The sequence below is a fragment of the Uloborus diversus genome, chromosome 9 (assembly GCF_026930045.1).
Source record: "Uloborus diversus isolate 005 chromosome 9, Udiv.v.3.1, whole genome shotgun sequence".
In the NCBI taxonomy this organism is placed as follows: Eukaryota; Metazoa; Arthropoda; class Arachnida; order Araneae; family Uloboridae; genus Uloborus; species Uloborus diversus.
This window is the reverse complement of record NC_072739.1, coordinates 27200751-27327849: the sequence shown is the minus strand read 5'-3', so window position 1 is coordinate 27327849 and position 127099 is coordinate 27200751. Positions and strand designations below refer to the sequence as shown.

Here is a 127099-nt window from a genome sequence, read left to right as displayed (position 1 = left end):
TAATTTCCCTAAAGTTTTGTATGATGTGTATTTCTCTGAATTCATAGCAGTCTGAATGCAAGAGTACTTGCTTTAAATGATTTTTTTTTTAAAGAGAAAAAGCTTTTAAAAACTTAACAGAACAATTTAACATCACAAAGTGTTATCAATTGTCACATAGCTTTATTTCATTTTCTGAAACTTCATGTTGTAACAGTTTATTGAGGGACAATACCCCCTCCCCCCCCCCAAAAAAAAAGTCTTAAAAGCTGCTTTTTTCCTGAAAAGTGTTGTCATACAGTCTGTCTTGTGTGTGTTGCCCTTGTAGTGATGTAGCCAGAATTTTTTTTTTAAAGAGGATATAGTCATTTCAGTCCTTTTCCACGGTCAGAAGAGTTTTGCAGTAGTATATAACCCTAAAAGATCCCCCTTGGATACTTCAGTACTCTGTCATGAGTATGTAAACAGCAGTATCTGCAGAAATTAGTTTTCAAGATATTTGAAGGAATATATGTCGGATTCAATATTAACAATGGGGAAAACTTGGAATTAGACGTTTTTCCCGCGCCTTTTTTCAGCGCAAACCAAATAAGCAAGCTTGTGCAATAAAGTTAACGTACAATAGATGCCAAAAATGAAAAATTTGATGTTTCTGCCCACAACAGTACATCCCTGGCTTATAAAGCTCTTCGAGACTTGGCATTGAGCAAAAATTTAAAATCGCTAACAGTAAAAAATCTGATTTTTATTTTTCGAATATTCAAGTCTTTTTTTCTCTTCCCCCCAGTAGACTTCAGGTTTTATTTCAAATTGATTTTCAAAAATATTAAAAATTTTGACTGTTACTAAACCGAAAGCTTTCAATCCAAATTAAATTTAATGCAAGTGAATCTCATTCAAACCAAATTCAAAATATCTATGGTTGTAGAATTTATTGTGTTTAATGAGTACTACTGAAACATAATAATAATACATAACATAAACAAATTGGGTGGCGGTATAAAGTGGGGGGGGGGGGGGATTTAATTCGGATTTTTTGACTAAAATCCGTTTGAAACTAGTTGGATAATACCCAGTTGAAAATATAAAGTTTTATTGACATGTAAGTTTAAATTCTCATGTACTTGTTCTTGCATAGTGAAAATTTAGAACAGACATGGAGCACATTGTCTAAAAATCTGATCTGATGATTTAAACATAACGCTAATTCAGCAGCATTTCTGCCCCTAATAGATTTTGTATTTCGCTGTGTTCTTATAACCTATGCAGATGCAATAATACACTTTAGGGACCGTCCACAAATGATGTCACACTTGGGTTTGTAATGATGAGCTGAGAACGGTAATAAGTAGAGACGTACCGAGTAGCACTTTGGCCGAGTACCGAGTACTAAGCCTTTCATTACTCGGCCGAGTACCGAGTTACTGAGTACTCGGCCGAGTTACCAAGCACCAATTATGTTTTAAGAAGAACCACCGATACACATGTGATGAATTTTGAACTTATTGGAATAGTTGTATAGACCTCCATGTCCATATAATAGTTTTTAAAACTAAATTCCTGCTGAAATTTAAATATGCATTATTTAAAAAAAATTGTTTATATATATATATATATATTTGACAAAAATTTTACAAAAAAATCATTTTTTAAATTAAAAATAAATATAAAAGGTATGATTAATCAAGTTGGAATTAAAACAAATTGTACCAATCTATTATAGTTCTTGTCCGCCAAAAATAAATAATTTTTAAAAGCAAATAAAACAAATGTGCAGGAACGCTGCAGACATGTGTTTCTGCGTTACAAGGAACGTCTTTTTCAGTGCATAAAATGTTAGCTAAAGACTAAAGACATTCGACAAAAGAATCCGATTTTTGTCGGATGCCTTTAAACGAGCTCACATTTTGTGCATTGAAAAAGGAATTACTTGTAATGCCAAAACACGTGTCTGCACTGTGCTTTTAACGTTGTTTTATTTCCTTTTATTTTTTAAGCAAAGGTATTTTTATATTTCTTATAACTAATTTTTGTTTGTAGCAAAAATACATTTTTAATATAAAAATTCCATATTTTCTATACTTACTTTTTTGCACAATTTTTAATAAATAAGTTTTATTAACTTTGGGGACATTAAAATAAAGATTTATTCCCTTGAAGCATTACAAACTTCATTACTCTCAAAATTTAAATTGTAAATGATTGCAGAATATTATATGTGATTGCGTTTTTTTATAAATTTTAATATCTGTCTTGGACAATATTCAATTTTTTGCAACTACTCGGTATTGGTCGAGTATCTGATCCAAATTTGGCCGAGTACCGAGTAGTTACCGAGTACTCGGTACGTCTCTAGTAATAAGTGACGAGTAAAGGGATCAGAAGCAAAATGACTGAATTCACAAAGGGGAGATAAGGTCCTATTTGTTGAAAAAATGTCTGAATTTCTTTTGAACTGCCCTATAAAGACAAAGTGAAATGTTTTGCCGCATAAAAAAGGTAAAATTTAAGATTTCAATTGTTCCGAATCATTGATCCCTGCGGCGGTCAACTTACCTTGACTCGCCAAATTTCTTAGGAAATACCTGTACATGCTTGCAAATCTGCCTTAGCTCTGGCTGGGTACAGTAACCTGTAGTCATATGCCTCCTTTTTAATTTCAGGAAAAAAAACATTCAGTTGTTTGACAGGGATTACAACTTTTTACTGGAATATACCATCTAGTAAAGAAATTTTAATATTTATTGGAAAAAAATAATATAATGGTAAAAATGTTTTTTGAAGTAAAAGAGGCATTTAGTTTACTTTTTCTCTCTTGGTATCGGTTTCCCACTTTTATTTAGTCATTTTCTTTTAACCTCGTATCAGAATTGTCTCACAAAATCGCTCAAAAGCCCCCCCCCCCCCCAAAAAAAAACGAAAGTTGGTTTAGATACATCACTTTTGATGTGACATTTAAGTGATCACTTGTTTCTTCTTGATCATGTGCGTTATCCCAAAAAGGGTGGCAAAACAGTCTTGTACTAATAATTAATATATTTTATGTTAGTAACTTAATTCAGAAATAGTTTTGTACATTTTATTTTGAATAGTTAATAAATTAGTTTTTCAAAGTGATTTTAAGAGATTGACCTACTGTATGATTATCTATATTAATAGATAGTTTGTCAAACTTTTTTTTTTGAGCAATCACGATTGCTTATTGCTTTCATTTGACTGTTTTTGATGTCCTATCATTTTATTTTCCCACCGCCACCCTCTGCACCATCACCGTGGACAGGCGGGCTCCTCACGATGCTGCTCCTATAGCGAAAGCCGTCTCCAGGTTGCATCCATGTCCTACACACACGCGCATACATACACGCACCAACACACACACGCACGCACATACACACAAACACATACACCTACACACATACACACAACTACCCACACATTCATACCTGCACACAGACACAAACACATATGCCGACATACACACACATACACACAACTACCCACACATTCCTGCCTGCACACTGGCACAAACACATATGCCTACACACACATACACATACCCCCCCCACACACACCCATACACATACCTCCCCCCCCCACCTTATGCCAGCACACAGACATAAACACACATATCCCGTACACACAAACACCCCCCCCCCCCACACACACACACGAACACACATGCCTACATACACACACTCGTGATTGCGAAAAACATAATTTGAATTCAAGATGTCAAAATTGTTTGAACTTTCATTTCATACCAAAAGCCTAATTCAAAGCTATTGAGATAGCAGGGTGGTACCAGGAACTGTGGGGGGAAAAAAATCCCTGATTAAGTTCACCACATTTCCCTGATTTACATAACCAATGATAATGGTTTCCTTTCTTTTCCCTACCTGAAAATCATTGCATATTAAATAAAATGCATTGTTCAAAACGTTTTAAAGGGCCGTGGTAGCCCGATCGGTAGAGTGTCGGATTCGGGGCCGGAGGGTCCTGGGTTCGAACCTCGATGGTCGAAGACCCACCGTCGTCATTGAAGGGGACTGGGCGACGTTAAATATGCTCGTGGTCTCAATGTCCTCCAAGTGAAACGATCACTCTGGAGCAGGCCCGTGTCCAGGATTTCACAAAGGGAGGGGTTTCAAAGATCTTTTAAAAATCATTTCTCACAGTGGCATGAAAACACCTCTTGTACCAAATAATTCATTCCTGTTTTATGGTTATAATCAAGCAATGGAGTACTTTAGGGGCCAGAGCCATTGATTTTAAAGCGCATTACTATTCCTAGGAAGAGATAACAAGTATAGTATTATATACATGTAGGGATGTTTGTGACCCCTCCCCTATTTCCCCAAATTCCAGCTGCGCTAGTGGATAGAATGTTGTTTTACAGCTTCTTCAGAAACAAGCCTTTTTATCTGTTAACTACACTGCATATTGCAAAAGGTATTAAAAATTTCGCACAAATATTTTTTTTTACATGCTGTATACCAAAAAGTATTCCCATTGGATGTTTTGTATTGTCAGTCTATTCAGTGGTTCTTTTGCAACTGGTTTTCTAAAATATAATTTCAGTTGGTGAAGAGTGGGCGCTCGTAAATTGCTGAAAAAAAATCAAAGAAAATGACTTAAAAAAAGAGCACTGACATAAACATTAACACTATAACTAAGTTAAATATCATTTTCTTCATATTGCTTTTATCATTATTCTCCCCCAATGGGAGGGGTTTAACCCCTAAAACCCTCCCCTTGGACACGGCCCTGCTCTGGAGGTGCTAGCACCAGGTAGCTATTAGCTCCTGGACTAGTTCTCAATTCTCATTAACTGTTCGATCCGGTGATGGTGCTGCCATCTATCGGTATATAAAATAATGGAGACAAGGCACTTAGTATGCAGTCCTCGACATAAATAGTTGTCGTCAGTTGTGACTCTGAATAGGAATAGGAAAACGTTTTAAACTGTTAAGAATATATTCTGAAAAGATGCTCTAGTAAAATTTAAAAATAGTATTATATTAAATTGTCTATAGAGAAATATTATAGGAAATCGAAAAATACTTGACTCCCAGTAACCAGTTAACATAAGAACTCTAAGGAATTGTTTAAACCACTCTCAAAGACATATCTAATCATGATAAAACTAAAGTTTGAACTGAAATAATTTTGAACTGAATTTTTAAGCAGTATAATAATTGCTGCAAGAATAGAAAGTGATAGTATAGAAGTAATGTAGATTTACTTGCATAAATAATAAAAATTTATGTAAAACAAATTGAAATTTTTTTAAGAAGAAAGTCTTTTTGGGCTATTCTATAATCAAGAACTTCTATTAAAAAATAATAAAAATATTTACTTATATACACAACTCAATTTCAAAATCTGTTGAAAACAAATTACTAAGATTACTTTCATAACAATATTTATTTCAAAAAATATATATACCTACATAACTTTGTTTTAAAATAATTAAAAAGCTTTTATCACTATTATTTTAAAAAACAAAGATTTTTTCTTGTAATAGTGATTACAGTATTACTTCAAAGGAAGTTTTTTTTTGGTTTAAATACTATTTGAGAGAAAAACAATTAATTTTCGGAAGGTAATTAATGTTCCATGTAATTAACAGTTATTCAATAGTCACATTATACCTAATTTTTTGATTAATTAAAGAGATAAGAACAAAATCTTGTAACTAAATTAATTAAATATCTTTCTGCGGGGAAATATTGATTGAAATGTTTGACTTGATTAACATATTAGTATGCATGTATATATAGACCCTTTTGATACGAAATACTTCAAGAAGTGGTTGTGATGCGGGTTAAGATAAAATATAATGAAGATCCAAGAAAAAAACTTTATAAAACCAACATAATATGAATAATTATTGAATAAAGGTAAAAGTTATATTTTTAAGCATAATCTTTTCAAAAGAACAATTTTCATATTTTTTCTTTCTGATCTTACATAACGCCGATTTTTATATACACAATGTCGCAAATATTGAAGTAAAGCAAAATGTACAACAGTACATGATTGAACAGTCAAAAAATCGATTGATGTTGTACTGACAAAGTTTTTAAAAAAAGTGCTGCTCTATATTCGACTCCATTCTTATTTTGGAAAGACTTGGAAAAGATATCGACTATCGCTAAATCAAAGTACCAAATCAAAAATTGGTGTAACATGGCTTAAATTTCAGCTTATTTACTGGCATACATGTTGCATCCAGCATTTGAAGTTTAAAAAATATTAAATGCAAACTCTTTAGAACAAATAAATCTGTAGCAAATTCTATTTCAAGAAATTTTTTATCCCAAAAAACGTTATATTTTCTGCAACAGTGACTGAGTGGTGGAAAAGCCAGGAAAAAGAATTTGAAAAATGCAATGCAACCGTCTTTAAAAGTCTTCAACATTACTAAAACCCAGTGTTGCCAGATTGGGGGAAATTTCCCCATTTTGGGGAAATCTGGTGCTCTCTGGGGAAATGGGTTTTGAGGGGAATTCTTTGGGGAAAAAAATTTTTCTTGGGGAAAACCTCGGGGGAAAAAAGATTTTTTTTTCGTATTTAAATTCGCGTAAAGAAGTAGTGGGAACATTGTTTGTATCAAACAGTGTTGGGTTAGCTTTGCTCAACTTTATGGAATTCGCATTATGTGGAATATTATGCTATGGAATTCGCATTAATGTTCTGCGTGAGTAACTAGTTGATATGTGAAACAGGTAAAAATAAGTGTGATGAAGAGTGTTCTTGGACAAATATATACAAAAATCATAGTTTAAATACACATACAGAAGCAGAGTAGTAAATGCGAGTAGAAAAAAAATATTTGGTCATTTCTTATCTCTCGATCAGGCGCTTGTATTTACGACTAGTTGCACTCGCACGGTCTTTTGGTCCCCCTGTATATTTACAAATAATGCATGATGAATTTCTCGCCAATTCGCTTGCCCACGTTATGATAACTTGGTAATTTACTCGTCCATCTTATGATAATTTTGCTCGGGAAAATGTTCTTAAAATTGGAATATAAAAAGAACAAAATCAAATTTTCAAAAAATCGCTTAAAGGTGCACACCCCCATCCCTACTAGCAAAATTTCTTGCATCAACCTTGACAGATCTTGATATTATACTGACGGCGTCAATATTGACGTGTTTCATACTGCATAAAGCTTGCATAAAGATTAAAAAGCAATATTACAATAACAACACGTATGCAACATTGCATTCATCTTAAAATATCAACTGATATTACCTTAAAATAACAACACGTATGCAACATTGCATTCATCTTAAAATAGCAATATTGATATTACCTTAAAATAACAACACGTATGCAACATTGCATTCATCTTAAAATATCAATATTGATATTACCTTACAATAACAACATTGCATACATGTTGACGCCATCAAGATGATATTGATTTCATGCTGTCGCCGTCAAGGTAATTAGTACACAATAGAACAGGTGGAGCTTCGTTGATACTTGCGCATGCGCACAGTTCTTTCTACTCAGCGTCCCTCGCATTGCTTGGTGGCACATCTTTCTAATTTGATTCAGTCGGTTCAGACCCCAGTAGCACAACAATTTTGGCCAATATCGGTCGAGTATTGGCCAAACCTGGCGTGCGTCGCCGTATGTCGGACGATTTTACCCGATTTTGGCCAATACTGGGCAGTATTGGCATCCCGATACTGAAAAAGTGAAAAGGCTTTATAAAACGTTTTTTAAAAGGAAATTTTGTGTGTAATATAAAGGTAGCATTGTTATAAGACTTTTTCCAGTAGATTTGGTATTTGAAACTCCTGATTAACGAAACTGACAGACCTCGCTATTGGCCGATCTAGTCCAATACTGTATAGGCTTGGCCAACTGATACTGGTCAAATCAGAAAAACTTAATCAACGGTTACTTTTCAGAACATTTCGCAATTTCCTCCCGAAAGAATAACATGAATAACAGACATTTAGACAAAATTTAGCACTGCAAAAATATATTTGGAAATTTACGCTTCCTGTCTAATGTCCAATGCTGTCCGATACTCAGCAACATTGGTCATCTCAATTATTAAAGTGCATTCAAAACAGTTTTCTTGCAAAGCATTTTGAAATTCAATGCGTGGGTACAATTGGAAAAATTATACTGAAATAATTTAGGAATCTATTATCCACAAAAACGAAACGTATGGAGGTTTGGTTCTGCCGACATTGGCCGATCGCATCCGATGCTGCGCTGTATTGGTATTCTGAATTAGAAAATTACTTTTAAAACAGATTTTTTGCAAGACATTATAAATTTTTATACGTAGGTACAATGAAAAAAAGTCATTTTACAATAATTTATCGATTTATAATACACGATACCGAAATGTAAAGCGTTTATCTTCTGCTGACATTTGCCGATCGCATCCGATACTGTGTTGTATTGACAGTCTGAATTAGAAAATTACTTTTAAAACATATTTGTTGAAAGGCATTTTGAATTTTAAGGTGTAGGTTCAATCAAAAAAAGTCATTTTACAATAATTTATCGACTTATATAATCCACGATACAATGTACGGCGTTCCACTTCTGTCGACATTGGCCGATCGCATCCAATACTATGCTGTATTGACATTCTGAATTAGAAAATTACTTTTAAAACAGACTTTTTGCAAGACATTTTGAATTTTAATACGTAGGTAGGATTAAAAAAAAGTCATTTTACAATAATTTATCGATCTATAATACACGATACTGAAATGTACGGCGTTTTTATCTTCTGCCGACATTAGCCGATCGCATCCGATTCGGAACTCCAGCGCTCGAATACGCTACCTTGCGGTGATTTATAAAACTGCGTCTGCACCTAAAACATTGCCACGTTGCGCATCACGTGTGTCTGTTGACGTAAACGCGGTCAGTTTGTTCTGAGTAACGCATTCAACATGTCTAAGAACGCCTTCAACAACAGAAATTAATTCGTCCCTTAGTAGTATTCTCGAGCTTCTCAAAATAATGTTAGTTTTCCTTATTTCTTTCAAAAAAGTATTAAATGGTGGAAGCGTAAACAAAAAAACTCTGGATTAACAAAATTGGATAACGTTATACCAGGTAAAATTTTTTATTGTTTTGTATGAATTTGTAAGAATGTGGGGTTTTTTTTTAATCTTAAATTAATTAAACTTACCATATTTTACAGCAGCATTTAGTTGGAATGGACAGTATGCAAAATATTTTCTTGAATATATTATCGTAGAACAAAATGAATAACCGAGAAAGAATTTACTTTATTCCTTTTATTCTCAGCTGAAAGGTTTCGCCAAATTTGTTTAGGGTTATTAATTTTTAGTATTGTGCGAGCAAAGTAGCCTTGGCGAGATTTCGCGTTTTTAGTTAAACCATTTTTAATTTTTATCATGAGTGGAATAAAATGGTAGTAAGATTACAGAATTCGATAAGTGAAAGGAAATAATGGTCAATCAACTGAAAAGAAAACTACCACCATATATCCGTCGTGAGAATTTTGTTGATGATTTGCATAACATGACACAATTAAATCGTAACTCAGAAATTAGAAAAATCGAAACAGAAAATTTTTAAATGAACCGATTCGGGAATTCGAGAGAAATAACTCAACTACAAATGGAAAAAAAAATAAGCGCTAGTCAAGCAAGGCAAAAAAGTATCATCTTCTTTCGATAACAATTTGTAATGTCACATTGAATTTTCTAGCATTAATTGTTATTCTTGTCAGGCCACAATTATTATTTAGTTTTATCAAGAATTGATAAATATCGAATTCAACATCGTGGAAATAGCTGCTTAGAACTACGAACTACGTAGTTTGCATGAATCTTTGACGTTTAGTAATGCTTCTTGAATTCTCATTTCTTTCTACGTGGGCCAGAATATCCACAAGACTTTGAAAATTAATTTTAAAAGAATAAAGCGAAAAAATCATACGTACGAACAAAAATCACAACACTTTTAGCATTTTCTTCGTTACCATGTGCGTTTGTTGTAGTTTTCAATTCCGCCATTAGACAGTGACTTCAGTGCCCCCTATAGTTCGTTGGAGTTGCGAATACTGTGCTGTATTGGTATTCCGAATTAGAGAATTACCTTTAAAATAGTTTTCCTATTGGATGTTTGCTGCTTCTAATAAGTGGATAAAATTGAGAAAAATTATTCTGAAATAATTTAGGAATCTATTGTCCCCGATAAAGAAATGTATGGAGTTTCGCTTTTGCCGACATTGGCCGATTCCATTCGATATTGTGCTGTACCGTAAGGCTACGGCTGTACATCCAGCGCTCTCTGATGACGCATGCGCAGAGCCGGGAGTTCTGTTCTCTCGCTCCGCTCCGTCGAAGGACGCCATTGCTGTTGTTATTAGCTTCATTAACTCGTTCTGTGGGTAAGTTTGAAATCGTTTTGTATATTGAATAGAATTGCAAATTTCTTTAAACTAGAATTTGAAATATGTTATACTTTTTGCATTCACTTTTTGTTCAATACACATAGTGTTCTGAATACCCGAAAAACCTTCCAAATTTGCTTGTGCTGTGTTTGTGATTGTTTTATGATGTCAATAGCGTGGGGGGGGGGGGGAGGCATTTCAATTAAAACTTTTTAGCATGTGCTATCCTTTATTATAAATTGTTCCTTTTCACGTTCTGAGAATCGAGCTATATTAACGTTATCGCTAACACTTACAAAAAAAAAAAAAAAAAGACGCCGAACTGTTTAGTTCTATATATTACAGCTATTTTGCTTTGTTTTATATTTTCTTATCTTGCAGAGATTTCATATAGTACAGGGAAATTGCATTTTAGCTGTTTTCAAGCATCGAGCAAGATAAAAACATATAAAATATTCTTTTTTTTCCCTTGAAAATTCTTCCCGTGCTCTTGAAAAAATAAGTTAGAATATAGTTAGAATAATTGTCATTTACTGTCAAGTATAACGCTTATTTGTGAGGCAATATAAGTATTTAATTTATGTCAACAACCAGTTAATATATTTAACAATTCAGTTTTGAATCAGATATGTACCTACAATTTCTGAACATTTTGATGCTTCGAGGAAAAAAGATGGAAACTTTGATTCTTTACAACCTTTTTTTTTTTTTTAAACAGTGATGTTTTGATGAAAATAATTTCATGAATTCACAAATATTTTCAATATTTCAAGTGCATATAACATATTACTTTTCAGGGAAATCCAAACTCAGGAAATGGATAGGTACCGTAGCAAAAGAGGGTTGTAGTAAGTTTATGCTCTCTGACGCTGTTTTTTTTTTTTTTTCTGGTGCACTTAACAGTAGTTGGAACTTGACATCAGTTTAAGAAAGTAAAGGTTTTGAGTTATTAAAGTAAGCAGAAATAGTATCTTTATCTCTGTTGTGCTGTGTATTTTCTCTGTATTGCGATTCCAGCGGTTGTATACTAAATTGTTCAAAGTTGTATGTAATATTAAATATTTATTTGCAATTTATTTGTGATTTGTGCTTATCCAAGTTATTTGAGATAATTGCAATATAATGGCTGGAAGTGAAAAGATACTTAATTCTATAATAATTGCTTAAAATTGTATCTGTAAAAATTATCATAACCACAAAAGATTACATAATCTAAAAGGTTAGTTATTACATCATCCTACTTGCTGGAGTAGTAATTGCTTTTTAGTATTTTAAATAAAAAGCATATATGCCTTCAAGATTTTGATGCCTAGAAAAATGCTCAACTAACTACATAGATTTGAGGACTAACGAAATCCCTATAATAGCATATTATAGTGTATGTTGTTATTATATTTCCTTATTTTCAAAAACAAAATTTGAAATGTTTTAATATTTGCTATTTTATATCTAAATGTGAAAAAGATAATTTATAATTATGAAGAGTATTTTGATATTATGGCAAATATGAGTTTAATGTGAACTTCTCATTAATATCTTTCAGTAATTTGATTTGTTTGCATCTGTTAAAAAATTTGACTCTTTCGATTACATAATTTTTAATTTTGTCTCAAGAATTATAGTTCTAGGTTAGGAACTTAACTTTAATAAAAGTTTAAATAGTTGTACAAGACTTTCAGTTGTATGTTGCCATGGTTCGCTGATATAGGTATATCTATATATGATATTTTTCATATTTATTTTTGGAACTAGGATAGAATGCACTGTAATTTGGTAAAAAATAAAATGCATCCTTGAAACATAATAGTAATGTTTATTATTTAGGTTTGTTTAATTACTGCCTTTTTTAGCCTACTTTCCCAGTAAATGTCAGAAAAAGAAGAAAAAAGCATGAAAGAAGGCTTAATGCATCTTAAAAATATCGTGAAAAACAAAAAAAAGTCAAAAATAAATAAAATAATTAAATAAATATTGAAAAATTAAAAATTGGAAAGTAGGGTATTGAGATGGGGAAAAATGTCTGTCGGTCTGTCTGTCTGTCTGTCGGTCTGTCTGTCCCCCCCTAATAACTTTTGAATGAATAGTCCGATTCGAACAAACTTTTTTTTGTTCGAAAGATCTCGGCGAGGACACCTCATTCCCATATTTCACTTTTTGATTTGAACTATTTTTTGTTCAATTTTGAACAGTTCAAAAAAACTTAACATTAGCGCCTACGGGGAAATTCAAAGCAATTCCGAACTGTGAGGCGAATTTGCTTCAAACAAGCTTTGTCGGAAAAAGTTTTTGATGAAAAACTTGTATATAAAATATCTTTTTGATTTGAACAATTTTCCGTTTAATTTTGAACAGTTCAAATCCCTTAACAATAGTGCCTACGGGGAAACTGAAAGTCAATGAAGATTCCCTACTTGAAGGCGGATTTACTTCAAACAAATTTTGTTGGAAATAACTCTTGACGTCAAACTCCAGACTTCGACTCCGAGAATTTAGGGGCACTTGACTCCGACTCCGACTCCTGTGCTCGACAATTAATCGGACTCCGACTCCCCGACTTTGACTCTGACTTCGTAGTTTTGGCAAAAATTTATACACGGTGGACAAATGACTGACTCCGATTCTTAAATATTCGACTCCGACTCCTTTATCTCAAAATGAGATTGACTCCGACTCCGCAGCTATGGTTTTAACTGTGAAATAATTATTTTTGATATGACTTGTTTTTATTTTTACGCTAAAGTTTCAATTTAGGTACTCAGTTTTTGGCGAATAAACTCGAAGTCATTTATGTTTCTACATAAAGATATGCGCAGACGATTTTTTTTTTGACAAAGAAAATTATTTCTTTAAGTTGACATTTTATTTATTTATTATTATTTTTTGTTGTTTTGGTAAGTGCATTAATTCATTTAAAAAAATGTTTTTTGGCAACAGGGGAAAAGAAACGATTTTTTTTTTTTTTGATATGATGTATTTATTTTAATGAGCTGATTAATTTTAATTATTATTTTCTCGTTTTGAAAGCTGTTAAAGATTTTTTTTTAATGGAAAAAAGTGTATTAGCTGCTTTGTTTAAAAGTTGCTGCTTTTTTTTTTTTTTTTTTTTTTTTTTTTTTACGCATAAATTTTTTTTAGATGTGTGGGGTTATTTTATTCCTAGAAATCAGCTGAAAGTATTTTTAAAATATTTTTGAAAAAAATTGCGATTTTAGCTATTTTTGAGAATATTGATCAGGTACTAGAAAGTAGTATGGGTATACGGGAAAGTAGGCTCATCTAGTTCTAGACAGAACTTCTTGTTAATATCTATGTGATTTTTCCTGCCAGAGGTTCAAGTTGTGCCATCCTTATGACCTCTTGATCTTTTCAGCAGGGAATCCTCTCTCATCAGGCTCTAGAGATGAATGATACCTGTTTGTCCACACAACAGAGGATCTTCAACCCTCTGGCTTTGAACCCGCAACCCTTTTGTCCACTTCACTGATTTATGATTTGGTAAGTTTGCTCAATAATAAAGTCAATTATAAAAAGTTTTTGTACCGCGATTTTTTTAATTTTCTGTCGGAGCAGTGATAAAAACCTTCCAATTGGGAAAACATAAAATTAGAGCAATGGCTAAAATGTACACATATTGATAAAAAATAGACTCTTGTTCAATATTGAGAAAAATGTGTAGTCTTTACTTTTTTTTTTTTTGGTTTTTGGATACAATTTCACTTATAGCAGAATCTGTCCTAACATTTTTTGCAAATTTACTTCTTGGTTGGCAATAATAAATTAAAATAGCTTTCTAGTTTTTTAAAATAGAAAACATTTATCTGTTTTTGGAAATGTTAAAGCATTTCCATGTAACATAGTAAATTTATCTATGTTTAGAAAAATTATTAAGCTGAAACAAATCATCTAAATTGATAATTTCTTTCCTGATACATGATTTGATAGGTGATCAATCATAGATCAAGAATCTTGTATTTGGGTCATTCCAAAGTTAATGCAACATTTAATGTCGAAGACTTTTAAGTTGTAGGGTAGTTTCTCAAAAGGTGGTAACTAAAACTTTGCTTTTGAGCCATTTTTAAAATTTTGGAATTTGAAATCAATTTTGCTTTTATTGCATGGCATGTATACCTAGAACATCATACACAAACATAAAAAGACAGCAGGTATTTATGCAATTTAATAAATAGCAAATTTAATGATCGGTCTGTAGGTAACAGATTTTGGACATACAGTTGTCCGGTAGGTAACAGATTTTTATCTATTTTTAAATTCTGCAATGAAAAATAGAGGATTTATGAAGTACATGAGTGACCTTATATACTGGTCTTAAAATAATAAAATTGTAACTTTTGGACATACATGAAACTTCCAACTTCCTTCTTTTTTTAAAATTTTTTACACAATAAATAATCTGTCTTTAATTTTTCAATTTGTAGGAAATATTATCAAAAAAATATTCAGTTTGAGATTTATACCCTTAATTTTGTTTTGAAACGGTTGGAAATAATTTTTAAAAAAATTTTTTGATGGTACATTTGCTCAGTTAACGTTTTGAAAGTCCAAAATTGTGCCTTTTAGCAAAGAAAATATATTTTTAAGGGTATTTGAAGAGCATTTTTTCCATAATTTTTAATATATTTAACAATTATTTCCATTTATCATTAACATTCCATAATTTTATTTTTCCATAATTCTTGCCTCTATACAGTATTATTATTTAACTCAAAAATTTTCGAGTCAATTAAAATGAAAGTTGTTTTGTGTTGAAGCTTCAAAGTTGAGGTCTGTGTTTGCTCCCACCTTTTGAGAACTGCCCTATAACCTTTTCCCAAATTTTAAACCAAAGTTAAATGTAAACATTAAAAATGATAGGTCTGACATATTTTTCATTGATACATTACTAAAATTAAGTACATTTTTTACTTTTTGAATGGGGTTATTGAAATTGTGTCCTATAAAAAAAACCATGTCCCAACAGCACTTTATTTTTAAACCTTATTTTTTTTCATGTTATTAATTTTTTTTAAATATGTTTCTTTTTCTTTTCAACTCATTATTAACATATTATACCAACATGTTTTTAAAATAAAATTTCAAATTTATTTTTATTTTATGGTAGAAAATCTTTTGTCTTCTGATATTTGTCTCCTGTGATACTGCCTCCTTACTTCTTTAATTATTATAATAAGAATGTGTTACTTAAATATTGTCAACGATAGCTATGTACTTCTACAAGTTATTAATGTAAAGTAGCCATTTTTTTCACATGTGCTATTTTGAAGAGTTCCAGGTGAGGAAAAAAGAACTTTAGACATAGGTGTCTTTTTTATGTGTCCCCTGTGTTACTATTAAATTATAGAAAGGTTTAATTATTTTATTGTTTAACCCATGTTAAAACTTTCAGGTTGAGTTTGAAGGAAAAAAAATCATATACTTTTGCAGTATTTCCATTAATACAAGGGGAATTTTTAATACCATTTTGTCCCCTGTGTTACCTGGATGTTGGTAACGCAGGAGACAACAAAGTAACATAGGGGACTTAATTGTTTCTAAGCTTGCTATGTAGTTAAATTTTAAAAGAAAAAAACATATTTAGGTTGAAAGAATATGCAGTATTTTAAATTATATGAAAAATATGTCTGTTTAATATAATTAAGTTAAGAAATTGCAAATGTTTCTTTGGTTACAACCAAATTTTATCACAGATAGATAAACAAAACAAAGGAGGACTAAAAGGCACATTTTTCTTCTCTTAAATTCTATTTAGATTTCTGTTGTAAGAATTTTTATCTCTTTTGGAGTTATCATTATATAAGTTCAGTTTTGGTACTTGGAAAATATTTTTAATGAAAAAGAGCACTAGTTTTTTTTTTAAAATTTCAAGAAGGGTGTAGTGTTTAAAATAAGAAACAGGTTTTTACCTTAATGTTACTTTCTTAAAGACCTGCTTAACCTACAACAATGAGATTTTTAGTAAATTTGCCTTCTCTTTGTTGCAGAGTGCCAAGTATTTTCCTTTTTTCAAATCTGCATATTTTATATTTAATGTTAATTAGTAATGAATTGACTTTATATATGTATATATATATTCATTTCTAGTTTAATTTTTTTTCCCTGGTTATTGTCAATTTTAAACAAGTTTGTAATCGTAAGGCTGATGCATATGGTCACAAGAATTATGAATTAAAATCAACAAGTTTTAAATTTAACATCTGAATATTTTCCTTTACATAAAAATTACTTTGACAATCTGAATTAATTTTGTACTGTGTACAAATTATAACTTTCAATGTATTTAAAAAAGTATGTTTGTTTATCGATTATTGAACATTTAAATTTGTTTTCTATTTCGAAATTATTTTCTACATCTGATGACTTTTTCAAAACTTATTTTCCGCATCGATTTATTTCTGTATCTGGCAACTATTTTGAGGGCTTTTATATCATAGACTACTAGAAGCAATTATTTTAATAGCTGAAGTCAGTAGTAGCCCTGAGGAGATTTTGTTGTCATGAAAAATAGTGTTTATAGTAAAACTAGTACCAGATTGTCTTAGTAAATTCAACAATAGTGCACGATTAAGAACTTTTGATTGTGAAGTATCTTTATTTGAATGATAAAGATAATAGATGACTTGCTTTAATACTCATTGTATTTTGAACTTATTCAAGCCTATATATATAAATATATCTTTCTATTCTAAATATTATTTAGAATATAAAAAAATATTTCTATAAAATAATAATACAATTATTTTTAAAAATTAGAAGAATTAGCATCTAAAGCCTCTAGGATTTCTTTTCCTTTTTGCTTGCAAAATACAACAATTAGAATTGTGAGCAAAAATGAGAAGTTTTATGGAATCTGATCTTAATTTAAGAAATGTATTGATCCTCAAAAATCCATACTCTGAACAGTAGTTTGATAGATCATTTTTGAAAGTAATAAAATTAACAATTTATGCAGAATAAAGTACTTAATGATAAAATAGATTTTTTCTATTTAATTCAATCTAAATTTAATGGTGGTAAGCTAAATCTAAAATAAAAATTTCTTCAAAGTGATTTTCTTATACATTTAATCTGTATTGAATTTCTATCACCTGTAAATATTCTGCTGTAATTACTTACCTTAGGATTGTATTACATAAATTTGTTTGATATTGAACCTATAAGTCTTCTCTCTTTCTGTTTACAACAACAGAAGTACACAACCATTCAAAGAAAATCATGTATATCCGCAAATCAAGTTATGCGTAATTTTTTCATTTTGTAATTTAAAAATACTTGCTAAAATAATACGAGGGATAATGTGTTTGTATATGAGTTATTTTACAGTGTCTAATAATTGCAAGGGTAAATGGGGGCTACCACTAAAAGCCCACAGTGGTCCACGAGCAATCTTCATGTGATCTGCAAACATTTTAGTTGATGGTGAACAGCATCATTTTTGTAGCTGAAATTAAATTTATCAAAGAAAACTTTTGGAATCATATGATTTCATCACACATAATTGTTGTAAAAAAAATATCTCCATTGTATGTGGTGTCATTTATCGGTTTGGGGAAAGGGTATAAGTTGAGAACTTTTCCCTCCCCCCAAGCCGAAAGAAAAAAAATGTAGGAATCTGCGAGAATTTTTTTGAAAATATAAATTTGCCAAAGTAAAGAGTCTTATCAAAGAGTAAGACATGATTTGGAAAATGTTTAGTTACTGCTATAATCAGCAGTGAAATAATTAGATGTCTTTAATCATCTCCACTGGAGCAGCAAGAATTTTAACCTGAATGGGAGGGGAGGTCTATAGTCTTGATGTGTTTAATTTTATCTAATTGGTAGCAAATTGCTAACTCTACCGTTTCTACAGTAATAAAATTAGCAGTATATGTTGAAGCTAAGAACTCTGGGGAGAGTTTGACCTTCAAACCATTCTTGTTGCAGCACTACTTATGTCAGATTAACTACCAATTAATTTGCAATACCCTCATTTTACACGGATTTCATTACACACAGTTTAAGATCTGACACCGTTATTTCATTTTATATGGATGATTTTTGATTTATGCAGATGCAGCATTAAAATGCATCAAGTTTTTCAAAATTTTCATATTTCAAACTTCTAAGATTGTAGGTAACAAATGATTTGGCATGCTTATAAGGGAGCTTGAGCCATTGGAGACATTTTTAGAGCTCTTTTCAGAAGTAATGTTATTAAACTCACACAATTCATAGCTCACTTGAAAAAAAGCTTTTAGAAGTGACAAATAAGAACAAAACCAACAACAATACCAGCATTGATGATACTCGACCGAAAGCTTCCACATTTAAATTTTGAGCCATATTTTGACAGTGGATCTTTCTGATTTGTGTTTATAAAGGAAGATCCCATCATGGAAATGATGCAAGTGACCATGGATGTGCTCATGCCCCACAAAGGAAAAGCCCTGCATAGAAAAATGACTGCCAAAGGAATATCATAAACAGCTCTTATTCATATTCCCTAAGTTAATTCATATTTTCTTCATATCCATTGTGTATTTGTATTGGAATTAGTACATATTTTTTATCAATGGAACATAACCTAACCTATTTTAACATTACTGTTAAGTCTTCATTTACATAGCGTTTCTGTGGAATGTAACCCCTGCAAAAAACGAGAGTCCATTGTATGTAGTTTACAATTTACATGTTGATTATAAGTAGTAATCCTTACTATGTGTTTGCTTTGCACATTGCAGAGTTTTAAAAAAAGTAATTATATTTTAAGTGACTGCTTTTTTTCTCTCTCTCTTTAGCAAGTGTAAAAATTAAGTGGGATGCTGCGAATACAAATGCTATCAGCCGCAGAATCGGCATATACTTGCTGGAGCTGTAGACTGGGATCATCGGTCTCACAGTATCAAATAAAGGACACAGAATGGTCGAAACGAAGACAAAAAAGTTGATAATATGTAAACACAATATATATGTATGTTTTAATGAAACATATTTGTTATAAATAATATGTATGTTTTTTACATATTACCTAGCTGATAGTATGTAAAAAAAATGAATAAAAATTTTTTCCCCAATGAACTTGTAAATATATAAATTGATCCTTTAAGAAAAAAATAAGCATTTTGATTATATCATTTATATGAACGAATGAGCGAACAAAAACATTTATGATGGAAATACTGTCAGTGGGAAGAACTATCATGCTTAAATCTGATCCTTACTCTTAACAATAATGAATCTTAATTCCCCACAATCTTAACATTTGGCATAAAAAAAGTAATTTGCTGCTCATTAAAAATGATAAAAAGTGAAAGATATTACTGTCAGTAATCTAATTATAAAATAAATGATAAACCGTCAATTTTCCTCTAGTCTAGTTATTGTAGCCGTAAATTATGTCGTTTTAAGACAGAAAGGTCGAGGGACCTTTGACCAGTGCGCTAGGAATAAAACACAAACGCACAGTTTTGTGCCACTTCTCAGTAAAGACGAATTCCGTTATCTGAAAAAAAAAAAAAAAAATCGTCACACAGATTTCCATCCTTCAATTAAAAGAGGTAAAACAAAACCCTAAAACTGATGGATGGAAGGCTGTATGCCGATTTTTTTTAAAGACTGAATTCTGTTTTAGCAGTATTGCCCAACACTGGCTAATAGCTATATATAATCGGCCAGTGTCACCTGGCCTCATTGGCCAGTATTGGCTCGAGTATCGGCCAATGCTGCAAAAGAAATTGCTACCCGGTATTGGCCAATTTAGTTCTGCCGGTACTGGCCAATGCTGGCATCAAGTATTGCCCAATATTGTTAAAAAGTCGACCGTTCGACGCTGGCCAACCCAACTTTAACCGATATTGGCCAAAACTCGCTCCGAGTATCTGCCAATACTGGGGAAAAATTACCGGCCAACATTAGCCAATTTTGATTTGCCAGTATTGGCCAATACTGGCAACGAGTATTGCCCAATATTGTTAAAAAGTTAGCCGTTTTACGCTGGCCGACCCAGCTTTACCCGATATTGGCCAATCTACCAAACACCGTGGTTATGACATTGGCCGATACTGCTGTGCTGCTGGGGGAGGAGCTGCACGTGGCGTTGCATTTCTTTAGGCTTCGTTAAGTTGGTTGCTTAGTTATTAGTGTGGAATCGTATAGTTTTAGGAATAACTTATGAATGACTTATAACTGCATTTGTTTATTAATATAGTACTAAACAAATCATATCGCAGACGATGTGTGATCAACGTTAAAAATGGCCGAAAATAACTTTTTTCGTCCCTAGACTTTGAAACAAAGGACATGAAGCCCAGAATTTCGTATTATCACTTCAATCTCATGAGTAAGATTAATTTTATTCAATGGTTATTTATGTTATTCTTTAAGATAAATTCATGTGTTTTGTCCATGGTATGTTTTCAATGCTGACATCCATTTGGAAATGTACTTTATTGTATTTATTTACTTATTTATTATTTTGCTTTATATACTCCTAAATGTGTTAAAAAACTTCCGCAATTATTCCTAACTAGGCATTTTATGTCTTTATAATACAATTAGAAGCATGAATTTAAAAAATAAGTCAAGTATTACGCAAAACGAAGAAACTTTCATTTTTTAAATTAAATTGCGAGTACTATTAATACATTTTTATGAATTTCCGATCAGATGTCAGCTTTAAGAAAATATTCTTAGGCTAGAACACTAAATTGAAGAATAACAGAAATAATTAAAGAATGAAATTTAATTCTGGACTTCAAAGTGAAAATAATACAAAAAATAAAATAAAATAAATAAATAAAATAAATAGATAAAACACCTTGCAAACGTGCTGATTTCATACTGTCATGACAATGTATCCTGACATTTTCCTGTCATATCAATACGTATGCAATGTTACAAAAGCAAGATCATCTTGCCTAGACCTTGATTTCATGCTGTCATGACAACATCTTGATATTATCCTGTCATATCAATACGTATGCAAGATTACAAAAGCAAGATCATCTTGCCTAGACCTTGCTTTCATGCTGTCATGACAACATCTTGATATTATCCTGTCATATCAATACGTATGCAACATTACAAAAGCAGCATACCTTGATATTTTCCTGATATTATGCTGCATACACCTTGTCAGTCAATATTGCGGCAGCATGCTGACAGCATAAATGGAGTAACATAACAACATTGAGGCAGCATTAATGCAAGATGATTTTTCTTGCACGTCAACCTTTATGCAATACTGAGGCAAGATATTTTGCTTACTGGGATGCTACAAACTAATTACTTTTTTTCAAATTTAATGAAAATCAGCCGCTGTCTTGGCGCTATATGCTCGTTAGAGATCCTGGCAGACAGAAAGAGATCCGGACAGAGAGACTTTCAGCTTTATTATTAGTAAAGATAAAGATGACCAAAAAAAAAAAAGCAAAAATGGGAAGAAAAAAAAAAGTTGGGGAAAAAAAAATTTTAAGAGACAAATATATCAGAGGAAAGTAGATTCATTTTATGAAAATATTAGTGGAAAAATAATTTTTGCATTTGGAGAATTTTGGTAGAAAACATCGCTTTTTGGGGAAGAGTTCGAAGGACTAGCCCTTCATTTCCAAACTCACTCCCTATGGAAGTGGATCGTTCCATTACTATTGCAGGTGGGGAAAGGAAGAATATTTCTTCCTGAATTTAAAATAGTGGCGCCATCTACTGGTTTCAAATTGAAACAGCAATAATGCTTTTCAAGTTTTTTATATTTTAAAATAAAATTTTTCTACAAGCTGAGGTACTACTTCACTCTTGGAAAATTTTCCTTGTTCGGCAAATATTCTCTAACGACGATTTGGTGACATCTTTGCAAGATTGATTTCCAATGTCAAAATATCCGTTTTTATAAGATCGATATGTGTCTAACCATATTTTATCATTTGGCACAAGTTGGAATTCTGTTCCGCAAATTAAGAATTTCCGCCCTCCCAAATTTAAGTTTGGGGTGCCCTGCCTACGAGTTACATTTCTTTTGTTCTAATTGTACTTTTGAGTCATTATTATTATTAAATCACTTTCTTCTCTACTTAATTAATTTTTTAGAAAAAAAAAGAGCAAAAAATGAACAGTATATTATGCTTGCAGAAAATTATTAAATCTGTACTCGGTTCATTTTTTGAATTTTTTAGCAAGACTTATGAATACTTGATTATAGTACACATTGAGTTTAAGAATTTTATGAAAATTTTGATTTGTATTTGGATTAGCTGTATTTTAAAGGATTGATCAATTGTCTTTGATTAATCATGACATAGAATCTACTAGAATATATAATTAAAGATATCATTGATTGAATTTATCTAAATTTAAGATTCAATTTTTTATTCTTTTTTTTTATGAATAACTGCCGAAAACGTTTTCATCACTAAAGTTCATCCAAATTATTTTATACACAATCAAATATTTAACTAAAGATGCTATCTTAGTTCCTTTTAAAGTAAGCATTCTGCATCATTAATCATCAACTTAATGCAAATATCTGTTATATTGCATGAGGTTCTGCCTTAGCCTGGCTTAGGTGCAGTAATTTACTGTCATAACCTTAATGTTTCAGTTCACTTTCATCATCCAAAATCCGTTCCGAGTCGTCAGCATTATTGTCTGAAGTCAATATTTGATCCGTATCCATTAATTCATTATCCAAAATCCGTTCCGAGTCGTCATCTAAATTAATTGAAGTTGGCCCTGAAAACGGCCTTTTTGTTTTAAAATGATCAGACATGGCAAAATAGCACGCTGTAAACGAAATCGTAGCCAAAGAATATAAAAGAAACAATTCCCCCGCTCTTCAGCGCAAAGTTTCTGAGCATGCGCATTAGTTTGCTTCGAGAGCAGCGAAGATCTCTACCTTCCCCACCTGTAAGGGAAATGGAACGATCCACTCCCGTAAGGAGTGAGTTTGGAAAAGAAGGGCTAGTGTTCGAAGGGAATTGGGGAAATCTGGACTTGACCATCTGGCAACACTGCTAACCAGCTTCAGAAAAGTGCAGTGCATATATTTTCGTCATTTAGATATCATTCATAGCTCAAAAATTGATTAGGCTCTGAAAAAGCTTCAAAACTTGTTTTGTTCAAAGTACTAAATAACATAAAAATATTAATTTATAACGTAAAAGTTGCTATGTATTCATGCATATGTTATTGTGGTGTAAAGTTGATTTTATGTAATTGTAAAGATTTATACACATATTTCTGAAATGAGTAGAATACATTACATATACAGGGTGTCCGAAAAGTCTTCGACACATAACAATGGTATTTTAGGTTAAATGTGTCAAGGACTTTTCGGACACCCTGTATATTTATGTATAAATGTAATTTTACAGTTTTGGTTTGTAACAGATTAAAAATATTTTGCTTTAAACCAAAAGAACCGTTGTTTTCTCCAACAGTCTTTAGAAAAAATTCATTTAGTTGAAAGCCTTGAACAAAAAGACTAGCTTTGAAGCTTTTTCCAATCCTATAATAATTTGTTTCTCATTCAATATGTAAACCTGTAAAATGGATTTTTTTTTTTTTTTTTGGCTTTAAAAAAAAACTATTTTTTAAAAAAACTGCATGGTTTTTTAAAATAAACCAATTGGCTTAAACCAAACAACCCTGATTTTTGCTGCAGCTAAAAAGACGAGGAATGAAAATCAACAGATAAAAGGGCCAACTCTAAACCAGTGTTTGGAAAAACTACTTTTTTTTTGTAGCGAACTACAACTACAACTACTTTATTACAAATGTAGTTAACTACAACTACAACTATTTTTTTCAAAATGTAGCAACTACAAACTATTTTTGAAAAGTAGTCGCTACTTCGCTACTTTTTAAAAAATAAATAAATAAAAAGCATACTTATACACACCGTTTGAGGATTAAATGAAAAAATTAAACGGGTTTAGATTAATAAATTGACTCATTTGAAAATGAAATATTTACTAATAATTATTTATTTATTGTTTCATTCCTTTACCGAGCAAATTTGTCATTCCAAACGATTTTTACGAATATTCGATGCAAGAAAGGATTTAAAAAGTTGAAGGACTTCAAATTTCAAGTTTTTAATTCTTTCCTGACAGTGCATATTTCATTCAAGAAGTGCAACTAGGCTACTTGGAAGTTTAATAGATGTAGTCAAAATTTGATTAAAATTTTATATATACATACATATAGGTACATAAAATTGATTTAGATGGTTAAAAACATCTTTAAACAAAATAGAAAAACTTTAATTTTCATTATAGGAGTTAATTTTACAGGCACTTATATTTTTTGTAAAAACTAGTGAATTGATTTTGAGTTTCAAGCTAGGGATCCGGACCTGAACACCATCTCCTTTCTTACGTTACTAATAAAATGAAATAAGAGCATTTTTCAATTTTACCAAATAACCTTGAAAACTTACAATATTTAATAATTGACTTTTATTTTGTTGATATATCAACACTCAATCAGTAAAAAAAAAATCTAAAAATATCCCAAACGGTACCAGTATTTATAATGAAATATTAATAAATATCCAAAATATGAAACATAACTAAGAATGCCTATTTTACTTCAATGTGCAAGTGTCGACTATCGCAGAATGACTGAATAGATGCTTTTTCCGAGTAACGATTTTTAGACCTAACGCGAATTCCTCACCCCGTAACATGAAAATTTTCGGAAGGGAATTGCAAGGCTTAGGTATCACCTTCTTTATTGGGTACTAAATATTAGTTTCGTGAATGAGCTTTCCTTTTAGCATCACTGAAAGCAAAAGTGCCCCATTAGTCAAAATATCGCTTTGTTAATTTAGAAATCGTCACTCCGCATCTTTTTCACTCTTAATCTGAAGTTGACGGAACATTATTTGACATAAGCGGGCTGTTTTTCTCTCGTTTTAAAAGGAATAATAAAAAGTTTCTGACAGCTAAAGAAATTAAAAAAATATCGGTATTCTTGAACAACTGAAAAGTGCGTCGAATATAATTACTGTGTCTACTCTACAGTACTATTGTAGTGCTGCATTTTATTATTGTTACATACTATACGTACTGTACTCTTTCATTTTATGCCATTCTCTCCTACTGATTTTGTGCACCCTAGCCGTATTTACATTCAATAACACAGCTTTTGTTTTTTAATGTGCAAGTGTCGACTAGCGCGAAATGGCTGAATAGCGAGCTTTTTTCGAGTAACGAATTTTGGAGCTAACGCGAATTCCTCACCCCGTAACACGAAAATTTTCGGAAGGGAATCGTAAGGCTTAAGTATCATCTTTTTTATTGGGTACTAAATATTAGTTTCGTGAATGAGCTTTCCTTTTCGCGTTAGGAATTCGCGTTAGCTCCAAAATTCGTTACTCGAAAAAAGCTCGCTATTCAGCCATTTCACGCTAGTCGACACTTGCACATTAAAAAAAAAACTGTTATTGAATAAAAATACGGCTAGGGTTCACAAAATCAATCGGAGAGAATGGCATAAAATGAAACAGTAAAGTACGTATAGTATGTGGCAATAATAAAATGCAGCACTACAATAGTACTAGTATATTCGACGCACTTTTCACTTGTTCAAGAATATCGAAAATTTTTAAGTTTCTTTAGTTGTCAGAAACGTTCTATTATTCCTTTTAAAACGAGAGAAAAACAGCCCGCTTATGTGAAATAATGTTTCATCAACTTCATTTTAAGAATGAAAAAGATGCGGAGTGACAATTTGTAAATTAACAATTTCAGTTCTCTACGTTTAAGAAGTTACGAAATGAGTTAAAATAGTTTGAGGGGTGTTTAAAAATGTCTAAAGTAATTGGTATGTTCATTAAAACAAAATCGTATCGATACTCTTTTCCTCAACGCGAAATTTCAACCTAAGTGGGTAACACATCCCTAGCGTAAGTTGAGATTTGACTGTAAATGTGGAAGACATTCATACCTTTTGCTTAACGGGAAAATTTTGCACAAAACGGAAACATTTCCGTTATTATACATTTCTATGTAATATTTATTGTTAGCCCGCCAGAGAGAGGGCAGTTCAGTGTCATCCTCTTCTATAACATTTACTGTAACTTCCAAATTAGGAGGATATTTTGGAGCAATAATCTCATTGACATCTAAAATATTCATCCACGGGACATTCTCTGCTGTGCTGACAGAAAATACAAACGGAGTACTACTTGACAGTTATCGCTTATTCTTTTCTTTCTGAGCAATGCTCTGCTGAAAGAAAATATTAGGGAAATGTGAAAATTTCGATGCCAAACAAACTAATGGCGTCTAACAGATAGAACATATGGCGTCAAAATATGTCTGATGTCAGCTCGTATTTTTCAGAGTCTTACGAATCTGATTGATGCTTAAGTTTAAACTCGCGTAAGACTTGCACCAGTCAGATTGTTTGAAACCTCGTTCATTTTTTTTTTTTTTTTTTTTTTTGAAACTTTACTTAAAAGTAGTTTTTAGAAATCGCTACAAACTACTTTTTTTTTTTTGTAGCGAACTACTCGCTACTCTACTTTTTTTAAAAAGTAGTGCGCTACACTACAAACTACTAAAAAATGTAGCTACTACAGTAGTGTCGCTACTTGTAGCGCGCTACTTCCAACCACTGCTCTAAACTGATTTTACCATGTTACTGGTTACAACCAAGATATTTGAAATAAACTTGAGGGAATTTCAGAACTCCAGAACGAAACAACGACCTAGCTACACAACCCAAGATTCCTTATGAGTTTCGTAGCAACCTTTAGTGAACATAATTTTCTCCCCTAACTTTTATTTTTCATGAAACAGTCTAAAGTGGAAATATACGAGTGTCTCGAAAAAAAAAAATCTACATAGAGATTCTTTTTCGATATATAAACAATTTTTTTATGTAATGAACATAGAAATTTGTTGGGATTTCGATATATAGAAAAATTTGATATGTGGAAGTTCGATATATGGAGGTTTGACTGTATATTAATTTAAGGTGTTAAAGAGTATTTCTTCAAGTTTCAAAAAAATGAAATGCTCTAGTTCTTTTGGTCGATAAAACATGAAACGCCATAAATTGTAAAAGGCATGTTTTTAGAGTCCCCTACCTAACAATATATGCAAAACCAAGCCCAAACGTTGATTTTCTGTATAATATTTTGATATCATGTGCAAAATTAATTTCTACCAACCTTCTTAGAAGAAACTGACATTGTTAACCATTGAAAAGATTTCCTTTAAGTTAGCATTAGTAGACACCTTATACTATTTATTCTACCCCTCTGTTTAATATAAAAGAAAAAGAGAAAGAATAAAAAAATTAACAAACACAAACTAGATACTGAAACAAGGTAATCAAGTTTTTATTTTGAATATTATACAATTTATCGATAAGATTTCTGGTAGCGCGCACGAGCACCTGGACCACCGAACTTTTTGGGTTCACACCGTCTGGGATCAGCAACTAACAGCGACCTATCATACTGGATCAAAATGTCTTTGATTTCTTTCTTGGAAGCTTCATCAACATCTGTTGAAATAGATAAAAATTAAAATACAACTGATAGGTCAAAGAAACCTGAAAGCAGGTGCAGAAAATCTCTCTACTGCCAACATTTCCCCAATCCATATAAAAATAGCTTTGAAATTTGATAATGTTAGTAATACAGCATAATCACAAATGAAGAAAATACATATTAAATTTAATCTAAGTCTTAAACAAGGTTCATCCTCTTCCAGACAAAATGAATTTCAGGAGTTTTCAGGAGTCAAAAGCAAAATTTTCAGGAGTAATAACACGAGCGATTTTTACAAGAAAATTAGTTTCAGTAACATTTAGTCTACTTTGCTATCAAATTTTTAATCTATTGTAATTTTTTTCACACACACTATTCAATCAAAAAAAATTAAAAATTGGATACAAAATATTTGAAAATAACTGGAATACACAAAATATTAGATAGATCGTCATATTATCAGTACTACATATACTACAAAACAGCAATAGCACTACTAATTAGCAATATAGAAAATATGCTTAATAGCTGTTGCTGTTAACACAAAAAATGCTCTTGGTTCGTTCTCTAGCAGCAGTTACAATCAGTAACCGTAATGGGCATGTTTGAACAGAGTAACATGTCAGTCGGTTCACACACACCCCATGTCTTTGCAAAAAGCACTGGGTGATCTGTATTATACGAGAATTTTGATTGGTTGCCAGCGATTCAATATGGCTGTCTAAACGAAGATGACATGGAATTAAAATTAGCGATAGTTGTTGAAAATTTCTTTCAGGAGAAGAGAAAAATCAGGAGGTTAAAAAAAAAATTTAGGAGTTTTAAGGGCCCTTAGAAGAAAAAATTAAATTTCAGGAATTTTTCAGGAGGCGTACGAACCCTGCTAAAATCAAAATTTATTACCAAATATACAAAAATACTGGCCAACGTGTGTTGTCAAAAAAATGTTATCAGCGAATAAACTTTAGAATTTTATTATTGCAAGCTGCATTACTCGACATTGCACAATCTACCTCAAACATAAAAGTTGTGCCAAGCAGTGCATATTCAATTGGGCAAAAATAGCAAAATTTTCAGTTAATGTGTAGTCAATGCAATTTTTCTACTCAAAATTTTTAAGTTTAGGCATAGCCCTTACAATGACGATAGTTAGTTAGATGAATTTAAATGTATGAATGAATTATGTTTAAAATGTTTTTAAAATCTTCAGATTTCTTTTTCAGAAATCTTTTTCTAAAAATTTCTTCATGCTCTATTTTATTACTTTGCTTTACCAAAATATGGTCTGCTACGAATCAGCAATTCAAATTTTAAATCCGTGAGCAGAAACTGCAGATACTTTAAAACAAAGACGTTTTAGAATATGAATTTTTTTTTTTTTTGGATGAAAGGATTATAGGTACTATTCTGCACCCCTGACAATATGTACACAAAATATGATTGGTTGGGTAGTTAAGGTGTGAAAGCATTACAAATACACAAACTAACTCACTTTTGCATTGATAATATTAGTAAGGATTTAGGCTACACTATTAAAAAATAGAAGCAGCCTAACATAACATGACTGCCTAAACTTTTAACTTAGCTTAAAATTAATAACAATTTTTTGAAATTAAGTAAATTATTAAATTAGCATAAAAATAAAGATTTCAAACCAAATGTCCCTGTCCCCCCCCCCAGGTTTTTCTGTGGCGTGTGAACCGTAAGAATAAATGAACAATATTATCAGTGTTCGCCTTATATATCATGATATTTTCTATATTTATATTTTAAAGTACAGAAAATACAGTACTTTAAAATATAAATATAGAAAATATCATGATATATAAGGCGAACACTGATTCGATCAATATTATAATCATCCTGAACCAATTTTAAGTTATAAAATCTTAACAAATGCTAACAATTAATTAAGATTAACACTGACAAAAATTAACTTCTATGAGTAGCTTGAACTCAGATGCAACTGAATTGAAATTTCGAGTAGTTGGCTTGGCAAAATGATGTTTTAAGTCTGCTATTTAACATAAAATTTTATGAAAATAATAAACAGATAGAACGATAGAACTACAGTGCAAATGGAAACAAGGGCGTTTTAGATGCAGACACAATCAAATTTCAAAATGGGCAAATTTTAAGTGCAATCTTTATTATTGTCTGAAAAAAAATTCAATCCTGAAGACTATTTTTAAAATTTATTCCGCAAAATTTTTCCACAGATTTCTTAATTTCCCCCACCCCCCAGCCTTAATCACTAGATCAGCCTCATTCCGCACTTGTGCCTGCTAAAATGTGCAATGAAGGAAAAATAATAAAATAAAAGAAATAATTAAATGGATCATTAGCAAAAACGAGATGTCAATTTTTTTTTTTTTGTCCCAACTTGCTGAAAATAATCAAAGGTTAGAACTTTCCCATACATTAACAAAAATTAAAAATTGACTATACTGCCATGCTAAGCACAAAATTTGTATTGATGAAATGAGTTCAATGAGGAATTGCTGTGCAAAGTTGTGCAGCTCTATGTAATTGATTCAGATAGTTTTTTTTAAAAATATTTCATATTGGCATATAACCATAAAAACACTGTATTTAGGTGAAATATGGAACAAAGAACTTCTGTGCTCAGCATGGCAGTATGCACCTCCACCACTCCTTCTGGTTTATACCCCAAATGCATCGTAACCTTAAGTAGTATATAAGTGGAATATTAAAAATCTAATGAGTTACAGCATTCATGATTGATTGAATATAAATAACTGACAACTTACATTTCTGGTAATAAGCCACAAGAGCTTTCGAAATAGCTTGTCTGATAGCTGAAATAGTTAAAATTGCATTAGTTGGCTTGTTATTTATTACTGCATTTTTAAAATGAATATAAACAAGCATATTTATGCAGGTGTATGGGAGAGGGTGCTTAACATTTATCCTTTACTTAACTGTACATAAGCCTAACATTTTTTCATCAGTAGATTCAAAATGAAGGTAATTGTTCATACATCACTCCTAAAGTGAAAGCCTGCTAAATATAACTATGAGTGCAAGAAAAAATTTGGTAACAAAATACATAATTAAAAAAAGGGGGGATGTTAAAATCCATAACTTTAATTAAAAAATTAATTATTTTTCAATCTTCTATAAAATTCGTTTTTATGCAAAAAATTCACTCTTTAAAACTAGTCATACAAAACCAAACCCAGTGGCACAACAGTCCATGGGGGGTCAAGGCCTACTGTGCCTATCTCAGTCTTCCTGACCAAGGGCTCTGGGGTGCTAGGCAGATATTCCAATCAGGTAGTAAGCCTAACACGGAACTACAGTGAAGCACCGTTAATACAATTCTGAAGGGACGATAAGAAAAAAGTGTACAAATGAAAAAACTTATAGGACTAGTGATGTGGATCGGGTAAATACCCAGTGGGTACGTAAATATTTTTTGGGTATTTACCCAAGGCCTGGGTAAATACCCAAAAACTGGGTATTTTACAAAAAAAAAAAAAATGCAAAAAGTGAATGGATTTTTTTTTTAAATCTAAATATGAAATAATTGGTAAAACTGATACATGCATATGTATTACACAGTTTATAATATTTTTAATTGAAGACTTGATGAAATTATGAAAGCAATTCAATGATGAACTTCAGGATTTCAAAATCACAATCTAGGTTAGTCATATCCAAAATGAGAAAAAAAAAGGAAGCATAAGGGATGTTTGGAAGAATAAACTGAGAAGTTATTAAGACTATGATGTTATTTATTTTATTGCTGTTTAAGTGATAACATGACAAATATAGTTTTCACATTAATAAGCAAAAAAAAAATCAAAATACTGCTTTTTGTTGCCTTGCTTATTTGCATTTGCTCCTTGATACTTCATGATGAAAATTTATTCAAACTATTTTTAATACACGCAATTAGTGATGTAGGGTAGGAAGGTAAATATTTTTTTGGGTATTTATCCAAAGGCACGGTAAATCCCCTAATAACTGCGCATTTTGCCAAAGAAATTTAGGTGGTATCAAAAGGTGATGATTTTCTTTTAAAAAAAAACAAACCATAAAACATCTTCAAACACATTTTACTGAAAAAGGAATGATCAAGTATTTTTATGCTTACATTTATGTTGTACTGCATTTATTTTTAGTATTAAATTGTTTTGTTCTTTAAATTAAGACATTGTAAAACAGCTGTAACGTCTCTATTTTTTCTCATACTCAGTACATATGTTTGAAGTACAATAAAAAGAGAAAGTCAAAATATCAGAATGAAATAAGCCAACTAAGGACTACGTTATTTGCAGAATATGCCTGAACACTTGAAATAAGTTTGGAGGAAATTTCTGGAAAAGATACAGGTAAATAAATAGTAACAACTAATTGAGCGACATTTCTTCATATTTTGATGTCATGCAGAGACATTACTGGGTTATAAAAGACTAGGACTTTAAAAAATTGATGTTTGCTCTTTTTTTTTTTGTAACCAGCTAAGCTTTTTACTTTTGTAGAATGGCTTTTTATATCTGAAATTTGGCTATCAACATTGATTAGGCATATCCAGCACATTTAATGTGAATATCATATTAGATTGCTAAGTTGTTTCAAAAATTTGTTTTGTATATGGTTGGTTATATATATACATTGTGGAAAACATACAGAAAAGTATGTTAGTTGAATATAAATTTTTGAAATAAATACCCAGTTAAATACCCAATTTGGGTATTTACCCGGGTATATACCCTGGGTATTTACCGTGAAAAATAAATACCTGGGTATTTTACACCACTAAGTAGGACACATTAAAATGTATTAAACTCTGCAGGGACCAAATTAAAAAAAACGTATATTTGATAAAAACGTATAAAAGAGAAACGTATAAGCGGTGCTTCACTGTATAATCCTAACAAAATAAAAATCCTTAACTCATTTTTAAAAAATTGGTCTAAAGGTATCAAGTCCTCTTAAGCAAATAAAAATTTGGTGCAAAGGCATATGGAGTAGGAATAATTTTGAACAGCTGCAAAACATGATAAAGAATATTACATTATTCTTTAATTTTTTCATTCTATTGTACATATGTAACAAACGTACAAAGTAGTAATAAACTTTAAGGAAAACTTGACATTAGGTTGTCTTATAATGCTTGGGTTGCTCAGCTCTTTGTTTGCACCAAAAAACACCATGTAATGTAGGGTAAAATTAAGATGTGCATGTTGTTTCTTTTCTAACAATTTCAGAGATTCTAACAATTTTTAAAATTTTTTTAAAGAAAACATACATGAAAGGATTGCAATAACAAGTAGTTCAGCAACATAATCAAGAAACTCAAACAGACTTAAATCAACATTAGCAAAAACTGTATGATTCCTTTCATAACAATGTACACAAAATTCATTCATAACATGAAAGTCATCAATTCATATACCTGTACGGCTCTGTTCTCCAACCACTAGGTTAGAGCCCTTTTAAGTACAGGAAGAAAAAACAGAATAATTAAATTTTAAAAAATTACAAAAGCAAAATATTAAAATAAAATGTATACCGCAAAATCCCGAAAGTACCCCCTCCCCTATTTTCAAAACGAAACTTGTTGATTTCAGAAGGGGGAGGTTATAATCGATATTTTTCTGAAAAATTAGCCAAAGTAATTGTTTTTAGTAGTATTAATTTTAGAGTACAGAAAAGAAATAATAAATAAGAGTTAATATTAATGAAGAGAGAGAAATTAATAAAAACCTGTCAATTTTCTAGTAGTAATAAATTGCATGAGGGCACCATTTTTTTTTTTTTTTTTTGAAAGAAAGGATTTTGCACCTTAACTTGGCAAAACCCCTATAATTTATCGCTTGAAAATTCATTACGTACTGAATGTAATAAGGTTACAGTAAAAGAAGCAAAACCTTAATGTTCTTGTTTCAGAATAGAAGCAAAAATCAATCACGGCCGCAAATTCGTTATGAAGATCGTAAATTCGAAAACTGAGCTTTACAAAGTTCGCGAACGCAAACACCTCTTACTGGATTTAGTAAAATTTACATTTCTGATGATCCTAAACTCGCTCAATTACATTACTTCTTTTAAAAAGGTTATTTTTAAGTTTTGCACTACTTTTAAAGTAACACGTTTCCAAAATTTCATCACGTTTTCAAAATGGCGCCGCGTTGAAGATCGTTCAGTTTCACAAGTCAGAACAAAAATGCTCCTTCCAAAATGAATAAAAAGCAGTACAATTCTATAAATTTCTTTTGTAATACATATGAACAAAAATAAATCAGGTGCCCTTGCATCAAAAGGAGTCTAGACATTTTGGAAAGAATAAATTGTGTGGACCATTTTTTTCTTTTTTGTTTAAATCATTGTGTTTACATTCTTTTTTTTTAGAAAAGTAAAACTGCACACACAGGGAGAAACTTAACCTTTGTAAATGCTTTCCAAGTATCCAAGTGATTGGAAAATTTTCAGGTAAAGGGGGGGGGGGGGGTTATTCAGGATTTTAAGCTGATTTCACTTTCCACAAAAATGGGGGGGGCTATAATCAATAGGGGGGTTACTCTCGGGATTTTACGGTATTAAAATAACTATTTTCCTACAAGACAGAAATATTTACGGAATGCAGACGGAGACAAATCTGTGTGGAACACATGTAATTTCATAAAATTGAATAAAAATTTAACTACAAATTTTTACATAATTCCAGCAATTTTTCTATAAACACTTTCTGTATTACAAAAAAAAAGTTTCTTCTGGCTTTTTAACATAAATAGTAACAGTATCAGAATCTGGCTTTTAAATATAGCTAGCAGATACAAATTCTATTTACACAATGCTAATGAAAATTTTCTAAAAACAAGTCACTAAGATTAAAAATTTATGAAATTAAAATAAAAGTCGGAACTGTAGGATCTCTTTCAATAAGAATACACATGGAATTTATTCATAACATGAAAGTAATCCATTAATTTACCGGTACGGCTCTGTTCTCCAACCAGTTGGTCGGAGCCCTTTTAAGTACAGGAATGTAATATTAAAAAATGCATAGTTAAAAGCATGAGCAACACGATTTGGATAGCGCTTTCTAGCTGCTTCCAAAGTTCTGCAATCAGCGATGAAAAAATCTGAATAACTTTATTTTGAACTCTTTCAAACAGTTTTCGAATTCAATGTACGATTTGAAACTCGCACCGCGTTCCATGACGGTAGCCATTTTTACACAAACCAAGCACGCACGGACGACGGTCGGAAGTGGTCGGTACCGCCGCGTGAAGCGATGGAGGCGTGTCAATCCGTTGAAAGTGTCAGATTTTCGCATAGACTAATAATAAGAGTAGACTGAGCTATGGCAACCCTTTTGCTGCTCATAAACCAAACCATGTGACTGGTGGATATCCTAGCAACAGCGGGCGTTAATCGTAGCAGACGATCAACGCCAGCGCGAAATAAAATAAATAGAATTGATGGAACACGGAAGAATGATCTTTTATGGAGTCCGATTTGTAAATTTGTTATTCTAAGTTGTAAATATTTTGTTAATATAGTGAGTTTTTTGTTTAGATAGTATTGTGCATTTTCTTTAGTCAATTTCAATAACTCTCTAAGCAATAAAAGATGCAAGCGACCAAGAGGAATCGGCAAACGGTAAGATTTTTACCTACAGTTTCAATTTAAGATACCGATTAGTACATTTGTGCGTCAACGCAAAACGTTTACGCCATTTCGTTCACGCCAACGCTGACAGCTCCAAATGAAATAAAAGTTACCGAAAACTGATCAAAAACTATTACTAATGTCAAAATAATGCATAACTAAAAGAAAAACAGTTCAATCTCTGCACCTGGAAGTTTTTTTTTAATGAAACCACATTGTCTTAAAATACATGTCGAGTGCCAAACTATAGATAATGCTGCCAAAATGTTCGCCAAGCCCTTCCACTAGTCACATGATACATCTCTGAACCAATTTTCTTCATCAGCAAGAATGAGAAAGCTCGGTCTACTCTTATTATTAGTCTATGGTTGAAAGTGTCAGATTTGCGCATCCGCAAGTTTCTAGGTCGGATGCCGAATCCCGCTCCAATGGTCGGTGCAGCAACCACTGCCACAAATTTTACTTAATTGCCTGCAGAAATAGCTTTTCACTCGCTTATTTACGAATAATCAGCATGAAGTTCACAATATAGTCATAGGAACAATGGGTGAAAAAAAAAATGGTTTGGACCAGGGTGTTCTGGTGAAGAGGAGTAACTATCGCATAAGAAGCCGATGTGAAAAATTGGTAAGCAACATAGGCGGGGCAAAAGGCTATGAAAAGCTAGAATTTTTGCATTGCTGCAACTGATTACCTAGCTAGTGATAATCATTAGAGGTATTTGAAAATGTTAACAAAGGGGTTGTGTTGGAACCATTCAAAAGGTTTGCAACAACCAGGGGATTGTTACATCCTGGGTTGACTGTACTACAGTTTTCAGTCACATGCAGTTTTAATAGTGACAATATTTCAAGCTGCAATTTGGTTCATTAAACTTAAATGTATGCAGCATACGAAAAACATAAGCACTTGCATGGTATGTTTCATATAAATACAGTAAAACCTGTAAAGATGATCACCCTTGTAAGTTGACCACCTGTCTAAGTTAATCGCTATTTTCAAGCAAGGAATTAGATCTTATATAATTCAACCTCTATAGGTTGAATACTGAAGTAGTGCACCTCAAGTGATAGTTTCACTGTACTTTGTCCTTTGATTAAAAGTTTCTACAAACAATTAAAACATTCAAAATTAAGATTGGTTAAATAATATCTTTGGCCAGGACTTCAGATTTTGCTAATTGGTTGGCTAGCAATTGGAAATTCCTAGCGTGGGCCCTGCATTTTTACGTAACATAAACAGAGCAATATACATTTACAGCAATAATGGATAGACAAGAGTACATTCCATAAAAAGGATGACAAAGCTGCCAACATGAAAGAAAATTTAAGACTTGTGTAAAACTGAGATTGTTAAATGTAATGACTAAAGTTTAAGCAAAAAACTAAGTTTTGAAAATAAAAAAAGGCCTTCTTAAATTTGTTATTTTGATTACAAATATGCTTTTGAAATACATAATTTGAAAACATACACTTTGGTTGATCAGTATTTTCTGAAAGATCCGTTTTGGTTAATCAGTTTTGTGACTGGTCTGTTTTGGTTGTAGGGATTTATTCTGCAATTACAGTTACCGAAATCTCTCTATAAAGAAATTGTTTTGATGAGAATTTAGCAACTACTTATTTCATTTGGGAGTTTAAGAGAAGGTATCCACATTTGTGAATCTCCCAAACAAATCAGGAAAGTTGGCAGCTATGACGTGATATTTGATAAGGGAAATGAAAATTTACCATAGATCTGTGCTACATGACCGCCTCCTTTTACTCGAACTCTGATGTCGACTCCGGCAAACTTTTCCTTTCCGAGCAGGAGAATTGGTTCCAAAAGCTGTTAGGAAAAAAATTATTGATCATTTTTAACGATTCAAAAATACACATACGAAATTTTGAATTATCTTATACCATAGGAACTCAGAATATTAACTGCAAGAATAAACATTAAATGTTTACCAGTGGTTGAGTCATTGGAAAAAGTGGGGGTTGAATGAGATGCATTCATTACAGCACTAGCATCAGATATTTTATTTCTCAAAGGGTTTTTTTTTTTTCAGTGACAATGCCATAACTTCATGAAAAATTCATCAAATATCATAAGTAAATCATCATTGTAGAAGATATTTCTCGCTGCTCTTAGCAAATAAACAGAGTGTGGGTTTAATCTCAACATGGTTTTTGTATTTTTTTCCTTGGAACCATTTTGATCCCTATTCCGCAAAATGTAAAATTTAAAGCCACAGCAAGATGCTGAACCAGTTGTGCTGTTGCATTAAAATTAGACAAAAAAAAAACTAATTTTAGATAGTGGGGTAATTGCAGTATCATGAATATTTTATAAATGCGTTTTTTTTTTTTTTTAATTTGGAGAGGAGTTTTCTTCTTAATACTTCATAAAATTGTAAAAAAGTTTTTTTCTTCATTTTTATCACCACTGGCAAAAAATAAACATAACTCGTTGAGAAGTTTTCCGAAAAAAATTCCGGCTGAAAAAATCAAGACTAAATTTTTGTAATCAAATGTAAATGCTTTCGCGAACAAATTAAACTGTTTATCTCAGCAGATACAGTAAAACCCCTCCTAACGGACACCCCTCTTATGCGGACAATCTTTAATTCCCCAGTTCCAATGCAAATAACATTATTAAACCCGTTCTGCGGACACCTCTCTATTAGAGAGATTTTACTGTATATGATATGAACTTATGAAAATATAAATAAGTTTCATGAAAGAAATGAATTTGGGACCATTTTAGTTGCTTATGAAACTGAACAAGTGGTGACAAAAAGTATTCACATGTATGGGCTTATCCGAAAAATATTGCCTGTTATGTTAAGCTTTAGCCTTCAAATATTTTTTAAATCTTGTCAACTTTACCAGTTTACAAATTTTACTTAAAAAACATGTTCATATTGTGAATAATCAATATAAGAAAACTAGAAAATGATATATTCCATTAAAAAAAGCAGCAAACTGAAATTAAGTCAAGATAAATTAATTACCCATTCCTCAGCAGTTTAAGTTGACTGCTTTATTACAAACATCAATTAGTTGAAAGATGAAACTGAAAGATCAAACCTTTGCAGGCAATATTACATGAAATATTCAATATTACCTATCTGAATTAAATTAAGTTTAAACAAACTTTACAACCGAACTTCTACTTTGCATTAACTGCCGATGAAATGGGGGGGGGGGGATAGAAGCAACTAATAAAACGGACGATAAAATCATACCTTATATTTTAGTACTTGAGGTTCCAAAAGATCTAGAGGTCGGCCGTTTACTTTCATCAAACCATTTCCTCGCTTACAATATGCAACAGCAGTGGCAGTTTTCTATTTGAAATTAGAGAAAACAAAACATGAAAACACAATAGATAATGAGCTATATAGCAGACCAGAATATAAAGAAACTTCTTGGAAATAGATTTGTAAAAACATTTAGGCTTAGTTATAAAATAACATTGACATTAAAACTAGACAAACCAACAACTCACTTTTCTGCCGAACACTTGTACAGAATTAACTGTTTCTTTTTGTGCTCCCTCCATTTTTCTTAATAATTTTTAAATTATATTTCTGTGCAAATTTGGTCAGATGATATTATTCCTACAATATAGTACACTCACAAATTCACATTTCCATCGAAGACAGCGGCGTGGAAATAAGCGGAGAAAAGTTGAGTTGCCACATGGCCGCACGTTAAGGATAAATGTATGCATGGCCTCCTGCGATACCCGCGTCATGGACGGAGGCATTTTCATTAGTTTAAAAGAAAAATAAAGAGCCCTATATGTATGCATTCTTCAAGTTTAATTTTTAAAAAATATACAGCTAATAGTTTTGGTTGGTTTGGGTCAACCTCGAGACAATCCTTTTTTTAGTGCAAAAGTAAGGACATGTCCTCAATCTCAAAATTGTTGAAGTTTAACAGCTTTAATAACCTTGCCAAGCCGCGGGTACGGTTCCCTTCTTTGCCCTCGTTGTTATTTCATTCTCTTTGTGCAGGCAAAGGACTGGCAAAAGAGATTATAGGGACATTTTTCGATTTACCCTTCTTTTGATTCCTTCCAATCTAAAGCAATGTTTTAGAAATGTCCCCTTTTCTTCGTTTGGAAAACTGATTTGGAGATTCTTTGGCTCTCTATAAAGTCTTTTTTTTAAAGACACACTGTTGAAAAATTTCCGTAGAAAGCAGGTCTTCAATATTGAAAAATTTGTAGTTGAAGTCCCCCTACATCCCTCCCTCCCATCTTACATCTCAAACCATAACCTAAAAATACGTTTTTTGGTTTTAATTTTTTGATAAATTTCGAAACTGAGGCCCCATTTCTTAATATCACCTTACAAAAAATTTTCACGAGAAAGTTCTAAACCCTTCCTTTCTAAAGATAGCATAAAGTTGGCGTCTACTTTGAAAAAGATTTGAGGAGCAAATACCGAACGTCATGCCCTCTTTTTCGAATATCGTTAATAAACAAAGCTAAAGTCGCGTTTTAGGAGGTCAATTTCGAAAACTTTGGTGAAGAGCTGCATGACTTCACTTTTGTAGATTTTTATTCATACTCAAATTTCGCCAAATGTGACCTACAATTGCATTTTTAAGGCCTCAATGTTGAAAATTTTTCTGAGAGAGAAAAGGCCAAGAGCAGGGATAGTGAACTTTTTTCAATATCTGTCAAGAAATGTCTTTAAAATGTAGGTAATTAAAACTAGGTATCACTTTAAAACAATTGCCTATGAGAGACCTTCAGACGTTAAAAATTTTTTATGGTTCATACCAAGGCTGCGGAGTCGGAGGAAAAATAACCAACTACGACTACGAGAATTATTGAGCTTTTGACAGTGACTACATTTTCCAAAACAAAGTAGAATGGGATGTTTCAATAAATGATGAACTGCAAACTAATAAAAATGACTGAAAATGGGCAGAAAATCTTTTTTTTTTTTTTTTTTTTTTTGATTTTTTAAAATAGTTTTCTTGAGAAATGAAAAATTTTGTATTTAAAATTTCACCTTATCCTCATTGCCTTGGACGCAAAAGTGCTAAAAACTTTCCAACTTAAGTGTAGTCTCAAGAGGATTTTTAATTTTAATTTATTTTTTAGCAACAAATTCAGAAATTAAGATCTTAATTTTTGGCGTAGTCGTCATGTTTGGTCATTCCCACCCAGACAGCACAGATCTTCCAACATTCGTTGTTATATCGTTGAACTGGTGCAAAACTCATGACATATCACAAACGGATATCGACGCGATGTAGATTTCCTCACGTAGTTGGGCTTTTCCAAATATGGTTGACAAAAGTACGAAATTGGCACAGGTTTCAAAATAAATCCAAAATATGTTTGAAAGTTTACATTTATAGTATACAGCGTATCTCTAATTATTGTAATCATTTTGACGAGTTTTTACATGTCTGAAAACTGTTTAATCTGCTCATGCGCAACAATTTCAGTTTAGAAAAATGGCTATTTACTGACTGTTTCCACGTGGTCAGTTGTCGGGTTGTGTATTGTTGCGAGTGTGAGTGTGTAAATGAATTAGCGATTTCTTGTATTAACGTGAAGTAAGTAATTGCCTGCTTTTTAAGTTTTTTTAAATTATGTTTTCTAAATTCAAGAAACAATGTTCTGATCGTCAAGAACGACGTAGAGATAGCTTTGAATTAAAAATTCTCATATTATTATTGTTATTGTTATTATTATTACTATTATTTTGTTTTTTTGTTCAGATTATTGCTGGAATAAAATTTGTGAATTGTGCATACAAAAGAAATGGTTTATTGTCTACTTAAATATGAATACAAAATAGGTTATCAATGATTCATAGATTACTGACATGTTTCTTGGAAGTCTTAAATCTTTAAAATTACTTTTTAAAACGCTTAAAATAGTTAACATTAGCCATTTTTTCTTAAATTATTTAAATAAAAATATACATATTTATTTATATTTGAAATTAATTTAAAAATGATTTCATTTTTCTTGTCTTTCTTAATTATTTTATTGAGTTATATTCCAAATTTGAATTTTATTCAAATGATTTTTTAAAAAATCTTAAGTATATTACTGTTTTAAAAAGTTTGAGGGTAAAAAAGTTTTTAAAACTTTCAAAAAGGGTGCAAACAGTCGATAAATTATTGGTAATTAATTTACCAAGATGCAATTTATGTAGATATTTCGTGACACAAACACATGAGAAAATCGTTGATAAATCCTCTGAAACAGGTTGTTAGTTCATCTAATATTAGTAGATAAATCCATTTAACCTCTAAAATCCGTTGAAAACTCCTCCAGAGCACAATATAACCAACATAGAAATATCGTTGATATTTTGTAAGCATCCAAAAAACGTTGATAATTGCTCCCAAAAATGTTGAAAATCATATCATATCTACAGCGATTTCACGTAAAATCGCTGTGCTGGGCGGACATTTTGCTGTTTTATCAACCAGTTCTCTACGAATTTAAGAGGATTTCGGTACATGTGATCACGTTGATGTTACATTACTTCTACGATTTTGGGACGATTTGTGCTGTTTGGGCAAGATGTTGGTATGCAAGACTCTTTAAGTGCCTACGTTTTCATAAATGGAATTGGATGTTTATTGCAATTCATGCTGTTGAAAATTGTGCAAAATGTGCCCTTTTTTTGGGTAATTTTTAATTGTCTTAAAAAAATGCAAAACTTTATCTTTACAATATTATCCTATATTCATTGATTTAGAAGCTAATGTGCTAAAAACTGACTATTTCAAGGTCTTTGAATCTCTCTCTATTACTACTTTCCAAATTAAAAAAATCTATTTATAATCATGGAATTTTTCGCGTGGACGCCATGTTTGGTCATTCGCAAGATGGAAATAAATGACACTATTACTTGCCTAAGTTCCCAAAAAAAGAATTGGATCAAGTTTTGCTCAGTTTACTTCAATACAAACTATTGAAGGTAACAGAAAATGTACAATAGATCATGTTTTTTTTCCTTTTAATTATTTTCATGAAAAATGAATTATTATCTGCTCAATTGTATTTGATCGTCATTGCTTTGGAAGCTCTGCTATAAACCAAAACATCAATCTAATACGCAGTTTCCATTCACTTCTCATTCACTAATTTATTTATTTATTTATTTTTTGAAGAAAAAAAAATCAAAAACCTATTTTAACCCGGGAGAACTCGCGGTACTTTTCGTCACACGAACGCTCGCGGTGGGCTCCGTAGGCCCGGAGTGATTATTTCAGTAAATTAAGTTTGCAAAATAGAAAAAAAGTGTTTTCAACACTGAATTATAAATAGATAAACAGCCTCTAAAATGTGTTTTAAACAGTAAGGTTAAAGAAAGTTTTATGATACATGAATCTACATCTTCATCTGAGCATTACTGATGATCGCTTTACTGTTCTGTGTCAACATCTTCTTCATCATCTTCATTAATGGAGTTCTCATCAGTTGAAACCTCAACCAACAAGGTCTGCAACCTCTTCATTTCATCTTTGTAGCTTAAATAGCGATGCATTTCACAACCTCTTCCTTTACATTCACAATCTGAAATGAAAAGCGTGAGCGCTCGCTCCGGGCCTCTGAGGCCCGAACCGGAATTTTCTGGTGAAAAGAGGGAATGTACATTCCTGAAAAGCATGTGGTCAGTATGTAGGTCACCTCGAACGCAGCTACTGTGGACCTCATTCATTTCCGTTGAAGGGGTGATTTTTGGCATCGTAGTTTTTGTAATGACCGGGCATGAGAGGCCCGATGCGAGTTCTCGCGGGTTAAATTGAATTTTCCACATTTAAATAAATATGAATTGAATAATTGTTTTTCCTAATATGCAAAGCTCTATTTATTTTTATGAAAGTAGTAACCCCCCCCCCCACCCTTTTTATACTTTAAAACTTGGTGACGGTGAGAGCTACTAAGTTTTTCGTGGCCACTAGACCACTGGACAGTTGGAACATATTTGAATCTTGACCTTTCAAGGAACTTGTGTATTTTAGGAAAACTTAAAATAAAACCAATGATAATGCTGCAGATTATTTTCAAATGCCCAAAACAGTGTCGCAGACTGGCTAGAAAGTTTCTGCTACTGGGGTCAAAACAATTGATCACAAATGTAGATTGATTAAATTTATGACCATTTTCATCTATATTAGTGAAATAGGCAACAAGTTCCATTCAGTTAAATATTTTCAATTTTTGCAGACATATATTTCACAATAGTCCAATTCATGTATTTGTTTTTCTAAGTTTATATTTAGTTCTGAAAATTTCCAACACTATTTTTAAATTCAACCATTTTTTGTAAATAATAGATTATTAACCTTTCAGTCCGATGACTGAAAATTAGTTAAAAAATTTAGTTGAATTAATGTTAAAACTATGTGATCAGCTTCCTTGTTTTCTAAAATAATTTCACGGCTTCCAGGTATGCTGGAGACTTCCCTATTTCCTGCATGACATAATAGAAACATTTATCAATTATTTATTCTTTATAATCAAATTTTTTCTCTTATTAAATTATATCAGGCTAAAGAACTTTCACTTAAACCTAATGTACATTGAAGTAAGGCCGTCAAAATTAAACGCAACAGGTGTTTTTAATGTTTCAATCTTGAAAAATTCTGAAAGAGCCCACAAACCTGTTGCATTCCTTCTACTTTAGAAATATTAAAATTACTATTGATAAAAAAAAATCTATGATAATAAATATTATTGCATATTAAAATTATTTTCTTTTGATGATTTATATCGTAATGGTTATTTTTTTAGCTTCTGATTGTTTCTCTATATGAAAATATAATTTAACTTTAAACACTCAGGTACTGTAAGTTGAATGATTATTCCTAAAATCATACACTAAGAATTTCTTATAACAAAATTTTAAAAGATATAGTGGTATTTTGTTCTTTAAAACGTTCAAAACTATGGAAATAGTGATAGCATTCACAGCTGGGTTGGGTTTAAGACAGGACATGTGGTTTTTACCGGGATGTTTTAATAAAAATTAGTTTTTAAATCATAGATAAAAGAACAAGAAATTGATGATTAAACACTTATATTTTAAAACTTGTGATATTCTTTTTTTAGTCCATATTTTTAATATAATACATTCTCTAAATACAAAAAATTCTAAATTATTGCACTGTATTTTGAACACTTTATTTTTTACACATGCAAAAATTTTGTTTATGGGAAAAAAAAACACTCATGCATACAAATGATTATTTTTTTTCACAAAATAATAGTTTCTCAAAAAATAGTTTTGGATACTTTCGGACAGTTTCAGACCCAAGGGTTTTGAACAGGACGGTAAAAACCTTGCCAACCCTGCTTTCATTTGCACACATGCATATACATAGGAAACTTTGAGATCCCAATTATAAAATAAAAAAAACTCATTCATACAAATTGAAATTTTAATCAAGAATTCAACTTATGTAACTTGATTAAAATCAGCTGCGCAAATAAGCTGAATGTTCAATAAAAATATTACTTTGATACATTTTATTCTGTTTTTGATGTTTTTTTCACAAAATACAATTTCTCTAAAAATATAGTTTTGGACAGGATAGTAAAAACAGGGTTTTTACCGTAGGGTCGAAAACCTTGCCAACCCTGATTCACAGATACTAAAATATTAAAGAAAGTTGTTTATTTTGCATTTTTTAATTTTATTTTTCTTTGAAATTCAGAGAGAAATTCTACAAAAAGAACAAATTCTAATTAAGTTGAAAATATAAAAACAATTTCAAAACCTAACATTCCCCCCTAAAGATAAATTAAATTTTCTTATATAAATCTCCCGTTCCAAATGAAAATGAACACCTACATAATGGTTAAAGCTGTTTTTGCTGTATGTTTCAAATAGTCTGAAATAATTAAAGTGTAAGCAATTCACCTTTAAATAAGTAATGTGTTATTTACAAACTTCTGGACAACTTATGTGTCCTTAATATCTTTATTGTACAAAAATAATTAAAATAAATTAGTGTTATTAACATGTGTGGAAGTTTTATTTCTCAATGCAATCTTTTACATATTTTGGTATCTTAAATTAACCCTTACACAATGAATGACCCAAGAACTCATACATGTGAGAAAAATTCTAATACGACTATTTGTCAAAAAATGTTAACATGCATTTTATTTGGAAAAATTTCATTAACTTATTATTTTGAACACAATATGTTGCACAAATAATAATATTTGCTAAAATAAATTAAATAGCTGATGAAACAAAAAATAGTTTTGTTTTCTTTTTAATAAAGTATTTTGCTCATGATGTAAGTTCTAGAGGGTAAAAAGAAAAGTAGGGTAGGTGGGGGTAAAAACCAGCACCGAGTTTTTTGACTGACCTCAATCGAGTAAAAAGTTGACCATCGGGTGATAGTTTTGTCTTATTGAAACTAATTGTTCCATCGAAGTTTGACCCGGTCAGTCACTCTCGAGGTGAGAAAATGAGGAAAGTCAGTTTTCTACTACTTACATGTAACTTTTCTGTAACATTATTTAAGTGGTACAAACTGCTGGATTTGAGAGAAAGAATCAGCAAATTCCTTGATGGTACTGCTGAATTTAAGCTTTACTTTCGAGTTAAAATAATTTCTTCGGCAGGCTTTTTAAAAAATAACATGGCCCGTTTTTCCAGAAAGTGGCTAAATGGGGTAAATCACTGCAGGAGTTTTGGGGTAAATCCCCGCAGCTCCAAAAGTGTGGGGATTTGCCCTACTTGACCCGAAATTGACAGTTTTCACTATTTTATTATTATTTTTTTTTTAGAATGTGTTTGGGGAATTGTTTTTATTTTTAAAAAAAATATTCGTATTTGCTCACAAATTTTAATTTGATTATGATTAAAATCTGGGGATTGTTAAAAAAAAAAGCAGGTAGTCGAGAAACTTGGAAGATTTAGATCAACTTTTACTTTACCTTTTAGAGCAAGAAAAAAAGAATTGGTAATTTTTTTGTATTACTCTCCGTCGGAGATTTTTTGGTCTTACTCTAAAATCTCTAAGGTTTCTTCTTTATAAATATGGATAGGAAAGGAAAATAAATCATCAATTTTGTGTTCAATCCCAACTTGCTGGTAGGGATTTTGCAAGTGAGTTCATGAAGAGAAATAGGCTGTCTCTGCGAGTTCTAAGCAAAACCAGCGTAGCTAGAGCCATGGGTTTCAAATAGGGCTTAGCTCTCACAATACTTTGACAATTTGGAATCCCCGTCAAAAAAATAAAAGTTCAGCTCCAACCAAATATTTAACATGGATGAAATTGGTGTTTAGAGGGACACCAAACAAACTTCCCCTACACGTTGCTCCTAAAGGAAAAGAGAAATATTACCAAAACAGAAAAGAGCATGATATGGAGTCAAAACGACCTATAAGTTTAACTTTCACAAAAAAAAAAAAAAAAAGAGAGAGAGAGAAGAAAAAAAAGAAAACAGGCCAAAAAGCCAATAAATTCAAAAATAGAAAAAAAGAAAAGAATCATAATGAGACTTTTCACTTTATTCGACAACTTATAAATACAGATATGGAAATACAACTAAAAAAATCTAAATCTCAATAAAGAATGTTATAAAGAGTTATTATTAGGTGTTTTTTATGCAGTCATCCTTTTTTATCCATAATTACCTTGACTGGGGTAAGGATCCGCATTGCGGTTCTTTACCACACTTTGTGGGGTAAAACCCCGCAATTTTTTTTTTCGGTTCATTTGTAAATTTCTCCGTAATTAATGATCAGACTGAGCTAGAATTAGGAGAGGCAATAGCTAATAAACCATTCTACGGTTTTAATTTGAAATAGTGAGAAATTCTTCTCTTTATTAACCACAATGTTACATAAACTATAAACTGCGGGGCCTTACCCTCACCTACCCTATGTACCTTGTGATATGATCTCCAAAATTTTAAGAAAAGCTGTAAAAATTGAAAAAAATCCCGATTGTGGGTAAATTTACACTTTCGTCTTGCACAAATTTATTATCAACTCCCTGATTTCAATGTTCGAACTCCATCCTAGATGTCCTTCCTTTTTTATACCACCTTTATCTTCCAAAATCAAGATAAACACTGGATTGAAATATACTGGCTCTAACAAATAACAATTATATTTGATGAAACAAAATGAAACCTCCACCCCCCCCCTCTTGGTTTGAGTTTTCCTTCATGAAAAAAGTTCTGAAAAGTTAAATACATTTGGAAAAAAAGTCAAATTATAATTCACTATTAAATTTAAATTTGGTTCTAAAGCTGAATTTTTTTTTCCTTTTTTTTTTGAATTCTACTACAGCATTTTAAGAACTAAATTACTCTATTTTGCATTTAGAGTTTATATTAAACAACAATAACACAACTTATGTACCCTTAAACTCCAAATCAGCACTACTGTCAATTCTAACAAACTACATTCTAAAACAACTTTTGAGAAACAAATATAGTTATGTCCATTTAAACAAGTAAATCAAAAAAGTTGAACATTTTTATTTTATTTCTTTGAGTGAAACGAGCTTCTTATGTACAGAAATGAATATATGGAATAATCTAGTTTTTACAATATGCTATACAGCTTCTTCTGCAGTTTCTGAATCAATTTCCTCTCTTTTCTCTGTACCTCCAACGAATATGATATCACCTGAAATATAAATTTCTGATGTTTAATTACAAATATACAAAACAAAAAAGATTGGAAAAGGCAAAGATTCTTCACAAAATTTGGATAAATGAGATAAACATGAGTTTATCACTAATTTGATCAAGATATTGTATGAACAGAATAAATTATAAAACAGAATAAAGAAACACATAAGAATTTCACAGTCCTTTCATAAGGTGGTATTAAATGCATTTTATAAGATCAGATGCAGGTGGTGAATAGCAAAATAATTGTATTTTAGAAACAAAAACATTGCCTTCTCCAACACTGAACCTGAGAAAATGGCTACCAGTCAGACTGGAAAAGAATCCCTCTGTTCTGTAATTATTAAAATGAACTGCTCTGTCTACATAAAGTACGATCGACAATCATAGTGCAATCCATGGCCCCACTATATGGCTCTACGCTTATAGACTGCAAGTACAGACAGTGGTGGAAAGTTTTCTTTTTCTTTAGGCTTTACTGAGTTTTTAAGAATACTGATATTCCAGTCCAGGCTAAGTTTATCATGGACTACCTTTCGGATTCATTTATTTATTTATGTAAGAAGTGAGTGAGTTTCATTATTTCAAAAGATCTCTTCGTTTACAACACATATGCACAGTTGATTTTGTGCAATAAAGGTAAATTAGAAATTAATAATAATAACAAAATAAGGAAGATTGGTCACCTTTTTCAATGGGTTACGTTAAATAAAAAAAAATGGAATAGAACTTACAGTGGCTCCCAAAAGTGTTCGTACACCTTGAAATTTTGTAGTAAAACCAAAATAGCGCAAAACTGAATTGGAATATGAAGTCCAATTTTTTTTCACACCATTCCTATGCCATTCTGAATAAAACCCAGTAGTTTTTTTCAAAATATTGCCAGATTTTATTTTTGAAATTTGTCAAAAAACGAAGAGAAAGAGAAAAGATACGCCACAAAAGTCATCGTACACTGAAATATTTTCGAATAAATTCATGATTAAAGTTATCACATGTCGTTTTTTTATTATTTTTGCATTGTGTTGACTCTTAAATGTCATTTGGCTTTAATTTTTGTGTATTTATTCCTTAATATTTTGCTTATTACTTTAAAATGGCTGGTATTCGAAAAGAACCACAAACACCATTCGAAAGTTGAATTTTTTTCCCCACAGTAGCGGTAAATTGGTTTGAAATTTGTCTAAATTAGTTAATTTATTCCATTCTATAGTAAAGTGCTTGATAAAATGCTTTAAAGAAAGGAATCGGGTCGAAAACAAGGTAAGAAAAGGTCAACTGGCAAAGTTAACAATGCGTGATCGGAGGTTTACAGTTAAAACAATTATGAAAAATACACATTTGAGTGCTGAAAAAGTTTCTGCAGAATTGAATGAAACATTTTACGTTTAATTTTCACCTAAAATTGTTCGCCAAGTTCTCTGATTAGCTGGATTAAATGGGACCTCATCCCGCAGAAATTTTCTTGTTCGTGCGAAAAACAGTAAGCTTACGCTTTCCGTCGTAATATCAATGATAAATAAGCTCAAAACGTTTTGGAACAACGTCTTACTTATAGATGAAAATAAATTCAACACTTTGGGTTAAATTGTTGTATAATTGTAAATAGAAGAAAAAATGAGGAATTTAATCTTAGGAACTTAGTTTGATCAGTTAATCAGGATAGTGAAGGTGTTATAGTGTAAGGGTGCGTTACAGCATCAGGACTTGGAAATTTGGAATTTTTTGATGAAATAATGAATCATTCTGTTTATTTAAATATTTTAAAAAACAATTTTAAACTATTAGCCCAAAATTTGGTAATCGGAAACACTTCGTTTTTTTTTATCAAGATAACGACAAGAAGCACGCGTTTGCGTTTGGTGCCCCAAAAATTGTCCTTAAGCTTAGAAATATCTCCTCAATCGCCAGATTTAAACTTAATGGAACATATTTGGAGATATCTGGTAGCTGGATTACGAAAATACACCATTAAACGAAAAGCAAACTAGAAACAGTAAGACTCGAAGTGCGTCTGAACACTTACTCAGAAATCACAAAAAAAAAAAAAAGAAAAAAACAATGAAATCTATTCCCATACGTTTAAAAGCTGTTGTTGATACTGCATGATATTCTGCTAAATAATAACTTTGTAAAAAGTTAGATTATTTACTAATTTTTTGACATTTTTTCAAAGTGTACGAAGACTTTTGTGAGATAAAATTTCCGGCAATTTTTGGTTTCTGATTTTTTAAAAATTCTGTTTTAATGTTTTATTAAAAATTTTCATGTAGTTTTGTTAAGAATAGATCACAGATCTTATAATAAAATACCTATTCCGAAATATTAATTCTAACCAATGGATAATGGCCTATTTCATTGAAAGTCGTAGGTGTACGAACACTTTTGGGAGCCACTGTATATTTGCAAAAGGAAGAGGGTGCCATGAGATTGGTCCAGTTTTTCTGGGAAGAATCTTCGACTGGGGGGGGGAGAAGAGAGAAGAGCTGTTTTTTTTCCACGGGCCTTTTCTTGGGAATTTTGGAGAGGAAGGAGAAAGTACAGCAGATGAGATTTCTGAGGCTGAGATCCGGAAACGGCAAGGGGTGAGAAGTCCCGTAGACGGACGACCCCGTGGATGATCGATTTGATATGTAGCCATAATGTTCGATGTTGCTGACCAGTGCCGTACTAAACGAATGTTCCCATCATCGTTATCCTGGACTCCGAACAACACGAGATGACTCCTGATGACTCCCGATTTATATAAAGGGGCCCCTAGCTTTAAAATTTTTATATAATTTTAATGAGCTGCGTTTTATAAGTATGCTGTTTTATTCTATGTTCTTACTGGAAAATATTGATGGCATTCCATTCATATCAATCTTAGGAATAGATATTGATGAAATTAATAGTTGTTTTCGCTCTTAATAGCTGCGATGCGAAGAGATTGAGATTCTAAGAGCACGTGGCGTCGCAATCGTTTACCTGTGCGACTAGATTTGAAAGGTAAATAAACGCATTTTTGGATCTGGGCAGACGGTTTGCTTGGTAATACTATACGATCACAAATTGGTAATTAGGTTTCCGATAAGTTTATAAATTCCTTTAATTAAAAGAAAAAAATTCAATCTGTACACATATTTCAACTAGTATTTGTATTAGTGCTTTTCAAACAAACATTTTGCATTTAAGAAAATTCCATCAATTCATTAATAGAATTTAACGAACTTTGCTTTAAGATTTTAACTTGAAAAATAATTTTATCTTCAAAAGCATCACAGAACACCTGTTGGCCAAGACGGAAGGGGGCCCAATATTTTTTTAACTAGGCATGAAATATGTTAAATTAATGCCCATTACACTGTTTAAATAATATTTTCATCATTTTTATAACTTCACTGAAGGTTTATTTTAATATTACCGTAATTTCCTGCGTATTATCCGCGGATTATCTGTTTAAAAAGTGTAATATTAATGAGGCGTGGATTATCTGCCGCCGCGAATTATCTGCAGATTTTTTTTGGCACTTCAACAAAAGTTTGAATTTTGAATAGGATTCGCAAATAGATGGCGCTCACTTCGAACGGGCACGATGTTTGTCGTTTTCACAATCTAAGGAATGGGGAGAAAAAGCCATCAGTTCGGATCAGCGGTTACCTACACGGCTATTTAACATCCCGACTGGTTTCCGTCGTGCATGCGCAGTTGCCACTACCGAACTCTAGTGGTTTTATGCAGCCAGAATGTGCAATTATTACCTGTACAAATATTTTAAATTTTCAAAAACATTATACTTTGCTTTTTTATTTATCTGCATCCCATAAATCGTTTTTATTTATTTATATCGATCATTAAAGATAGAAGTACGTACTTTTGACTTTTGAAGATTCTTTTACTTGTTCTGGAAATAAGTTATATTTATTGCATTAAATTACGCCGATGCAATTTTGGCAAATTTTAAAATTAGTAACTATTATTAACGATTATTATGTCATTTTTATTTTATACTTCTACAAAGTAACTGTTAACTGTTCAGATCTGGCAACAGTAGCACCATCCTTTCTCCTTTCTCTGTAGCGGCATTACTGTTCATTGAAAAGTTTTGTTCACCTACGCAGTGTAAAAATGCCTAAACGAGTAAGCTACACCAATGAATTTAAAATTAAAGCAATTCAGAAAGCTGAAGAAGTTGGGAATCGAGAAGCTGCAAGATGTTTTGGTGTAGACGAATCCAACGTCCGTTTGTGGCGGAAAAGAAAAGAAAAGTTCAGCGGCAGTGAGAGAGGAAGAAGATCTTTTCGCCACGGGAAGCAATTGTGGCCGGAACTGGAGGATTCATTGTTCCGGTGGATTCAAGAGGAACGCGAAAAAGGAGCAGCAGTGTCCACCATTCGAATTCGGCTGAAAGCCAAAGTCATGGCCAATGAGAAGAACATTTAAAACTTCCAAGGCGGTCCCACGTGGTGCTACCGATTTATGAGACGGAAGAATTTGTCGGTGAGAAATCGCACCACTGTGGGGCAGAAGCTACCCGACGATTGGAGGGAAAAACAAGAAAATTTTTTGCGGTTCACTAAGAACTTGATCCGCAAGAACAATTTCGAGGATTGTGAAATTTTCAATATGAATGAAGTTCCATTATGCTTCGATTGCCCCCCGCTCCGAACCGTCGATAGCGTCAGAACTAAAACAATTCCTGTCGCCACGACTGGGAATGAAAAGACTTCCTTGACGGTGATTTTAGCTTGTGCAGCTAATGACCAAAAGCTGTCGCCGATGGATGTATTTAAGCGTAAAACAATCCCCAAGGAAGACTTCTGCAAGGGCGTGGAAGTTCGTGCAAACGCCAAGGGATGGATGAATGAGGAGGTTATGCTGGACTGGCTAGCCAGTGTTTGGAGGAAGAGGAAGTGTAGCCTCTTCAAGCCTCGTGCCCTCCTCGTCATGGATTCCATGAAAGCCCACATAAGTGGAAAGATTAAAAGTGCGTGCATTACATCTGGTGCAAAATTATCTATAATCCCAGGGGGCCTGACCAAAATTTTACAACCGCTAGATATTGGAGTGAATCGGTCTTTCAAAATTTAGGTCAGGGAATCCTGGGAGAAATGGATGTCCGAAGGCTTACATTCCTATACTAAAGGAAGAAGGATGCGTCGAGCAACTTATGCGGAAGTTACGGAATGGGTTCGAAATGCGTGGGAAGCAGTGACTGTAAAAACCATTCAGAACTCATTTTGGAAATCCGGACTACTGGAACATGCTAATGTTGAATCAGCTTCAGACAGTGAACGCGATGAATCGTCCGCATTGGATGCGGCCGTTATGGACATGTTTATATCGGACACTGATACGTCTGACTTTGACAGATTTGAAATGAAATTAAAAATGTTTGATTTTATATTATAGGTTTTGATATTTTCAAGTAAGTAAATAAATGTAAATAAAACCTATTATTTCAACTTTTCATGCAATGATATTTTCATATTTCTTTTTAGTGTTACTATCAGTACTTTTTGATTCATTACTTCCGCTCATTTCGTTTATTTGTTTCAAAGAATTATGCACAATAGAGCCGAACTAGAATTTGTTCCACTGTATTATCCGCCGCCGCGGACTATACGGAGATTTTTTTTTCTTCTCGCCGATTTTGGGACTTGCGGATTATACGCCGCCGCGGATAATACGCAGGAAATTACGGTATACAAAGTTGGTTATAGGGCAACAGTTCACTCTTCCGAAGTTATGTGAGTGTAGTTTGGCAACATCCCTGTGTTGTTGTCGTTTGTTCTCGCTAGTTAGTGCTTGCTAGCATGCAGCGTGTGCTTGTAATTTCATCAAGTGAATTGTGTAAATATATTCATTTCTTCAATCCAGAATGTATATGTGTATTTTTAAATAAACTATAGGGTTAAACAATATGGAGCGAGAGGGGCGAAAAAGTCATTTGTTTCGAGCCCCAAAATTTCTGTGCGTGCCCCTGCATGGATATAAACCTGGAAGCAGTTGGATATTATGAGATAAGCGAATCACTCTCGTCTTTTTAAAGGGACTGCATATGTTGTTATACGAGTCCCATTATTTGACCATAAACCCAGCGAATTTGAAAAAAAAAAAATCAGTATATTGGTATGTACCATTTGATTAAATGACTGGTAATCTTCAAACATTATGGCTGAAAAATTCAGCCAATTTTTTCAATTTGGCGTTTGATGAGACCACCACTAGTCAAACGAAGAAACAGCTTGATGCCTATATCAGGTTCTGGATTGCCGAATCAGATACCATTTGCAGTGCCTATTTGAATTCTGTGTTTCTAGGTTAGGCAAAGGCCGACAAAATCTGTTCCAGCCTGATAAATAATTTAAATGACATGAAACTACCATTGAACAAGCTGTTAATGATAAGCATGGACGGTCCTTATGGCAATAACGCTGTGGCAAAACAGGTAAATGAGAAGTTTGGGCTTCAAAATTTGCCAGAGATTGTGGACTTTTTCTTAGGTCCTTTGCAGAAGATAGATACATAATTCATATTCAAAGGTTCTGCTAATTCTTTCATTAGATGTGTGGACCAGTTTCCCAATGATATTTTTGGTTTCTTCAAAATGAGTGCAGCCAAACGTGATGACCTTAAAAGAAATTCAAAAACTTCTGGACACTAAACAAAAGTTTTTGCTGCGACATGTCAGTTCGAAGTGGGTAATTTCAGACCCTGTTTTATTAGCAGAATCATCCTGGTATATTCTTCATGGTGTGAATACTTGAGAAGTTTTTTGCCACAGCAAAAGAATTTTTCATCAACTATTCAGGCAAACAGCAGATACCAAAGAACTGACAAAATTTTGAAAAAACCTAAAACACTGGCTCAGCTTCAGTTTTTCGCTGATATTATTCTAACTTTGGAATCTACAAAATGAGAGACCTGTAGTGCATCTACTGCACAGCAAAATGAATGAGTTGCTGAGAAACATTATGCAATGTTTTGTTAAGGACACTGTGATCAACAATCATGAATTGGCGGTGTATTTCATGAATTGGTGTTCCATGAATCTTCTGGATATTGTCATCAGTGTATTGGATAATTTAAAGCCACTGAAAGTACTGGATGTGGGCATTGGTGCCAGGAAGACAATAGTGAAAATCAAAGAATCTGACCGAAAAAATTTCAGATGCAAGCTGCGTAGTATTCTAATTGCAGTGACTACAGCCTTGAAGGAAAATCTGCCCATCTCAAATAGCTTAAGGACAGTGCGATCAACAACCATGAAGTTTCTGGATATTGACATCAGTGTATTAGATAATTTAAAGCCAATGAAAGAACTGGATGTGAGCATTGGTGCCAGAAAGACAATAGTGAAAATCAAAGAATCTGACCAAAAAAATTTGAGACATGAACTGCGTAGTATTCTAGTTGCATTGACTACAGCCTTGAAGCAAAATCTGCCCATCTCAAACAGCTTCCTCAAAGATTTGGAGATCCTACACCCCTTGCTGAGGAAGGAGTCTCTGATGATGAGTCATTGGACTATGCTCAAAAATGTCATCACTGCAGCTGACAAATCGAGAGCATTGTCAGGGAATGGCCCATATACCGTGTTGATGAAGAAATAACTAAATCTTTTTTATGCAACACTGATGACGAAAATAGGACAGTAAAATATGAACGAATAGATTCATATTGGTCAAAGGTGCTAAAACTGACATCTAGGCTTACTGGTTCAAAAAAGTATGAAAATATGTCGTACCTTGTAAAAGCTTCTTTCATTATCGCATGGCAATGCTGATGTCGAGAGGGGCTTTTTGGCCAATAATGCAATTGTGCCTCCTGAACGAGCAAGACTTGTAGAGAAAGTCATTATTGGTTTGAGGAATGTAAAAGATACCATATGCAGAAGTGGAGGGATTTTAAATATCCCTCTTACATTAAAATTACTCAACTCGGTTACTAAGGCCCATTTGGCATATAAAGAAGAGAAAGAGAGAGAAGCTCTTCATGCAAAAAAAGAAGCAAAACGAAAAGCTAAGAAGTCTGAAAGTGAGCAGAAAATTTAAAAAATGAGAACAGAATAAAAAGTAGTGGAAATGAAGGATTAAATTAAGACCTTAAAAGAAGAGTTGAGTGCTGCTCAAGCTTTGCTAAAAAGCGGTAATGTACGCTTACAAAAAGCTCTCATAAGCAAACATTTCCTGGAAATGAGCATTGCATCTGGGATAATTGAAACAGGGACAAATCAAGTCAATATACTTAGCAAACAGCTTGCCTAACCTGAAGAAACCAAGATATTTTTTTTTTCTTCAACATCAGTAACATATTCATTTTTAAATCTTGGTTTCATTTGTATGCTATAAATTGTATTTACGTTTTTTTTGCTGAAGATGAATATTTTATTTGTAGTAAGTTTTCAAGAGAATCAGAAGGGAAATAAAGTATATCACATTAACATGTTAAAGCCATATCACAGGATGGTTGAACTTCCGAATCTGATGGAATTAGTCAAAGAGAAGTTATCTGAAACATCAGAAATTGAAGAGGACTTCCCTTATATGTTAACTGACCCCAAATGTTTTTGATTTTAATGACAGAATTGAGAAAAATTACCTCAGGCAAAGATTGGATGACGAGCAAATTTTGCGATTAAAAAATTTGTTGGTCAAGTTTCCTGTATTATTTTCTAATAATCTGGGAAAAACAAATTTAATCAAACAGGATATAGAGTTAGTGATAAACTCAGACAAAGTAAACCATATAGGATGACTAATCTGCAGAACGAGATCCTAAAGGCAGAGATCGAATAAAAAATTTAATAAAAAATTATAGAGCCAGAGGCATGAGAATATACTTCACCTATGATCCTTATTGAGACACATGGTGGGGATCCTAGACCATGCATATTCTACAGAAAATGGAATGAACTAACTCGCACCCAATTGTTCCTATACTTAATATAGAACAACGGATAGAAACTGTGGAGGCAGCAATATTTATCAATGTGATAGACTTCACTAAAGGTTATTGGCGAATACCGTCGAGTCAAAAAGCCCAGAAAATCGCTGCTTTTTCAACTAATTTCAGAGTTTATAGACCCTTGCGTATGCCGTTTTGGGCTCAAAAACATGCCTTTTTATTTTAGTAAAAATGACGAGTGAATCTTATCAGAGTGCGAAAAATATGCCATGCCGTATCTTGATGATGTTTCAATTTTTTTATGAAATATGGGAGGAGCATTTAGAACATTTGCTAGGCACATTGGACCGGACCAAAAGAGCCAAATTGACAATCAAACCGCCAAAATGTAAGTTTGCTCACAAATGTTGGCAAAAGCCACTTTTTGGTTCTTGGAGAGATTCGTAAAGAGCTTGAATGTATTTTAAATTGTTGAAAACTTACCTGTAAATTCAAACCTATCCGAGAAAAATAGATTCCCGGTTTTAAAAGACGTAATTTATCCGGCAGGCGTACGTATTAAATCCCCAAGCGACTAACCCAACAAGTCGATCACGTGTTTCGCCCATCGGCGGACGTGACATCAGGCCTCAAGGGTTGAGGATCTTTCTGCTGAAAGCAGTGAAGAAGATAATTTAAAAATAGCAATAGTTAAAATTATAACTGTGTTGATTTGCTTTGAGATGTAACAGATGCAAATTTTGATGACGTTACGTCATTGCGTTGGGGAAACAGTGATAGTTTAAATAGAAAGTCAATCAATCAATCGAACTCTTATGATTTGCTTCCGTTCTGCAGACGGTTTGTTTTGATGTGAGCTCTGGTTGATGTCCACGCAGGGGACGTGGAAGTTTATGAAAGAAATGTAAAATTAAAGTTCGTTTTGCCTGCTAGAAGTGCAGAATAAGTTCTAAAACAGTACCCTATGTTTAGAAGGCGGTTTTGTGAAAATAAAATTACGTAGAAAGAAAGAGTTGATGTATAAGAATTAGGCTTAACAGGACCGGAGGACCGAAGCTGCTCATCCTAGGTTCCGAGCTGGTCAGACCGTACGGGTTTAGTGTGGGGTGAGGCATTTCTTCGACTGCGTGTCCCCTATTAGGGTGAGGTGACCTCTAAGAGACTCTACTACTGAATGTTCTCTTGTTTGGTAAAGAAACCAGGTAAATAATTTCCTGTACTGCATATGGTGAGAAGCTCTCTACTGTGGTATGGGTGTGCCTGGAATGCAGTGACCATTGACAGAGGATGGTCTGTCGTCCACGAGTGGACGGGTGGTTTCTTTCAACTCAAAAGTTCATCCTTTTGATGGATGTGGCGTTCATGTTTTGTGTGCCAAGTGCTTGTGAGTGGACTTACAAGGGTATGAAATTTTTCTAATAGTTTTTCTTGGAAATGTGGCATGCTGTTTAGGGTTGTTTATTGAGGACGTTTTAGAACTGAAATTTAGAGAAAACGAATAATGTGATATTTCTTGTTCATGTATGTTGGGGGGAAATATATTTAATTTGTTTATGGGGATTTGATTTTATAAATGTTGAATGTTTGTTTTTCCTATTTATACTTATACATATGTTTTTAAATAAAATGTTATTTAAATTGAAATTCAGTTTCCATTGCTTCATTTCTCCCGAACTTACCATTCCACATCCGTTGGTCCTTTTCCCGAGGACCAACAACAAAGAGGTGCAGTACCTAGGTCACATAGTAGGAAGAGGTAAATGTTCACTAGCTGAACTAAAAATTAAAGATATTCAAACTTTTCCTATTCCAAGTACAAAAACAGAAATGAGAGCTTTCTTGGGTTTAACTGGTTATCATCGGCAGTATATACCCATGTTTTTAGTCATAGCTGCTCCACTGGCAGAACACTATGAAAAAGAAAGTGTAAAAGGGGGGAAATTGTTTGGAATGATGAAGGTAATGAATCATTTAACTTGCCAAAAAACTTTCTAGTAAGCCAGTTTTGCATGTAATAGACTTCTTTAAACCATTTATACTGCAGACAGACGTGTCGGACCTGGGGTATGGTGTTGTCTTGGAGCAGAAAATTGCAAATGCTTAGGAACATCCATTTTGTATCTCAGCAAGAAATTTACCTATTGTGAGCGGAAATACGTAACAAGTCAGAAAGAATGCTGCAATTATACACGCAATAAAAAAATTGAAAGGTTATATTGATGGGCAGACTGAGTTAATTATTCGAACTGCCCACAAAACTCTAGAGTGGATAAAAACAAATTCTGGCAATAATGCACCTTTATTGCGCTGGGCATTGATCCTGCAGCCTTATAACTATAAGGTGGATCGCAAAAAAGGAAAAGATTGTTCCAATGCTGACTGAGTAGAAATTTAATATATGCTGTTTGAATTTTAAAATCAAATGCGCTATATTCTAAATAAGGAACATATTGTTTTCCTTCTAGGTTGTACACAGTTTTTCATCTGTATTGTATATGTGTTAGAAACATAATGCTTCTACAGATTGTTTTGCATGGCATGGTAATGGGTGGAGAACACCAGTTGTCTGTATTATTTCATTTTAGTGTGCAGACTGTGATGTACGTGACTGTTTTAGAATGACTGACTGCTGACTTTTGTTTCCCCTGTTTCAGGGAAAGCTAACTCTGGGGGAAGGGGAGGAATTTTTTAATATCTTCAACAAGAACTTTCCCCAACTTGTCGAGTAGAGCGGTTTCTGATTGTGCAGAGTAGAGTGGCAATCCGAGGATGGAGAATTGAAGGGATCTCCAGGATCAATGGAGAGTGTCTATCTGCAATTATTTTGTTTGGAGATTTAGAAATGTCCATGGTTCTTTTTTTTATTCTAAAGTTTATGTTTGTGTAACGTGTAGCAATTTTTTTTTTTTTTTTGTAGGGTTGTAAACCTAATAAATGTTTTGTCTACAAAATAGTCATCATTTTGACTCCTCACGATGGCTTTTTCCTCTCACGATGGCTTTTTCCTTATGACATATTCTGGTGCAATGATCTTCCTTGCCTTTTTGTTCACATGCAAATCAATAAATTTCAGAAATATGTTTTGAATAGCAATATTTACAAAATTTTGAACGCAGAAAAGACATGAACAATCGTAAGACTTTGCATCAAGTAAAGAAGACTTAAGTAGATAAAGAAACTATAATTTTTGGTTTGTTCAGATATGTTTTTTTTTATCCATTCCATTAAAACTTGAAAATAGAATGGATTAAACAAAACAAATCTGAAAAGTTTCCTTAAACAAGAAAAATATTTAAGATCCAAGCAAATTATTTCCCATAGTGGGTTTGGTGTAGAAAATAACTGCAAGTATAGTGTCCGGTGGTTTATCTGATCCAAAGACATGGCATTCAATTAACAAGACTTCATGGCGAGAAAGCTTCAAGAGATATGGAAGCACCAGAGAGTTAAATGGACACAGGTTTGAAGCCTGTACAAACTCAAAACTTCACTTTAGATCAAATATTCAACACTGATAAGACAGAATTACATTTCAAATATCTTGCATATACTGCATAGGTAGAGGAAATTTACCCAGGCAATTTGGAGGCCACTAAAGTTAGACTTACATTGCTAGCTAGTGTAAATGCAAAGGGCATTTGTAAACTAAAACAGTAATTGGCAAAAGCAAAAATTCTTGAGCATTGAAAGGAATTTCAGTTTTGCCATTAACTTATGAAGCAAATGAGGCCAGGGTTACACAGGAAATTTTCACAGAATGGTATCTGAAAGGATTTGTACTTAGAGCCCATGCACACTGCAAATCTGTGTAACAAAATCTGTGTAACATTGTGCTGTTTTTGGACAATTGCACCACACATATACCTGCAACTCTCCTATACGCTGACAACATGTGAAATATACCCCCCCCCCCCAAACTGTACATCATCAATACTGCCCCTCGTTCAAGGAATTTTACAAAGTTTGAAATGCCGCTCTAAAGTAGAAATTTTTAAGAAGTTTATTGATGCAACAAATGAATGGAAATTCATCCAGGATTTTCGAAAAATTTTAATGTAAAGGAAGTTTTGCGTGACGCTACACATGGCGTAATCCAATGCCGATGAACCTCTCTTTTGAGGATGATTGAGATGAGCCTACTTTTGGAAGAATTAAAGTTACAAAAGAGAAAGACCTTCAAGAAGACTAGAGCAGGAGGATCTGCTTTCAGAAACTGACATTGAGGAATGTAGTAATGTTTTGGTGTCAATATGGACATGAGTGACCCTTCTATTCACACATGGTATAATCCAATGCCAATGTCCCTCTTTTATGAGGATGATTACGATGAGCCTATTTTTGAAAGATTTAAAGTTAGGAAAGAGAAAGACAATCAAAATGATCTTCAAAAAGATTAGAACAGGATCTGCTTTCAGAAACCGACATTGAGGAATGTAGGAATGTTTTGGTGTCACTAAGGATATTCCCATTATTAACCAAATGACAGATTCCATTATAATTCAGACGTTGTTGCATCCAAATGACCCCAAACAAGACAGCAACAAAACGGAGTGTGAGTGTGAAGACATCATTCCTATAATATCCAACGACTGTTACGATGAATTAAAGAAAGAACTGATAGCAAGTATGGAACAAAAATCTTACATTGCAGAATACCACAAAATGGCTGTGTATAAAACTCGGCAATTGATTGTCGAGCATAAACCCAATTAATGTTAGGTAAAACTCAATGAAAGGTTCAAAAATAATTTTTATAAGTGAATTTTAAATTAAAAATATACATACATATGCATAAATTTTTCAATTGATAAATGCTTTTATTTTGATACTTCTAAATTTATAAGAATTTACATAGTATTTTTTTCTCATTTTTAAGTGCATTTTTATTTATTATTGACTTTTGATTTTTATGAACAGAGTTTTTAGTGATTCGGAAAACAGGGAAACTATACTAGAAGTCAGAGACAGGTGAACAACATGGTTGGTGGAGCTACTTTTACTTGGTGGAGCCACTTTGAGGAGTGTTACGCGTAGGGTGGATGGGTGGGGGTGTGCGGGAAGGATAGTTTTAGAGAAAGCAAAGCATTCTATTGGAAAAACCTTCAGCTCTTTCTGGAGAGAAGGCTATGGCTATGGTTTTTGATTTCATCATTCCGGATTTCACACGCACGTGCTGCGGGTGTATCATTTGCTGCTTCGATTCTTTTCGAAATTAGTTAATTGAATACTGAGTTTGTCGATGTCCAAATGGACAAATATTTATTAAATAAAAGTCTGATATATAATAATAAGTCGACGATTCTGCAATCCAAAATGCAGAAAGTAGCAAAAAATAAAGCCGTTGGTACACTTACAAAACCTCTGGTAAATAAGTGGTGCACGTTATACAAATGGTTGGAAGTGGTAGAGTGGAAGAATAACGCGCCATTTTTCAAGTGCAAGCCGTGTGTTTCGCTAAAAGATCAAATATTCTTTCGAATGATACAGGTATGTTTATAACTTTAATTCATTTAGCGCTAAAGTGCAGTGATGAAACTGCTCTGATTGTGCCGCCGAACACCTTGCTCCAAATTGTATTTTTCAACTCATTTTGCACACTGAAGTTGCGTCAAAACTCCTTCATTCTCAAAATCCCGATTTTCAAAAAAAAAATTTTTCTTTTTGTGGCAGTGATACATTTCTTGGAAAGTTGAGATTTCCTCATCAACTCGCCATTTAGTAAATTGTGGAATAAAATGGAACACTGCCTCAATGTTTGCAGACATTTAGAGATTTTTGAGCTTTCTTTTCTAAAAAATAATTGATGTGGCTAAAATATGAGTTTTCATCTAGCAAACAAAAATGAAACGTTCTCTATTGATACTGATACCACCACAATCAGTTATGGTCCACATTTGTGCATTATTTATTGAAATCTTAAGCTTAAATGATGATGTATTTTGTCTAAGCCTTCTCAGTTAAGTTTGTTATTATTTTTCTTTTGATGTCAATCTGAAAGATAAATATTTCTGTAGCTTTAGTTCACTTAAGAAATAAGTGAGCTATTTTTAAATTTAACACTAAATTGGAAGAATGAGGAAGAAAAAGAAACTTTTCATGTTAACACTGTTAGCTTCAAATTTTGCTCTAAGTTTGTTAATAAATTCGCCTTATCCTTTGTGACTATACTCTAGGGATGTTTCGTTTAAAATTTGTTTGTAAAATACTGCCCTACTTTGTTGTTAAATACTGTTTAAGGCTTTCACGCCCGGTGTCAATATGAGGAGATAACATTTCCGGGCTTATTGGAGTAGAAATTCCAGACGTTTCAGCTTGCTTTGCTGCAGCCATCATCAGTGGTTTGAGTTTGGTGAGACTGATTCCTGGCTGCAGCAAATTAAGCCGAAACGTCTGGAATTTCTACTCCAATTAGACCACAGCCAATAAGCCCGGAAATGTTATCTCCTCATACTTTGTTGTTGATTAGTTGCAAGCTCTGTTACAGTTTTAATAGTAATACATAGCTTTTTAACAAATGGTAAACTTTAAAATATAATTTTTTAAAAAAGCTTAAAAGTGCACTTTGAAAAGTGTTGCAAATTTATGCTTTACAGGAAAAAATACATTTAAAAATGAGTTACTGGTCCATTTCACCAGGGTTCATACTCTATTTGGATGAACAAATTCCATGACTTTTCCAGGACTTTTTCATGATTTCATGAAAATTTTCATGACCTTGTTACATGAAGAGAATAGTACTATTTAATATCAAACTTGCCATTTTTTTTTCTTTTTTGGAAATGAGCATTAGCAAAACTTCTATGTGAATGCCACTACCTAATTGAAAAAATATCAGTGTACACCTAAAAAACTGAATAATTCTTACCTGTTTTCATCATATAAGTTTAAGTTAAGTAAAACTACAGTGAATGATGCTTAAATGTCACTATTTTTTTTTTATAAACAGGCAGAATGATAATGATTGGGGAAAAGGTTGAATGAATCATTACTAAGTTTCAATAAATTTGCTTCAAAAGTTGCCTTTTAGTGTCAACTTGACAATTTTTTTGGTTCTTGAAAATAAAGCCACATTCTTTAGTAAATTCATGTTTCTAAACCAGATATTAAAAAAAAAAAAAAATTCATCAATAAATCTTTTGATTTAAATGTACTTGTTTACTTATTTGTACATTTCCAAATGCATATAAATTAACAGGTTCGGAAATTTCAGAACATAATAATGACACTGAACGTACCACTGGGTCGCATGGATAAATTTTGCGGGCCGTATATTGGGCACTACTGTTTTTAAACATTAGAATTCCCCTATTTCTGTATTCTATCGCATGACTAAAGATTGTCCAAAACCTTCAACAAATTGAGATAAACTTTGATAAATTTGGAAATAAAGATTTAGGAGTGATGGAAACGAACTTGGATGCAATGTTTTTTGAGATAGTTCAATTTTTCAGTTTAAATAGCTTTCATGGTGCACAATACTAAATCAATCAAGATTTCTAATGCTCTTTTTCGCTACTGTTACTTTTTCCCAGAACATTTTTCCATGACTGAAAATTTCAATTTTCCATGACCTTTCCAGGTCTGAAATTTGCTTATTTTTTTCCCCATGACTTTCCAGGATTTCCATGACCCGTACGAACCCTGTTTCACTGAACTCTCCACCCTTTTAGTGGCTCATTTCTCCTGGTTTTCAATACAGGTTGTTTTTTTTTAGAGGCATAGAACTTTAAATTGGCAACACTGTTTGACATGTGTGCCATTTTGATAGCTGTCACTTGTTTTGTGCACAGTTCATTTTGCCATTTCATTATGAATAGATAACAAGGCACAGCGTATGTCACAATCGATTTATTGAAAGAAACGTTCGTGAACGAATAATTTTGCATAATGCACCAGTGAATTGGCCCGCAAGATCATGCGATTTAACACCGCTGGACTACTTTTTGTGGGGCTATGTGGAGTCTCTGGTCTGCACCGATAAGCCACAAATGATTGTCGCCTTGGAAGAGAACATTTGCCACCTTATTACTGACATACAGCTTCTATTGCTGCAAAAAGTGAGAAAATTGGACTTTCTCCGAGCCAGCCGAGGTGGCCATATGCCAGAAATCATATTTAAATAATGGCAAAGAATCATCTTTCGAATAAAGCAACATTCATGGCAATTAACAACATTTAACTGTGTTTTATTTGAACTTTAAGTTCTCTACCTCTAAAAAAACACCCTTTAGAAAAATTAAAGAAAAGGGGCAAAGAAATGTAAAGAAAAATATTAACATGATAAATGTAGTCAATCAGCAGTTTTCAATAATTGAGAGATTGGGGAAGAGAATGAAATAGCTGACATATTTCAGTAGTTTTTCTTTTTTTTATATTTTAGGTTGCCTATTTTCTAAAGTAGACACATTAAAGAAGCACGAGCTCAGCATTGAGCATAAACATGCTGTTGAACACATGTGTTTAGTTCAGGGGAAGGCGTGGGAGAAATCTGTTGCAAAGTCCATTTCAAAAGCCGAAGAATCTGTTATAGCAGCAATGAAAATAGTTTACCTTCAAGCAAAGGAGAACATGGCCACAAGAAAAATTTGGCCCCATAGAAAATCTTTGCATAGACTTAGGTTGCTCCAGTCTTGCTGGTTTGAATACAGGGAATGCTTCATACAAAAGTTATGATAGCATTCGGGATATAGAACTGGCCTTTGCCATGACCATCCGCAAACAGGTCATTAGTAAAGTGAATGATGCAAGATGGTTCTCAGTTATAATAGTTGAAAACACGGATGTTTCCGTGGATCAAAGTCTTATCATTTATGTAAGTACTCTTCAGCATGAAAAAACATCACGCAGTATTTAAGTTTAGTAGAAATGGAAGGTGCAACTGCTGAGGATATTTTTTCTTCAGTTATTAAAACGCTGGAGAAAATTGATGTGGACATCTCAAAGTGTTCGTCTGGGAGCACTGATGAACCATCAGTAATGACAGGCGCTAGGGCAGGAGTGGCTACACTTTTTAAAAACAGAAATCCCCACCTAATTTCAGTGCATTGCGTTGCACACAGACTATCCTTAGCTGTTAGTCAAGCAGCATCAGAAATCGCATACTTGTTTAAATACCAGGACATTTTAAAGCGAATTCACACATATTTTGAACGCTCTACTGCTTAAACAATGCTCAAGACAGTCTAGAACAGGCAAGTAAAAAATTCCTAAAGCTTTCAACAACTTGTTGGTTGTCTTTAGGGAATTCTGTTGCAGCTCTTGACTGCAACTGGCAGGCTCTTGTCTGTGTTTTGCTTGAAGACAATCGACCTGTTGCACAAGGACGGCTGAAAAATACCACTTCATACTTGTTTTTAGCTACCACTGCAATTATGAATGATGTTATGTTTGTAATAAACAAATTAAGTTTGACTTTTCAAAATTCCAATTTGGATTTCGAAAATGTTCAAGTTAGTGTAAAATCTTCATCTGCTAATTTAGAGGAAATGAGGAGTGGAACAGGTACCCATTTTATGTGATTTATGGATGCTGTTCCAAAAGCAGCAAATGAGAATTTTGAATTTCAGGGCCATATCATTTCAGATGGACTAAAACAAAGAGAAATTTGAAAATGTAATGACAACCTTTTTATATAACACTAGTGATAATGTTACTGACAGATTGGGGGATTTAGATAAAATTAAGATGTTTAATATATTTTTGTCTAGCAATATACCCCAAGACCCTTCCAAATTAAATCACTATGGTCAAGAAGAAATTAAATGTATATTTAATTTGTTGTCAAGTAATTCTGTTCTAACAAAATTTACAGAAATTCATATGCTTTGTGAATGGAGATTGTTCAAACATATTTTGCAGCAAAGATGCAGAAATTCGACTTTTAAAGAATTACTTGCACTTTTGCATGCTAATGATTTGTCTGAAGAATCCCTGTTAATGATTTCATTAATTGAATACTGTGCGAAAATTCTAATGCACACAGTTGACTGTGAAAGAGGATTTAGTTGTTGAAATTTAATCAAAAATGATATTAGAAATAGACTTTCTATTCATAATGTTAACAATTTACTAATGATTAATATTGAAGGCCCTGAAAGTGGTTTAAACTTTAAGGAGGTATGTGTTAAATGGGCCAATATGAAAGAATGAAGAATTCTAAAATGTAAGCCGAAATCATTTGTAAAATAAACAAGTTTTAATTAGTGTTTCTAAGATTTTTCAATTGATATGAAGCAATTGCAACGATGCTTAGTCTTAATGGGCATTATGTCCTACCAATATGTGTTTTATTGTGGGGATGGGACTTGGGCTATTTTAAAAGTCAACATTGTGTTCTTTGGATGGTATGTATCATTCTTTATTGTTATTATTTCAAACTTAAAAAAATTATATTAAGTGTTAGAAGCATTAGGTTAAATTTTAAATTCAATTATCATATGCAAATGAAACACATTACGGCATCCAAGAAGGTATGCAAACATATGGAAAATTGCGGGTTGATTTCTGTTTGGTCTGGGTTGTGTCCTCTCCTTTAAATCGTTGTAAAATTGCTTCGAAATTGAGTGGATGCTACTTCTCAACATTTCAAACAAAGAATGAAAATCACCTGCAATTTGCCACTAAAAATAAATCTGCTTTCATACTGTAAAAAATAACACGTTTTACTGAAACTATGAACAGTTAAAAAAGAAGTCATTGAATATATATACGAAATATACATTCTGAAATTAGAAAATGAAATTATTTGTCGGTAGAGGTGGCTCATAAACTTTTGTAAGGGAAAAATATTGGCAGTATTATAGGGCTCCAAATTCTGCGTTACTAAATTCAGCAATTTTTGAAATAAGATTTTTTTTTCAAATAACTTAATGGAAAAAATGACAAAGCATTTACGATTTTAACTTTATTTTTTCTGGTTTCTTACCCAGGGGGAAAAAATCAAGAACTTAAATTAAAAAAAAAAAAAAAAACTGGGAATGTTCTGCCACGTTTTTTGAGAAATAAACGTTAAAAAAGGAAAATGAAAAAAATGTACGAGTCAATACTTAGTGTATAAAAAAGTATCCTTTTTACAACTGTACTGTTTTTGTTTCTTTTATTCTAAATAAATAGCAGTTACATTTGGCTCTTTTTTTTAAGAGCTCAAGTATCCTTATCTACATAAAAGAAATCGCGAGTCCAGAATTTGGCGTTTCTTTCACTGTTATTTCGGCGGCCTTTCAGCGTAATTAAAGTTTTTAATCAACAGTTGGACAATATAAATTTTTCAAGAATTACTCAATATTTATTTCTTTAGTGTTTAGTTAGACAGATTGAACAAAAGTTTGGAAAACAGCCAAATTTTCAGATATTATTAGGAAAAAAAATTTGGAAATTTTTTCGTGCGTGTAGATCTACACGCGTAGCCCTAACTTTAAATCTCGTTTTTGTACTAAATTGCTCGATTTATGCGCGAGTGCGATAATGTATAGGTAATTACCTCTATTAAAGTTCATAAACTTACTAAAATGCCATCGGGCGATTGTTTGATAAATTATTTCGCCCTCCATTCCTTAAATTTTCGGTTGCGCGATCGGAAGTTCTAAGTGGACAGGATGTCTTCCTGCTGGTGTGTCGACAAGCCGCAATGACGTTTTCCTATGGGGCCGTTCACAATGGTACCCCGCGTTTTTCGGGGGAGGGGGTTTCTTGAATTTGCGGCGAGGGTGCAGGAGGGAGTAACAAAAAAAAAGTGACATCACGCGTTGTTTTTTTTTTCCTCTTTTCACACATTTTATTCAGCAATTATTTTTTCATACAGCCCCTTACAGTTTTGACTTAGAAGTGGATAAAATCGGAATATTGCTACATCCCAAATTTTTCGTACTTCCAATAATTATTTTATAATTTGAAAAAAAAAATAACACACACAAAATATTCATTTGAAGAATTTGATGCTGCTAAGTTATTTTTGAGAAGAGAAAAAGAACATTCAAGTGCATCAACATGATCTTGTTAAATTTAAGTTCAATTAAAAGCACACTCCCCCCCCCCCCCACCGACTTTTTTCCTCTTTTAATTGGGAAAATAGTTTAATTTACTAAAACACATTTTTATCCTTCTTCAGGACTTTCTCATCAAGTTAAAGAGTTAACTGAAGTGAAACAACCATCAATTAATACTCCAGTTGTTCAGAGCAAAAAAAAACTGCTCATATTCCAGAAGAATCATTGAACAGTGAAGATTTAACAGAAGAAGAAAAAATTGACCTTATAAAAAATGCAAGATCAGTTGAGAGAATTGTAAAATGGTCAGGCTGCTTAGAATTAAGAGAAAATGGTCTACTTTGGACTTTTTGTGGTCTTACCATATTTTATGATTTTAATGAAGGAGACGACTTTAGCGAAAAAAATATGCCATCGTCTTTTCGACATCTCAAATACAACACTGAAAGACACTTAAAGTGTACAAGACACATTAAAAACATGAACGAAGTGCTGCTAAAAGGACAAGAAGACATAAAGTTGGAAAAAAATAGCAAAGAAAATGCAATTAATTGTGCAGCTTCTGCTTACCTAACGTACAAACTAGACACATCATATGTATCATATGAAAGTATTATTATTGAAATGTACAATAGTGGAGCAAGTATGGGAGTAAAAAATCACTCTAAGAAATTTGCACGGAACTTTATGCCACATGTTCACACCATATTGAAACAAGAAGTGACAAATTTCATTGTACAAAATGATTTGCCGATTGGTTTAATAGCGGATAAAATGACTATCAATCATCGCACAAGGCATATGATAGGCATAAGGTTGCCCATTTTCGATATTAAAAGGCCATCTTTATTTGAGTCCATCTACCTTGAACATCAATGGGTGGATGACTCTACTAGAGAAGGCTTGTGCAAAGACTTCCTGAACACCTTAGCAAAATTTGGTTTTGACCTGCCATTTGTGCGAAGGAATTTGATTGGTGTAGCAGTGGATAGCCAATACATAAACTGTGGAATTGAAAAACATCTGCAGAATATTCTGATTAAAGATGAATCTGTAGTTTGGGATTCTATGCATCGTTTAGAACTTTGCATTAAACATGCTGAAACACCTAAATTTGTTAAGGATGCTATTGATATCATCCAAGACACCATGAAAGAATTTTATGCAGGGAAGAAGTATGAAGTGCTATACAATTCAGCAGACGAGTTTAGTGAGGTTTTTTATAAACCAAAGTTACTTAAAACGATGAAATTTGTTTCACACTCTGACACTGTTTTCAAAACATTTCTGAGTGACTACAAAATGTTTGTTTCTGCATGTGAAAGAATTCCAGAACTGTTTAGCCTGCGTGATAAGCTCATGACGAAACAAAACATATTTAATATTTTACTCATAGCTGACCTATACAGTTTACTAGCTGTAGCTTCAAAGAGTGTGCAATCCGGAAATCTTTTGTCGTGGCAATACATTGATAACATAAAATTACTTAGATCTGCTTTTAATATTTTAGAATATAATTTAAATCTTCTGTGCAATATAGAATCATGTGAAATATTTTCTGAACATATAGCAAGTCTTCCATCAAAGCTTCTCAAAAATACAGTCACAAGTTTTGAGATGTTTAGTGAATGCACATTTAAAGGAATTCCATTACCTAATATACCAGTATCAGCTAACCATTTAAGGTCCCTAAAAAAGGATGATATAACAGTGTTCACTACATCTCTCAAAACTTTCATCAAGTACATAAATTCATTGCAAACTATAATTGAAGAATATTTTTTTTTCAGAAAAATCTGGTAGATGCACAAATATAATTGAAAAGGCAAGTTTCCTATTTAACTTTGAGCATTTAATTTATCCAAAAAGCTGTATTTCCATTGAAGAAACACAGGAAGATAAAAACTTCACCAAAGAAACATTTGTTTCTTTTATTAAAGAATTAAAATGTATTTCAACTCCTGAAGATCTTGACACCCTTTGGTTTAAATACCAACAGTTTATCAAATGGACTGTAAATTTGTTGGAAGAAAGTAGATCCGAAGGACTGGGGTATGAAATGGAAATTTTATATAAAAAGGCTGTGAATGACCTGGCGTCAAAATTACCCACATTCATCAAATTTTTCATCAACATTATTTCAATCCCTGTCTCTGAAGCTGCTTGTAAGAGTTGGGGCTCTGTTATTGATAAAGTTAGCAACATGAGAATGCGAAGTAATGATGTGAATGATTATGAAATTGGGACCACTGATAAAAGAGTTTTTATCCTTCTTAATGGGCCTCCATCTGGTTATGTAACAACCAGAAAATTTTTAAAAGCTGCTTTAATTTTAATGTTTGGAAGCTCTTACTATAAGCACTTTTCTAGAGTCACAAGTTCTAAACTCATGGATAGAAAGTTGTCATCATGTGTTGTGACTAAAATTATTAATAATTCAAATTGTTTACCATGTTTTATGTAAAAAATTCATATGCTTGTTATATTTGTTATCCATCATGTTGCTGTTACTTTTTTTTAACTGTCTTGCTGTTTACTGCTATTAAGAGGGATGCAAAATTTCATTTAAATCTTAACTGCCTCTGAAATGTTTAACTTTACTGAAAAAAAGAGTTCAATTAAATATTTTTTAAAAAATAATGTATAATATTCAATATTTAAATTTGAAAATTTTGCCAAATTTTTATGTTTGCCGAATACAAATATTTGATAAAATGATGCGCAAGGAACTTGTGTAGGTATTTTATGAAAATTTTAAACGAAACTGGGTAATAATATTGCTGCAGATTATTTTCAACTGCTCAAAATAGTGTCGCAGACCAGCTAGAAAGTTTCTGCTACTGGGAACATAGTAAAGTAATGTAGAAGAATAGAATACAGCACTTTTCACTTTAAAAAAAAAAAAAAAAGAGTTTAAAAACAGAGAATATAAACAAGTACAATGAAAAAATGTTTTTTAGAAAGTAAATATAGAAACAATTTATTTTTCATCATGTTGAAAACAGAAAGGCGACAAATAATATTGCAATGGATACCAGGACACTGCGATGTTCGCAGCAGCAACCAAGCAGATATGTTGGTCAGGAGGGGCACTTAAATACCTCAACAGCCAATTACTCGTAACTCATATGTATCACATAAAAGTATATAAACCTTGCCGCGACACGCAAGTAAGTCGCTTGCCAACATTTTAAGTTTATTTGTTGACTTTTTGTTAAGTGTAATGTGCAATATTTAAAAACCAAATAAAATCAAAGTCCATTCCATTTTCAGGTAGTGTGATTTCTGCTTAATAATTTTAAGCCACTTCAAATTTTCACTGGGTACAACCACAAGTGAGTCTGTTCACAATATCTGCTTGGTATAATGGCCAACATCACCCAGCCATTATTGTACCTGATGATTTGGATCATTCCAAGAGAACCATAGTTCCATATTTAGACAAGACTCTTGAAGATTTTCCTGTGGAGGTAAGTCATGTCAACATATGGTCAGATGGCCCTACTTCTCAATTTAAGAATTCCTGTACTTGAAGAGAAATTTAAAAGAAAGATAGCTTGGAATTTCTTTGCCACATCACACGGCAAGGGTCATGTCGATGGAATAGGAGGGGCTATAAAATGCGAAGAAGAAATTTCGTTAAGACATGCAAAGGCACAGTTTTTAATGCCACAGACCTTACAGCTGCAGTTCAGACAATACGCACAGATGTTAAAGTAACAGAAATGAAGAGTGATGAAATTGAGATGCGCAATGAAAATTTAAACATGTATTCAGTATTTCAGGAAGCATCGCCAATCGAAAACATGACCAAAATGCATTGCATTTATGTGCACCAAAAATAACTAAAGGAGCTTCTTGGACAAACTCGGCAGAGAATAAAATTAAAAGCAATTTCCAAACTCGAATATCTCCAGAAAATATTAAACTGGGAACTTTTCTTCTAATTTAATACTTGGGGAAGAAACATATTTTCAGATATGCGGCCATTGCACAAAGTGGAGTTGAAGATGACGGCGAAATAAAGGTTATGTTCTTAAGAACAAAGAACTTAGACAAAACAATTTTCAGGCCAGATGAAAATGACGTTTCATATGTCACATTTGGCGATATCATTCAGATTTTGGCAAATCCAATTATGAAGCAGAAAGGAAGTTGTTTACACTACGAAATCAATGAGGAAAGGGATGTGCTTGAGCAACATTAATTGCTTTGTAATTATGTTTAATTATGAGCTATAGTTATGAAATAATCTAATCTTGATACTAGTAAAATGTTAAATAAATGTCCAAATAATATTTTGTTTTGTTTTTGTTGTCCTTTATTTTGCAAAATGTTATGTTGATTTTGCTTTAAGAATAATTCATTTGTGACGTAGCATGAGTTACCATCCGCTGATTATAATATTACCTTATACCTAAATTTATAAAATATCTCCTAAAAGCTGAATGATATTTTGTGACAAGGGAGATTTATACAAACTACATGAAAAGGTACTTTATACAGTACAATTTGAGCAGAAATAGGACTTTTACTTTACTGCTTATAATTTAATGTCTTTTTTTTTTCTTTTGGTAGCATGAGTTACTAAGTTATTGTAATTAATATCTTAAATAATTAATAACTTACAAGGTTTTTAATATTAAACTTTAAAATACCACATTAATTCTCATCAGTATGAATTTTTTTGAAAGAAAATAAATGAAATATTTTGTATTGTGCCCTATTTGAAAATACGATTTTAGAAAAAATGCAACATGAGTTACAGTGGAATCACTCATTATGAGTTTACGTTTCAGATGGATCGTAAAGGAAGTCATTCCCAATGTTTTAAAGTGGGAAAAGGATTGTTGTCGTCATGTAGAAGGATCTTGTCACATTAGAAACGCAAAAATAAAGTCGAACAATCATCAGTTAACAGAATTGTATGCAGGACCCCCTGAGAACGCTTCTTTGAGCGCGACTCGGACATTAATTGTGCCCTCTCGGTTGCTGATCATGCTACTCGTCTTTTTAAAGTAATGTTTCCTGATTCAGAGATTGCTAAGAACTACACCTGTGCTCGGACAAAGACTACCGCTATTGTGAAGAGTTTTGCATCTACTACCCAAGAAAGGTTGGTGAACAATCTTAAGAAAGTTAAGTTTTCTTTGTCAACAGATGGAAGCAATACGATTCAATCGGCGAAATTATATCCAATTGTTATAACCTTTTGTGATAAGGATATAGGAAAAATTATAACAATTGCAGAAACATTTATTAATTTGGAAAAATTGCATTGCATTTTGTGCAGACAATGCTTTTGTAATGTTAGGGAAACACAAAGGTGTTAGTTCCTTTATTAAAAATTCCTACCCGGATGTGTTTATCAATTGGTGTGCATGCCATCTTGTTCATTTAGTGGCTCAACATTCTGCCTGTGAAATAAAGGATTACAATGTTAAAGTTTTTTTAGTGAAGGTCTACTATTACCTCAAAAAAGCACTAAGAGATTACAGATACTAAAAATTTGCCAAGACATGTGTGAACTTGAACAGCGCAAGATAACAAAATATGGAGCTATGCCTTGGTTATCTATGGGAGAGGTAATAACTCGTTTTCTAGAGCAGTAGGATGTGCTGCATAAGTTTTTTTGTGAGGAGGAGAAGGGAACATCTTCATGTTTTTTGAAAATAAAGAAATATTTTGAAGCTCCTGAAATGAAATTGTATTTGCTTTTCTTGCAATACATCATACCAATATTTAACAGAGTAAATCTCCTGCTGCAAACTGATGCTCCCATGGTGCATAAATTTTTACGGGAAATTTACAAACTGAATAAAGATTTGTTGTCCAGGTTCATTAAACCATCGGCAATCTCGAGTGCTGACAGCATTTTCAAAATCAAGTTTACCAGTAAAACGCTTCAAAAATCCGATGATGAATTGGTGATAGGTGCTAAATCGCGCCAGTATTTGAAAAATATTTCCAGTGGTGAACCAGAAAAATTTTATCGCAATGTCAGAAAATATTTCAAGACAGCCTGTGATTATATGGTTAAGAAATTTCCCTTTGAAGAAAAAGTATTTAAACATGCTAAAATAGCCGATATTAAACTGGGGGAATCTTCAGAACTGTCATCAGTGCATTTCTTCTTGGAATTATTCAAATATGAAACAAATGCAAGGGACTTAGTAGAGTCTGAATTTTCAAAATACCAAATAGACCCTTTAAATGAAGATATTATTACATGTGAAAGACAAGATGTTGCATGGATGAAGTTATCATAATGGTTGTGTTAAATACGAATTACTACCCGACCTAATGTTTACTATCCCATTAATTCCTCACAGTAATGCGTCATATGAAAGAGTATTTAGTGTTGTTTCCCAAAATATCACTGATAACACTGGGGAACAATTTGTAAAACAATTTCAGTTGAGTTAGGTTTTTGAGCTGTTTTATAGTTAATTAGGCATGCTGGTTTCAAAACTGTAGTTAGTTTTATTCTACCACGTCAAGTTTCTTCTCTACACCTTATGAGAATGTGACTACTCCCCGCGGAATCGAGCATGAATCATTGGCTGGCTGGCACTAACCTTCTCCGATTGGCGCCGGGTAAATGACGCATGGGAGCACAGCGACAGGTTTATACTGGTCTGGGGTTGTTCAATTACGCCTGAGATACTGTAGTGAGAGGTTGTATGTTACTCTGAAATAGTGAATCACATTCCAACGTGGAGTTTGAGTTTTTGTTTATATACTGTTCTTGTTCTTGTTTTTGAGCGTTTAGTTTTCATTTATACATCAACTGAAACTTTTCCTTATGGCTAGTTCACGTCGTAAGTGCTTAAACAGCCCCGATTCGTTTTGTTATATATGTGGCAGTTTTACCATTCCCAGTCAAAGGACAAACATCAGTACATTTGTCAGGCAAGTCTATTATGCCTATTTTAAAGTGAAAATTGGAGATCAAGACAAATCATGGGCTCCACACAAAGTGTGTAAGCAGTGTGTTGAGAGTTTACGGATGTGGACAAAGGGAACACGTGGTAAATTTCCATTTGGTATCCCTATGATTTGGCGAGAGCCCAGAGATCATTCAAGTGATTGTTACTTTTGTATAGTGAAAACGTCAGGATATAATAAGAAAAACAAATGTAAAATAGAGTATCCTAGTTTACCATCAGCTATACGCCCAGTGCCTCATTCAGCTGAAATCCCAGTGCCAGTTTTCAATGAATTACCCTGTTTGGAAATACAGGAATACGAGTCTGATGAAGATCGAAGTGACCCCAACGATAAAGATTTTGAAATTGAATGTGATTCCGTTCGTAAGGGATTTGAGCAACATGAGTTGAACGATTTGGTACGAGATTTGGGATTATCCAAAAAAGCTTCAGAGCTCTTAGCATCAAGACTGCATGAGAAAAACTTGCTTGAAAAGGGAGCTAAGGTATCATATTTTCGATCAAGAGAAAGCGCGTTTCTGCAGTACTTTCGAAGTGATGATGGATTTGTGTATTGCGATAACGTACATGGTTTAATGGAAGAGTTGGGAATTTCAGCCTATAACGCAACTGAATGGCGACTGTTTATCGATAGCTCAAAGCAGAGCTTGAAGTGTGTTCTTCTTCACAATGGAAATTTATTTGGTTCAGTCCCGATAGGCCATTCAGTTCATTTGAGGGAAGAATACGAAGACATAAAGAGAGTCATTGATTTGTTGCAATATCAAATGCACCAATGGATCATTTGCGTCGACCTTAAAATGGTTTGCTTTCTTCTTGGCCAGCAACGCGGATATACTAAGTATCCCTGCTTTTTGTGTATGTGGGACAGCAGAGCTCGTGAGAAACATTGGATGCAGACGAACTGACCGCCAAGATCTGACCTGAAACCTGGTGATCCAAACATTCTACATCATCCACTTGTCGACAGAAAGAAAATTATATTTCCACCTCTGCATATAAAATTGGGTCTCATGAAGCAATTCGTAAAAGCTTTACCAATTGAAGGAGACTGTTTCAAATATCTCATTTCAGCATTTCCTAGCCTGTCATTTGAAAAGATAAAGGCCGGTGTTTTTGATGGTCCACAGATTCGGCAGCTTGTGAAAGATGAAACGTTCATAGGAACAATGTCAGAAATTCAAAAGAATGCTTGGTTGGCATTCAAAAACATTGTTAAAGACTTTCTTGGAAATACACGAGCCCAGAATTACGCCGAAATTGTCCAGCAACTCTTGGAGAGCTTCAAAATTCTTGGTTGCCACATGAGCATCAAATTGCATTTTTTACATAGCCATCTTGCTAACTTCCCGAAAAATCTTGGTGCAGTCAGTGATGAACAGGGCGAGCGATTCCACCAAGATTTGAAGGTCATGGAGACACGATATCAAGGTAGATGGGATGTACATATGATGGCTGACTATTGTTGGAGCATCAAGCGAGAATGTCCACAGATTAAACACTCCAGAAAAAGCTATAAGCGAAAATTTTTACCTTAATATGTATAAATACACAATTTTACTTGCGGTAACTATTATAGCCTTTGTATGAATAAAATTGTTGATTGTAAACAGTGCATTTGACAAGTTTTTACTTTTATTTTCCTTTATATGCACAATTTGTATGACTTTTGAAGGTATCCTGTAGGTTGAAAACATGACGTGATAGACAAAAACTGCGAATATTTTTGGATCCAGAGGCCAAAAGTTAGTTGAAATCAAGTCACAGATTTAAGACAACGAAATTGCTGTTCCCCAGTGTAATCGATGTAAATTGGGACATGAAACATTAGAGGCGTTGATTGTTGAAAAATGTAAGGCTGATAAAAATGTGTGTTATGAATCAGTCTTCACAACTGATGACTTAAAAAAGGCAAAAAAAGCGATTTCTTTATCCTTAAAAAGTTAATCTAAGTTAAAATTTGTAATCATTTATTTGAGTTCTAATGTGCAAATAAATGTTTTATGATAAATCATGTTATCTTTAATATTTCACCGCATTGCTCCTGAAGGATCTGGAAAACTCCTGAAGTTTTTTTTTCTGTGCTCCTAAAGCATCCACAGAAAGATTGGCAACCCTGTACTCATCGCTTGAGTATACTTCAAACTCATTTAGAAAAATCAACTAATGTTTCATTAAAAAGACCGTCTGTACATCGCTGGCGCTCTGAGAAGGCGGATTTAGAAAAAATGACCAAGTCGAAGCGTGCTAGACGGAGCGGCACAGTAAAATGGCCGCAGCTAGAAACCCAACTTTGCTGAATGGATAAAGTGCTGCACACAGGCTGTCACTACCCTTGTCACAAACAGAAAAATTGTTTCCTGCTATTCATGAAATTGAAATGCCGTTGCAACAATTGTATTGTATGTGACTCAAGTCCTGTGCGTGAAAATGTTTTCCGTGTGATAAACGAAATCAACAATAACAGCAGTATAAAGTTAAAAGTGCTAAAAAATATAAGATGATTGAGCTTTCATGATGCAACATCTACAGCTTTAAAAGCCTATTCTGCACTTTTAAGAGACACTGTCTCATATTGCTGAAATGTCAAAGGATAAGGTTTTTGTTCAAAAACCAAGTAAAGAAACTTTTTCAATCTTATTGGCAATATGTTTGGACATCCTTGAACCAATCAAAAAGCTGACTAATATGTTTCAACAAGAAAACATCGTTTTTTCTAAAATTCAGTCACATGTTACATCTTACATTTCTAGCTTAGAAACTTTAAAATTTTCGAAAGGTGTGTATGAAACCTCTGTTGATCAGGCTGCAGATGCTGATGACTATGTACCTCCAGTTTGTAAGCTTGATGTCCAGCACGGCACGGGATGAAGAAAACATAGATTCTATTAAAGTTGAGTTCATTACAAAAGTAATTGAAAATCTGAATGAAAGATTTCCTGTGGATTCACTGGAAATCTTGAGTGCCTTAGCTGAAATTTTTCAACCCAAGAACTATCCAGCAATCCAAAAGGGATTTGAATGAGTATGGCACTCAAAGTTTATACTGTCTTATAGATTACTTTCACAATAGAAATGATGCTAAATTTGTTGATAAAAATGAATTAATGACTACATTTTTACAGTTTAAGTTCTTGGCAACAAACTTCAAAGAGCTTGATTTGCAAGATTTTGCTACCCCTGTTATTAGAGAATACAACGATGAATTTGCTGACTTTGCAAAACTTGCTTTAGTTGTTCCAGTAAGCTCAGCAGCAGCTAAGCGAGGTTTTTCATGTATGAAAAGGGTGAAAACGAGCCTCAGAAACCAGTTGACGGAAAATAAACTAAAGAATTTGATGATGCTATCATTGGAGTTCCCAAATTTTAAAGAAAGCGGGGAAATTCTTGGGATGGTGAAAAGAAATTTTGTGGGGAAAAAATAGAATTTGTATATAGAATTCATTTATTTTAACAAAGAAAACAATTTTTTAAGATAAATTGTCTTTTCTTTCCAAATATGTATGTGTTTTATTACCTAATACTTTCAATTTTTCAGTAATAGCAACGGCTGCTTGACTCTTTTTACTTATTGGCCATTATTTGGCTGATAACCTGCCCCCTAGCAACTTTTTGCCAGTGAAAATTTAAATTAGTAGACATTTTTTTACGATCATTATTCCTTTTTATCAAACGTGTATTGATGACAAATATTGATCGAAAACAATAAAGATAAAAGTCCTTTATTAGTATATTTTATTTAGTCACGAAGTTCTCTTATCTTTCTTTTGAAAGTGCACAAGCAATGAGTTTACAGCCTTATGTATTTTGTAGTAGTGTTATTTTACTGAAAAATTTTGGGACTCAAATTTTTCATCAAAGGACCCACTTTTTCCCCATTAATGGGTCCCTAGGACCCAGGTGACTAGTAGTTCAGCGCAAACACTGACTGGGAAATACACCCATTTTGAATATATGAATTATTTTGTGAGATGTTCAGTGGCATGTTTAATGATTTTGACAAATAACAATCATCAATTTGAATTATCACACATCGGATGAAAAAAACTGTTGGGCCGACCGAAGTTGTTAAAGTGCCACATATATACAAAAAAAAAAAAAAAAATTGGTAAAATGAGGTCTAAATTTAGGCTAAGTTTAGCACGGTTAAATGCAAGGGAATGAAGTTTGAACAGTTTTTGGTTTTCAAGCAAAGGGAGGTCACTGGAGATCATTGTAACCTTCCCAAAATTTCCTATTTGGCATATTTGGTTTGATGATTTGAGAGACAGTATTGCAAGTTTTTTCTCCTTTTTAAATTCCTAATGTTTCTTCCCATTAGATGCAGACACTTGTTCATGCTCAAATTTAATTATTCTTCAATAGTCACACAGGTAAATAGAGAATTTTTCTTTCCTAAAAATGTATGCTCTTAGTGCCCCTGACTTTTAAGTTGATTGGAAATTGGTTTTTTGCTTATTTACTAACATTAGTTAAAAAGTGAATTCAGAAGGGATTATTTGAAACTTGAAAATATCACTATCACTAGTCTTCACCAGTACATGATGATGAACTTGTACATTTACAAACACAGCCATTGAGTAAATGGTAAAACTATTTCTTAATTTTTAGAGCAGCAAAACCAAAATTATCACTTTACAGAAACTGTCACTTACTTGCAATTATAGATGTTGTATTGTGAATAACACCTTTTGGATCTGTGAATTCTCCATAAAGAATACGACCTTCAACATATACCCGAGCACTGAAAAGGAAACAAAAATGAAGAAAACAGAAAAATTTTACCAATTATTCAACTAAAATAAATGTTTACACAAAAAGAAAAGACCATATGACGTTACAAATCATCCTTTTTTTAAATTTATGTCGAAATGTTTGTACAGTATATATTCATGCATTGAAGTTTCTTATCACTAGAAAATGTTAAATGTAAGTTAGAAGTCTGATTTAACAGACAAATCTACGACAACGTTTCTCACAAAAAGTGAAAGAACAATTAAATTGCAAAAATGAAGGCAATACTTTTTCCTTTTCTTCTTGCTAGAGCTTTTCATAACATTTTTAGTAAAAAATAGGAGATTCTAAGAAAAAGAAGCAATTCCATGAAAAAATTGTGGTTAAAATCAGATAAAAATGTCGTAAGGTCAGATTGATGGAATTTGTTTGCGGAATTAGTAATTAATAAAGCAAATGACATCCAAAGAGACAGTCGTGAACGAAAACAAAATGCTAATATGTTACGTGCAACATTTAACTTCATCAAGAGTGTTAAAAACGGGGGAAGGGGGGGGGGGGGTTTTACTCACCAGCTTTTTAGCACTTTTTGTTATAAGAAGAATGGTAAAGAGGTAGAAAATATTTAACTGGAGGGGGGTTCAACTCTTAGAAATAACCTTCAATCCCCGCAATCAGGACCCAACTAACCTCTGAAGCTAGGGGAAACTAAGTCTCATATTGGGGCCTCCACCTTTTGTTCTTCAGTACATATTTTCTAAAAATTCTACGCACATTGAAACAAAACTCACTAAAATGCTATACCTATTATTTGCAAAAATGGCCAAACAGACTTCCAGTTAAAATTTATTACCTCCCTTCCCCCAGACATATTGAACTTTTGTACATAGCATACTTTTGTACTCCTATTCGCAGCCGATAAGGGTGCTTAGTTGTTTTAGGTTTATCACTTCATAAAATTTATTAAGTGTGATAAAAGTATATTGGTTTATTAAGTGTGAAAAAAGTTGGGACGAACTCCACCATTGAGAATAGCTTGCTACCATTTTTTATGAACTGTGTTCTCACTTTTTAAAATTCAGCCAAAATTTTTATTTAGCCAGTCCTAATGTTTGAATACTTTTAACAATACATTCAAAAGCAGAAACTGAAATTTTAAAGTCATTTTTGGAACCCCTGTTAATTCTGAGGGGAAGCTCAAGCTTCCTGAGCCTTTTGGGTAATCTGGCCCTGCCCACAATAGTAAATAGTTACTACTTTATTTGTGCATTACAAATCTCAAAAGTTCCAATTTTAGATTTTATTTTTTGATGATGTATATTAAGATGAGATCTGTACATTTTTAGTCTAATCTGTTCTGAGTAACAGATAAGGGAAAATGAAGTTTTCTGTTGATGAACTGAAGTATTCTGTTGATGAAATGAAGTATTATGATAAATACTTTGTGCTGAAGTGTAAAAGAAAGTGTTGTTTAATTAGGTTTCAAAAAAAGTATTGTAAGAGCAATTTTTGACCCACATCAAATGATTGCACAAATGCAAGGTGTAAATTAATATTCTATCTAGAAAATAAATTGGGGGGGGGGGGGAGAACAACTACAAGCTCACTAATAATTCACTTTGGAAAAGAAAACATCCAGACGAATGTCATCAAAATAGTTTTTAAAAAATCCTGTGATACAAGTTTGGAAGTTTAGAGGAATAATAATCAGTACTTGTCAAAAAGAAAAAAAAAATTAGATTCCATTTTTGAAACGCACATGACAACGCATCAAATGAATTTCATAATACTGAAATTATAGCATGTAATAACCAGTCATTCAGCTTGGTTGAAGGCGGCAGCTTTAATTTACTGAAAAAAAACTCTGCCACAATATAGGATTCCCAGCAGAGAATATTTTACAAAAAATATAATTCTATCTCTTTGTAAAATAAAAGCTACAACTTTATCATCAGCGACATAATTTGTATCAGCAACTTCAGATATTTGAACTAGCTCAGTAAGGAACTAAAATGTCTTTTGGCTAGTGATTCAAAATTTAAAACTTTGTTTATGTGTTTATTTCGGCTAAGCTTTTGAAAATTCTAGAAGTTTTATGTCTTTAACACTTGCTACCAGAGCCTGATTACCGAAAGGGGCACTCTGGCACAGGACCCTTAGATTTCAGGGGGCGGCCCAAAATCTGCTTTATTTATCATGCTAATTAAAAATTGGGAACAGAAAGTAACTATAGATGGCCCTGTAAACAGAGAAGAAAACGCTGATGCGAAATATTACTTTTCTCATTATTTTTAAAGATATTCTTTTTTTCTTTTTTTTCATATTTTATGCAAGGTTTGTTAGGACTTAATTATTCGAAATGCATTAAGAATTCATAAACTGAAGAGTTATCTATTTTATTTGCACGATATTCGTTTCTTGTACTGGTATGTGCTTACACTTTCATTACTTTACTCTTTTACTGATAAAAATTGGAGATAAGTTGTAATGGTTATTTAACTCTGGGTCAGTTTCCCCGAGTGGTTTACGTTGCAAAATATTTTTGTGTCCCACATTGTCACACTAAAATGAGTAGAATAATCTTGAATAGGATGTGACGAGACAAGTTTTTTTAAGATAACTGTGAAACAATAGTTTCTGCAAATACAAGAGCTTGAGAGCTTTTCATTTTCACTCAGTAAGCTAAAAAACACGCACAAGATTTTTTTTCCCTTGGCTTAACAGTTTTAACGCACGGAACAATGAACCAGATGGCATATTGATTACTTTCAGTTCCCAATTGGAACTTGCTACCAAAAAGTGGGTTTTTATGGACGAAAAATGTATTTCATTTAACTTTCAGTCAAATTTTGATTTTTTTTCATTCCATTTTTTTAGTTTCCTTTAATTTTTTTTCAATTTTATGTGCTACACAAGAGGTTACAAGCATAACCAAAAACCCACCTCTCACTATCAATCAATCAAATTTTGATTTTTAAAATAAATCGGGAATCGAACATATGAATGCTTTTCGGTTTGCTTTTGAATTATTTTTCTTGTTGATAAATTACTATGTCACATCAACAGACAAAATAAAAATCTGGCTGTTTGAAAAGAAAGTTGCTAAAAGCTAAAAATGAGCAAAGTAAAAAAATGGCTCAATTTATGATAGATTTTACCCAAAAAGCTGAAAAGGCGGAAAGGGATGTGAGAAGTTGGTTTCAGAAAATTCTGATGAACCAGTTCTAAAGCCGCCAATTTAAGTGACTCTCAGCAAAAAAAGACAAGAGTTTGCAAACTTCACATCAATCATTTATGCTTCCCAAAGTCTGCATTATTTGAAGAAACAATAAATTTTAAAAAATAAATAAATAAAAGCATTCTGGGAAAAGAAACAAAAAAAAGTTAAAACGAAGCATTCTGGGAATAGAAAATTTGAAGCTTTAAGTCGCTGTGAGATTCAAAATAACAGCTGCTTGCAAGCTGCTATAGAAAAGAATGATGAAACAAAGACCTTGTTGCAATAGGAAAGTACTACCACAGGCTGTACTTTTAAAATTACAAAGTTTTTGTCTGTGAAAAAAGTCCTTGCACATAATTTTGGTTTTCATTACAAAAAATTATTCAGGTTCTTTTGCGCCAATGTCATTGAAGCAAAATTAAAAAGCATAAAATTTACAAAATGAATAAATTAAATAATTTATTTGTTCAAACTGTATTGCAACATGAAAATGAGAACATTAGAGGTTATCTTAATAATAATTTCAAAAGAAGAACTCAGAAAAGTTATCCTGAACTGTATTTTGTAAAGAGATCCTTAAAGAATTTATGCAAACCCATCATCGTCCTCATTCAGTGTATTTGAACAGTTTTTTAGCTCCACTAATTGTGATAGCTGAACTGATAATTCATTAAATTATAACTCTTCATGTATACCATCATCTACTGAAATGTTAAGAAATTTATATTCTTTCGCACCAGCCCTAAAAATATTGTGAATGAAACTGCTTCAACAGTTTCGGCATTGCTCCCAAATGGATGTGATTTGACTGTTAAAACTGCAGCAGATAGGGTTCAAATTGAACTTTTTAGCATGAATGATTGGCGTGTCTGACGAAGAAACCATAGAAAGTCAATCAAAGTCCCATATGACGTCAAACTAAAAATAATTTCTTTTGCTCAAGATATAAAATATTTAGCTTCAAATGGCAGGAAGCAAACACCAAGCATTTAGCTTTAGATATGACTATACATCATGTTTCTAGGTCCTCAAATTTAATAGGACTACTTTATGGATTAGGGCACTATGTTTCCCACACCACAGTATTCAAGCACAGTATTTTTACGACATTAGCTTAGGATAATAATGACTTTGGGTAAGAGACTTGAACAGGATCTGGTACTACCCACAACACAAATAGCGTAATTTTTCAATGGGACATTTGTGATATAGTAATCACATATATTTCCATTAATTCGTGTTTTTTTCCCTATGTTCGCATTTTTAGATTTTCGGTAATTTAATGGCGTTATTTCCGAGTTTTTGGCGGCAAAGTTTTGCTTCCTTCTTCCCGCAATGTGTTGTTCTCCCGCCTTTTCGCTCATTGGCTGTAGGCGTGGTCACTGTTCCGTGATGTCATTTTCCTGCGTTCCCATTTGCTGCACTAAGTGGCGCCGCGCATGAATATCTTGTTTTCACGCAGCCGAGTGGGGTTCGTTTGGAATGATCACGAATTTTTGAGGAGAGTCAGTTGCTAGTTTTGATAGGAATGATACGTGTGTTTCGGGAGCCGCAATGGGTGGACGAGAATGTAACGATCTGAAGATTATGGAAGGGATTATCAATCCCTCTCCATCTGCCTTTTACAAGCTAATTTCGGGAAGATAAATATTCCCATGAAGTGAGGCCGTGTCTGACCGAAATTACGTGAAATTAGTCCAATAAGTCATGTTTTTTTAACTCAGAGAGTACAAAAAAAGAAATGGCGATGTTCGCCTGATTTTCAATATTCTGCTCAGACCGGCACCTCCGCTGAAGTGAATGATGATGTTATCCTTTTACATTGTCAACTTGGCCTAATCCCCGCTCCCTGAGATCGTGTTACATTTTCTATTTTGAAACATCACTATCCGCTGGAAATTCCGACTTGATGATGGGTGACCATGTGTTCCGGCACCATCTTCGCCATTTTTTGACGATCGAGCAGTAGCCACATCGAAGAAAGGCGAGAGCCACTTCTAGCACCTATTTTTCTTGTCACCTGTTCCATGGGTGTCAATGCCTGCCTCCACCCCGTTGCAGCTGGGAAAATTTTTCTGGCCTGCTTTTTTTAGGGATCCCCCAATGCAACAACGAACTTACGCCAATGACTCAATTTGTCATTCTGCAGTGTTTGATTAAATGTTCATCTTCAATAGACTGGACCTTTCTTTTTCCTTAAATTTTTCCCTTCATGAATCAAATTTACCACAAGCTAACTGCCTTTTTTTTTCATATGTATCCAAAATACGTTCGCGGGAGCTCCCCTAACCCATGTGTGTAAAAGGTCGTGAATAAAGAAAATCATGTGACTGCCAAATCTATGTGAAGTGTTTTTTTGTGCTTTGACAACATTGGGGTAAGTCTTTTTTTTTTTGTTAAATTTTTCCTCGCTGGCACCATATAAAACATTGAGACCTCCTGGAGTTGTTGCGGTAACACTAAAAGGAGATCGGCCAATAATTAAATTCTTCATCTTTTGATTGTGTCCATTTGTGATGTTGGTGGTTTCTATTTTTCCCACAATTGAAAAGTACTCTTTTCCACCACAACATTATTTCAACAAGTGGGAAACCATGGATGGTACAGTGTCTCCAATTCTAAAAAAATTGAGAACGTACTCTGAATATGCCCTTATCTGATATTCATCATTCCAGAGGGGAAAAAACCTAAAACTTTTTCTTATGATAAAGTACTTTCAATTAGTGATAAGAAAATTTTACATCCTCAAAAAGATGCCACACTTATTAATAATATTTTTTGAAGCAAAAATAAGTAAAAAAAATCTTCATTCTGGTTGGACTGGTTTCAACACCTAAATGACAGAACCAACAAATGAGATTTTATGTAAAACCAAAGTTGATTACTTTTCAATATTTGATGTCAATCCTACAGAAATATCAAGTCAATACCATATTGAATTGAAGCATAGAAATAGCTAACAAACTCTAACTTGAAAATATAGTTCTCATACTAGATCAAGCTATTTTTGCAAAAGCCCAACACATCAGGTGGCAAGACAATGAGTTTAATCATAGTCTCACAATTTGAGTTTGGAAGTTTCATACACGTACGGTATTTATAGCTGTAATTGGAAAAAGATTTTGTGACGGTGGAATGCCAGGTATTTTAATTGAATCGAGTATTATTGTTCAGAGCTGTATCGGTCCTGTGTTAAACGGCCTTCATTGCAAAAGAAGTGTTCACATTCATAAACTTTTTTGTAAAGCATTACAAAGAATTTGTTTCAAATTCAAAGTGTTTCTGTCAGAACCAAAATTTGAATGTAATAAAGTAAAAAGCATTGTTGAACAATTTTGTGAAGAATTTCCTCCCAATTCCCTGGAGGATTTAATACACAGCAGAGAAATCGAAATCATGTGTAGAATGTATAAAGAATACATTCCTTCCAAATGTGCTCAGAACCTCACCTATAAATTCTCTAGCTCTTACATTGAAATGGTTGAACTATTGCTCTTGTTCATAAGAACCACTAGACAAGGTGATTGGGAACTGCATTTATCAGCAGTATGATCAATGCTTCTTTATTTATCAGCATATGATTGAATAAATTATTCGAGATACTTAACTGTTTACTGGTGTGAAATGCAAAATTTAAAAAGCTCAAATCCTGCAGTATATGACGAGTTCATAAAAGGCAAATTTTGTTCAGCAGCAAGATAGACGCTTCTTTTCAAAGACACCTTGTGATCATTGAACAAACCTGTAATAAAGATTTGAAAACTAAACTTGGATTAACTGGAATATTTGTAAAGAAAGATGCGGTTCATTGGTGAGTTTTGTCTCATCATTCAAGAGCAGCCATCTTGCATCATTGTAATGCAATGGGTGGCAAACAAAATAGTAGCTGCTTAAAAAAAGAGCTGGATTCAGCTAAAATGAAATAAGATGAAATGTATATCATTGCAATCTGTAATACCATACACTCTATACACAATCCTTTTAAAGATAATATTAGTAGTAATTCATTATTAAATGTTGTTACTGGTGCTCCTGAAGAGATAACCCTCAATTCGAAGCATGCAGCAGAATTTGGAAACAAAGCATTGAATTCTTTTTTAAGAGAAATATATGAACAAGAGAATCTTGATTTTTTTCACACTCAACAAGTGCTTGAAGTTAAAAACCTTTTCTGATGTAGGAAAAATGAGAACTATGAAACGAAGAGCTGAAATTATAGCATCAAAAAGTGACAAAAACTCATTTAGAATAATGCTATTCAAAGTGCAAAACTAGAATTTGCAAGAATTTAAGCAGTACAGTTTAAGTCCTTTAGCTCTTGCCCTTGCAAATTATGATGATAGCACACACACAAATGCAAAACAAATAAAGTTACTTTACTTCACAACTTGGAAAATTGTTCCGACCAAGCTGTTACAGATTTGAACAAAAATGCATCTAAGTCTGCTGCTGTTGTGATGCAATGGCTTGTATTCAACACTCACCAAAATCATTCAACACTTTTGGAGAACTTGCCAATAGCACTTTAGTTTTGCTTATCAAATTGGTGAAAGACTAGTATTCCAAATGCACCTGTGTGTTGACCGGGTGAGAAGGAAGAGTCCCAACATAGCTCATGCATGTCATAAAAGGCGACTAAAATGGGTACCCAGCTCTTGGGGGGGGGGGATAGCCCCTGGAGATTATATTAAGTGTTCGGTCCCCCAGGTTCAGGGGTTGGGCGTACGGTCAACAACTCTACCCTCTGAAAAAAGCATTGTTACAAAGTCTCAAGCAATTAAACTATCTGGACCGAACTCTAGAAGAGAACTTGGCAAACGCTTTAAGAATTTGGAACATGGAATATTCGCTATTTATATCGAAGCAAAGGGCTCCAACTTCTGACTGAACAACTAGATTCATAAAAATTCAAAGATTCAAATGGGCTGGCCACATTATAAGATTAAATAAAGAACGATTAACAAACAAAGCTAAACCTACAGGAGTTAGAGCAAGGGGTCAACCTAACCTCAGATGGATTGATTGCCTTGATAAGGATTTTTCTACCACAAAAATGAAAAACTGGCAAGCAATGGTCAAAAAAAGAGAGGCCTGGAAGAAAATTGTTGAGAAGGTCAGGGCCCACCCAGGGTTGTCATGTTACTAAGGAAGGAAGGGAAGTATTCCACATGAGTCAACTTTTTATCTGACAGATATGATGATGAGTATTAACTCAGCTGAAAGAAATTGAATACATGTCACAGGGATACATGTATTCGAACTCTATCAGACAAATCAAAAATGCCCGAACTTAATAAACTTTTGGCTTCTGGCAAAAACAAAGAATGTCCTGTTGCTATATAAATTGTCTTACCGCACCTTCTTTCTTTATTATGGGTTTATGTACAAATAATCGTTGTAAAATTTGATCTTTGGCTGACACTGAAGCTAGTGCTCATTTTGAGGGTAACTTTTGAAAGCAACATCATCTTGTTTATCTTATTTAATGTCTTTCCTGAAATCTCTGTTATATTGGACAAACTAGGAATTCACTAAAGATTCGTATCAACAATCACAGACATGATATACTTTCATTCAAAAACAAAGAAGACAAAGAACTTCAGCACTTTCAATTTCACAGTTTTGATAATATTTCTATTTCAATTCTAGGTTTTGAACACTCTCTGGAGAAGAGACTTTCACTAGAATCTCATTTTATTCTGCAATTCAAATCTATTTTCCCTTATGGGTTAAATTCTTCCCTTGATAATGAATTATATACAGCATACCATAACTCATCTAAAAATCTTAGTATTTATTCACTGTTTAGATTTGGAAATAGTACTAGTACTTCTCGTTTTAATAGAGGATCAGGAAAATCCCCTGCTCGTTTCTGCATTTTTTCGCCCATTGATATTCTAGATAAGCTTGAAAATTCATTTTGTCATTCTTATGACACAGAATATGTAAGGAAATTTCTTTTTAGTCTAAAACTTAAATTTCTAAAAAAACTCAAAAATTTCCTTCCAAACTACCTTTTTAAAAATTCACACTTTGAATTTCTTTGTAATGATCTTCTGATCTACAAAGTTGGTTCTACTCAACAACATCAAACCTACTACGGTACTTTTAGTTTTTTGCAAAAATCCTTCGACTATTTAAACTTTTCAAAACTACACAGTAAACTTTTGGATTTTTTTTTCCCATCAAGGATTTACAAATTGTCTTCAGCTACAAATTCAATCCTCCTTTCTCAAAAAAAATTCCAAACTATCAAGAAGTTGCTAAAAACTTTGATAAATATTTGTACTTTGATTGCAATTGTGCTAATTTCTCTAATTCCATCTTCTTCAACTCTGATCTTGGTCATATTCTGATCCGTGATTTAAATTTTTTACAAAACAAAAAACTCATTAAACTTTTTAGTTTGGGTACTAAATATCGGCCTAATTTTCGTATTAATTTCCTGAAAGCTTATAATAAGCTTACATTTGATCTTGAATATTTTTTAAGAAAAATCTCCTATAGTTTTAATGTTCCACTTAATACATTTCTTGAATATAGACACCACTTTTTAATTGAATTGAAATCACGTTTACGTGATATTGTCAACACAGAATCTTCATACTTCCATCTCTCTGCTGATGAAAATAATGCCATTAATGAGTTTAAAAAAGCCTTTGTCTTTACAGTTGTTGATAAAGCCAGTTCTAATTACTCTATCTGCTGCAAAAAATTATATGCTAATATTTTGAAAAATGAACTAGAAAAAACCACCACTTATGTTTCCTCCAAACTTAATGAATCCTCCATCATCAAAAAATTTGCTGCTGCTTACAAACTTTTTAAATTGCCACGTCCTGATTCTGTTAACTTACCTTATTTATATGCAATTCCAAAATTTCATAAAACACCTGTTGGATTTCGTTTTATATGCTCTACCACCAACACCATCAGAAAAAATCTGAGTGTAAAGCTTGAACAGTTTCTCAAAAAAATTCTACAACAACTTAGACTTCAACAAATGAATTGGTTTTGGATTGTTAATAATAGTGTTGAAGTGATCAATTTACTTAATATGCTTGATATAAATAACTTAGAAACTTTTCTTGGTCTTTTTAAATTTTGTATTTTCAATAATTTTTTCAAAAATGGTAATTTATGTTTTCTACAAATTAATGGCATTGGAATGGGAGCTAATTTTAGCTATACATTAGCCAACCTTTTTCTTTTATATTATGAGAGAAAATATTTAATTGACAATCCTTCCTCTACACCTCTTTGTTGCAGATACATCGATGACCTTTTGTGTATAAATTTTCCTAATTTTTCTGAACTTAGCAAAACTATTTATCATAGTTCAATAACACTCAAAAAGACTAGTTTTAATCAAAATAGCTTTAATTTCCTGGATATCAACAAACAAATTGACTTAAATTGTTCCACTACACTCTATGATAAAAGACGTGAATTTAATTTCACAGTTAACAGCTTACAAGATTTTCCCTCCTGCTTAAGTAAAAAGGTTTTTATTGGCATCATTGTTTCGCAAGCTATCAGAATAAAAAGAATTTGCAATACCATTTCTGCATTTAAGCAAGAAATTTCAGTACTCAATAACTTACTTTTTAATAATAACTTCCCTAAAAATCTAGTTGAAAACATTTGCTTAAGTATAGCCTTCGATGAGCATTTCGCTTCTTTTGAAACTGTTTAACTGTGTAAATGTATGATACAACCGTGACAAACCATTTTTTATGAATCACTGGGGTGGATGAATTTTTACACGTGGGAAACAGGCGACTCGGTATGTCTATGGATTGATCTTCTGGATATGTTTTTATCTTTATTTTATTGTTATGTTGACAACTGGAATGGATTTTTATCAGACTGAACAATAGAATTGGCTTTGTTTACATGGATTTCAAGGTAAGACAATTTTGCTATAGGCAGGTACTGTCCCGTGGATGGCTAATTATCGGAACTTGTTTTCCTAATTAGTCGAGGCGAAACCCCCTGCTTTTAGTTTTAGGTTTGAGCTCTAGTTTATTGTTTTTAGTTTAGCAAATGGTGCTTTTGCCCATTGTTACTCAATATATTGCATGTACTGGAGCTTAAACATTCTCTTTTAGTTCATAGTTAAAATTTTGGTCTTTTGACCATAATTAATGAATCCTCCACGGCTGATGAGCTCTGGATTCATACTTTATCTTTTCCTACTTAATAGCTGCTTGCAATTTTCCTTTTTATCATCATTAATTATTTATAATTTGTTTAATATTTGAAATTCTGTTTGCTTAATTATATATATACAGTGAAACCTCCAATAGCGGACAGTCAAGGGACCAGAAGTTTTGTCCGTTATTGGGAGGTGTCCGCTATTAGGAGGAACTACTTAATTTACCTTTTTCAAAATGGGCTGTTGTTCCCTTTTTAGAACACAATCGAAACAATTGCGAAAGGTTTACTACATTTTACGTCAAGTGTAATTAATCTGTTTTTTCTTAATAAAGGTATACTGACAGCACACACTTCTCGAGTATCACTATTGCATGATGCATGATTGACAGTTGGCAATATGACCTTGAATATAGGCAAATCTTTTTCATGTCTAAAAATTAAACAACCCAACAAAACCACGGCGCCATAAAGCCGACTAATACCGGCGCCGGTCTGCTCAATTGCATCTCCTGAAAGCCCCAGTTAGAAAAAGCGCCCAATTTCCTCTTTTCTATCGTAACTTTTGAATAGTTATTGTGTACAAAATTCATTAAAATCTTAAGAAAAACGTACGTTAATTGTTAGACTGACATCAGTTTTCACTTATCTGCTTCAATACTCTCAAAACTAGCCGTTACAAAATTATAACTTTTATTTTCTTTTTCATTTTTTGCTGCCCGCAAAAAGTACCATGCCTTTTAGTTCTTTTTTTTTCTGCCCCCAACTTTTAAGCCCCAATCGCTGCCTCTGCCCATTACCACCCTTTTAATTCCAAGAAACAAAGGAAATGACGGGGGGGGGTGGGGTGGAATATCAGTTGTGGAGGATGAAAAGCTTTGTAATGCAAGCAGTTACTAAGATATTCTGTGAAAAGAAAAAAAAAACCGGAAGTGCTACGATCGCAAGGGAAATTTTTTGTGAAAAAACTGTCCGCTATTCGGAGTGTCCGTTATTCAGAGTGAATTACATGGAATGGCCTATATTGAGGGACTGGGACTTGCAAAAATGTCCGTTAATTAGAGGTGTCCGTTATTCGGGAGTGTCCGTTAAGGGAGGTTTCACTGTATATATATATATATATATATATATATATAGAAATGCCACACACAGGTTTTTTTAAAGCTTACATTCTAAATTTTTAGAAAAAGTTATTGTTTTACAGTTAGCAGCAGGTTCATGTTCCCCCCCCCCCCAACTTGGCCCTACAACAACGCAAAGCAGTGTGGTTATTGCTTCAGTTCTAAAGGATAAATTACTTTCAAATTGTGCCTTTCAAGATTTACAGGAGAGTTATTTTTTTGTTTTTGTACTGGTTAATAAGTTTGTAGAGGTAGTTAATGTGTTGAATTTCACTCAAAGTAATTGCTTTGTGTATTTTGGACTTCTTCAAAACAAGACTTAATTTTATGTAACATCACATCAGTCACAAAAACTTCATTTTTTAAAACTTTCTCTGTAAATTAAGTATTTTCACCAAAAAAATTAGCATCTCTTCATTTTAGCCAGTATTATTAATACTAATAAATAAAATTAATTGTTTTACTTTAATCTGGCACTTAAAATCATAATTCAAATATGTAACATTAGTCACATTTGTTTTCTTGCTTTAGATAATTCCTTTTTCTTGAAATAGCTTTAACTGCAGCAGATAGGCAAAGAAGAAGGGAGAAATTAAAAAAGTCTGGGAAGTTTGAAGACTATGAATACAGGCAAAAAAATATCGTGAGAAATTGACTACAAAATTGTCAAAGCTCCCAAGACACAAACAAGCGAAAATGAAAATAGAAAGAAAAGAAAAAACTATATGTAGAGCGGCTAAACGAAGAGCATCAAAAAAGATTGATAAGTCAACTCCTACCTCTTCAAACCTTTTAAGTCCATTTAAATCCACATGCTCATTCGGAAAAGCCACAGTCAGAGTGAAACGAGCATTGCCTTCTACTCCACGCCAAAAGAAGGCAGTTATCAAACGATTATTTGAGCAAGAAGTTAGACAACAGATTACAACACTATATTCTGCTGCAAGATCCACAGCTGTATCTCCTGAAGTTGTGCAGTTTGTTACAGAATTTTACAATCTGGATGATATAAGCCGCCAAGCCTCGGGCCCAAAAGATGTAGTGACAGTTTGGAAGGACAATGATGAAAAGGAAAAGTTGCAAAAAGTCATTTGATGTCATCATTAAAAAAATATATGTGCATTGTTCAAAAAGGTGAACCCTGGAGTGAAAATCGGAAGAAGTAAGTTTCGCTTCCTTAGACCAGCTCATATCCTTTTGAGCAGCAAGCTCCTGCATAAAATATGTTTATACCAGTATCATGATAACTTTTTTCTGGCAATCGATGTTCTGCTCAAGAATATTTTAAACATTCCTGGCTCTTCCTCAGTTGATCTTCCTTAAAAACTAACTTGTTCGAAGAAAACTGAATGTTGGTTAAATAAATGTGAAGATTGCCAAGATGGGAAGGGATTGTTGAACATGTTATCAGAAAACTTCAAAGACCTTCAATCCTTATATTCCCATGACATAACATGGATTTCATGGAATGAAAAGCTGTGCAAAGTTGTTGAGGAGGGGAACGTAGAATTGTTAATAGCATATATTTGTGGCTTAATCCCTAAATTCTTGAACCACTGCTTTGCGAAACGCTCTAAAACTTTTCGTGAACAACGTGAAAAGGCTGTAAGCAATTCATTTGAAAAAACTACGGCAATCCTACAGGTCGGTTTCTCTGAGAACTATAAGTGTGTCTCAGAATGAAATCCAAAGTGCCTATTGGGGACAACCTCGAGACCCTTCTTCACTGTTACGATATGGCACTCAGGTACTATTCACCCTCAAACAATAGTCTCTAATAATTTTGATCATTCAAAAGAAGTTGTGGTATCCTATGTCAACAAAATTCTTGTAGATTTGCCGAAAGAAATTGTTAAAGTATATTTTTGCTTAGATGGGCCAGTATCACAGTTAAAAAACAAATTTATTGCAAGAGCTATAAGTACATTACAAGCAAAATTCAAGATTGAGATCAATTAGAATTACTTTGCTACATCGAATGGTAACGGGCTCGTAGGAAACTGGTATGAAGTAGGATATGACAATGAACACTACTCAGGGAAAATTTAAAAAAAATAGTTGACAATGAATAACTTGTTACTATAATGGTAAAATCGGGAAAGTATTGGAAATGGCCAACTGAGACTGATGAGATATTTTACTCAAGAAACCATTTAGTTAGAAAGCTTAACCACCTCCCGATGTTACTAATGCCTGCGGTTGTTTTAAGTTTACAGGGCTGTCAAAATACTGACATGAAATTTTGAGCCAGTCTGTTAAACTAAACTTACTTGATGGAATTTTAGGCTTTTGATTTGTGTATATTGAACTGTGTATTGAGTAGATTAAATTATGTATTGTGAACTTGCTTCAATAGATTTTAATGAAACGAGCTGATGTGTGCATCACATGACTTCCTTTTACTCCAATTTAATGTAATTTTCTCATTATTGGCAGTTTTAATGTAATTCAATAGTTTACTCTCTAAATATCACCAACAGTGGTCAAATTGAAACCAAATTTTTAAAAAAAATCGCCAAATTTGTCGCCAAGTCGGCGACAAAAAGACTGGCGTTATATCGCCAAGTGCCCGCCAAATTATAACACCACTTAAGTTTACATCGAAATTAACGATGATTCCCCCCCCCCCCCAAAAAGGGGCAAAAGACCCCCTTCGGAGCATCCGAATGCAACCAAAAAGAGAGGTGCACAACTAGACCCCACTAGGAGTCTAAGTACTAAATTTCAACTTTCTAGGACGTCCCGTTCTTGAGTTATGCGACATACACACATACCTGTACAATCCCCCCCCCCCTTTCGAGGAAGTTGGAATTGCCCACACAGTCAAATTTCCTTAAAATATGCCCTGGGTTCTGGAGTGCCAAATCGGACAGCATTTGCAGTGCCTACTTGAATTCTGTGTTTCTAGGTCAGGCAGAGGCCGACAAAATCTGTTCCAGTCTAATAAATAATTTAAATGACATGAAACTGCCATTGAACAAGCTGTTAATGGTAAGAATGGACGGTCCTAATGTGAATAAGGCAGTGGCCAAACAGGTAAATGAGAAGTTGGCACTCCAAAGTTTGCCAGAGCTTATAGACTTTGGCTCATGTTCTTTGCACAAGGTGCATAATTCATTTTCCAAGACCCTGCCAATTCTTTCGTTAGATGTGGATCAGTTTGCTAATGATCTTTTCAGATTCTTTAAAATGAGCGCAGCTCGACGGGAAGACTTAAAAGAAATTCAAAAACTTCTGGATACTGAACACGTTTTTTGCTGCGACATGTCAGTTCGAGGTGGCTAACTTTAGGCCCTGTTATTAACAGAATCATTTTGGTATATCCTTCATTGTGTGAATACTTCACAAGTTTTTTGCCACAGCAAAAGAATTTCTCATCAACTGTTCAGGCAAACAGCAGATAGCAAAGAATTGTCAAAATTTTGAAAAAACACTGGCTCGGCTTCAGTTTTTCGCTGAAATTATTCCAACTTGTGGAATCTCCAAAATGAGGACCTGTAGTGTATCTACTGTACAGTAAAATGAATGAGTTGCTAAGAAACATTATGCAACATTTTGTTAGGGACACTGTGATCAACAATCATGAACGGGTGTTCCATGAATCTTCTGGATATTGTCATCAGTGTATTCGATAATTTAAAGCCACTGAAAGAACTGGATGTGGGCAAAATATATTTCAGATATGAACTGTGTAGTATTCTAGTTGCATTGACAGCCTTGAAGCAAAATCTGCCCATCTCAAACAGCTTCCTCAAAGATTTGGAGATCCTACACCTCTTGTTGAGGAAGGAGTCTCTTGATAACAGTCATTAGACTATGCTCAAAAATGTCATCACTGCAGCTGACAAATCGACAGCATTGTCAGGGAATGGCCCATATACCGTGTTGATGAAGATGTTGAAGAAATAACTAAATCTTTTTTATGCAACACTGATGACGAAAATAGGACAGTAAAATATGAACGAATAGATTCATATTGGTCAAAGGTGCTAAAACTGACATCTAGGCTTACTGGTTCAAAAAAGTATGAAAATATGTCGTGCCTTGTAAAAGCTTCTCTCATTATTGCATGGCAATGCTGATGTCGAGAGGGGCTTTTTGGCCAATAATGCAATTGTGCCTCCTGAACGAGCAAGACTTGGAGAGAAAGACATTATTGGTTTGAGGAATGTAAAAGATACCATATGCAGAAGTGGAGGGATTTTAAATATCCCTCTTACATTAAAATTACTCAACTCGGTTACTAAGGCCCATTCGGCATATAAAGAAGAGAAAGAGAGAGAAGCTCTTCAGGCAAAAAAAGAAGCAAAACGAAAAGCTAAAAAGTCTGAAAGTGAGCAAAAAAGAAAAAAAATGAGATCAGAATAAAAAGTAGTGGAAATGAAGGACGCGTCAGACCTGGGGTATGGTGTTGTCTAGGAGAAGAAAACTGCAAATGCAGTACAAATTATTTCATCAACTATGAAGTAAATAGATTGTAACATCAGTCATGCTAAAAAATGTAACATCAGTCACTACAAGTTTAAATGTTAAAAACATAAAGTTTGTTTTTTCTAGTTATTTTTTGTTCCAAATCTTCTTATTGACATCTCAGTTTTCTTATTATAAAACAAAAATCATTCATTTGTTCATGGAAGAGGAGAAATCGTTAATTATCAATAAACATGGAATTTGTGTGTCCATTTTGCGTAATTTCAGTCACACATCTAAAAAATTGAATATATTGATCTTGAAATATTTGATATTAACTCTATATTTGATTCATTAGGAAGTGAGGTATATCAAGTGTTAATTGGTCTTCCTGTGTTTACTGGAAGTGACTCTGTAAGCTCTTTTAAAGGTAAAAGCAAAGTTAAATCGCACAAAATAATGTTGAGCTCAAATTTATTTATATATGGGATTCCAAACACTTGGAATGGATTGGAATTTATCCAGAACTTTAGTAGAACAATTAGAAATTTTTACTTGTTCAATATATGGACAACCTAAGTGACCTAGTGTCGATAGATTTGTTTCAATTGGCTGAGAGTTGTTTGTAAAGCTGTATGTTAGCTCAAAATAAAGATTGTTTAAATAAACATAAGGCCGATTCCATTTTGAAATAAGTCAGAAGACATAAAAATCTGAGTAGTATGGCTTTGAAAATAAGTTACTTTTTAGAGTCTAGGAGCGTATAGCTTATTAAAAAATAGAAAAATATGCTTAATGTTCTCATCTTTTACAAAAGTTTGCTTTATATGTAAAGGGCATTAAAGAAATATACAAACTCAGTAATTTGACTTAGGATTTTACAAGAGCATTGGTTCAAACTAACTTTTCGCAAAATTATTAATTGCATACCAGGATGAGGTGCAAAGTGCCCAGTGGACAAAAGTTTAGGTTAAAATTTTTACAGTTGTAAGAGTTAAAAACTTGAATAGTTTTGTTATTTTCACATGTCAATCATATTTGTAAGCTGGGCTGTTGCTCGGTAAGTTGGGTTTTCTAAGGACTGTACAAACCCCGAATTATTTTTGTTTTAGAAGTTTATTCTTCTTCTGAAAGGACTTTGCTAGATGCCATTATATGTGTCAAGAGCATTTACAATCGAGGAAGAATCTTGCTCGAAAGATATGCAAGCAGCTACTGAAAAGAAAAAAAAAATAGTTCATTTTCAGTTTCATGTTTGAAAATTGTTTGTTGCTGCCAATGAACTAGCAAATTTGTCACCCCAACAATTTACAGAACTCCAAGGATTGAAATTAGGTATGAACATAGTGATTTAGTGAGTGAATTTCATTCATGCATTTTTAAATTGATTGAGGATAGACTTTTAGGAGACATAAAAGAAGTCAAAGTGTAATCATAAATTTGTGATAGAACATGCAATTTGGCCAATAAAAAAGATCTTGGTAGCAATATTAGATACATAAAAAATGGGAAAATACAATAAATTTTTGGAAAGTATTGCTAGTCAGAATGGTAACACAGGCATCAATGCTTTTAATTGCAGAAATTAAAAAGGGTTTAACATTTCCAAAATAGTTGTATCAGGCTGTGATGGTACACAAAATATGTTGGAGAAAAATACTGGTTCGATTGCCAGATTGAAAGGCGTAAAAAGATTAGCTCCTTATGCACAATACAGCAAAATATAAACAGATAATTAGATCAGGTTTTGAAATAGAGTGCAGAATTGCGCGAAACATGCATGAAATCGGTTAGGCATAAATGCCTGTTAATAACAACAGTAAATAATCCTATCTCATCACCTCACAACAACAATAGTAAAAGAATATGTTTTTCGTTACTTGCAATGTATTACCAATCATTCTGCATGACTGGAGTAAAAGACGCTTATCAGCACTCATTCACATTGGTCGAATCGACCGAATGTTTGGTTTCACTTTCGTCCACCATTGGCGGAACTTCGTAGTAGATGACGCCACATGGAAGCTTCTAGAAGGAATCTGATAGCACGTGTACTTAACAATAGCAGTGACGAGTGTCCATTCACATGACTCGGATATGCTAATGACCCGGGGGATATTTAAACTGCTTGCGGCTTATGTTCTTCCTCTTTGATCATCTCTCGTCGTCATAGGCGGTTGCTAAGCCGGCATTCAAACTTGCTTATTTGTGCCGCTCGCCCTTTCTTGAATATGATGAGCTTGTGTTAGCTTATTTCCTAAGGGGTTTTTTTGTCGAAGCATTTAGTCGATAGTCATGTGGTTTAGATTTCATCATTGCTGTATTAGTTATCTCGTGCATTAATAGCACATAGAGAGATATATATAATGATTAGGTTTTCAGTATATTTTTATCATTTACAGAATGTTTTAGCTATCTACATCATTGTTTAATAAATGTCCTTCAAGTTTGAAATAGTTTGTTAGTCTTATTTCGGAACTCACTCTGCAAGTATTAAAGGAAATATTGGGGAGATATTATTAGATTAGAAATTCTCCCCAACAATCGGAAAATCCCGCGCAATCCGAAGGTCCGTGCAGGATTTTCTCCCGTAAATTTTTAAACTTGATAACGAATCCCAGAGGGGGGACTGGAGAAGGAGAAAAAAAATTTTCCTCCTAGCGTAGCATTGCCAATGAGCGAACGATTTCCTCTTCCCCCCACCAACACAATACGGATTTCCCCGTCTCATCAAACTTTAAGAGCAACCCTACTGGAAACGCTCATTCATTCTTTCTAAGAGAGGAGAAAAATATTTGCCAAGACTTACATTATTTGGCAATTTATCTCTCTGAAGAAATCACCCAGGGTGATTTCTTCAAAAAATTTCCGTTTTCTCTTTTTTTTTTAAAGGGGGAAAATAATTTTTTTTTTTCAGATAGAGTGGAAATCATAAAAGCATGTAAGAGTACATAAAATAACATGCAGGTTATACAATGCGTTTTCCGCTCTTATTTGCCTGATTCATAAGAATGCTTGCAACACTTAGAATTCGTCCCTGCCATTCTTTCTGCATGCATGTCCGAAGAAGTGGCCATTTCTGCGAGGTCAGAGGTTACAAAGTGGTTCGATGAGCATCCTCTTACGTCTGTTTTTTTCGCCATTTTGACTTTGAGAGTTTGATTCTAAGCATGGATAAATTTTTAATGAAGCGTCCATCAAGTAATTCAAGTGCATCGACGAATTAAGATCCGCCAGCTTCAATGAATTCCGATCTGCCGGCTTCAATGAATTCCGATTCGCCAGCTTCAATGAATTGCAATCCGCCGACTTCAACGAATTGCAATCCGCCAGCGAAAAGATCGAGGACTGAAGAAGCCGACATCAACTCGAAAACGACACGTAGGAAAAGAAACTTTTTAAGAAAAGTGGTTAAAATTGTACGATTGGCTGGAAAAAGACATGGATCAAGATGGGAAGATTCATATGTATTGTTCATTATGCAAAGCTGCTGGAAACGACTCCATTTTCAACAGGTATGCAATTTTTTACTTGATCGTCAGAAAAAAAAATCTTTGCAGAAGAAATCCAATCATTCTAATCAATGGGAAACGAACCCCATTTGAATAATTAGATCCAAAAAATAGTACTAAATATTCGATTATAAGGGATGTTTGTGATCCGAAAAATTTGGTTGGCAACATTCCAAAACTTAAAAATTATATTAAAAAAAAGCACTTAAAATGTTTTTTTAAATGTTTTTTTATGCATGTTTGGAGAGTATTTATGGGAATGGGGAGGGGGGGGGGGTCGATCTTCTGAAGATGTCATTCTGTGTTAAGAAATTTTACTTGAGTTCACTTGCACCATGACAATTATTGGGTGAATGTTATTTAGTTATAAAATATTTTTTAGAAAATTAAATAATAAAATAAAATTACAAAATAAATGAATAATTATTTGACAATAAGGTTGTTATTTACCTGAAAAAAAATTAAATGATTAAAAATGAGCATAATTTATAACATATATCAAAAAGTTAAAAAATAAATATTTTGTTTCAGGAGGGGTTACAACGTATAAATCATCAACTTTACAGAGACATAGCCAAAGTCGTGACCATGTATTTGCCATTCAAGCGTCCAAGTCAAGAAAAGACATGGATGTGGCAGTGGCTAAGAATCATTAAGGAACAATGATTTTTTTATGACTTGCATGAAAAGTGCATTGTTTTTAGCAGTTAATGATTTGCCAATTTCTATATTTGGAGCATTGCAGGATTTTGCAGAATCCCAAGGGTGTCCAAGTGTTAGAAACAGTGCTTCATCTGTGCAATACAGAAACAATCATTCTGTAAATGAACTACAGGAAGCAATTGGCAAAGTTTTGTTAAATGACTTACAAGAAGATGTGCAGAACTGTAACTTCGTGGGACTACTTTGTGATGAAAGTTGTGACCTCAGCAATATCAAGCATTTAGGTATAAATATACGGTTTGTGAAAAATATTTTCGAAAATATCCGAGGCTTTGATTTATATCCGAATATTTTGATATATATGTATATCTCCAATATTTTCGATCAGCACTTTAATAGTAAATACATCCTGAAGTTAGTGCTAATCATTTTTTTAATATTATTATTCCTATAATTTATAGGGGAGAAAAAACGTAAAATTTGCTGACCCGTGAAAGTTAGGATATTTTGTAAAAATTTTATTGTGGGGGCCCCTTTGTTGTGGAGGCCCCCGGGGCAGTAGCCCCACCTGCCCTCCCCTAAATCCGGCCCTGGAGATGGACTTGACTCAACACCTTGTCAAGGAAATGACAATGCTGCCAAGATGTCATGCATTCGTTCAGGAGTGGAGAATAGAATCAAAGAACGCAACACAAAAACTATATTTGTCCTATGTCAACTTGGTAAGTGTGTATGTGTGAAGTACAATCTTTCGCAAGTGTTCAAACCTGCGTTACGTTTTTGGAATGTTGGAAAACATGTATAAAGTGTTTTCATCTTTGATGCAAAGGTGGAACATATTGGTAGAAACTGTAGGAGTAACGGTAAAAAGGCTAAATAGTTCTTACTACGATGCCATGAAACCAATATTTCTTCACTTGACAAGTTGAAGCTGTTGGAAAGTTATGTGATAAATAGGAAAATATTGATATAAGAGGAGCAGCAGAGAAGCTATTTACAAACATATGTAATTTAAATCTTCTGTTTCTTGCAGTTATGGTAAAACATTTTAGTTGAAGTAAATAATGCCCAGAAATGCCTCAAGAGTGAAGGTATCACTTTGTGAAAACCTATATCAAAGCTGAGAAGTTTGATAGCCTTTTGTAAGAAACTCAACTTCAGTATTAGAGTTTGTGATTTCAACTTGTGCGGAATGGATGTAGATATTGAAAGCAAAGGACGAAAGCGTTTTAAGAAAAGTGCCAGAAGAGCAAAGATGCTGACTTGACACCATAGCAGAAAGTGCAGTGAACGTTTGAGTGCATTGATAAGCTATATGTATAGTTAGAGTCAAACAACTTCTATGGGGAATGGTGCATAAAAAGTTTGGCATTGTCCAGTCAACGCATCTTTAAGTAGCAAGTTATGCTCAGCAAGAAACCAAAACATTCGATGATGTTTGGATGGTGTGTCTGTTTTGTCAAGCAAAAGGAGTTTCTCCAAACTTTAATTAAGAGCTATCTTTGCTCAAATATGATCCAATCTCAAGTTTAGTCATGATATCTATTGAGAACACTGCTGCAAATCAAAAAAATTTTGAAACAATTTGCAGAGGAATAAGCAAGCAAATAAAGTATTTTGTGCTTCGCTATCTGGGAATTACATTTTTAAATTCTTTCCGTATTTTTTTTTTTATGTATAATAAAAGAAACTGGGCTTTAGCCAAACTTTTCTTTTTTTAATAAATTTACTGAGTGCACAATAATTGAGTCCTTAATGAGACTCAAACTTTCAAAGTTTGTACAGTAATAAAGAGCCTCTAAAGCAGGTCCATGTCTGACTTAAAATGATTTCCGAATAAAAATGACTTAATCTCAAATTCTATGTTTCTTATCAAAGAACATTTTAAGCTTGTACAGTTGTAAATAATTTGTTTTTCATACAATGTAATATGATCAAAATTTACATTTCAGTATAGAGTGAATGACAATACCTTGGTAAGTGCAAAAATGCTGGTAAGTGCACAATATTGAAATAAAGGACATTACTTTTCATGTTCACAAATCTTAAATGTGTAAAATTTTAGCTAAAAGCAATCATTGTAACCTGGGGTTGGAGTGGAGATTTAAAAAGGATACAATTTTGGTAAGACTTTAGGACATGTTTGGAACAATGAATATTGAAGATTAACAAAAACAAATACACCTATTTTGAGCGGATGTTTCCTTTGTTAATTTTGTTACAGACTGCACAAAGAATTATGGATGTCATACCCATATGCCACGGCCTTCTCTTATCTAGGTGGAGCCTGGCGCTTTGTGGGCGCAGTAGAAGTGTCAACTTGCCCTGATGGGCTTTGAGAGTCTAAATTGAATATGTAGTGTAGCAAGTTGTTAAAAAACTCATTCCACAATACAGATTAGTTTTTCAGATAACACCTTGTTACTAATTCTAAAATTGAGCTAAGCCTTTGTATGATTTTTGTGGCAGCTCACTACATTATTATGCTACAAGCTCTTTTGCTTACATGAACTATTTTTAGGGGGGGGGGCACAAATACTAAGTTCTTAGTAAAGATGGTGCTTTTTTTTAAATGTGTCATTTCCTTTTTTTAAAAAAATCATGTGATACACAATAGGATAAAGCCAAATGACAAAGCCTGGCTCACCAATATCAGACATCAAATCTGACTCCCTAAGTAGTATTTTGAACAGAGAAGAAACCTTTACAAGAAAAGCATGATATGTATGGAAATGAATTATTTAATTCTGTTTAAACTTTTTGTCCTTCTTCAACATTCAATCAAAAAGGTCTTAAGAGACAAAATCTTGTAAATGAATAAGAAAGCAAATTGAAAAAATTCAAAGAATGACATTAATCCAGTTTATTCCAAGTGCTTTCAACTATGCTATTTTTAAGATGAATTTAGAAAATGTATAGATTTTTTAAGCAGTACAGGTCTCCAAAAGTTACGCCATATTCTTGCTAAGTGCATATTGAACTGAAAATTGAGTTACGACAAGTTGTGAATGACCAAATTTTGTAGACTAACTTTATCTTTTTTTCTCAGTACCTTTAAATTTTTGGTTATATTTGTATAATTGATTCATATTCTTCTAGTGTATTTTCAATTCAGTAATGAGTGCCTTTATTTAGCCCAAACTTAAGTGTAAATTTCATCAGATCTTTAAATTAATAATGTATTTTTCAATTTTGATTTTATTGCATAACATCACTATCAGTGTCATGCAATTGAGATTTATATTTAATACACAGAAAATAATACAAAAGTTTTTAAATTTTCAAAATATCATGTAATTAAAAAAAAATAGTTTTTAAAAAATTTTTTATTAAGTTAGCTTTTTTTTTTTTAATTATTATCTCAGCAACTTTTTAGAATCTAAATTTAACAAAATTCATAAAAACGGGATTCTTGAAAGGAAAAAAAAAACTGGAATGACCCTGCTAAATAAAGTTATTATTTACTATCTCATTCATACAGTAGCAAAAATAAATAACATTAACTTTAAAACATACATGAAAAGAAAGCGACAGAATAACACAATGAAACAATTAAAATTTTTAGAATCAGACAAATTTTTACCCTTTTTTCAAATGTTCTAACACTGTAGTTCTTAAATTGGGCTTGAAAACACTTATACGATGCCAATCAGTTTTCTGTTGAATTTCCCCTATAATGTATTTCAAAAAGTAACTGATTAGTAAAAAATTAGTACTGTGATAAGAATTTTAATACATATAAATAAATAATAGAAACAAATTTAGTGTCAGAGCATATCATCAAAAATTTATTTAAAAAAAACTTAAGTTATTTTTTAAAAAACATCAGACTCAAAATTAAATAGAATGTTTGTTGCTGCAAGTAAAAGTTTTCACACTTTTGAAACTTTGTGCACAATTTAACTCTGAAAACATGATTAACAGTGAGTTAAATTCATGAAATACTCTTATTCTCATATACATAATAGCGAATAATTGAATAACGCTCCTGACATCAACAATGAAACTTGTGCAACGGCACGATAATTTGATAATATTTTTTGGTAATGTTTGACATGCAGGGAAATGCTTTATTTTGACAAGGCTGAACTTGATCTGGTCACTTAACTGTTTTACTGGTAAGACTGCAATTTTAGGACAATGAAGAAACGAAAAAGTGATAAAGAATTAACGCTGTCTACTGGAGTTTAGGGTTAATCCACTGGAAGGGTAAAAGTTTCAACGATCAAAATTTCACTAAACAGGCAATTGCTTCGTTCAAATGTGGATGCAATTTTTACCAGTCATACCTTGACGAGCGATTTTCTAATAGTGGATTAAAAAGGATAACATGAAAATTACAGATGATAGTCAATCATCTCAACCTGTCTAGATTAGCCTTAGTTCTCATGTAAGAAAAAGTTCAGATAATTGCTCAAGCAACTACACAGATTGCTATTGTAAGTAACTACCCTTAAGTCAGGGCTAAGGCATGCTAACTACCTAGTTATGACATCCAGATACTACAGTTTTGTGCTTCATGGCTTCAATGAGAGGGCATCTATCTCCAGTTCAATTATTGCCAATTCCAGACTGATGAGTCCACAACAAGGATGAAGCTGCAATCTCTGGATGCCATAACTCGGCAGTTGGTAGGACCATTTCACAGTACTTTGTCCAGACAATATCTGCAACAAAAGTCATAGATGCAACCTTTTATAAATAAATGCCTAAAGTCGAATGTTTAAATCATGACAACATGATGGTTATTTTGAATATGCAAGAGAGTTTAATCAGAAAATTGTTAAAACTCACGTGCAGACTCAACGTTGCAAAACTTCATTAAAATTTTCATACTTCAAACTAAAAAATTTTTTGATAAAATTTTTTCTTAAAATTCTAGACATTTACCTACTTTTTTTAGTTAAAAATTTGAAGTTTTGTTTCTGTTATAAACCCAGAAACGTGTATTTGTAGAATCCAGCACAAAAAAACATTTAAATGTATTGTTTTCATTCCTCTAAATAAACACACAGGTATAAATATTTTCAGTTTCTAAATTTATACACCATTTAACATAGTTATGCAAAAAAAAAATGAATATCAGGTAAATACCTTCAGCAATTTAAAAACTGTACTGATATCTACAAAAATGTGCTTGAATTGACATTTCCACTTCAGTTATTTTCAGGTTTAATTTTCCCTTTCTTTTTGCATTTGAATTAGTTGCCATAATAATTTGCTTTTATCTTACATAATTTGCATTCAGTAAAATTATGGTACAGCCATCTTGTTTTATTTTTCATCAAGAAGATTTTAAAAAACTAAGCATTGTTGATGAAACTGAATGTTCTCATATGTAAGACAGATACAGCCAATGACAGAGAATTTTACAAAGTCAAAAAATGCACTACTTTTGCATTTATTACCTAAATTAAAACTGGTGGATATATCCTGATTAATTTAAGCTGTATTTTTTAACAGGTAAACGGATTGCTGTTCTTTTTCGCGACCAATGGTGGGTCGGGCCATAATCAATGGATGTTTAAACAATTCTATCCCCATAAAAAATGTGTTTAAGAAAAAATAAAAACAGAATATTAAACCAGACTAACGGTGAAATGTGTAACAAAACTTTCCGATGATCCAATACCCATTGGTTGTATAAGATTTGTTTCTCACACTAAAGAAACGGCTGAACATATTTCTTCACTAATTGAAAACATTTAATAACTTTTTCTTCCAGTAAAACATATTTTATCTAAATATTTTGGTCATAAAGTGAATTGATACAAATTGTAGAGTCTGCAACATTAAGCAATTCACTGTGTAAATGAAGCTCTTTGTTCTAAAACTTTAATTTTTCCATTAAAAATTTTGCATTCTCATTACCTGTAGTATATTAGTGTATACAAAAAAAACTATAATAGCATAGAATAATTAGATTTGGAGGGAAAGGAAACCAATTTCGATGACTTCTTTAATGTATATTTATGTGTACAGTCTGCAACATGACACTTTTTTGCCATAACTACTTAATAGCTTTCCCATAACTACATAACTTTGCCAATACTGTACAGTTAGCACTTAATCTTGTTTTCATTTTGTATGCTGATAGGATTCCTACACTGGCAAATAAGAATTAATTTCTATATCTTGATGCAATGATTATTGATGTTTAAACTATGAAATGTAGAGTCTGCAACATTCAAATACTGTGAAATGGCTCAGTATATTACTTGTAGGGGGGCTTATTGGGGTATATTACTTATACAGGGATGCTTCTGACTACATGAAAATAGTTGAAATATATGATTTTGATGCAGAAAATTAAGGTCTCACTAAAGTCTTATAGCTTAGATATCCTTAAAAAAAATGAGTGTGTACAATTTTCCTTCACACACTCTATCCATGCTAGGATTAAGTCTTTAGAATTTCGCTGTCTTGATTGATTTACCACCTTCTTCAAGCTCTTCAGTCAGTTGTACATTGGGGGAATGTTTCAGGCTACACAGCCCTAATTTAATTTTTGAATGGGAAAAGGATTTGACATGCATTGAAATAATTTGCTTGTTAGAAGACACAGAATCAAATGCAAATCTAATTAAATTTATCCACAGCAACATTTTAAACTTTTCTTCTGAACAGCACATTGTTAATGTCCAACGTATATGCAAACTAGCGAACTAATTTAACAAAGTAAATAAGTTAGTAGTTTGAAGTTTAGTTTTGAATAGGAGAATTTGTTGTTTAGTCAGCAAACCAAGTTCAGAAAGTTGTAAGTTTACAAAAAAAAACATTGGTGCCTATTGGTATAAAAAGTAGAAATTCTTCTACTTCTTCATATATTTCAGAAGCTTATTTATTACAGTAGCCCCTCGTTTTATGCAGATTTATTTTACGTGGTTTTGATTATACGTGGTTTAAGATTTGAGTTATTTTATTTTACATGGATGAGTTTCGCAAACAGATAAAATTTTCCCATCCTTCAAAATCGAAACTCTTGAAGATAGCAGATTATGCGTAATCAACTGCATTTTGGCGCGCAGTGGCTTGGGCCACTGGAGACATTTTATGCGATTGGTTCATGAATGCTTTCTAGAAGTAAAGTTATTAAACTCACACAGTTCAGAACACACTGGAAGAAGAGCTTTTAGGAGTGACAAAGGAGGCCAAAACCAACGAGGATACCAACGTTGGTGATACACAACCAAAAAAGTTCATTGAAAATTTTGAGCCATTCCTAGACAATAGAAATGATTGTTCTGATTTGTTAGTGAGGGAAAATTCTATCATGGAAATGACACAGGTGATTATGGATGCGTTAATGCTCTGCAAAGAATTAGAGAAAAATTCTTAATGACTGCCAAAAGACTATCATAGCCAGCTCCTCTTTATAAACAGAACATGAAATTTCATGTTTTCTTTATGCATGTTGTGCCCAAAAGTCGATATAAGTAAACATTAAACCTATTACACAATTAGTCATCACTAGAATGAAGTATTTTGTTATCTACAAAACCAAAGCCCTATTTTAACACTAGTATTGGGTCTCAATTTATGTGGTTTCAATGTACGTGGCATTTCCCTGGAAGGTAACCCACACATCAAATGAGGGTCTACTGTATTTAGTTTTTGAAGGATAAGTTTCTGCATATTTAATTTCAGTTGTAGGCATAGTATCAGTCAATACCGTGCAGCTTTTAACATAGACTTAAAACCTTTAACAAGGCATTTGAAGGCTGGAATTTTTTTTTGTCAGTCTGTAAGTGTTCGCTGTAAACTTTAATGCATTTAGGGGGGTCAGGACGTGGTGAATCCTCCCACCCTCTGCTTTGGAAAATTAATGTATTTGCCCAGCAGTGGTCATGTTTTTTGCTGTTGTTTGCTGGAGAAATTTAGGCATGGTTTAATAGAAAAAAGGATAAAAAATCTTCATGATAAAACGCGAAAAGGGCGAGGGTAAATAAATTTCAATCGCACGCGATTCTTCAAAAATATTGGAAGTCAAAAAGGCATTGAAGATTAATGAGATTTTTTTGTTTCGAAACTGCACATACAGTACTGAAAAAAAAGCAGTAAAACTAGGTCACAACAAAAGTTTACATGAATAAAAAATACTAACCACTTTCATATCTATAATTTGTATTTGTCGCCAAAGTGAATACAACAACAGGCTTGCTTTCCGTTCCACGCAATTGAGGGTTAATTCCAACTCTACCTAATAGGGTTACATGATTTACACCTGGAAGATTCACAATATTAATTAGCAAAATGAATAAAATATGACAGGAAAACAATTTTTTAGTCATAATAAAGGAAGTAAAAACAATCATTAAACTTTTTTCTCGTAGGCACAGGTAACATTGTCATTTAAAATTTTAATGTATTCTCTTAAAGGTGGTCTCTGGGAATAAATAGACAAGGGTAGAAATTTAGAAAATAAGACACAGGTACAATGGATCATTAACTACAAAATTTCACTGATCCATTGAAACAGTGGCCAGGTCTTGCATCCTAGTTCAAATAATAAAAAATAAAGAATGAAGAAAAGAAAAAAGGGTCAATTAGCAGTTTGAAATTGATGAAAATAAAAGGCAAAAACAATGGTTATAATGCTGGATAAAAATACTTAACCTGTCTCTTCTTGCAAAGAAAACCAAACATTGCAAATAAAGGCACAAACTTTCAATAGCTTAAAAAAAAAACTGATGCATAAAATTTTTGAAAGGAAAACAAGAATGAAACTTAACTGGTACCATGAACCAGGTGAATTCCATTGTAACTGACATTACATTCACACGCAAAAACAATTATAAAAAGATGATGACATACTTATAAATGCTTCAAATAAGGAGTTTTTTTTTTTTTAATTTTGATAAAACCAAGACTGAAGATAAACGTGGCATGTTTCAAAATTTATTTTGGGTACATTTAAACTGCAAAAAATAATTATCTCTTAATGTAACGTATGTTACATAAAATGGAACATCATTTGTACTATAGCATCTTAAGATTAAAAAATCTGAATCTATAATGTAAATTTGTTCATTTTTTTAAAATAACATCACAAGATATGTCCCTAACTTATCAGAACCTTGTTATAAAAATTCAATAATTTTCTTCTGTGATAAAAATTTAAAAAGCCTTGTAATGGACGTTACATGTTGTAACGGATGCTACACTGTATGACACAGACATGTAGTATGTATTGTATGCTATATATGATAAATTAACACTTGAAAGGTAATACCTTGACTTGTAATATACTATAATAGAATCACAAAATTCATAGTCAATCCTTTCATACAATAATGATAAATAATTAAACCTATCATATAATTAAATATTTAAAAAAATAACTTAACCAAACACTTTTACGCACAATTATGATATTTTAATGACACATATATATATATAACAAAAAGGAATTTTTACATCACATGAATTAAAAAGACTATTTACAATAAATGAAAATAGCCCTCGAGTTGAAATTGGCACTGGAGCACTGATTTTACCAATAACTTCATTTGGCTTGTACCATTCAACATCTGGTTTTTCTGGTCATTTCCAGTTCTTCCCAGACCTGTGCAGTAAACTGCAGGAGTATTCTCGAACTGTACCTTCAACTATATCTTGGACTTGGCCAGGATACCTCTCACCATTAAAATCAACTATTATTATAGTGTCCGACATTGATATTTTTGGTATTTGACTGTTGGTTTTGAGTCTCCATATCTGTGTCACTGTCATTGGATTCATGGATCATACTAAGTTTCACTAGTCTCCCATCAGTGTCACCAGAATTTTCGAACATTGTAACTATGTTTTTATCAATGGGTTTTATGCACCTTGCAGCTTGGATTCTCACAGCTTTCTTTGTTTCATTCCATCTGCTTTCAAGAACATTTTTATGAAAATCATCAATCTTAATAACTGGCACATATGCACAGAAGGTTGATTGTGAAGCATTAGATGCAATATCATAAAAATCCTTTGCAGAACGAACTGTCACCTGCTTTCGTAAGATAGCATTCCACTTGTTTCATGGCAGCACCAACACCATCATGAGGTCCCTTTCCATGATAAGACTCCTGATAGTTCCACTCTGCCGATATTTCAAAATCTGATAGATGAAATGAAAGATTTGCAATGTTGAATCTATTTTTAAAATGCTGTACTGCCCCATAACTCCAGTAGCTTACAAAACTCAGGTCTTTGACATTTTTTTAACATCACATAAAATTAATGCATAAATGCAAATACTTCTGTTCTGCCATGATGTTGCTGATAATGGCATAACTTTTCTGGTCTAGTTCATCATCACTATTAAGAAAATATACTATTGAAGTGAAAATTGTTACTTGCTTATTGTTTATCCCATGGGATACCATTACTTCTCTGTGATGTTGTATTGAGAAGTTTTCGGCAAAGTCAACTAGAATGATCACCTGATCATGCCGCAGATTATTTTTTGCCTTTCGCAACTCTTCTGCCTGCCGAGCAATATTGTAGCGATGATTTCTAAGTGCGCCAAGTTGTACTTTCAACTCATTCTGTATTTCCTTTAAGTTGTAGATCCTTTTCAGAAAGCTCTCCACCATTCCACTGATTTACAGTGAAACTGACATCATCTGCATTTTCATCAATATCAGTGTTGGTATATTTTTTAATAATTTCATGAATGCCAGCTCTGCATGCAGCACATCTTTCTTTCATGCAGTTTCTTTGCTTGGAATTGCAGATAGATTTTTAAACCAGGTTTAAAATACTGAGTGGAATATTACTATTCTATTGATAAACTACTTGTAATAGCAAGTGAAAATTGTCACAGTATGGGCAACAACATACTTTTTGGCACTTATTAGAAGCAGATACAACAAAACTGGGACGATGTTCGCAAAACTTTCCCCAAGAAATAGAAATATTTGGATTATCTTTGCAGAACAGGGTATATACTTCCTTCAAAGTATACATCAAAATTCTTTTCTGACTATGTACTTTTGTGCTTGCAGAGTTTTTGCAACACATACTATAATTTTTTCCTGGCTTAAGTCTGTCATCGCGAATGTAGAATGCCATTACAGAATTGATTGTTTCCTCTGAAATCTTGATTGTAGGCTTTTTCACCCATGAATTTTTTATCATACCACACTCCTTTGCTATAAATCGTAAAACTTGGGTCTTCTTCCTTCGACTTACAGGCAAGGCTTTTTTCACTTTTTTCAGCTTTTCCTAGAGTTTGGTGGCTCTTGTATGCTTTTTTGGGTGATTGAGAGTGAGCAACTGAACTAGTTAGCTGATGAGCATCGGCAATATTGTTTGCTTTCTTATTTAAACAATGCTTCTGAACTTTTATCCTTGTTTCTTCTTGTATCTTTGTCTTTTGCACTGCAGTGAGTTTTAAATTCTTTCTTAAATTTTTTTTCCTTTCAGTATCTTTTTGTTCAATTTCTGCTTTTCTTTCTTCCATCATACTTTCCCTGTACTTTTTCATTCGTTGTTGTACAGAAGCCATCTAGAAAAAAAAAGGGAGGAAAAATGGCTGTTATAATTTCAGAACAGCTTTCTAGAATGGTACTTGAGGAAATGAAACAGAACAACACCAGAAAAAAATTTAACCAGATAGAATAATTAAATCAAGTAACCAGTAAATTTTGCTGCTAAATCAGGGTGGCGACAGGAACTGTGAAAAAAAGTTCCCTGACTTTTCCCTGATTAAGTTCACCAAACTTCCCTGATTTACGTTACCAATGGTAATGGTTTTCTTTCTTTGCTCTACTTGAAATCCATTGTATGTTTGTCTAAAATGCAGTATTTTAAACATTTTAAGTTGTGTAAAGTTGATGAACTAAAGATATATTTTAAAAAGATGCTATTTTTTTAACAAAATGGCAAATATATATTTATATATATATATATCAAATAAATTTTTTTGGAAAAAAAAATACAAAACAGTATATTAAATTTTTCTATATGGAAAGATACTTTACTTCCAGAAACCACTTAGCATAAGAATTTTAAGAAACTATTAAAATCACTCTTAAAAACATATGTGTATTTATGGTAGAACTGAAAAAAAAATTAAAATATATTTTGAACTAAATTTTCAAAAGTATAATAATTGTTGCAAGAATAACAAGTAATAGTGAAAGAATAGAAGTAATGTAGTTTTTCTTATATAACTTGACATATTTATGCAAAACAGATGAAACCTTTTGACATCCATTCATAGGGAGCTTTTCTCTAATCAAGAACATAGGTTTTAATGAATGAATACAGCATTTTAACAATAACAAAAATAAAGATATTTACTTAAGTACACAAGTTAACTCTATTTCAAATGAGTTCAGTATGTAACGAAAAAAAATCTTAGATTGCTTTTGTAACAAACAACTTTGAAATGCAAGAAGAAAAAAAAAGAAAAGCAATTAGTTAATTTCAAAATACATAAAAGAAGAATACAACTTGGTTATAAAATTAAAGAATCACTCTTATGTCTGAAGAAAAGAAAACCTTTATAATCTGCGGTGACAACAAATAGTATAACCGCAAAAAACAAAGATTTTTTTATTGTAAGTTCAATTTTAGCAAATAAATTAAAAAGGCAAAGAAGTAATAACTTTTAAGCTTTTTTAGTATTAATTCAAAAACCAAAGTTTTCTTCTTGAAATCGAGATTACAGTACGCTAATTACTTCGAGAAAATGGAATAAAGGCAAAGGAGCTAAGGCATTAATGAAGGCTTCCTCTTTGCCGGTATGGTTGTTTATTTTAGGTAGCATTGAAAGCATAAAAGGAAATTTCAAGCTAGGGTAAAATAAACAACCTAACAGACACAGCAATCTTAGGAAGTTCATCCTGTGGTTAATAAGTAAGATTCAATACTTTGACATTGAGGAAAAAAGATGCACAAATATTCGGCAGTGTATAATCACACCTCATTAGTTTTACTTTTTTTTTTTTTGAACAGATAATTGGCGGAAAATGCGTAGGGAATTAGAGTACTTAATTTTTTAAAGCAAAAAACAATTTTTTTTCTTCATAAAATCAATTTTCTCTGATTTTTTGTTATTTTTTCGAAATTCCCCGACTTTTCCCTGATTAATAAAGTTCCCTGATTTTTCCCTGATTTCCCTGATCTGTCGCCACCCTGTAAATCAATGCATAGAATAACTATTCATCATTTAATTTTTAAGCAAATTATTAACCAAATTATTAAAATTTAAAATATACCGTTTTATCCTTTAAATGACTTTACTTGATGCTGCAATTGAATCGTAACTTGACTGTTTAAATAAGTAGCAAACACAAACTTTGGTTTTCTAGCTTTTACATATTAAATATTTACCTTATTCAATTTAGGAATTTTTCAAGCTTATGCTGAAGTATTGAAAATTTATTTAATATTCTAAAGCTAAAGTGAAGCACAAATGACTGTAGCTTGACAGAACAGACATTTTAGGCCTAAAAGTATATTCTACCATTTATCCTATTCTTAATATATCAGAAAGTTTTAAACAAAAACAAATCAGTTTAGTGATCAGAGTTAATAAATTAATATGCAGACTGTGTTATAAGATAAGATAATGTAATTTCAACTTACCTTTTATATTTTTCAAGAAGATAAAATTGTGAATGAATGCTTTTTTTTATACGTTTTAGTTGACAGAAAGATGAAGCTAAAATGTGTAGCTGAATGTTGCTAACCAAAGACTAGAATATTCTAGGTTGCCACTTAATATACTGAAATAAATGTCAAAGAACTACATAAAATAATACTTAACAATTTATAAGTTCTTTGACTTGCCAAGGACATTTTTGTAATTGCATATAAATGTGTAACAGATGTTATTCAAGTTGTAACGTCTGTTACAAACTTTTGTAATGTCCGTTACATGTCTGTTTCTGCATAAATTTTATTTTAATCATTTGAATTTTTGTAACTATAGTTTCTGTACACTTACCTTAAAGAAAGTAATGAAGAAAAGAACTTTTAAAAATATTTTTCAAAACATGAGGAGAATTAATTTACTTTTTGTAATGGACGTTACATACAATACATGATGTTGCAATTGTACACTTAACTATTTATATCCAAAACAGTCCCAAAAATGAATTTATTTTACTTTTACAGTTTTTACATCAATATTAAATTTACTCCACTTAAATTCAGTGGAATAGTTTATGTAAGTAAAATAATGTTAAAACATGATAATTTTACTTGCTAAAAAAACTTATGATAGTCAATCTACCATCTCTTCTCCTACAAAACAAACCCAGCATGAGAAAAAAGCAATGATAGGGTCTTGTTCAAGATATTATAAGCTTTCCAATGATATATAACACTTAGGGATTTGTTTAAATTGATTTTCTGAGCTAATGGTTCCATATTAGCCGGAATTCACCAACACTAAAATTTATATTCCTCATGAATTAATGGTCAACGGATGTTTTCATAGTCCCGCACCAGCAGACAGTTGTTAATTTCAAGCCCTGAAATACATGCATTTTTTTTAACTGTACATTTTCTAATGCGAACACAGACACGTGTTGTAGTGAAAAATACCAAACATTTGAGAGATTCAATAACTAAATTACATATAAAATGTTAAGAAACTAAAATTATTCTCCCAGATTTTGGGCCTACGCATTCGAGAATATAGGTTACATTTTCAATAAAGTACATCAAGTTAGGGTTCCAAAAAAAATCCCAGCCCCCCCCCCCCCAAGTCAAACCCACCTGGGTTTTTGATCAAATGCCGGAGGGGGGGTTCGGATTTTAGATGAAAAACCCAGGATTTTTCAAGTATCATTTATGACTTTGTACTGAACTACAGCATACAACTATTATTTTTCATTGAGCTACATATACATAATACTAAATTGTGCCACAACTATTTTCACGCAAGTGTAAAAATATCACAGTTGAAAAAAAAAAACATGAGTTTGTCCACTTTAATATTTATATGAAATATCATCAAAACTATTTTTTCTATAACATGGTCATTTAGAAGGAAACATTTTCTTCAATTCAGACAAATTGTATGAGTAACATGTGAAAAAAGGTTTCCGTTAATCCGGAAACACATTATTCTGTAATATTCATCATCTTTTACTCACACTAGAACCAAGGGCGGACTGGCCTGCCAGTGCGTCTTCCTGTTTGCAAGACCTTGAACCTGTGCACCTAGCACCTTTGGGGTGCCTTTTCTCTTTCTACACCTTCGAACTTAGTACGCTTTCGTTTTCCATTTTTCATCTCATTTTCTTCAACTTATACATGCGCATACTGCTCTTTTTTAAACAAGAGTCCTTTGCAAGAACACCCTTCTTAATCATGCCTTTTTTTACTTAGGAGGATAGTAGGGGGAGATGGGGTACGTTGGACCGGTGTCTCAATTATTTTAATACTATTATAAGATTCTTTTATTATTTTATGACCAACAAATAACACCTATGGTCCTACAAATCCTATAATGAAATGACATGGTGCAGTTATATTGAACAAATTTTATTCTAGAAAGTGTTATTTCAGCAGTCCTGAGTAATTTTCAGAAAACTGTAACTGGAACTCCTTTCTTAAAGTAAGTTCCTTCAGTTCATAACAATTGGCATTTGTTTCATTTTTTTGTCAAAAAGAAAAAAAAATACGACAGCATTTTTTCAGACCAAGAATGTGGGGTAGGTTGGTTCACTATTTGTGGGGCACGTTGGACCGGACGAACCTCCTCATATAATTTTAAAACTTTTTCCTCTTAAATCACAATAATTATAACAATATTATAAGTGTTTGTATATTACACATTTATTTTAATTCCTAACGAGAAAAACTAGGCCCCCACCACCCTTGCCTTTTCTATCATTGCGGTAGATATTATATTATATAGATATAGATGTGCCGACCATCAGGCCACCCCCGAACATATACTGAATTGTCTGGGACTTTCAAGATTGGATCTTTTGGAAGATCCAATGTTGGTTTTTAATTTTTTTGAGAGTGACGAATTTCATAGACCTGGTTTAGCGCTGCTAAACACCGGAGATTTGCAACAACAACATTTTAATTCATGTTACTCGTGTTTCAAAATAATAATGATAAAAATTTAGGGCAAAAAAGCAAAGATACATTTTATAATTATTCAACAAAAATTACACCTAATTAATTTAACTGGAAGATTAATTTCATATCTCTGCACTTTTTTACCATTTATATCTTCAAATATATTTCCAAATTTTTGCAGACAATTGTTTTCTAAGAGTAAAATATGTACCTAATACACGCTAAATAAAGTTCAAACATAATTTTTTTGCCAAACAAGGATTCTACTAGAAACAAAATAAACCAAATAATTGATTAAAAGAATAAAAAAGTATACCTTTACTAAAGATTATCTAATTTCATTTTTTATATTTGATTTTAGAACACAAAGATAAACTAACTTAAAGATGTCAGTTTTGTTGTACTTTTTCTTTGAAACATATGGTGTTAGTAGAACAGGAACTTTTTGGAATTGTTTCATGCATTGCAATGAAGAAAAAAAAAGAGCTTTCCCTCCCCCCCCCCCCCCCTAGCAAATATTGATGTAACGTTGCATAAAAGTAACATATGACTTATCCATCCAAAACCCAGTCCAATAAAAATGTCATTTCCAAAGCTCAAGAAGTAGCACTTTTATATTATTCCCAGATATCATTTAACGCATCTTTAGTTAACTTTAATCTGCATTAATTGTCTCATGAATATTCAATAATTGATTTTTCTTTTGATTTTTAAAAAATAACTAATGGCGCACTAATGGTGAATGCCTTTTGCTGTTTTTAAATAAAGATGATTTATGAATTAAAATAAATTTAATAATATGTAATATATTGATCCTTAAACTTTTTTTTTTCACTCTACACACAAAAGATAATAAGGTAGTAACAAAGTTTGATAGTATTTATCACTAAAATTGTAACAAATGTTGTTTGAGTTATGTGGTCCATTGTGTCCCACCAGGCGGAACAACGTACTCCACCCTTGGGGCACGTTGCTCCACTTTTTGAGGTTCCATTAAAAGATTAATCTAAAAAAAGTTTATCAATTCAATACTTTGAAAAGAATCTGTGGTGTTGAGAAGTGTTTACTGAAGCTTATTGCAGAAAATCAAATTGTTCATTAAATTTTTTGATGAGATAAAAAAATGATAAGTAAAAAAGAGGACCAACGTGCCCCACCTCCCCTTACACACGTTACCACAAATTACCAGTTTCATGAGTCCTTTAACAAAAGACTTGCTATATTACCATTACCAAAGCAAAATAATCACTCACAATTTAAAAATACACGAACACCAATGCCATACAGTAAAAACATTGGATTCAAATGCAGTTAATAAACAGAAAATCACAATTTTTGGACTTATTGACACTCTGGCTCTGAGGTACAGAAATTACAATATTTTAAATAATCATTCACAGTAAAATAATTAAAACTTTTTTGGTCATCTGTAATCAAATTTATCTTTTACCGGGACGTGAAGTAAATTCCACCGGGACACCGGGAATTTGTTTGAAAACCGAGACATCAGTAAGCCTATCAATACACAATGAAGTTTTTCAGATGCTTAAACCTATTTACCCCATTACAAGGAACAGCTGCTTTCTGTAAACTATTCCAAAAGCCCCTATACCTTATTAAAGTAATTTTCCTTGATTTCATTTCAAACTTAGCTAGGGATTTGAAAGAAAATATTTTAAAATGCAGTAATGACAAAATTACTAACTGAATAAAAATCTCCAGAATATATACATTAAAAACATTAAGGAATATTACACTTACTTTTTTCTAGAGATACTCTTGGAGTATATTCGCAATAGCTACGAAGGAATCCAAAATTCCCAACCTTAAAAAGAAGAAATGAAGCAATTATTTCAATAACGTGTATTATAGAATACCACAATGCATTAATTATACAATTGTGCGAGAGATTTTTTTCAACTTACTTCGCCAAAATTCAGTCTTCGTGAGAAGGTTTTAAGAACAAAAAAACGCAAAGAAGTCATCGCAATTTAGCAAATGATGTGCTTCAATAAAATTGCTCAGCTTCAAATGCTCGTAGATTTTTTTAAATAAGAACTTAAGTTTCAAAATCCCCACTTCCAGAAAGGCGTGCAACAAAATGTAAACAAAAGAAATTTTTCTACAGCCGCCATTACTTTGGCAGCGTTCGGAAGCGACAACCGGTTATAGAAAATACTCATTAAAATTCAGTTTATGAAATAATAAACAAATTTTGAGCTTTGAAAATCTTACCATGGCAGGAGCCATTTTTTAACATCCTTTTTGCTGCTTTAGCATAATATTGCTTCTTTGTAAATTCATTTCGAATCATTAAAATTTGTTTTAAATAAAATTTGGCATTTGGCAACGATAGTGAAAATGAAATTCTGAAATTTTATTGTTAAAGGAATGTAAATCGAAGACCCACCGTCGTCATTAAAGGGGACTGGGCGACGTTAAATATGCTCGTGGTCTCAATGTCCTCCAAGTGAAACGATACCTCTGGGGGTGCTAGTACCAGGTAGCTATTAGCTCTTGGACTAGTTCTAAATTCTCATTAACTGTTCGATCCGGTGATGGTGCTGCCATCTATCGGTATATAAAATAATGGAGGCAAGGCACTAGTATGCAGACCTCGACATAAATACAGTTGTAGTCAGTTGTGACTCTTGAATAGAAATAGAATAGAAAAGGAATGTAAAGAAACTTTTTGAGCAATCACGATTGCTTATTGTTCTCATTTGACTGTTTTGATGTCCTTTGATTTTATTTTCTCACCGCCACCCTCTGTGCAGCATCACCGTCGACCGGGTCCTCACGATGCTGCTCCTATAGCGAAAGCCGTCTCCAGGTTGCATCCATGTCCTAACACACACGCGCATACACCTACACACATGCACACGCGTACATACAGACGCCTACACATACACACAACTACCCATACATTCATGCCTGCACACAGACACAAAACACATATGTCTGCACACATTCATACACACAACTACCCACACACTTATGCCAGCACACAGACACACATGCCTACACACCAAGGAAGTAGCCAAAGGGTGGGTCCATGGGGTCCGGACCCCCCCCCCCCCTTCCCGAAAAACCCCTCTCCTTTTTTCTCAGTTGTTGCATCACGCATCAACAAAATTTTTGCGAAAGATAATGATTTTATAAAACGCAGCATTATCTCCCCATTCCCAGGAATAGGCAATTTTCTCAGCGCTTGAGTCAATTCAGAACACGAGAACCTCGCGCAACAACTGCAGGTTCCCAATTTTCGTCTGCTTTTTGCTGTGTCACCTACTCCGTCCGAAACGGGGAAATGTCCTGTGACCTTGAAATTCAGCCCCTCTCCTTGGTCCATCAAATTGCCATTGGCAAAGTAAAAACAAGCATTTATTGCCACTTCCGCCGTATCCCACAGTCTCATTGGCGTGGTTTTCTTTATTTCTTTCTCTTTTCTTTCTGGACTTTCGTGGATTTCGTAGACGCATGTTGTACGAAAGACAGCCAGAGTGAGGTGCGTTCTTGGTGAATCAGTAACTGAATTCCGATTCTTTTCTGTTTTAACACGCAGTTTTTATCTATGTCATACTTATAGGGAACATATCTTGAACAAAATTGTATGCAAAAGAAAATTAAGTTTACCCAAACTAGATAAGTCGCAGTGCTCCCTTTTAAAATTTTCTTGATAATACGAGCAATTTTACGTGTTAATGTGTTTTTCCATTTAAAAACTAATTTTAGATTCTAAGCTAGCAGCGAAAAAAGAAATTCTACACATTTCGTGTGTTTGAGGATGAGAAAAATAATTATTGCGGTTTTTTTTTTGTTTTTTTTTTAAACTCTATATTTTTGGCATGGTTCATTTCAGATTCATTTTATATTTTGATAAAAATTTTATTTGAACTTTTAGATTACTTTTAACATCTCTCTCCTTTCTGAGTAACAAATTACGTAGATTTTTTACTGATGTTTTCCCCCCAATATTTAAGCATGATCATGGAACATATTAAATGCCCGAAAAAAGAAATTCGTGTTTGAAGGTAAAATAAATGAATAAATAAAACTTGAAGTTGATGTAACAAATTTTTTACGGTATCACAATTTTATAGAAAAATTAAATTGAAAATTACTTGAATATTTTACTGTGATCAGTTTATGAAATTACAAGTTCGGCCATATTAACGCATGTAATAAGTAATTTATTAGAAATTATTACTTTTAAATCTTACTGAATTGTGATTCTATGATCCCAAAAGAAAAACAGTTAGTTTTTAATTGACGAAAAAAAATCTTATTCGATGTTGTTCCATAAAACATATTTGTATTTGCATCATTGGAATACATTTTCTGATTGTTATTCACTGGCTTTGTACTACGGAGTTATTTAATTAGCATCTATGCATCCATCTTTAGTTAATTGTGAAGGTAGCATTAAACGTAACAAAAAGCAGGCATGTGCATTTAACTATAAATTACTAGGTGAAAATTACCGCTATTTACTGCGTTGCAAGCAAAGAAACAAAAAAGGTGAATACGAGGTAAATGTTTTTCTTTTATATGTTGCCTTTTTTTTTTTTTTAAACACTTATTTTCTTCAAGCTAAAGATATTTACTATTTCTCGCAATAGTGCTTTGCTAACATCGTATTGAAGAAAAAAAAATCATTACCTGCGTCGTAAAATATGATATGTATTGTTGTTAAAACTAACAACATGTTGTTAAAATAAAATTACACAGATGCTTAATTTAATTCATTAGGTATACATTCCATTAATCGTCATGTAAAAGATCCCTTAGGTCGTTTGACTGTGAATACTCTTGACAAAATTAAATTCCTTTTGCAGTTTCGCATCGAAGAGAGCTCAGGTGTCTCCATCTGGTGGAAACTGGGCATCAAATTTTCCTGTGACATTCACATCCGCGCCTTAATGGTGGCATATGAATGACTGGATACCATATCGTTGGTTCGCACTTGTTCCGCAAAAGGCTAAAGCCTCTAACACAGCCCCGTTAGAAAGAAAAAAATAATGATAAAAAACGGCAATACGCCTTTCCGATATTTAAAATTTTTTCGAACAGCTTTCACCCTTTGAGGAATAGCGAATTCACTTGAGAACACCATTTATTTCTTGCTTCTCTTTTTTTTCAGCTAACTGAAATCACTGTGTCAGTTGGCTGAAGAAAGAAAATATATATATATAAAAAATGGTTGCAACAAAGGAAGCCTCCGTCCCTCAAAGTGTTCAAGCTTTTAATTGATGATTAGGAATGATAATTAGAAAACGGATAAGATTGGAAATATCATTCTCTTTCGTGTTATCAAAAGAATATTATAAATGTAAATAAATAAAAACTAATTCAAGCTTTTTAAATGAAACCTTGTTAATATTTTCGTTGAGAGAGTTGTGGGATTTTTCCTGAAATGTTTTTCAAATCGGACAGGGTTACGTTATGTAACATTCATATAGTTATACATTCGACTCCTTAGATATAGATTTATTTATCCTCATATAAATAATGCCGATGATCGAGTAACCCGCGTGTTTCAACAATGAATTCGCACCACGGTATGATATGTAATTCGATAATATGTTTTGGTACATGCAAGGAAAGGCTTTATTGTGACAAGGCTGAACTCGATCCGGTAACTTGAACAGTTTTACTGGTAAGACTGTGTCATATCAGAGGAGTGAAGAAACGAAAACAATGAACGCTATTTACTGGAGTTTAGGGTTAAACCACTGGTGTTAGAGTTAAAGTTTCAACTATCAAAATATCACCAAACAGGCAATTGCTACGTTCAAATGAAGAAGAGTTGAAGCAATTTTCACCCGTCATGCCTTGACGGATGACTTTCTAGTTTTCAAATAAAATGGCATAAGTACAAATGTACATATTTTGTTGAAATATATTACAAAGCTTTAATATTTTATTAAATTATCGCATGCATTTTCCAAGTAATTTCTAGAACAGTTTTCGTTTTCCGTTTTTCTTTTATTGTGCTCTTTTTATTAATAGAAAATATATCACTTATTTTCAGGAGGACAGAGGTTTACCCATATTTGGAAACTTTGTATGTGATAACTTTCAGTTTAATATAAATTTACAAACTGACAATAATTAATTTACCACTTAACATAAGCTTTTTGTTAACTAATTTTAACTAATGCCTCTATTAATTCCAATTATTTAATTAATTTTAGTTAATTATCATATTTTAATGATCAGTTTTAATTGGATTTATCTTAGTCTTGTGTAATTATCAGCTACTAATTCTGCTTTAGCATGCCTCCTCTTTTGAAGTTCGTGCAACCTTGGGCACCCTTAACAAAGTTCTAGCTACGTGCCTGTACACACATACACATAACCTCTACACGCAAACACACATACCCCCACACACAACCACACACGCCTACATACACACACTCGTGATTGCGAAAAACATAATTTGAATTCAAAATGTCAAAATTCAAATTATGTTTTTTTTTTTTTTTTTGAAGTCGTTTTGAGAACCATGGAAGGAGCACAAAAAACGCTTTTGCCTCAAGTCAAAAATCAAACAAAAGGTTCATTTAATGCACATTTTTCTCATTTTTTAGAATTTACAATAAAATCAAGATGCCGAGGCATGACCCCAGGAATGAAATCTCTCAATACCCTATTTACTACTTACAAAAAAAAAAAAAAAAAAAAATTACAGTACAATTACTTTTAAAATCTTCGTTCCCCCCCCCCTTTCTTTTCTTTTTTCTTTCTTTTACAAAAGAATGAATAACTAACTGCAAAACAGCTCACACACACAATACCGTGGGCAGGTAAAGAGGAGTAACTGTAAACGTTTTTTTTTTTTGTCATTATTGTGCGTTGGCTTTATTCAAGGGCATCCATATAGGGGGGTTAGTGGGGGCTCAATTACACCCCCCCGCCCCTTTGAAATAGAAACGTCCTTGCTTTTAGTGCTTTTTTCTTCTGTAAAATGTAAAAAAAAAATTCCAGCCATTTATGAATAAGTTATTAAAAATGCCAAAATTTATTATTTGTAATCTGTACTGAAATTGGTTTTCATGGCGAAAATATTCTGCTAAACCATAAGAAAAATTTCTGAGCCCCCCCCCCCCCCCCTGAAATTTTGCACATGGGCGCCCATGGCTTTATTGCACAAGCTTTTTTTTCTCCCCCATCTGAAACGAAAACGCGAAAAAACCGTCTAATTTCCAACGTTTCCCTATTGTTAGTATTGAATCCGAAATGTGTTTCCTCAATTTCTCGAAAACTCATTTCTGCATTGGATTTGCCAATCTAGCCAGTGTGTATTGAAATCGGAAAATAAATAGCTTGCGCACTGCGTAGCATTGCTGAATTTTTTTTTTTTTTTTTTAAATCCTGCCTTACCAAGAGATCATTTTCCATCGTTGAAACAAAATGTATAACTAGTTTGTGAATTCCCGCCTTACCTCCGGGCTTAGTTGCCAAAAATCCTCGGAAAGGTTGAGTTTTCCCTGAAATTTAGCCGAAACTGACGGGCAAAACTCAGACGGAATTAAAAATAGCAGTTTTGGTTTTTAATTTTTTTTTTTTTTTTCACGAAATTGTAGCTGTTTGCAAATGTAGGATTTGCCTTGACTTTGTTACGATGTAATTTCAAAACATTTAATTACTTGTGTGAAGTGCGAAAAACATTTGTGAAGCGGTGATTACAATTTGCAATAGTAACATGCACAATGTCAAAATTTCTATTTGCTAGTGCAGCGAGAGTCAACTTTAATCTGAGTTCAGTTAGACCAAATTTGAAAATAATATTTGTAGTATTAAGGAGTTTCGTTTCAATGAATATATAATTTGTAAAAAATTCCCGTAGCAAAACTTTGGGGCCCATGAAATGAGACTATAAGCTTCTCCTCGTTCTCTCTCTCTCTCTCTCTTTTTTTTTTTTTTTTTTTTTTTTTGTGGTCAACTACCACTACAAGGACTGTATTAAAAATGTTAAAAATGCAATTAACACAATGGGGTCGTTTCCGAAATTTTAAAAGTATTTTTCTGAAAGATCATGCATAGGATTTGATCATTGTAAAAATAATTTGACAAAGTTTAATATTTTTTAACGATTATTTTAACTGGTGCGCAGATTCAATTTCATTTTTTACGCTTCTTCACATGCCATCACAAGTGATGAAATGCCATTCACTGCTGCCATTAACCCACAGCGCAATATTTAATTCTTTACTCACATGTATAGTGGCAACGATATGGTTGATAACAAGCATAGAGCATAGAGCGCAATATTTAATTTGCTCCTTGATTATCATATCGTGGAAACACGGTAGACAGCAAGTGTCAGCATTCAATGCACCAGTGGAATAACGCGTCTAAGTTTATCACTTGTGACGTCATGAAGACCAGGCCTTGTTTGAAAAAAATGGACATTTGGGGAAAAAATTTAAAAATTAAACGTTTTGAAAAAAAATTTCCCTTGCTCCGTTTATTAATTAATTAATTAATTTTTTTTTTTTTTTTTGCTTTCCACACTGGTACGGTAAAAGTTACTGGCATCCATGTTGCCAGTAACTTTTATAAGTTACTGGCAACCAAAATCGGACATTTAAAAAAAATAGTAAAAATTAAACGTTTTGAGAATATAAGTTTTTCCCTTATTAATTGTTTTTTTTTTTTTTTTTTTTTGCTCTTTCTATCAACTTCAGTGGCTAAAAGTAGTACTTTTGACTGAAGAAAACAACCCCATTATTCGGCTCCGCACGTTTTTTAATGGCATCTTATCCCAATGAAACTAAACTGATGTAATATTTTAATGTCTAAATAAATAAATATTTTTATAATTTAACTTGCAACGAATATGAATAAAATTTACCTCAAAACAGCAGAAAATTTGAAAAAACTCATAATAAAATGAAACAGATTTGCTGAAAAAACTATTAAAACCAGATGAGTATCAAAAAGCCCAACAGTGTGGAAAAGCAAAACGCAAGCGTGGGAGCAAACTGCTTCATACATTCAGAAAATATAGGATCGTATTTACAATGAATTCAGTTTGCTTCTCCTTGACATGTCAGAAATTCAAATCAGATCAAACAAAATCATTTACAAATGAGCGATCTATAAGCAATAAAAGCAGATCATTCGGACTCTCAAAACGGATGATAGATCTTCGCTGGGTTATGAATAAAAATTTGAAAATAAATGCCTTTTAAGCGTGCAAGATATCCTTCATCTTTCCTTTATTAAAGCTGCAACGCCATT

The 127099-nt window shown here is 32.8% G+C and overlaps 2 protein-coding genes across 2 annotated transcripts; both read right to left on the bottom strand.

Annotated features, from left to right (window-relative positions):
- Nucleotides 1–27718: 27718 nt before the first annotated feature.
- Nucleotides 27719–39206, bottom strand: LOC129229414 (40S ribosomal protein S16). The gene is made up of 5 exons (XM_054863718.1): nt 39026–39206; nt 38763–38864; nt 37264–37360; nt 30661–30708; nt 27719–27903 (listed from the first exon to the last, which is right to left on the bottom strand). Exons 1-5 carry the CDS (start codon nt 39077–39079, stop codon nt 27758–27760), a joined length of 447 nt encoding a protein of 148 aa, XP_054719693.1. The 5' UTR covers nt 39080–39206; the 3' UTR covers nt 27719–27757.
- Nucleotides 39207–48008: 8802 nt separating this feature from the next.
- Nucleotides 48009–119978, bottom strand: LOC129229320 (single-stranded DNA-binding protein, mitochondrial-like). Its single transcript, XM_054863606.1, has 6 exons — nt 119776–119978; nt 119612–119675; nt 109914–110033; nt 105393–105480; nt 80648–80736; nt 48009–48164 (listed from the first exon to the last, which is right to left on the bottom strand). The coding sequence occupies exons 1-6, from the start codon at nt 119833–119835 to the stop codon at nt 48091–48093; spliced, it is 495 nt and encodes a 164-aa protein (XP_054719581.1). The 5' UTR covers nt 119836–119978; the 3' UTR covers nt 48009–48090.
- Between the last annotated feature and the right edge of the window lie 7121 nt (nt 119979–127099).

Coding starts and splice junctions, on each gene's coding strand:
- LOC129229414 (XM_054863718.1), bottom strand. CDS start 39,079: ATGGAGGGAGCACAAAAAGAAACAGTTAATTCTGTACAAGTGTTCGGC. Junction 38,865..39,025: donor TACAAGTGTTCGGCAGAAAA/GTGAGTTGTTGG, acceptor AATTTCAAATAG/AAAACTGCCACTGCTGTTGC. Junction 30,709..37,263: donor TCATGTAGCACAGATCTATG/GTAAATTTTCAT, acceptor TAACTATTTCAG/CTATCAGACAAGCTATTTCG.
- LOC129229320 (XM_054863606.1), bottom strand. CDS start 119,835: ATGACTTCTTTGCGTTTTTTTGTTCTTAAAACCTTCTCACGAAGACTG. Junction 119,676..119,775: donor GAAGACTGAATTTTGGCGAA/GTAAGTTGAAAA, acceptor CTTCTTTTTAAG/GTTGGGAATTTTGGATTCCT. Junction 110,034..119,611: donor AAGAGTATCTCTAGAAAAAA/GTAAGTGTAATA, acceptor TGAATCTTCCAG/GTGTAAATCATGTAACCCTA.